This window comes from Melopsittacus undulatus, chromosome 1 (genome assembly GCF_012275295.1).
Source record: "Melopsittacus undulatus isolate bMelUnd1 chromosome 1, bMelUnd1.mat.Z, whole genome shotgun sequence".
NCBI classification, from domain to species: Eukaryota; Metazoa; Chordata; class Aves; order Psittaciformes; family Psittaculidae; genus Melopsittacus; species Melopsittacus undulatus.
Window position 1 is genome coordinate 118156994 of NC_047527.1, and position 123898 is coordinate 118280891.

The 123898-nt window shown below is 37.2% G+C and overlaps 2 pseudogenes; both read right to left on the reverse strand.

The window, feature by feature from the left end:
• Nucleotides 1–31244: 31244 nt before the first annotated feature.
• Nucleotides 31245–60203, reverse strand: LOC106023550 (macrophage mannose receptor 1-like; annotated as a pseudogene).
• A 1017-nt stretch (nucleotides 60204–61220) lies between these two features.
• LOC101878025 (macrophage mannose receptor 1-like) lies at nucleotides 61221–119730 on the reverse strand (annotated as a pseudogene).
• Nucleotides 119731–123898: the final 4168 nt, after the last annotated feature.

Below are 123898 nucleotides of genomic sequence, written 5' to 3' on the forward strand. Positions count from 1 at the left end.
CAGACTGCAGTGAAAAAAATTTCTTCCACCCACTCAGATTTTCCAGAGGGATGCCTTTACAAAGTCGACATTTATGACACCATGCCATTACAAGGGTATTGCACAGGCAGTTGGCTAAAACTGTCACTTCTGACAGTTTTCCACAGCAACAGGTATGTCAGTCACAGCCCTCTCCCACTTTCTAAACCTTCAGTGCAGTAAATGAAGAATTAGTATCTCAGTTGGCTCAACAGTGGAGACGTCATAATAGAAACGTCATAATTTCCTTTAAAGCTAGAACTGACAAAAAAATCCCAGGTTCTAAAATGCCAGTAATATTTCTTACAAGGTGATGAGCTTAAAGGGAACAGCCTTGTTTTAGTAAGGCTGAGAACTGGCAACTGATACTCCCTAAAAAGAAAAAAAAAATTAAACTGTCAACACCAGTTTGAGGGTAATAAAAAAGTAAACAAATATTCCCAAAGATTCATGGAAGTATGTGCAAACTCTTGTGTGACCAAGACTCAGCATTTTAAAAACCAGTCCTACTAATAGATAGTCAAGTACAAAAGCCGCCTCGTATTTGTACCAAAGTATTTTTCATTCTACTTAATAAGTTACAAAAGATATATATCGAATTTTGCCAAATATGCAATTTCATGCAAAAAAAGAATTACAGAAATTTTCATCTCCGGTATTTATTTTTATATAAATGACTGAAAAGCAGAAACACATGATAATATGCATCTCCACTAGCTTTTATATAATTTGCTCTGTGAAACAAAGCTAACTATGTCCAGATTTGTTCCACTAATAAAAATAATTCTTCAGATAATGAGGGAATAGTTTCCAGCATTTAATTCCAGGGATTGCTCAATCTGCAAACAAACATAGAATAGGTTTATCTACGTAATTGGTGTTTTGTATATAATTACAGATTGAAATGGAGAACTCATTCTATCCAATTAAAGTGTACAAAAAGAGGGTGAATTGTTTCAATTTATTGAGAGAAGCTAACATTTAAAAACATATTTGATGATTTATAACTACTGAAAGCTGCTGAGATTTATATAATAATACTGTCTATATCTTACATTAACATTTATATAACAGAGTGATGGTAAAAAAAAAAGGGGAAGCGATCAGTGTATTAAAATGATAATTACTGATACAGGGTACTATGGCTGATTTCAAAGGAGAATTCACTTCCCTTTTCAAGTGTTGCAAACCTCATCTAGCTTGTAAATGAGTTTCTTGCTGGTGGCAAAACCACTGACAGTGACTCAAGCCTCAACCTCTGCTTTTACCCCTGACATGAGAGCACTACCCATGCTTTTCTATCACTGTCAAAGAATTTTTCTGTCTACACAGCATTTGGATTGCTACTTTTGAAGTAATTACTAGCATCAATTGCTATGTCCTTTTCTCAAACCCTTCACTAGTATTAGCATTTTTCCCCTACTACCTATCTATCCTGATGTGGCAGCTGATAAAATGGAGCAGAGGTAATAACAGAGCTGGGCAATTAGATGACTATTAGAAGTTCACGAAGATACACAGGCAGAAAGAAATCACTAGTACAGGTTAATGTCTTAAAACCTCCCGAAGCACCTATGGCTTTATGGCTTTTAGTATTATATACTATTACATAGTATTATCCTAATCTGCATGCTAGTGGACAGGAGTGAAGGCAATTTCCAACTGGCATAACCAGACACAGAACATGACAAGCACATGCAGCAAGCCCTCTTTGATTATAGGATTTTCACTTATTTGCTTTTAATTTTAAGTGAACCAGTAAGATTTACTGCAGCTTGTTACTCACACCTACACACTTGCTGCAAGAGCAAAAGCAAGTTGCACATTCACAAATGCCATGAATAACCGTACTTTGCAATTAACCGTTTTTCAACAGATTGGTGAATGGACTACATAGGAATAGAAAAACTTTAGAAAACTCACTTTGAGATGACAAGGACATTTCTGAGAGTTTCACCAACCTGACAAATGCCTTAATTGTATTTATACAGAAGAATGGGAGAGGATGCAGGCATCATTTTAGTAAGACCCCTGCTGAACTTCACAGATTACTGAGAAACACAGGTACATAACTCTTATTTTTAGATACTGTATAACTTGTTTTGATAGACTATGCAATTGTATTCTTTGCCCTTTTACTAATCACAGCAATCATGGCAAATAGAAAAGAATCCTGTGGTACTGTAGATTTCCTCCATGTTATTAATATATGTGCACGTTACTATAATTACAGCTGTAGGCAGCATATTGACACATGAAAAGGCTACATTTTACATGTAATTTGTCTAGATTTTCAATATGTAAAGCATGCTTGCCAATGAATTAATGCCAAACTGCTACAATAAAAAATGCCAATGCTTTAAAATTACCACAGTCTATTCAGCTTCATTGGCCTCATATGTCAATCCTAACAATATCACATATATTAAGATTGCCAATGCATTTAAATAAATGAATGCTATTGAAATTATCTGAGTTAAATATATTAGCAAAGTTACATATATTAATAAATATCTGTCATGGTTTAAGCCCAGCTGACAACCCAGAACCACGCAGCTGCTCACTCACTCTCCCTACTCCCCCCTCCCAAAAGGACTGGGAGGAGAATCAAACGAATGTAACTCCCACGGGTTGAGATAAGAACAGTCCAGTAACTAAAGTATAACACGAACCGCTGCTGCTACCATCAATAATAGTAATGATAAGGGAAATAACAAGGGAAGAGAATACAACCACTCACCACCCACTGACTGATACCCAGCCCAACCCAAGCAGTGATCTAACCCTTCCGGGTAACTGGCCCCAGTTTATATAACGGACATGACACGCTGTGGTATGGAATACCTTTTTGGCTAGTTTGAGTCGGGTGTCCTCTCTCTACTTCCTTCCAGTTTCCCCTCCTCCCTGGCAGAGCATGAGATTCAGAAAGTCCTTGGTCAGAGCAGCAACTAAAAACATTGTTGTTATCAGTACTTGTTCCCAGGCTGAAGGTCAAAACCACAGCACTGAACCAGCTACCAAGAAGGAGAAAATGACTGCTACTGCTTAACTAAGGACAATGTCTCTGGAACAAGCCTTGTATTAGTGTAGGATTGCAATATTCACCTATTAGCTGAAAGTTTCCTAAGACCTGTAAATCTAGTTACATTAAAAAAAGCTTATATGGGTTAACAGAATGAAAGTGTTCATTGATATGGAAAGAGTGATCTAAAATCTTATTAATTGCCCCCATCTTACTACAGACTTCTTTCTCACACAACTTCGCCATTGATGACTATCTGGCTGTGTTTAAAAAAAAACAAACAAAAAAAAAATCCCCAAAAACCCAAAACCAAAACCCCAAAAGCCATCAATACGATTCAAAGGTAACTTTAATTATAATAAGAACATAGTCACAGTAGGGGATGTAAGTATCTTGGGCAAGAAAAAGAGGGAGCTTCAGAAGGAAGTATATGATGCTGAGCATTTTGAAGTTAAAAAATATATGGGGAAAAAATGCTCTTGTGTTCATCCCTCAGAAATTAAGCAGCCTAGCTTTGCTAAAGGTACCTAGACATTAAACAACACTGCCTGTTGTTTGGTTATGTCCTGGAGCATAATCAGATTCTATTATATCTATTTTTTGATTCTGCTTCTTTGGGTTTCCAAAGACACAAGGCAAAAACCCCACAAGCTGATTTTACTAACAATGTTTCATACAGTACAAAGCATTTACAGTCCAACTAAATAACTAAAACTATAAATTTAAATATACCAAATGAAATATTATGTGGTATTATTTTGTAGAACACCAAGTAATATTTCAAAGGAAAAAAAAAAAGTTTTAAAATTGAAAAATAACCTTTCAACAGTTGTGCTATTTGCCTTATAGGAAACTTATGTATCTTACATTGTTGCTTCAGCCACTAACTTCTAACCCCAACATACTGGAATGTTCCTTTCTTGTTGGATAGTCATCTTATGCTCAAAAACCATTCAAAATTCTCTTTATGTATTTTTCCTATTTCATACAATATTTTATATATAATCTTTACTATTATAGAAATTAAGAAGTGTTTACTCACATGACTTTTGATTTTCAAACTATGACTCAGTGTTTAGTTGCTCTAAAGAAATTCTCCTCACAACAGGGAGGAGTCATTGCAAGCAAACACCATGGTAACTGTTGCACGAAAAAAGACTGATGTTCCTCAAGGCCTTCAAGACTACCTAAAACCAAAGGAAAAAGAAGTTTCTGGGTCATGAATAAAAGCCAGGGTGAGGGGAGGGAAGAAACCTTCTTTTCCACCTTTGTTTAAATTCAGGAAGTTTGTAGGTGGCACCAAGACTAAGAATAGCTTGCAGAATAGTTGAGTGACTAGATAAGCTTCAAGTAACAGTTACTGAAAAAATAAAGGTGGAAAGAAAAAATGAAAATCTGAGAATAGAAGGACCCTGAAAAAAAAAACAGTATTGATAAGAAACAAATAAATTTAACCAAATACAAACTTCTTCATATCACAATGAACCAAGTTTCCGCCTTTATTAAAACTACTGAGCAACTAATATCTTTCCCATGTAACCCAGTATTATACCCACTGTCTGAAGGGTTGGTAAGAAGAGAAGTGAGAAGGGAGTTTTTTATCATAAGAAATGCTCATACTTCATGAAAGATTTTAAAGTTGTTTATCTGTATATAACCACAGATAACTTAAATACCCATATTCACAATGAATGCATACATGCAGCAAATACAAAATCAACTTCGCAAATACCGTTTGAGTTAACATAGCATTGTTCTATCCAATTTAGGAACAATCCCTATTTTATCATCAAGAGGACACATTGTTCATTCTGCTCAGTGTTGGCTACAGAATTCTTTGTATAGAATCATAGAATAGTTAGGGTTGGAAAGGACCTTAAGGTCATCTGGTTCCAACACCCTTGCCATGGGCAGGGACACCTAACACTAAACCATGTCACCCAAGGCTCTGTCCAACCCAGCCTTGAACACCACCAGGGATGGAGCATTCACAACTTCCTTGGGCAACCCATTCCAGTGCCTTACCACTCTTACAGTCTTCCTTATGTCCAATCTAAACCTCCCCCTGTTTAAGTTTGAGCCCATTACCCCTTGTTCTACCACTACCGTCCCTAATGAAGAGTGCCATCCTCCTCAGATACTGGAAGGTAGCTTTGAGGTCTCCACGCGGCCTTTTCTTCTCCAGGCTGAACAGCCCCAACTTTCTCAGCCTGTCTTCATAAGGCTATCATTATTATCTCTAGTTCCTGGAACAGAATTGCTGTATTTTAATAATTCTTCAGTGAATTTAGCATCTTTTTGCCATTAATTGTTTCCTTAGTTGTAGAAGAAAACAATTGTGGGTTCAGAGTTTATTATACTAAAAAGCACCAGAATAACTCATTGTACTGATGTGAGATATTGGTATTCTTATTCTTTTCCTGCACTGTAAATGAATATTCAAAGCAGCTTATGAAATATATTGGCGATCTCATGGCAGGCAACAGGAGTCCTCATCTATGTAAGTATTTAATTTTTTCTGCATATTCTCTGTACACAAATGTATATACAGGCAGTATGACACAAATCAAAATAATATGAAAGAACAATAAAAATCCCTATATCTGATTCAATAAGATTATTCTATTTCTTATATAAACACAACAAGGTTTTCTTTCCACTTACTGAATTCATCTGATAAGTATGTGTGATAATAACCATAATTATTCCCAATGAAGTATCTTTACAATAATATGAGATATTTTCCATCTTTTCTTTGGTTATGAGCATGCAAAGATTACATTTGCCTCTTTTATTATTACACAGCCTGCATACCTCGTAACTCCTGTGGACAAGTGATACATGCAGGTCTTAATCCTCCATTATTTCCCGTCCTAGAAATTCTTGCTATAACCCTGTAAAAAATGCTTATTATGTAGTGTTATTTTTCACTGCATGCCTAAAGCTCCATGCATCTAATTCTTTCTGCATGAAAATGAGTATCCTCTGTAGCCAGTGTCATCAGCAAAATTTAATAAAAAAAAAAAATTTAAGAAAGTATAAGAAAAGTCTAGAGACTTGAATCTTGGAAGATCTCTCTAGCAATCTAATGCCAAGTCAATCAACCCCTTTCCCAAAGTAACTTATAACCTTCTATATTTTTACCCAACCTCAATTTTTCCATGTCTTCAGTTTAATAAGTAATTTCCTAGTTGGTACCATACCACATAGTTATACATAATTGTTATAGTGACATCCTGTAGATTAACTGCATCTGCATTATCCTGGATAAAAACCAGTAATTTAAAAACAAACAAAAAAATTGACATTCCTAGTAGTTCATTAATTAATTCTTCTTTACTAACTTCTGAATAGAAGTGATGGCTTATTTTTAGCAATAACCATTTCTTTTTTTGTAAAAGTAAAGTCACAAAATACAGAATTAGATCTTTCTAGTAGTATAAATGCATTAAATAAATTAAAATTTTGAAAATATGAAATACTCAATATTAAAAATATTGAACATATTGAAAATAAAACCAATGTAGGTGTAGATTACAAAAAAAGCTTAAACATAACATGCAATTATACTGCATCAAAATGGTAGGCAGTAGAAACACTTTTTTAATCCTTTTTATTGTACTCAGACTGTTTGTAGGTAAGTAAACATTTGTGTTTGTTCTGGAAGTTACTAAAAACATATATACATGATCAGCCAAGCTGAAATGCAAGTTTGCTCCAATCCAAACCAAACGAATGTGGTAGTATGATAGCTTTAAAGACAGTGACTCTATTCCCACTAAACTTCTGTATCTGAAGAAATAAAAACCAATTAATGAAATGCAGTTCAACTTTTGAAGGTAGTAGCACTGGCATAACCTAGGATCCATCCCGTTCTCAGATTGCCTTTTTGGTTTCTACTTGTTTTATCTATGTTACATACAACACTTATTGACCATACTTACAAATTATACAGATGGTACCAGTTAATATCAATGGAAACACACAGAATCATAGAATCACAGAATAGTTAGGGTTGGAAAGGAACTTAAGATCATCCAGTTCTAACCCCCCTGCCATGGGCAGGAACACCTCACACTAAAGCATGCCATGCAAGGCTCTACCCAACCCGGTCTTGAACACTGCCAGGGATGGAGCATTCACAGCCTCCCTGGGCAACCCATTCCAGTGCCTCAACACCTTTACAGTAAAGAATTTCTTCCTTATATCCAATCTAAACCTCTGCTGTTTAAGTTTTAACCTGTTACCTCTTGTCCTATCACTACAGTCCCTAATGAATAGTCCCTCACCAGCATCCCTGTAGGCCCCCTTCAGATACTGGAAGGCTGCTATGAGGTCTCCACGCAGCCTTCTCTTCTCCAGGCTGAACAGCCCAAACTTTCTCAGCCTGTCTTCATATGGGAGGTGCTCCAGTCCCCTGATCATCCTTGTGGCCCTCCTCTGGACTTGTTCCAACAGTTCCATGTCCTTTTGATGTTGAGGACACCAGAACTGCACACAATACTCCAAGTGAGGTCTCACGAGAGCAGAGTAGAGGGGCAGGATCACCTCCTTCGACCTGCTGGTCACGCTCCTCTTGATGCAGCCCAGGATACAGTTGGCTTTCTGGGCTCCAAGAGCACACTGCTGGCTCATGTTCATTTTCTCATTGACCAACACCCCCAAGTTCTTCTCTGCAGGGCTGCTCTCAATCTCTTCTTTGCCCATAGAGGCCTGTGAGCTGGAAAACAGATTTCAAACATGGACCTTGGGCTCCTCCTTTGTTAATCATCTCAATAACATCAGCTCATTGCCTAAACACATTTCACCATCTCCAGAAAGTGAATGAAGCTATAGTACGCCTTTTGTGCAATAAGGCTATTCTTATATCACAAACAATAATGGGGAGCTCACTTCACTTACTAATGAAGACACATGTGAGGATCCTAGCCATGCTGACAGTGAGCAGGAATAAACAAATAAATAGTGGTAACACAGTTACATTTCAGAACTAATACAGGATACTCAGTTTCAGGGCTGAAGCCCTTCTCTGTCAGGTACCAGAAGAGAACTTATTCTAAAGCAGCTGGTAGTAGTGTATGTATCACACCAGTGGGCCCTAAATTTCATCAAGCATAGAAAGCCTTATAATACTCAGCTGCAAATGTTCACGCAGAAGTCTTTGTAACAACATCACTCATTGTGATGTTGGTTGGTATTTTAAGCCTTAATTACTGATTTTGAACTGTTACCACCCAGACAATCTAGGACTAATCAGTACCTGTAATCTCCCACACACTGTTCCAAGAACTGCTTGCCTGCATTTTCTATTTAGTTCTAATTAATACTGTCTTATATAGGAAACACGAACAGCCTGTATTATGGTTGTCTTTTCATCAAGATAATAATTGAATATTTAAAGAAAATAACTCTTATTTTGAATGTTTGTGCCCAGAAACCACTTGCTTATCTCAAAGATTCTCCATACTGTATAAATTCCACTGTCCACTCACTGAGAACATGTTTTACTGAAATTATTCCTTTCAGAAAATTAAAGGTAAACTAGAAATTTCTTATAAGAAATTATAGTACCAATAAGAAATTTCTTTCTTCTTAGTTTTGCATATATCATTTCTATTCAATTATGTGGAAGAATTTCAACCTATGTCTTCCAATTCACACTTTTAAGGACAGAGGAGATAATTTAGGATCATTACACAGTCTGGCATTAAAGCAGGACAAAAAAAAATATACCCAGGAATTTCTGAAACAAACCCATTCTGGGTTTGCATTCTAAGCCATATTTATGTACAAAATTCAGCCCTTATCAAAATCTTCATTTGAGGATCTAAACCATCAACAGGGAAGCTTTATTACTCCCACATTTAAAATGTATGCATCATAGTTCCAGTGTGGATTTGTTTAGCTTCAGGTACTTCACCTAAACTTCAGCACAATTAAATATCCAATACAGTAAAAAAACTGTTACAAACATCAGCAGATGCTGATCATTATCATTATGTGTCATCCTTTCTTTCTTTTAAATATTGAGAGAAATGTTAAATAGCATTTGATCAAAAGAACCCTCCTGGAAGCATATTCTGATATTTAACAACTTGCCATTTACAATCCATTTAATTAAATTAATATTGTTTTATGGCATCCCACAAGGTAATTTTTACTAAAATTTCAGTCATTCAGGAATCAGGTGAAAGCTTCATAGAAGCCTAGGCTTCTGCACTGTTACCTCTGTCAGAGAAGATTATTGTCTTATGAAATACATATCACATTTTTTTTGTCCTGATCATTTCCCATATAATCATATTGGTTAGTATTAACTATGTTACTCTCTTTTAACTCTTCACTAACTGCATTCTACAGTGCTTTTCTCTGCTTGATGTCTGGTGAAATGGTCCTATAGACACCCAGTCACCCTGTTTACCCTTATTGAAATACTGAAACAACTTAAGCTTTTCTTCCATTCTGCGAAACTTCATCATGCTCCAAGACATGTTCTTTTAAAAAACCAAACAATAATGGGCTAGAATGCTCTGTAACCAATGCTAAGTATATGCTATTGTGTCTGGCTAATGTAAAAAAAAATAACTGAAATAATTATTTGGTTATGACAGAGTAGAAAGTATATTTATATCAAAGTCAGGCACTACACAAACTATTTCTTTCCAAAGCTAGCATACTAATACACATATTTTTACTTCAGTGGTCAATCCTTCTCTATCAGTGACAGTGGCCTTTAATTTAGAGCTAGGCTACATAGATTTTGACAAGTGTGTTAATTGTAATTTTAGAAAGTTCTGAAATGCTAATTTCAAAGCACTGTGCTAAGGAAAATATGTTCAGCTTAAAGATTAAAAAATATATATATTCAAATTATGTTTATAAGGCAAATTCTTATTAGCTCCCATACCAGTAAACTATTTAGGTAATCTTGGATTGCAGTCCATGCTAAGTCTCTTCTGAGCAAGTGCTTGTACTTTGATTTCACAGCTGGGGATTTATACTGAAGTGCTCAATGTGAGTAGCTTGGAAACACCAGAGGCAGAAACTTTCCTGGAACTGAGGGTCTGCTACAAGCAAATTGTCTGCTTGGTATGATACTAACCAAGCTTCCTGGAGTTCTGCTCTTGTTTCCCTGCTCCCTTCTACACACTTGGAAATAGATTATGAAATATGCAAGAACAACATTTAACTTAACTTCCCGTTTCCCCACTGCCCTTTTTAAACATAAACACACAGACAAATTTGAAAAATCAGAAATGTAAAGTGTAATCTTAGTTTTCACAAGTTACTTGGATAAACCTGAGGTATTTATTAACAATAAGATACACTTGCTTACACTTAACATACAATCTGCAGCTCAGTGTAAGGTCCAAAATAGCCAAGTAGAACAAGTCAATGGCTGGCACTCATAAGCTAGAAAAAGAAAGCCTAAGTGGATTAGTATGCAGATCATTAGCACACTGGGTACTTCTAAAAATTAACTCTCTGCAAGGAGGTTTGTGAGGGTTTAACCAGAATTTTATTTCACAAATGCCGGTTCCTCTCTCCTGACCCCCCAAAAGAAGTCCTGAATAAAACCAAAGCAGAAGCTGAGGCAATTTTATAGAATAGGAAGAAAATTAAGATTCTTAAACCAGTGGCAAAGTGAAAAAATGGAAGTGTGAGTGTGTATATACCTTCAGATGGAAGTCTGGAGAATGGATACACCCAACGCCAATGTACCAGATTTCCTCCCCACCTCTGAGTGATGACTCTCATTGCATTGTTTCTATACCTCTTTTTGAGCAATATGGAACTTCTACAAGCAAATCTTGCTAACTAAAGGCAATAACACAGGCACATTGACTGCACACTGTGTTAACTGCGTATGTACTAATTCCTGTTTGCTCTCTTACTGCAGAAAAAAAATTCTCATATACACCTTCCAAGACTATCTTTTTTGTCATCTTGAAAGAGGGAAGTATATGCAAATGAGAGATGGAAAAATACACCCTGCTCTCTTTTGACATGTTGCTTTGTATTGTCTCTTCTTTAAGACATCTACAAAGCTGAACTGAATCTTTCAGAATGCAGTTGTGCAGCTGTATGTTGATTATAAATCAATTATTTTTAAAATTACAAAGTTTACAGTAAAGCTGACACCCTTAACCTGCCAACAACTATTTGGTTTTGATCTGAATGTTTTCCATAAAAGCAAATACACAGAAGCTTTTTAGCATCTACATGAAGCCCACTAATTCCTATATCTGTGCAAGTCACCCTATGCTCCCTTGTATAGTCATTGGAGAGAAGAGCATGTGAAGAGGCAGATTGTCTGGCCTATTCTAGAATAAAATTTTGGATGACATGAATTGTGGTCTAGCCTCTGTGATTATGATGACTTCCTTCACAGTGAAGAGAACTTGGAGACATTTTCGTGTAGTTGACATCCATACTATCAATCAGCTGCAGTTCCCCAATTAAATTCTTCCCTGTTTCTGTATGAATTCTCCCACTTCTTCCTCCCAAATCTGTAACAATTTTGCCACTTTCAAATATATTTGACAGAGGAACAAAAATCTCAAAGGTATGTAATTCCTGTAAAACAAGGGCTAGAAGAAGCATTGTACTAGTATGTACACGCAGGAAAGCTGTAGACATAAGCCTCAGCTATATACATGAAAGAAACTAAGATAAAATTTACAAATGCCATAAACCATCTTACTCAAAATGAAGAATCCAGAAAAAGATGCAAAACCATTGGACACAAACAGTTTTCATTACATCTGCTACTTGTTTAATTTATAAATGCTTTCCAATATTTTTTATACTCATGAAAAGGAATGCACTGATGGAGAGGCAGTATAACAGAGTATTGACCACTAGAATGTAATGAAGCAATCCCTAATAAAATGCACCAGTGGAATTAGCAATTTACAATCTCAGGAAAAAAGATATCCAATCACTAATTCAGAACCGGATTTAATTTCATTTGTTCAAAGAAAAACCACAAAGTTAATAGGGTAGGCGCTTCAGTGACCTTTCTATGAAGTGAAAGCCACAATAATTCTGGTCCCAAATTTGGAAACTACATGTGAGAATAATTTTCTTATTATTGAAAAGAAATACTGGAACAAACATTATCAAGAAAAGTGAAATAAAAGATTTAACCCTAGGTTTAATTTTTTTACTTTTTACTGTTTGAGCTACATTACATTAAAGATAATGAAGGTAGACATACAGTAATGACCTATTTGACACGCCATTTTACCACTGCTGCCCTCTGCTGTATGGAGAACTTTCCAAGTGATTGTATACTGTACTAAACTGGTGAATTATTAGTTTTAGAGATGGATATTCAAACGCATATGCCAGATTGCTCTTGTTTATTCCTTTAACTTCCAATGAAGTTTATGTGCAGCAGAAGAATGTGGGTTTTTTAGTATGGCTTAAAGTTATCAACATAAACAAATAATTATAAAAGATAATATGTGACATATTAAAAATATATTCTCAAATTTGATTTGTAAAGTAGAATGACTTTCTTCAAGAGATATTTTGCCTCAGTTAAACATGTTGCAATACCCATTACATTAATGTTAACGTCTTGTTAAATGTCATCTCTCAATGAACATTACAAATGAGGAGGCAGTAAGAACAGAAGAAAATCCAACATGAACAGCTGATGAATGTATCCATCTCTCAGAACAGTTTGTCTCCAAAATTTATCTTTTTTCTTTAAAAAAAACCCAAACAATCTATCTCAGGAGAAAGTGTTATTCTTACATGCTATATACTCCCTACAGTCATAAACCTATTACCTGGGAAAATGTAACTTGCACTGCAGGCTAGCCTAGTTTCATTAGTGTGAGGTAATATACATTTGTGATACTCTCAAACAGACAGATATATGTCAAACTACCCATGCATTTAGCTAATGAAAAGCATAGACAGCAATGTGATGCTTGTCAGAGACCTAACAATGCCAAAAAAAAAAAAAAAGAGACACATTTTGGTTTTCCAGCACAAACCACAGCTTAGGCTCATCAGTAATTTAGCAATAATTCATAAATGAGGCAGGGGTTTTTTTCTTCCCATGCATTTTATGAAGGATTTGTGGTTTTGTTGAAAATCCTTCAAAAGGCCATGGCTTTTGTTAATTTTATTCTGTTTTACGAAGCTCAACATTTTTGATTACTTTTTGACTGGAATAAGCATCAAACTGCAAGGCAAACCTTATGAAGAGAAGGATGGTAAGCAAAATTAAAGGAATAACACAAAACACCCAGTGCGAAACACCATAAGGGCTAGAAATGCACTGGCTTTAAGCAGTGTTTTACCCAGTTTAGCATTCTATCACAACAGAAAATGCTGTTTCAACGGTGCATATATCCCTGACACTGCCTGTGGTCTGCTCCTCCCACATACCCAGTACAAGTAGTCATTACAGTTAGCTGTTAGAGGGTACATCCATGACTGTTGCCTTCAGCATATACTTATAAATCTGTTTTCCCACATATTTATCAAATGCCCACTTTGCACTGTCTGCCTTCAGAAGATCCTGTGCTAAAAAAATTCAGAAATTCAGTACACGCTATGTAAAATACTATTTTTTTAATCCCTTTTAAATAGATCTATTATTTTCAATTAATGTACTGTAAAATTTTATCAGTAACAGCTCTGTATCCATTTTATCCACAATATTTGTGATTTTATAACCACAACTAATATCTCTATCACCTTTCTCCAGTCCAGATGTATTTCCTTTCTAGCTTCTCTAAGACCTTTGTCTATCAGTAAATTTTACTTGTTTTTGTACCCATTCAAACCCCATGTATTTCCCACTTCAAACAATGCTCAAGGTGTGGATAGTTCACTACGCTCTTGGATAGCCAAAACTGAATGTACCCAAGTGGTTTCTTTTTCTTTTTGTGGATTTTGGTGCTTTGTTTTTGTTTTGTTTTCAGTTTTTTAATGAAACTAGCAGAACCATTTCTTTTCCTTTTACATTTCTGGGCAACTGCTTGTAGCAGGCATTTGATTTACTTAGATACCTGAGTGGGGTATTTCTTTATACTTAAGTGGTAAATAAATATAGTATGACACACTAAAACATATGGCTAGTGAAGCTGAGGGCAGGAGAAAACATATCTTTATTTACAGAAGTCCTATCCCACAGCATATTAATTGCAATCAGAAGTTAAAGGGAGGTGTCTCTTGCTGCTGACTTGAGAGTAAGCTCTAAATATGGATTCACGTGGTAGCTAGTTAAGCTTTTTAAAGGAATTTATTCAAATCACAAATAAATGTTGTTTGGATTTACCACAGTTGCTGATGAACAATGCATCCTGTGCTCCTGAAGAAAATCCCATTTCTAACTATTTTCTTGGTGTCTTGGGGAGCATTCTCTGTGAGCCGTTATTTAGTTCAGGCAGCACTCAGCTCAGGAAATCAGTGTTGGTATTGCTTTCTGTTGAGTATGCCTTGGGAAAATTATCAGACCACTTTTGTAAAACTAATTATTTATGATCCAGATTTTTTTTGAGAATTTAATGAATTTTAACAAACTGAAATATGACCTGAGGCTAAGTGTGAACAGATTTATTTCCAACAGATAACAGAGTTGATGACTGACAAATTTTACTTGACTTTCTCCAGTTTTCCTAAGGAACAGATGCTTGTTTGAATGACTTCTCTCTCTTTCTCTCTCTCTGTAGCACTTAATTCTCCCCTCCCTTCCTGAAGTTCCTATTGTTCCAGATGTTCCTTGTTAATATGTATCCAACCCATTAAGCGTAATCCTTCGTGCACTTAAGAAAAATACCATGTCCCCAAACTAGAACTGTTAAATTGCTTACTTTCAAGCTGTTTACAGAGAAGCAATTTTCTTTTTAAGTTGCTGTGTTTCAGGCTTAAGCTAGCTCCATATAAACACTGCATACAGTCTGCTTTTGTTTTCTTCTGACTTTTTTAGCAATATAGCACATTTTCAACATACAAGCCATTGAAAACACCATTAGTCTAAAAGTAAGAGAAATTAAGAAAGTATATGTCATGACTGATGGGAAACATGAGCATATTGTCTATATTTTTTGTAGTGACTGCTTCCAGCTGCTGTTAACACACCAATAATAACACAGGAGTTATGTAGTGAGAGTGTTTATACTTAAGACAGCAACAAAGGACATCATGCTGACAAAGAGTTGAGAAATGCTTCACAAATAAAGGAGTCACTGCCCAACATAGTTTAGAGCTGTTACTCATTGCTTCAGGACCCCACTAAAGCTGCTTTAGGTACGACTAGTCTTACACTCTCCAAGATCAAGATCATACAATTGTAGAAAGGTTTGGCTTGGTAAATCTTGGTAAAAGATTATCTAGTTCCAAACCCTTGTAGGGCAGAGACACCTTCCACTAGACCAGGTTACTCAAAGCCTCATCCAACCTGGCCTTGAACACTTCCAGGGATTGGGCAGCATCCAGAACTTCTCTGGGCAACCTGTTACAGTATATCACCACCCTCTCATTAAAGAATTTAATCCTAATATCTAATCTAAATCTCCATTCTGTCAGTTTAAAGCCATTTCCCCTTGTCCTATCACTATCTGCCCTTGTAAAAAGGACCTCTCTATCTTCCTTGTAGTCCCCTTTTAGGTGTTGAAGGCTACTCTCAGGTCTCCCTGGAACCTTCCCTTCTCCAGGCTGAACAACCCCAACTCACTCAGCCTGACTGCATAGGTGAGGTGCTCTAGCCTTCAGATCATCTTTGTGAGCTTTTACCTAAACAGAACTGCCTAAACTAGGAAACACTGGACATATGTATAGACACACACTATCTTACCAATGTCTGCTGACTCTGTTGCCTAGGGCTGTAATATATCCAATACATTACTTCCACTATTAACATATTTCAGGAAAGAGCTGCTCTGGAGTGAGCCAGTGTGAGAGAAGACTAGCTAAATATACTAACCCCTTTGGTAGACTCAAGTTACATTTTCTTTGTCAGCATGAACTCAGCTGCTCTTTACTAGATGTGGGATAGCTGAACTGACAGGCACCAAGACATTCACAGTCACAGTGAGCGCTGTGAGCCTCTGAATCAGTGTCACACATGAGAGCAGATGTGCCTTGCCATGGGGATTTGTAAAGTGTGACAGTAAACACTGTACTACATGCTAGAACAGAGGAAATGCTAGCAGTACTGGATAACACCTAGCTTCTTGAGGGTGATAAATCTGAGACTATACATCAATGCAGCCAGCTTTTGTTCTCTCAGCCTGCTTAAATCAGTCTTTTTCTAGTCATGAATGCTCCATCCCTGGGGGTGTTCAAGGCCAGGTTGGATAGAGCCTTCGATGACATGGTTTAGTGTGAGATGTCCCTGCCCATGGCAGGGGGGTTGGAACTGGATGATCTTAAGGTCCTTTCCAACCCTAACTATTCTATGATTCTATGAAGAGATAGGCTCTTAGTTTCCTTTACCGTACCCCCTCATGCTCCCCGTCATCTGGAAGATGATGCACAAAATCCCAGAAGCTCAAAGAGGAATCTGCCTTTATCCACAGGCAGGAAACTGGAGAGAACAGTAGGACACCTGTACACTTGTCCCATGATGTCTTCTTTAAATGTTAATATGAAGTAAAGATCTTTGAAATTCAGTTTCAAGCCTTGGCTATAATTCAGATTGGGAACTCATCCAGGATATTACCAAAGACTAAGAATCTTAAACTGATATATAGAACACCTTCATAAGTAGCTATCTTAATAACAAAGCTATTTAATTTGAAAAGAATGGAGCTCTTACATCATGTGTTACAGAGGACCATATATAAAACATTAAGGATGACAATAGAATAATAAAAAATATTATCAAGACAAAGAATTCATTTAAAGTTTGATTATACACTATTGTAAAAAACATGAGACAGCTGTATCACTATCACTAAAATCTACTGAGCTTTCATTTTTAATTTGCTAATTGAGGAAATGAATATTCATTATCCCAAACTTGTAGCAATTCTGCAGTTCATTTGCCTGCTATGTGATTTGCAGCACTACCATAAAAATCCAGCAGAAAATGTCAAAGAAAACTAGTGGACCATGCAAATTTCCCTTTACACATTGCCTCTTACTCCCTACGCCATAACACAACTCTATACTGAAGACCCAGCTCAGACTTAAATTCATGTCCTGTTTTTTGAACATGGAAAGCAGCTGCCCACAAGGGATGTTTATCATTTAGAGCTCTATATTAATTGTACCTTTCTCTGGTTCACCACAGTTGAATGAAGTGGCTTTACATATTTTTTGCTTAGAAAGATGGCACTTGCAATTGCCCACTATTTTTCTACTATAAACATAAAATGAAAATAGAACAGTAAAATTACTGAACATACTAAGTGCTGCAATGGTAGTTTTGTGCAATGATTGCTTAAGGTTGGTAATAATTCTAGATTACTTGCTCAGTGGTATAATAGAAAGCGTTGGATTAAAATCTAATATTAAAAAACAAAAAGCTGCACAACTAAACAATGACTGCTTTAAACTTTAATTTGAAAAGATTTCTTTGTTAATAACTCATCCATCTGTCAAAATGCTATAGTTTTTTGTTACCCCCGCTTTTTAACCATGTTTGTTTTGTTTAATAATACATTGTGGGACTAATGTCTAAAAGACAGAAACACTGAAAGCTCTACTGATTTTGTAAGATTATGATGAATTTCACTGACAAAAGTGTTTATATAAGTGTAATTTATGCCATTGCAAAACCAATTTAAATACAGAAAAGAACTCACTGGTTAGGACTGACATTTGCCGTGAAAAATCCGTCACAACAGATGTCTCAATTCCCTGAGACATTTTCTCAAGGAAAGACAGATAAAGTACACCAGCTAGATATTCACAAGTTATTGGACTTGAATTCATCAATACATTTCACCTATCATGTCTGTATAAGGCTCCAGTTCTGCCACTCACTGTGAGATGTGCAGCACAGAACATCTGACTAGACTGAGTAGAGCCTACACAGGAGCACAAATATACCCAGCTTACATTAGGCAAGCCCCCATCTTTAGCAGCAGTGAATTTCAAATAAATTTCTCAGAGAGCAGCTGTACATGGTTACAGGCTTGTTTACATGTAGATTTCTTAGTTTTGAATGTGATATTCAAACTGTTTTTGCTAAACTTGAAAAAAAAAAGTTTAGAGTATCATTTATTGTGATACAAAGAAACTCCACTTTTTTAATTTTAAATTGATTAAAAGTCAAGCTACATTTCAATGAATATGAGGGAACCAATGCAGTAAACTGAACCAAGGTAATGACTGATTCAACTTTGTGTACAAACAAGGATAAAACCTCTCTATGACCAGAAATAGTCAGTGTTCCTCAACTTTTTCAGTCTTCAGGAAAGAAAAATGTAGTGATCAAAGAGCAAGGCTGAATATTACTTACAGGGATTTTTGTTTGGTCCAACAAGACACTTTCTTTTCCATTTACAAACACATCCACTCCTGTCCCCTCCCCCCCCAAAAAATACCCCAAAATAAATAAAACCCCAAACCAACACCCACCCCACCCATCACCCAAAAAACTTACCCACAAGGCATGTTGAAAGCAAACAGAATTCTGAAATCCTATCCTGTGCTTTACTAGTACACTCATGTATAGACATAATTTTCTTCAGCAATTTATTAAGTGGGCTTGACTGCATTTTAAACTGCATCATGGCTTGGGCTTTACAGCTGTGCAGTCACTAGCACATCAAGAAAACAGCAATTCTGGAGTTTGTCCTTCAGCTCTCTCTATACTCCTCTTGTTCTTAACCTTCTCTATCTTCCTGCAAAATCCTTTCTCTAGCTACAGTAATTATCTCCACAAGTCCAGCTGCTATTTTTTTCTCCTTCACTTTATCTACTTGCTTCATATCTGAAGACTGTCACATATCAAAGTGCTATACAATACAGCCAACATTAAACATTTTGGACAACTTAACTACCCAAAAAATGAAAAATCCTGAAGCTATTCCCCTATAACATGCATAATCCCATCAACACAACAAATCCCTAATTCTATCTATCCTGACTACAAGCCCTTCCTCTCCCTATTTTTCCTTAAATACATCTAATTTCTTTTGGTGGCCACTCCCCAAGACACTAAATTTACTTAATCTGGGCTCTAGTCTGCCCTGATACTCAGCTGCTACAAATCTTCTGCATCTCTTACTTCACAAATCATCCATTTTCCCTAGATTTGGGGATTGCTCAGTCTTTTGTAGTTTCCCTACACTTCCCCTTAGTTTAATGTAAACAACTATAGATAAGCAAATGGAGGGATTGATTTTCACAGAGACAAGTGTATCTGTTACATATTCAGCAAGCATATCATAAGATATGATCCTTCTTTGTAGTTAGGAAAAAAAGAAACATGAAACAAGGAGTGTAAGCTTCTACATTAATTTAAAAGTTCCTATTATTACAACAAGACTTTCGTTCTGCCTGCCTTGATGCATGCAATCTTTTAGAATATTGCCCAGCTGAGAATTTTCTAGGTCCTGATCATTTCAGAAAAAAAGACCTCAATCTTGGACAAGATTCAACCAGAGGTTAAATTTCAGCAGGTTTATAGCTTCTCTGAAATAGAAGGATTAGAAAATCTTGGAAAGGGTAAAAAAAAAAACCCAACCTTTTGAAGTCAGTTTCTCCTCTCTGAAGATTTTTGCCTATTATTGTTAGAATGAACACCGAGAGGATTGCCTGGATTGAAGAGCTATTGCATAGTACTGGATTCAGAACAAGAGGTCATACATTCTTAGGATACAAACAACACTGGAAATCATTCTTCTCTGCTTTTTTGAATTTGAAATAACTTTCCCTGTGTAGATTTCTTATCTCAAGTTTTCCTTTTATAACAGATTTTTTAATTTCCAAGTGTTCAACACAAAGGAGAAGAAATTTTCTTTAGAAAACTCAAAATACCATGAAATGATGCAGAGCTTGCCACGGATGTACAGGAAAGCTTTATTCTGATTCTAAAAAAAAGTAATTCAGCTATATCTTAAAATTGAAAATTGTTCCTGAAAGCAAGTGTACTAGACATTCCATTATGCAGTTGAAAATAAAGTGGTTATTTCTTTACATAATCTTTTGATAACTCAACATGAAAGATATGATAAGGTATGATATAAGATATGATCCTTCTTTGTAGTTAGGAAAAAAAGAAACATGAAACTAGGAGTGTAAGCTTCTACATTAATTTAAAAATTCCTATTATTACAACAAGACAGTCTTTGATTTAATAAGAATTGCAGGGTTTCCCACTCATTTCAAATTATTTGAATAGAATAACAAGTACCCGGTATCTAAAGCAAAAAGTAACAGGTGAAGTACTAATGAGATAAATAAAAGGAAAATATAGTCTACTTCTCATAGATTATTCACAGCAAAATTCCTATTTTTGTCTTGAATGTTTTACCTGTGATGAAGTTAGTTTTGTTAATATTTATCCATTCAGTAAGCATGCTTGAGTCAAATGAAGGGATAGCACCTTTTGCAGAATTTGTTTAAAGAACCTTTTTTGTTCATGAAAAACATTAATTTCAGTATGACTCCAGAATGCCCAGTAATTTCTTCACTGTAATTATTTAAGCTACTTTCACCAGTCTTTTTGTATTCGTTTTCCTTTAATTTTCTCCTACACAACACGTGTTGAAGCTTTTCAGGAGCTTTTTCAGAGGAGTTGAATTATACAGTGGTTATACTTGCCTATCAGTTCTGAGATATCAACAATCTTGACAGGATTATATCTAAATGTTTCAGGAGATCAATACAAGTTTCAGCTGGATGAAGTATAAACTATATAAGAATTTCATTATTTTCTTTACAACAGCACATAGAAGATATAAAGTATTGATTGGAGAGGCAAAGCTTAATCTACAAAAAGGCTTCTCAGCTCTTTGAATTGATTTACAGTATATGTACATGTATGCACATGTGCTTCCATAGAAGCTGTAGAATGGCTGTGAACCCTTTTAGACAGATTCCTTAGTGTTCAGTTTGGCTTGGAATCATTTCCAGCCACTTGTTCCTCATTCCTATATGGTACAATTCAGTATCTAAGAATTTCTGAATGTAAAGGTGCGATTGTACAGATAAAAGTTGAGTAGAAGAACATTTTTCAAACCAAGGCTTTCTTAGGACAGTTAAAATCATGTTGAACTCCATGAACCTTTTTCAGTGGTGATCACTGGCAAGGTGGACCAGAATTGCTTGGAAAGCCTTTCTGATACTCCATTGTCTATCCAGTGAAATAGCTGTATGGTCATGTTAAAATATGAGATGTTTTTCCTAATATATGCTTTGGAGGACAAAACCCACAAACATTTTTGGGAGCAATGAGAAGATGAAATACTTTGAAATAGTGGGTTTGTTCCAATTTCACTAGAACCTTTAGATGAAATATTATACTTTCCACTTCCTATTATTCAGAAATACTAGGAAATTATTTCTTCATCTGCTCACTGCTCTGTAACTGGAATTATGGGGAAAAACCAGAAGTGCTGATGGCAACTGATGTTTCTGATGATACAAAGAGCTTTTAGATATCTCTCATTTCCACAACAGTTGAAGCACAGCATTTGCACATAGCCAAATATAGAATGCACTGTTTATTTCAGGAGGCTGTAAGTTCATCAGTTAAAATAAAGCTGAGGTTGATTTCCTTCTGAAAAGTCTGTTGATTTATCAGGACAGCTGGTTTCCTCCTGCAAAGCCTGAGAAATGATAGACATGACAGAATAGCAGAAAAGTGAGGGGTGGGGGTGAGAAAATCTAAAATATCAGTGCACTGCCTAATCAGAAGACATGCATTCTGAATAAGCAATAAGGTGGTTGATGGATGGTGGTTAGAAGGCTTCTGAAAAGCATTATTAGTTGCCCTGTCCTAGTTCTTTATAGCTTAAGCAATCAGCATCCTAAGTATCCTTAGATCTGAAGGACAAATTAGCCTGTTCTGTATTTCCACCATAGTGCAGAGGTAAAGACAGTGCCAAAGGTTCATTATTTAGTCCCAAAGACAAAGATTAAAGGGTGTTTTTAAGGTGAAAAGCAATAAAAGGCCCAGAAAGGAAATCTTGCAGGAAACAAGACAGTGTATTTTTGAAACAAAGCTGACACTACAAGAAACAAAGCTGGTGGACTGTTTAATGTTTGTTTCAGTTGTTGATGGTAGTGGGAAAACATGTAATCTCTTTACAAAATAACCAAGAGATATGGTGCAAGAATAGCTTGACAAGAATTGATTCAGATAAGTCTTACAAACTCTGGTCTCTGATTAAAGCAGGTAATTACCATGCCGTTTCCTGGCTTTGTAATGTATGAATCACTAGTGCTATATAAATATTTATTTAATACAAGCAATTTGGCATAGCCCTACATACTTGCTAAGCACCCAAGTCAATAGAAAAACAATGTCGCAAAGTATATTAAAGTCAAACACTCAACATTTTTCAGAACACTGAACATAAGGATTTTACTCATGTCCTGAGCTCCCATTAAAGCACTACTGTGGAAGTCCCCAAAATAATCTTTTACTAAGCAGAGACAGAAGCCACTCCTGATGGAGTATATTCCTGACTTTTAAAGTTATAGAAAGTGTCTTCTGTTTGGTCACTAAAATCTGTCTCCACAAATGATTCCATACAAATAAATGGACCATATTTCAGGTTTGTACTTCAAATGCTGGAAAACTGCAAAGTACGCAAGTATGGAACTTGAGTGCATATTTTCTTCAGCAGAATATACATGGCAACGTCTTATGAAAAGCTAAATTTTCTTTCCCAAAATAAGATTGCTACAAACTGTCAGAATTCCTGAATAGCAGACAAAGAAAAGTTAGCTGAGTTTATTACTTTAAACAGTAAAAGAAACACTTTGGAGAAATCACACCAGTGGACACATGCAAGTGAGAGAAGTCAATTTTTTGGCTCTCTGAGATACACAGTGTAAGGTATTTAATCTGTTCATGTCTCTGAATGGACACTACACCTGCTTTTGGGAGAGCGGTGATAAAGCAAACAAATAGTCCATTGCTCAAACAATATTTACAAAACCAACAGACTACATATGCAACAGCTGAGAGTTATATACCTTTTAGAAACATTCCAGGCATTTGACAGGTTGATTTAAAAGACATGCCACAGAGCCATACTCAAGAAACTCAAGAACTTAAAGCTTGTTCTTTAGCTGAGTGAAGCTCACTTCTTTTTAACTGTGTCACTAATAACAACAAGAATTAGTAGAACAAGTAGTACTACAGTGCCTCAGAACAGAGGCTCACCTAGTAAATTCTCTTGTCTTTAACAGTCTAATAATGGGCACTTTTAGGAGTGTACAAATAAGCATATACTTCCTTGCTACATCATCCTGTTTTCTTTGAATTAACAGTTTAGGAACCTTCTGAGATGGAGGTTACACTTGGATGATTGTATTCAACAGCCCTTGTGGGCCTCCTCAGAAACATGACAGATTCATTTTTGACAATATGCCATCCTATGGTAACTAAAAAGCTCACGATTTTACAGGCTTCCATAATATTTACCCTCAATCACTTAGTCTAATACCTGAAAGTTCTTAGTGCATTTAAACCTTGTTGAGTCCAGTAACCCCATGAAAACTTGATAATTTTGTTAACTGCCTATCACTGTGCGTGTATTTTTGGGGTTAATTTTCCCAAATACATTACCTTGACCTTCATAGCACTAAATTTAGTTTCCATTTTATTATCTCATATCTCAGCAGTGGACAAACCTGCAGGTGTTCGCAGTCCAGCTCCAATTTTGACAACCATGAATAATTATGAGTTATCGGTAAACACCATCAGTAGCTCTTCCCTCCAGATGACTCAGGAGATTACAAATAGCACATGACCTATATTCTCCACATTTATTGCATCTTTCAGGAGAGTTGTTAGGCCTAATTTCCCAATATAAAAACCACACTTAACCTTCTTTAAGCTATCGTAGATATTTCCTAATTCTTTCCTTATTAGTGTTTTTACCAGTCTACCTGGGAGAAAATTAGATTAGCTGTTTTATAGTGCTCAGGAAAGATAAGGATTGTTTTACAGACTGATGTGTTATTTGTGACTTGCTGTTCCCTTGGCACTGGAGCTGTTTTCAAGAACAGGTTATGTACAAACAATTTGGAGCTCTTTTAGAACAACTCCTAGGATACTATCAAATTTGAGATGAATGTGATCAGTATTACAGTAACCTTTCCCAAGCACATCATGAACAAGGCCTTGTGTTCCTGGTATGGATTAACCTTCTGTTGTGAGTTTTCACTCCACACAGCAGTGATATATGTGTACATGTATGTGTGGTGTTTGCATGACAGAACTTATGATAAGTAAAAGTCTATGTACAGGTGACTGAAGTCTACCATTATTACTGCTTTCTTTGTTTGCAGCCTTTCAGTCTGTTGCAGTCGATACCATCTTAGCGAGCAGCTGAAAAGATGAAAACAGGAGAAAATTAGTACTGTTAGCAAGTGCAGTGATGCTTTCTGATGTGTCAAAGTCATATTGCTTCTAAGTGCAATTCCATTTCACTTCTTGAAAAACCTGTAGAGAACTAAATGTAGCTCATTAAAGTCTGGAAAAACATAAAACTAAGAAAATGGACATTTACAGAAAGACTAGTGATGTGGTGAGATGTCTTCATCCTGACAGTAAGACAAAAAAGTTGGAAATAAAAGTGGCCATATTTATATCCCCAAGAGGGGTGAGTCTGGTGTGTAAACAAGTTTCTGAAAGTGAGCCAGGAGAATTCCTGTTAGTTGTGCCACTAACGATAATAAGCTAATGCTCTTTGCATTTTTTCAGACTTTTCAGTTTTAAGATTTAAAAGCAATTAACTGATCTTGAGAATGCTTCTGTAGGACAAACACCTATTATTATCCCTTCATTAGTGAGGGAGAGAGAGGCACACAGGGTGAGTCACCCACATCTTCTGCTGCTAATATAGTGCAAACTGACCCTAATAGTGTAGATGATGACAAATGTCTACCTGGAACATTAAAGCGATGACCCTGTAAGACTTGTGACGAGGAGGAAAAAAAAAAAAGGAAAAAATTGTACACACATTAGAATAGACATTAGACTAGAAAAGGAGACAACTCTGTCTGGAGAGAGAAGACCAGGATTATCTTATTCATCATCCCAAAAATGAATCATGGAATCTGAATCACTTTCTTCTCATCTCCACTGTAGTTCATTTGTTTGCTTCCAGGTTCTGCCTCCCAGCCTGTTTTGTTTCACCCAAACCCTGCACCCTTCGGGCTGGCAGTCCCTCAGCGCAGCGGCAGCTGCCTTTCTCTGGAGATTTCCTTTCATCCCGGAAAACTACAGCCATTCACATGGCACCGCGTTGCCCTGCAGAAAAAACCCGATCTCCTGTCATAGCACAGATGCCGGTTTAGGCTCCAGAGCTTCTGCCAGCGTTTACTGCCCTGAAAACAACACTAAAGCCGACCGCGGCCTGGGCCCGCTGCTCGCCCGCTAGATGGCGCCGCCGGCTTCTGCGGAGTAAAGCGCCCCTGGAGCGCCGGCCGCACCGCGCCGTCGGTTTTACCGCGGCTCTGCTCTCCCCGCACTCATCTGCTCCCCAGCCCACAGCCGTGAAACAAGGGAAACCCCAACCCAGTGAGCCTGACGGGCTCCCATGGAAACGGAAGGGTAGGCTTCCCCGCTCCCTGCCTGTGCGTGGAGGGCTGCGGGGACGGTAGTGCAGCCCCGGGGTCCCTTTGCTGGCGGTGCGGGTGTGGAGGGAACGAGAGCCAGAGATGGGTGGAAAGGAGGGAGGGAGGGATGCGCTCCGTGCAGCCTCCGGGCTGGGGAGCAGGGCGCAGTGCTCCCAAGAACTAGGGAGAACTCGCGGGTTCGAGCCCATAGCTGCACGTTGACGAGGTGTAGGGCAACATGTGGCTGTGTGCGATGGAGTGTGGGGTAAAAGAAGGAATTGGGAAGTCTTCGTTCATTCTGGGGCACTGTTACGTTGTGGGGCCTGGCTCGCCATATCAGAAGATGCTTGAATGGCTGCCCATTTGCTGCTAGAATGGCTGCAGTAGGGAGGATAGCTTGAGTCACGGAGCCGCTGCAGGGTTGAGGGTGGAAGGGAAATCACCTGGTCCATCCCCTGGCACTGAGCAGGGCTGCAAATGTCTCCAAGCCTGGAAACTCCACAACATATCTGGGCACCCTGTCCCAATCTTCAGTGTAATCATTACTCTGAAATCTGGGCTCTTTTATTGTGCGGAAGATAGGCTCTCCAATGGTGATTCCTCAATCCCCTGGCCAGAGTCATCAGGGACACCTAGAAAGTGGCCCAGGATGGGGAGGACCCTTACCCAAGGCATTCATTTGCTTTGTAGTTCCAGTAGAAATAAAAGTTTACTTATGAGCTGTGGATGGTCTGTGATGCAGCCCTGTCCCCAGTCCCAGGCTCATGTAGTACTTGGATGCCAGTGAAGGCTTGTCATCTCAGTGTCTGTGTGATTTTGTAGCAAAGGCATTTATTTCTCCATTTTGCAGCTTCTGCAAACCTACCTAGAACTTGACGCAGCCAAAGTTCAGAGTAATTTAAATCATGCAAGTTCTGTTTCTATTAAAGAAGTGATCAAATCAGGAAGTCGAACAATGTCCTCTGGATTTACAGCACTTATGAACAAAGAATTCTAAAGTTAAAACATCTGGGAACTGCTGAAATCCAAAGGAGAAACTGATGTTCAGTTAGGAAGAAAAAATCTTGTCTCATTGTACTGGAGTGCTAATGAACATAAAACTTGTATAATTTCTTTTAGTTCAAATAATCTTTCTCAACCATAAAAGTTTGCAAAAATTTCTTAAGTATTTTATAGAACTGCTGAAATAATTACATTGAGAACTTACATTTAAAGACTTTCCAATATGTCTCTTTCAAACCTGTATGTGGTACATAGGTAGTCTTGGGAAACACAGTGAATTTTCTCCAGGATATCCTACATATATATAACCAATTAGGTAACTGTAGCAACCAGTCCACTCCCACTGGCATCATCTCTTCATACAGTATTCACTGAAAAACTGTGATGTAGTGCTTTGATCTCCTTCTAACATTGGAACTTAATATGAAAAGAATACAAAGCAGAGAAAGAAAATGAGAGGGAGAAGAGACTAAAAATCTCCAATATGGGGCAGGGATAAAAGGCAAAATAAAAGCTAAAGATTCAGGGGTACAAAATCATAGAACAGGAGAAAAGGGAGAAGAATGTAGTTAGGATCAATGATTTGTGCTTTCATAGGAATGTCTATCAATGTTCTTAACATTTACTGAAGAGAAGGTATCTGCTCAATTTCCATTCTGAATTAGTATGAAAAATAAAATCAACAGAATTTTTTTAATTTAACAGAAATTTTGTTTCCCAAAGTAATGGTTTTGAAGCTGGGGGAAAAAAAAAAAAAAGAAAAAAGATTTACTGGGTCTGCTTTTCATAACTGCTCTCTGAAATAGCCTGGAGCTATTGACGATAAATGTAATCAACAAAAAAACGATTAGTGTGTGCTGTGCCAGATTGCATAAGATACCAATTAAGAATTGGATCCTGCAGAACTCAGTTACTGGGAGATAATTGATTTGGGCTTTCTGTCTGTTAGTGGGAGTCTAGAGGTTCTCATCAGTCTCTATGTTAGATCAAGTAATTGCGCCCTAATGTATCCATTTCTCTGTGCTGACCACAGAGAGGACCTTGGGTGAGTAGTTTTGCTAGATATGCCTGCATTTTAGATAGCTACATTATGTGAGATTAATTCCATCCCCTTTAGATGTCTTAGATAGCTGAGCCTATAAATGAGATGATGGTGTTATTATAAATTATTATGATGAAAAATAGGGAAAATATTATGTGAAAATGTGTCCACAATTCTTCTTCCTGTATCTGTTGAAACCACCCTGAGACCATTTCCACAAAATTTATCTTCTTCTTCTGAAGACACAGTAGGGTTATTTGCAGAAATGTGAAGATTATTGTAATAAGCAATTTACACCAAGGTTCAGTCTTTATACTTTGTTCAAGTGCAGAGTTTTAAAATATGTAATGAATGAAAAAAAAACCTGAAAGTATGCAGGGTACACTTCTGTTTTCCTAAATGTTTAAAGTACTTAAAATACTGAAAAGACTAAAAATTATTTTTATAATTGTAATGAATGAATTTGCATGTTACAGATTTTATATAATTCATACAGGGAATGTATAAATCCCATGGCCCATATCTGGTCCAGCCTGTTACATACAGCAGTTTATAAAGGTCAGCAAAGAGAAAAGGAGGTCCAAATTGAATGTAACCAGGTAAAACTGACTACAGGCAGCAGTGCCAGTCCTGTTGTCTATTCTAGAATTTTCCATTCTGGCAGCAGTTCAGTCCGTTGTGCAGCAGTAGTATGAGGTACAAAGTGTTCTAACAGATGCAAAAAAAAACTAGCACAGAAAGCTGAAAAGATTAATTCTTGGAGAGCTGACTTTGTAACTGTGAGACATCAAATTAGTTGTAATCCCATACATCCCCCTGTTTTAACTCTGGTATTTCAAACACAGTATCATACCAACTCTTCTTTGGCCATAGTTGAAAAATAAAACTTTTTCTTTGGCTACAGGAAGACTAAAGATTCTATATTTTCATTATTGAATTACATTTTCCTGTCACAAATTTACCACAGTCTAGTTGCAGAGGAGGTGGTGTGTCTTCAGAAACTGGTGAGGAAAATCAGGCAGGAAAAATCCTACATGAATACATGTACGTGCATCAGTATAAACACTTATATTTGAAAACAGTGCTGGGGTGTTTTCTCCACTCTGCAGATAATTTACACAGAGTCATTAAACAGTGTTTTTCTTATCTCAAACACTGAACTGACAGTGCATTTCAATACACAGGACTTTTTGAAGAGAAGAGAGAAACAAGCAAATAACTCACTTGTGCAGAAACACTGGGGCTTGCCATTGAATTGAATTGCATTGAGCATTGAATGGGGTAGGAGTCTTCTCTGCCCAGTACAGATTAACCAAGTGCAACCCAGCCCTCTTCTGCATCTGCATGAGGTGTGTGGCTAATGTCTTAGTCATATCCAGTATCAACTCCAAAAGACAGATACAGAGGCATCAGAGGGTTCAGATGCATTGTTCTCTGCCCCTGTGGTGGTTCAGTAGACTCAGTAGATTGAATGACCCAACCCTGCTATGGCAATACTGTTCTGTGCTGCAAGCAGTGGTTAACAATCGCAGTGCCTACCTGATGTGAGCAGGTCTGGTCAGGGCTGTAGCCCTCTTCTCAACTCTTTCCCCAGCTACAAGTACCACTGCCCCAGCTCACTCTGCCCTGGCCTATTGTCACTGCTGTTCTCACCACAGCACTCTGTTGTTCTGTAAGAGGTGCTTCAGATCAACCTTTGCGGCATCCCAGTATCTTGCAGAAGGATCAGCAGCATACCTTAGGCCTAGCATGTGATCCTGTCCATTTCTTGTTCAGTCATGATGTTGTTCAGTCTAGCTACAAAATAGCTTTACCTAAAATAGTATGTGTACCAAAAGATTTTCATATGATAACACAGATAGCTAGCATGCAGGGTAGCCTGACTATTGAGCTCCTCCATGCTTCCTGGATAGTGTTGATACCAGCCCAGCTTTTCCTGTGTAGGCTTCTCTGGAGGCTCTAGGCTTTAAGTTAGTCACAAGAATACCTCTGTTATGAGCTCCTAGTTTTTACAGTTAACTTGCAGACAAACAAAATTTAGTCTCTTCTGTTGTATGTTTGCATTTTTCTTTTGGGAAAGGTAATTGTAATTTATCAGATTCACTAAGCAAGGCATATATGATAGGATGCAGCAGCCTGTACTCTTTGTAAGCATATAACAGGAAAAGCACTTTCAATATTTACTTGTCCAAAATGCAAGCATAACTATATATTCCCTGATATCTGTAGCACATACCAGGAAACAATTTTATCTCTAGTCATCTCCATGGAAAGCAGGTGGTGTTTTTCTCATTTGCAGAGTTTTCTGCAAAGTTCTCTCAGCTATTTCCTGTTTCTTCCTGAAAATAGCAGTGAGCGTTTCTTTATCACAGGAGTTGGTATTACAGGGCTTATTATAGTAATTTCAGGAATTTCTTGTTATCTCAGGGCTTTTATCTCTGGGGTTTAAGAAGTGTTCAAAGGACATTAATTGTAAAGTTTACTTTTGGTTTACTTAATTTTAACTCTATTTTAAATAACCTGTAGGGTTTTTGTTTATTTGTTTTACCAGGTCTCTTGGTTAAGTAATGTCATACATACAAACCAGAAAGTGAAGAGCAATACAATCTTTAGACATCTTTCTGTATCTGTGATTACTGAAACTTCTTTACAAACTTAGCCAAAGGTGTGTCAATCCAGCAAAGAAGTGCAGTGGTAAAAACTGAAAGCTCAGATGAAACATGTTGGCAGGGGTGCCCCATATTTTAAGATAGCCCTTGGTAAAACTGAAGTCAGTATTCCTAAAGGAAGGGATTACTTCCATTCTAAGTACCTATCTATAGCATTTCTACTTAGGAGATGTTATTGTTTACTGAATATCTAGAAAAATGGTAAATAATAGTAGTAACACAAATATCCTCAAGCCGCTCAGCCATAGGCACAGGTGTAGCTAATAGACAGTACTATTATTCTAGATACTGTCTTCTGTTCAGCATGACATCATTTTTTTTGACACTCAGAGATGCAGGCATTGTAACAGGTTTTAAATGAATATTGAAAATCTGAAGTGAGCCATGTTCCCATCATAGCCTAGATAACACTGAAGTAATACAGCAGGAAAAACATATTCAAAGAATTGAATATAATGATTTCCATTGTGTACAAAAAAGAGATTTCCTGCATTGAGTTAAATAAAATAATTTCACATAGTAAATTTTTGTCAGAGTTTTCCTGTAACGCCTCTAGAGCCAGCTTTTCAGCCATGTTCATTTATGTGAAAAATATGTGTACTACCCAAAGTAAACAAAAGAAATTCCTTTGGAGGGGATTTTGGAGGGAGTATATGTGTGTATTTATAGAAATCCACTAACTGTGTTTGTGAAGAGAGGAGACTGTGTCTGAGTAGGAAAATGCAAAGCTGACATAAGACTTTTGTGAGTTGGAATATACAGGTATTTTGTCACTCTACACCTTGGTATGTGCATCTCCTTGGATATCCATAGCTGCTTCTAGTCCACTCATTCTGGTCAAATTTTGTAGTAGGTTTTTTCTGTTCCTCAAGCAGAAACAAATTATAATTCCAGCTCCAATTATGAAAAGGCTAGAAGAATGAACAGCCAGATGATGCTGGTGGGAAGTACTGTCTCCATTTTCCCTTCTGTAAGTGGATAAAATGAAATCAACACCTTTGATTTTAAGTGATTTCAGAATCCAGTAGTAAATGGGATTGCTTTAACCAAAAATCAGACAAATACAACATGCATGTGAAATTTCTGTTCAACACTTATTTAATGTGTTTTTTTAGCTATTCAAACAAACAAACAAATATTAAGTCTGGTCAAAACCAGATTTACTTCAGAATAATCTGTATTTCCTACATCTAGATACAGATTAAGTTTATAGACTTTATTTTAAAAAATTTAAAATTTCTGTTTTAAATACCCTCAAAATGAATACCTAGAAATTATGTAATTATATTCTTCATATATTTTTGTATTTAATTATAATTCTACTTAAAAGGAAGTATGCTTATCTATAGCTTCTCTTGACATCTCTGTGTTTTCAGGAGCTTTTGGAAGAAAAAGAAAATGTTTATTTTGAATGCTTCAATTAAAAACAAAAACAAAATAATATAAACTTTCTAAGTCCAGATGTTCCTAAAAATTCCCCCTAAATACACTTAACTGGTGACAACTACTCTCACAGGGATGTGGAGCTATGTATGTGTAAACCTCTCATAGGATGACTGTCTCTTTTATTATAAGAATATCTGACCTCCTCAGTTGAGATACCATGCAAGACAGGAAATTAAGAGTCAGAACTCTGTTCTTTCTAAGAGTGTTTTCAAATATTCTCATTTCTGAGAAACTGCCCACAGGATCCTTAATCCTTTTAAGGTGTTTTCTGAAACATGAAACATTTATTGAATGGATGTCTGGAGTGTTAGAGGTGTATCATGAGCATTTTACTTGAGCTGAAAAGGATTTTCTGTAAGTTTAGCCCCTTCTGTCAAGAGACAACCATTTGTGTGGATGTGTTTCCTGTGGTAATTGCTCTTCCTAAACATAGCAGGTAAGGGAAAAGTGAGCAGGAATACGAAGTTTAACCAAACAAAATGTTCATGCTCTGGACCACTTTCAGTTAATGTTGGTTGGTAATTGAACTCATGCATTTTCTTGCAGATTATCATTTTGTGATCAGGATAGTACCAGCATTTTATTGCATATGCTTCTATCATGCTGTAGATCAAAAGTGCCACAAGAATGTGTCTAATCTTATTCCTCTAATGCACCCACTTAGCAAACAGTAATGAAAGGAATCACCAGTTCCAACATTTCTACAAGAGTTTTCATTGCACTCATCAGAACAAGATACAGCCTTTTTTATAATATATTCAGCTGAAATAATAATAAAAAAAAGTTGTTCTGAGCTTAGTCTGTGTGATATTTGAGGGAAAAACCTACTAAAACCTGAGTTTTTATTAAAAATGAATGGTCTTTGATAGTGCTTTTAGCTAAGCATAGGGGTCTAAAGTATTCATGATGGCTGCATGGGACTGATGTTAATTTTACAGGATTTATAGGAGAGGCAGTCTTCTGAGGATAGTCAGGAGCTGTATGGGGCTTGTCAGTATTTAGGCAGGTGAATCCTGCTATTGGGGTCTATAGATTTTGCACACAAGACTATAATGCTTTACATTTTACATTATATAATGAAAATACAGTAGCAGGTATTATTTACCTTAATTTATTAAATATTACTTAATTTTGGTTTGGTTTTTTTTTTTACAGATATATCCTTTTTTGAATGAACAGGTGTTGGTGTTCCAGAAGCCAGACAGTGTGGCAGGTCGAAGGAGGTGATCCTGCCCCTCTACTCTGCTCTTGTGAGACCTCACTTGGAGCACTGTGTGCAGTTCTGGTGTCCTCAACATAAAAAGGACACGGAACTGTTGGAACAAGTCCAGAGGAGGGCCACGAGGATGATCAGGGGACTGGAGCACCTCCCATATGAAGACAGGCTGAGAAAGTTGGGACTGTTCAGCCTGGAGAAGAGAAGGCTGCGTGGAGACCTCATAGCAGCCTGCCAGTATCTGAAGGGGGCCTACAGGGATGCTGGTGAGGGACTATTCATTAGGGACTGTAGTGATAGGACAAGGGGTAACGGGTTGAAACTTAAACAGCAGAGGTTTAGATTGGATATAAGGAAGAAATTCTTTACTGTAAAGGTGTTGAGGCACTGGAATGGGTTGCCCAGGGAGGTAGTGAATGCTGCATCCCTGGCAGTGTTCAAGGCCAGGTTGGATGAAGCCTTGGGTGACATGGTTTAGTGTGAGGTGTTCCTGCCCATGGCAGGGGTGCTGGAACTGGATGATCTTAAGGTCCTTTCCAACCCTAACTATTCTATGATTCTGTGATTCCCCACAGTCTTCCTGCCTTGTGTTTGAAGATTCTCCCATTTGCCACTTGACAAAATCCATTGCAGATTTGTCTGTCCACGCACTGTTCTAATATTTAAAATGAGCATAAATGTATAAAATACAGGGGTTAGACAGAATAAGTTGTGATGAGGAAAACAAAAATTTCTAACACAAATAGGTCGTTAAACATTTCAGATACATTTCTAAGCATGTGTAAGAATTCTTTGAAATAAACTTTGATATATTTTTCATATGTGTGTATTTTTCCGCTATACAAAGTTGTTGTGGTTTAAACCAAGTTCACACAGCTTGTGCCCTCACTCCCCCAACTTGCTCCCCAAAACTACCGGAGAGTTAGGAAGGAGAATCCAAAGAATATAGCCCCCACGGATTGAGATAAGCACAGTTTAATAGCTAAGGCATAACATAAATCACTACTACTACTACAAATAATAACGATAAAGCCAATAACAAGTGAAGAGAATACAACACCTCACCAGCCACTGACCCATAACTCACCTCACCCTGCCTGACCGAGCACCAAGCGATACCTCCTCCATCCCCCCAGAGCTCCAGCCCTTCCGGGTTTCTCCCGGTTACATCCTGGGTATGACGTGCTATGGTATGGAATACCTCTTTGGCTAGCCTAGGTCAGGTGTCCTGTCTCTCCTTCCTCCCAGCCCCCCTCCTTCCCCTGCAGAGCATGAGCTCAGAAAAAGGCCTTGAACAAACCAAGCATTTGAGCAGTAACTCAAAACATACTTGCTATCAGCAACCGTTCTCAGCCTGAAAGTCAAAACACAGCACTGCACCAGCTACCAAGAAGGAGAAAAATTACTGCTACTGCTGAACCCAGGACAGAAGTTAATTTCTTTATCAGATATCATCATTTTGTATGATATCGTAATGTATAATCAAATATTGAAGATATTACCTCTGTCATTTTTCTTTAGTCCTATCCAAATGTTTGGTGATTTTCCATGGAGAATCTTAATGGTGTCTGCCAGAAAGTTTACTTCAGTATAGTCTCCTACTGATACCAAATTGGCAGCTGAAAAAACATTAATAACACATCACAATGTCACATTTCCTCCCAGCGTAATTCAATAAACACATAAAAGGTACGTAAAAGGATGTAAAAGGCACAGATTCTTGCATGCAGCATTCACTAGTCTCATGGTTACTATATCACTGCATTGTATTTTGAGCATGACTGTGAGCTGTATGGATGCAAGTTGGCACAAGGACATGGATTTTGTTTAGCCTGTGGTATTTAGAAGAAAAATTTATGTCCTTCAGTGCCATTTGGACAAGCCCAAAGACAACACAGAATGTGGTGCAAGTAGGCTGAAAGTGGTACATATGATGTAGTCGGCATCAAGCATGTTACCACTACAGCTCTATCACCCACAGGTGGCTGTGCAGCATTTTTGGCAGTGCTTGAAGCTATGTACTGCAAGGGTAGATAGGATGTGTAAGGAACCCTTACAGACTGCAAATTACATGCATTACACATTACAAATACAAACAGCTGTTAGGATCTGAAGAAAATTATGACCTTCCTGGCATGGCCAGTGCGTAAAATGTAGGCAAAAGTGTAGAATTAGACCAGTCTCCAAATGTGACCTTTCATTCTGGTTACTAGTGTGATATTTACATTCTGTATTAATTTATCTTTCTATAGAACCATTTCAGGAATTCTGCTGTCAACAGCTATAAAGTAAATTATCTTGTAAAGCTACTTTTTCTGTTTACTCAATCATAGGCTCATGTTTTCATACACATGAGGAAACATCCTACACATTAGCACTATATGTTGAGTGATACTTTTAATCATAAGAGAGAATATGAGGATTTCTCGCAGCACTTCCCTATGTGCAGGAAAACAGAATTCTGAAATATATGCTGCATCATGGCATTTATCACTGGACACTCAGGAGAAGTCAGAATGTGGAGTAAAGTGTCTTTTCCTCTCCCCTGGCCCACATACTACTCTTTTCAGCTTGCAGAAGCTGTGTGGCAGGTGGGGCGTGTTTTACTGATTCATGAAAACTGAATGACTCCTACATCTAAGCTGTGGGCCAGCCAGTGTGATCCATTTAATAAACTCTGCCCTGGAACTAGCAAAGGCAACTTTCCTATTTTACATTGTGTGGAGATTTCTGCTTGTTTGGGGAAGAAAAAGAAAATGTATATTCTGAAGTCTGTGTCTTCCTGGAACTGTAAAAGTGTTTATTTCACTACCCAATTACTGAGGTCTATGAAACTAGTAGGAATCTAACATTTTGCGGATATTCATATTTCACCTAGTATTTGAGATACCAGACACCTCTGTCTTTGATAAAGCTTAGTTTCTTTGCGAAAATGCATGCTCAGAAAAGCAAGCTAAAAAACTTTAAGTTTGAAGTTTTAAAGTAATTTAAGATGTGCTTAGAAATATCGTCCATTCTTTCATGTGTTTAAATGACATCTTCAATCTTTCTAAAAAGAAAACCCACTCACCTAGTCAGGCACATTCCTGGTAAGCTTGAGACCAGCTTCTTTTCTTGGAGGCCTCAAAGTAGTAGCAGTGACTATGGAAAGGTGTCTAAGATTTGTGTCATTTTGAGTCAGGGCATTTTCCAGGAAGTTGTGGTGACTCAGTAGGGGCCATTATTGATAAGAGATCAGGTAGCTGGAATCCAGTTATTTTATAAAACTTTTTTATCCCATTATACTAGTAAGACAAAACTAAACAGACAATGTTAGGTTTGTCATTATAGAAGAAATGAAGTATGTTCTAAAATAAGTTTGAGTATGGCTTCGATTTTGATTTTCAGAGATTTTTTTACTTTATATTTATTTGTCAAGGTGTTTGGGAAGATGCACTAGTATACACGAAGTATAGTTTTTCTCCAATAATGATTTCTGTAATTACTCTAGCCAACAAAATATCCAGCTGGTTTTCTGGCGTAAATATCTGCCCGATTAGTTAAAACTGCTGCTTTTAAAATGTCTTCTGATGTTTCCGTCTCTTTTTTTGACAGGATCAAAACCTTATAGCAGAAACAATGATTGTGAATGAAAGTGTTGCTATGACTAAACATGGCTTGAAGGATTTTTTTTTTAAACTGCTTCGTGAATATATTCCATAGTGATTTATATAATAGGAAGATTTTGGATGAGGAGATAAATGCAGATGGAATGAAAATTAAATGTTCTGCCAAATTACATTTTCTTCCTGTGAGTCTTCTACAGTCTATTTCTTTCCCCGTTAAGGAACATTCAGCACTCAAATTAGATTTCCCAAACATTAAAGTGGAAAGAGATATTTTATATCAAGTCTGAGGATTTTTGTCAAATTACATCATCTTAGACTCTATTTTGGCATGCAATTTTAAATTTTCTAACTATTCAAAATCTTCCATAATGTTGAGAAAAACAAGAATATAGCTAAATTGTTAAATCATATTTATACTTATTTCCATAGAAAGAGGATAAGTTTGTGCTTAGAAAGCTCCTCAAGGGGTTATTTACTTCATCCCTGTACTCACAAATGACATGAAGTTGATATATAATTATGTAATTCCCAGCAGATGTTCATCCTGTCTATTCTTAGCCAGCTGTAGTGATGGAGGTTCCCTGACTTACCCAAAGTACTTATTAAAGGCTTCTGTACTGATAAAACGAGAAGGTTTTCCTTGGCATATTTAGGTCTGATACTCCTTTTCAACTGATAGCAGACATAGGGGGAGAATTTAATTCCATTCCTTAGGGCTCAATTTTCATATTCAAAATTCATAACCTAGATCCTCCATAGTCTTTTGTTTCTTACTCTTTCTTAAGAATTGTAAGAATTTGTGCAACACCAATTATAATATTACCTTTAAATTCTTGTTTCCTGGTCATCTGAAAAGCCTATCTGACTGAGAGCTTTTCAAACTTTGGTGTCCCAAACTGGATACAGAATTTCATGACGTCTAATCAAAACAAGTCTCATAGCAGGTGAATGACTTTTCCTATTAGAATGAATAATTAAGAAATTAATGAGTATTCAGTCCTTTGTTTCTTGGGCTTTTGGCAATTATAAACTGATTTATTTCTGGGAATAATTCATGTCAGTATGTAGAGCTAGTTAGTTAGCTACTCATGTCTTCCTTTATACTAGTGTTTAAACCAAGTATTTTTCTAGTGGCTTCTTATATTTGTCACAGTTGGTAAATCTACACATCCTCTACTTAAAACGTTTATATATAATTGCTTACCATCTGATTTTTTACAGACAGAAAAGAGTTTTTCCTTTCAGGAAGCTGTCTTCCAGGTACCATCAGTGTCTAGGCAGATACATGCTAATGTCTGACCCTCAGTTTTACTGATCCTTTAAAAAAAAATCATGTTAAATAAAAAAGTTATTTTAATCCTTGTGATATAAATTTCAAGATTAGCAATACAGAACTCCCTGCTATTCTGGCATATACCTCTGAGTTTAGTACACTCTTCATTGTTCCATTTTCATGTGTCATCAGCATGACCTCTAAGGAAAAGGATATGAGTACATTGATACTAGAAGTTATAAAACAAAGTACTATAGTCCCCTGGGTAGTTTCCCTGTTTTTTTTTGAATCACAATATTGTCGGTTTGTATTACAACTCCAGAAACACCTTCCTTTTATCCTTTTCTCTCTGTTCTGGCCTCCTCTGTGGTGGCCAGTTCCCCTTTGGTGCTGTCTTGTAAATCTTTGTTAACTTCAGCTCAGCCTGCTTGTTTGTTTGGTTATTTTCAAGGAGATATACTTGAAAGGCACTATCATTTTCAAGAACTCTCTGTCATATCTTCTGTCAGCAAGTTCTTTTGTATAGGAATGAAATAAACTGAGGTAATGCTTTGTATTTGGCTTGAAAAACTGACTTTAAATTGTAGTTACTATTGACACAATCATCTAAATGGTGATTCTTGACATAGTTATCATTACCTCTAGTTCTTAACGATTTCCCTTTCAACTACTCCAAGTCAGGGTACCTGAGTGCTGAGGAAGTTGGAACTTTGTCAAAACCTGCAACAGACTACTAAGTTGCCATGCAGGAATTTTAGGAACATCTGTTTCAGAGGTTCTTGCCTCTAGTTTCTCAAGCTTGAGTAACTTTCTGATGGTTTTTTCACTCCTTTGAAAAGGATCTTCTGAAGGAGATATCTGCTAGTAACTTGAAGGTGAAAAAGAAAATTAGAATGTACTTTTGTACTCCCCCCCCCTCCCCCCCCCCCCCCCCCCCGTTGGTATTTCCTGGGAATGTTATTAGAGGAGCAGTAGAGCTATGTATTATACTATACCCTATCTTCCTTCCTGCATGCCCTGGCCAGTGGCTGGATGGGCAAGAGCAGAATGAATTGGCTCAGATGCAGATTAAGCTGGTTGTCTAGAAGCAGGATTTCTGGATTTTTCTAGAGGTGTGGATATCAAAATGAAGGGAGGATGGACATAGAGAGGAATTACATAGTGTGAAGGGCAAGTTCTGAAACCATGATATGGAAATAAATGGAAGAAAGGCAATGTGGGTGTTCAAATCAGTCTATATAGATCTGAATATGCAGAATGCTATTTGCAGCATTCTGAGGTTTAATTTCAGGACTAGCAGTGGAAAGAATTCGATTGGTTTAGAAAGCAGTTGACATCTACGAGCCCTTAGCCATTCAATTATGATTTTAAATAGAGAAGTAGAAAAGAATCAAAATATTTTTCCTGCATCCTCTCCTCTTCATTTTCATGAGTTAACTTGTTGAATATGAAAATATTCCCAATGGGTGCTAACTTCTAAAATCTGAATGTTATATTTATGTTCTTTGCAAAATGAACAGCAAATCACTATGAAACCCAAAATTTGATTCTATCTATCTAATATTTAATGCCATTTTGTGTTTTGAGATAGCTAGAATACTCAAACATTGAAAGTTTTTATTGCAGTTGCTAGTGTAAAGGTAGATTAATAACCTGGGGAGAAGGTTGAACCAACATCTGTATCAAAGTGAACTGTGATGTGAAGTAACATTGCTCAGATTTAACTTGATGTTAAACACTAAGCAGTATTTACCTGCTGCATTTTGTGGCCATCTTTTGGATGTAAAGTATCAAACAAAACATGTTCTACAGGTTTGCGCGGAATCTGAACCCCAATTTGTATAGGGGATAGCACTTCCATCATTCCAAAAGAAGTTGAGTTCTCTGAGAATATCATTCAAACCAATCCAGGGGTCACTCGAAAAATTCTTCAAATGATATGTGAGAAAAGCTGGAAAAAAAACCCAGTAGAAAAGCAGATAAACACATAATCAGACAAGATATCAGCTCATAAACAAATCCTTAACTATTTTGATCATTAAAGACTTGTATATATATTATATATATATATATATAATTATATATATATTAATTAGCATTTGATCGGAAATTTCACCAAGTTTATTATTTCAAGGTTATGCTAAGCCTTTGTGAAAAGTCTCAAGGAGTTAAAGTATTTGGAACTATGAATCAGGTTTGGAAAGAGGAAAGATAAAAAAATATGCCTGTTACCTAATGTAACACCATGTTACCTAATGAGTTCACTTATTTCAATACTCGGGATGAGCTGATTGACTAATGGAAATATGTAGCCATATACAGCTGCAGATGGATGACTGGACACACAGGGAAGATGGAAATGTGTTTTCTTGTGACATTCTACTATTGAATTAAGTTTCAGAATGTAACAGTCATTTCAGAGTGGTATAGTAATATGTCTCTTTCTATTTTTGGCAGAAACAGACCATGGATTCCTTTTCTTTCTCTGTATCTAAAATTACAAATGCCAGGTCTCAATTTGTTATTTTATGATAATTCATACCTTATAAACAATGTAAAGCATTGTTTGTGTGAAGCATGAGGAAGCAATCCTTTTTATCACTAGAATACCCTAGACAGACGGCTCCAGTTCTTCTGAAAACGTTTCATGCCATGGCCATATAACCCACATGGAGTACACATATTGTGAAATACATACATTTACATACTGCCTCTTTTTGCCATTTTCTTTGCAGGAAGTGACCATTATATACATAGTAAATGCTATCTGTCTGTTACATGAAGGGCTGTTGCACTATACCTTGTGCTTGTTCATTATGTATGCTTGTCGGGTTTCCTCCATGGTACAGATAAATTCTTCTTGCATTATACCAATGATCATAGAAAGAGTCAAAAAATTTGTAACACTGAGGAAAACTGACAATAGACCGCTACTGAGTGACAACAAAAGGAATTTAGGTTTGAATTACACTAGTTTTAGTAGAAATTAGCCTAGCTCAGGCCCCAAAAAAATAGTTTTCCAAAGTTAACAGGGACTCAGCTCTGGAACCAGGTCAAAAGCATTAATAAATTTAAAATTTATTCTGTGTCTTTCTGTTAAGGAACTGAGAAAGTTGCAACAAAGCTCCAACAACCATTTACAAACCACAGCAGGAGTCTGATGAAATTCTAACACAGGAACAAACCCAGAGATTTTTGAGAAGCCATACTTCATTATTAGTAAAAGACAAAAAAGTGCTGGCTCTGCAAGAACAGCCAGCTGAGGGTTTTACATGGAATCATATGAACTTTCTGAAAAATGTTTCTGATCTGTGGTCACTGTGCTTTCTTGGGTACATTGAGTCTTTTTCATTTTACAGCTCTTTAGTTAATGGAAGATATGATTCATAGTTATTAAAAAGTTTTGAATTGGGTTTGATAATTATCAGTCTGCCTAGGGTGCCCTCTCCACTTTCCAGCTCACTCTCTGCTCTGTGGCATGGCAGGAACACTGTCAAAGACTTATCTTGCGTAGCTGGTGGGAAATAACAACTCTGCAACTGTAACAAAAATGAAAAAAACCTGTACTGGCATAAACACCACTGGTGTGAATTTCTATGGCTGTTTTCATAACAATACTGTATATATTAGAAAAAAAGAACTGTCAATAAATACGTCAGGTTTGTCCCTTTTGGGAAGAAACATGCAATTTACATTGAAATCTGTTTGGAAAAATGTGGCCTTGTTTCTGATTTGTTCCAGCTGAGATTACTGATTTTACTCTAGCTGGTACTTGCAGTTGAATTCAGTTCAATTTTTTTTGTGTGTGAAATTTAGCATTTTTTTTTCAATTTATCTCAGATGACCACTTCTCAGGAAAACAGAAATCTGTAAAACCTACATTTTGCAAGCATTAGACAACTGGTTCAATTTTTATTGCAGCTTTGGATCACTGCTGTCAGTTCATAACTGAGACACAAATGGTCTCTTGCATTTTTCCAAGGACTAATATCATTGTGCTTAGTGGATGTTACCATATCTAATTTTTAAATAAAAGCCAATCCTCAGGACGTCCTCCAGGATGTGAAGGTACCACTGAAGGAAGTGTTGCATTTATAAAACTTATGAGCCTCTGGCAGATATAACCGCTCGAAAAAGCACAACTGACATCATTCCACAAGCCTGAAATCAATCTAAATATGGATATTAAGACACTGATTATGACTGAAATTTGTGGGAAGTGAACTGACTTCTATGCTTGTAGGTTCAAAAGCAATCTGCCTAGGAATGTCAGAAAGCACAGTTCTGCTTAACTCTCTCCCATCATCACTGCTTACAGGAGGACTTTGATGGGTGGCCACTTGAGAGGGCTGATATGGCAACTCTGTTACCTCTGAGTAGAACCCACCCAAACAGATTTGTTGCACATGAAACAAATGCAAGTGTAAAGTAACGTTTCATCAGTGAAAACGCTATAAAATGCAAAACTCCATGTATGTTCTATTCCTTTGCTAACTGTTCTTTAAGTATTTTTGGAAGACCAATTTGCTGTTGATTTGAATAGAACATTTTGTGCAGCTGAAAAATCGGTGATGCTATAGTCCCTCCATTCCCCATTAAAATCGATTTCTTATATTCCACTTTCATGCCTAATATTGTCCCTGAAAAAAGTCTCAGATGTAATGACTTCATTATGTGTATTTTCCCAGATTGCTGGGAAAGAATGGATTAAAATTGGCAAGATATTCTTAGCAAATGGGGTAAGAACAGTACCCATAAAAATGTTTTTAAAGAAGTCATGTAACTCACCATCCTCTTTATTTAAGAGCACAGTTTTCTTGATCTTTGTCAAATTTGGGCTCACCCAGTGCCCAAGCTGCACAGTGCACCACACTTCCATCCATCCAACTGAAAAAACCCAGCAACAAAACAGTAGCAGTTGCTCAATGTTCATGGAAAAGTTCAGTAATATCTACCTTAACACGATAAAAGTATTTTTTAAAAAATCACAGCTGAGTCTGTCAGTTGAGTTTCCATTAGTAATAGAAGCCCTTAGACAATTAAATCCTTGCATGTTACATCAAAGAACAAAAATTCCTTTATTTTTAACATTACCTAAGTATTCATAGCATGTATATTCCCTATAAAAAAATGTAAAACTGTTTTCACAATGTAGTTGAACCAAGGGAGAGCACTCATTTCAACATGCAATACAAGTCTCAGAACTTGCAGTGGTCCCTCCAGAAGGAATTCTGGCAGTACAAAACATTTACAACCACTTTCTGTGAATCTTGATACAGCTTGTTTACCTACCTAAACTGTCAATGAGCATTCTGAATTAATCCAATTTACCATTTTTTAGGATCTAAACAACCAAACAAAAAGTACATTTAATTAGTGCTTTCTAATATTTAGTAGTTATCTAATATGAAAAAATGTAACTTTTGTGTTATGGAAGCAAATAGAATAATACACATTGTATAATGGTCATGTGTCGTCACCAGAGTGCACCCTTGTTGAAGTAAATACCATACAACACTTTTTTTTGCTTTATCATCTTTAGTGCTGCTTTCCCAGTTTTGGCTGCATTACTGGTATGCTTTCAAAAGCTTTCAAAGTTGTTCTCAACTGAAGAAGAAATAAAGAAGATCTGAGACAAAAAAATAGTATACATTTTTTGGTACTTAAGCAACTATGCAATTCATATGCTTCAAGCTGTCTGTTGTTTTCCTCCTTTCATATCCTTTCCCATATAATAAAAGCAAGCATCTAATACCATGACACAGAAAGGAGATTACATGGCTGCTTTGCTATTAGTAAACCTGACAGGATTATGGCATTGGTTTGAGGTGATAACCATGCTATTAAACTGTTAGCTTGCCCCCGTCATGGCTTTAGCATGTGCCCAACAGAACAATCTCAGGCAATCTATAGGCAGTGCCCTTGAAACACATGAATGGTATTGATGTGTACTGCAGGAAAACCAATTCATGCGGGTCCTAGTTAATCAGTCCCTGGCCTGGATCAGGCTAAATCTTTCTTCAAATATATAGTTGTTTTGTCCACCAATATGGCATGGTCTACGAACACCAGAGATATGCTGCCAGTAGCCTCACACCTACATGTTAGCATGTATTCTAGACTATGATATTCAGATAAGAAATAACCACCCTCTCAAAAAGACAGTTTTCTCAGTGTGCAACCAATCTGCCTGTTCATTGTTCCTTACATATATTTGGCCATGGGCACAACTGTCTTTACCCTAGAATAAGAGTATACCTGCCCTAGTAAATGGTAAATTATTTTGTACTTATTTTCCTAGGAAGGAGCTCTATTCTGTGGATTTTTTTTTTTAATTAAACCTTTACATCTGCTATTAATAAAGTGTTTTAATATTATGCAACAAACATGTTCTCCTGCATTTCACAATCACATGCAGCGGGGTGTACGGGCAATATATTGTAGGAGATAGCCAAATTTCCTCTTACACTTTTCCACAAAAATTTTCTTTCACTATTATTTCCAATAGTAGCAAGATCTCTGTGACTGTTTTTGCAGAATGTTCTGGCTTTCTCCATAGAGGTCTTTTCTGTGCTGAAAAAATATTCTTTGTTTCCTTTTCTAATCCAGCCATCTCCTGTGCCTTCATATACTGAAACGCAGAAGAGGAATCTGTGTATTCTTCACAATTCTGACACAAAGTTGATGTCACTACATGATACCACACTTCAGTAAGAGAAACAGAAGCTTATCAGCAGGAGGGTCCAGAGTCTCTTTTTTCAAGGGTAATGGAATGGGAAAAAAAATGAAAGTGTAATAAGTTTACCAAATATTAAACCAGTGTAAGTGTTCAATTAGTGGAAATTATCTTAATGCCTATACATTTTTCATATCTTAAATATTCAATGCAGAATATATATATATGTATATATACTATCTTTGGTGCATAGAAAAAATGGATGTTCAGCGTATAAGAGATGCATTACAGGCCTACATCTCTGTCTCGGTAGATTTTTTTGTAAGTGCATCTTGCACATCCAGAGTGTTGCCTAAATTAGATGAGAGAAATTAGTCTGAATGAGTACTTGTTTCTGAAAGAAAACTGGAGGGTAAAAACACTTTACCTCAGTATTACTATACTTTGCACAATAATAAGAGATTCTTCATGGACATTGTCTTGTATCTGGACAGAAAATTCAAATACCAAGTATTTTTTTTTTCTTTGAAGTACTTAAAATTTTATTAGTATTTATTTACTTGTGAAACTTTTGGCTGTTTTGTTCTTTTGTTTCGGTTGTTAATTGTTTTTTTTTTTCTATGAAGCCACTTTGTTAAGAATTATATTTGACTGAATTTCCATCAGTTTTTGAGAAAAAATTGGAATGAAAAATTTCCACATCACTCAGAGAGAGATACTGGAGCAATGTTTCTTCAAACATGCGAGGCCAACATGTATGAAAATATAAAACAAATGTCACCTTTTTAACTTTTTTTTCCACGGAATTATTTGTAATGTTTGTGTTGCTGCATGTGCCATCATATTAAATAAAGTAAGTGTATAACACACCTGCTTGGGTAAAAAAAACAAAGTCATGTCACCTTTTAAAAATAGTCTCTGGTATGGTTCATTAAAAGACTTAAAAGAAAAAGTGCATTTTTGTTCTGGAAGTACAAGTATTATGACTATTTCAACATCTTTCAGTATGATATTATGCACTGCTGACTAATGATGGTAATTTCTTCAGGCTGTAATTTCTGTAATTTACATACTACTAATAATTAACAGTATACAACTACTGACACATTTGCTAATGATTTTTAGTTTAGTGCTGATCATGAAGGTGAGGTCTTACAAAAGAAGTTACCAGGAAAGGTATCTTCACATTTCTCTGAGATAGATGTCCATGACTATTACTTTTGAAGCATGAGAAGCAAGGACAATATGTTTTTGGTTAAAATCAGATTATTCTGAATAATTCATTAGCACAGAAATAATGTTACTTAGAAAAATATTACTTTAAACATTAACCCTTACTGCTTATGTTAAGGAGCACAGGGAGCCATCAAAGTAACCTTACTTCCTAAGTCTTGGAAGTAAAATGTGTAACTCAATACAAAGCTGCAATCGATTTCTCTCTTATTTTGCTGAGTATATTTCTCAACAGCTGCTATATTTCAAACACCCATCCTCCCCCTCCCAGTAGTGTAAACATAGAAGTTTTTGTTACTAGTATGAGGTAAGATAATAGTCAGGCTCACAGCTTCAAGTATATAAATTCTGAAGTTTGGATTATTGTCTTTTCATTTCAGCAAGCCTGTTGTTGTAAGAGTCTCTTTCTAGTATACTGGTAGTCTTTAGATTAGAGTAGGTGACTAGTGTGTCCTTGTGTAGCATTCTAGCTACACCTGGGTGGGGAAGTGAAGTTTCTTTTCACAAAGAATACAGAAATTTAAAGTGATTTTTTTTTCCTTCCAAATTGCAATTTTCTCTTTCCCTCTCTGCCCCCTCAACCCCCAAATTGGGAATTCCCTACAAGTAAAAGTTCCAAGAAACATATATTTTCATGTCAGTCAAAGCATCTGTTTTGGCAAAAAGCTGTTTTTGTGCTGAGCAGTGGATTTTACCAGATAAGACCTTGAGGTTGCTTTTACCTTATTTTCTATAATTTTATAATTATATAAGCAAGTATATTTTTTAGCAAAGCTTATCATATAATATACTCTTTTAAAACAAAACAAAAAAAACAAACCAAAGTTTATCAGAACAGTTGAAATCTTCTATTCTGAAAGTATTTATATGTTTGGACCCATTTTTCCTTAAACAAAATTCCCATCCAATCTACCAGTATGCAACTTGGAGAAATTCCAGTTTTGATAGAATTGGATTAATCTAAAATTTCTTCCTAATGTGAGTTTAGAGTAAAAAGTATCCTACCTTTATTTTACAAATCCAGTTACAACAGGGCACCATAATCCAGGACATGGAAGACACTTCCCTGATTGCCCCACAGTATTCAAATGCAATATTGTCAATATAAGCATTCTTCTTATAATCTGCCTAAAGAAGAAATACAGCTTTGTTTTTCATTCTTTTCATATAGGGAAAAAGTTGTACTCTGGAAGGAAAGAGAAGTAGAACTGAAGTCTCAAACCACTCTTTCCTCTTATGGCTGTGCAGTCTATGATGTGGGCTAAAGCAATACAGTTACTCCACAAGAAAAAAGAAATGCTCTGTGTTTATGCAGCTTTTTACAGGCTCTAGCAGTCCCATGGAAACTTGAATCAAATGAGGTTATAAATCAATGGCAGGGGAAAAGAATGTGGCAATGTATCACCAGAGACTAATAAAAATCAAGAGAAACATTTCTTGTGTTTGCCTCTTAGATAATCATGTCTGTAGCTGTAACTAGTACTCTATCTAGTATTTTATGCCATCACTGTTGTGATAGTGTAGCCTCAGAGTTTATTCACCTTTTTAAACCAGCATAAAGAATAAGGATCTAGTTACGTAGGTAGACATTTGGGGAATTCTTATATAAATTTCATCCTCTCCCGTCATGAAAACAGCTACAACAGCCAAAGTGAGAACAGAAAGAAAGTGGTGAGATCAAATACTCACCGGTGATCCACCACTCCAGGAAAGCCCAATATCAGAATCCAAACACTGCAAACCTATCCAGAAATGCTGAGATGATGGTGGGGTTTTTTAGAGCATGAAAAAAATGTATCATGGAAGAAGAGGATGTACCTGTTTAGCTCTGATAAATTTTGAAAGTTACGTGGACAATAACTCTCACACTTACTGAAGATAAAATTCAGAGATCTAAAAAATAACAAAATGGGTCAGGTAATTCCCATTGACAAGTAGGTTAAGTTCATGCCTTAAAATCTGCTGCTTTGCAAATGATTGTGCTGAAAATACAGCACATTACTTTTTTTCACTGATGTTGTAATTATAGTGTTCATTTTAGAAATAAAATGCTCAGATTTTCTGAAAGGCACAATTTAATTTCCAAACAGTTCATTGAACAATCTTAGAAATGGGCCTGAAGGAGAAGCATTCAACCAATTTGGTTGTTGGGTTGGTATTCTTTAATTTAAGAGATTTGCAGCTGATGACAAATTTTAGGAACTCCAAAAATGTCTTTAAAAATGGTACACACATGAAACCTATTCTCAATTCTTTTCCTTATGACTATGATGATAAAGAGAGAAAGGTTTTCAGCTAGTTATCACAGGAGCAACACAAACATATTATAATTTAGTCCTATATTAATTTATTGTTGCACAAAAATATAAATTACTAGATATTTTGTTTACTTACATTTTTAAGTTTTCTATCACTGTTTGCTCTTCTTCACTTCTAATGGCAGCCAGGTCTCCTCCTTTTTCTCTGCAAAAATCTTGGGCTTCATGTTTTCTTTTGCTTTTCTTCTCTCACAAAAACTTATAGATATAGGTAGAACACTATGTTTCAGCATGTTAAAGACAAATCTGCTGACTGCCTTATATAAGCAAACTAGGAAAAATTCCATTACAGTTATATCATATGGATTAAAGAGTATGCTAATTGGATAACCTAATGTATCACTGCCAGAGTGATAGCTCTGTATTTGTACATAAGCTTACTATGTTTATGCAACAACATGCCATTCTCTGAAGTTTAGATGCCCCGTTTGGTGCTCTTCTGTCTCATGAGTGGGAGTGTTGGAAAAAATATTACTTACTCTGAAACATGAATTAATGCTATTGCTTGTATCCCAGCCCAAGGGACATTTGGAATCAGAAATGGTTTGGGGAGCAAGAGGAAGAATGATTTTTTTCAGCTAGTTTTTTGCAGAGAAATTTTGCCTTTACTTCACAGTTCTGAATATCCATACTATAGCTGCATTTCCAGTCCTTAGGGCAACACAAGTGGTTTCATTTCCTTTGTGACATATAAAAGAAAATTGAAATGTGTTTTAAAGTGGTTCCCTTGACAGTTTTACAGCTCATGTGATTAATTTACCAAAGATTGTTCAAAATTTTAAGTGTAGTGTCTGCTCAAAGGAAGAGTGTTGTAAAAAGAGGAAACCAGCAAACAGAGTTCTTCATCATCTTCCATCCCCTCTGAAAAGCTTTACAGGCACATGAACAACCCCTTGCCTGCCTCTTTCCTATACCACTCACTGAAAGGATTTGGCAGCTCAGGCTGGAAGGGATTTCATGCTTTCTACTCAGTTTGATTTTACTTTTGCAGCAAAGAGGCAGGAAATAAATACTTTCATGGCACCACAGAAAATCATAGAATCATTTAGGTTGGAAAAGACCTATAAGATCATTCAGTCCAACTGTAAAACTAACATTGCCAAGTCCACCACTAAACCATGTCTCTAAAGCACCACATCTACACACCTCTTAAATACCTCCTATGATGGTGGCTCCACCGCTTCACTGAGCAGCCTGTTTTAGTGCTTGACAACCCTTGCAGTGAAGAAACATTTCCTCATCTCCAGTCTAAACCTCTCCTGGTGCAACGTAAGGTCATTTCCTCTAATCCCATAACTTGTTATGTGGGAGAAGAAACTGACCCACACCTTACTACAACCTCCTTTCAGGTAGTTGCAGAGAGAGATGACGTCTCCCCTGAGCCATCTCTTCTCCAGACTGAACATCCACAGTTCCCTCAGCCTTTCCTCATTAGACCTGTGCTCCAGACCCTTCACCAGCTTCATTGCCCTTCTCTGGACCCCATCAGCACTTCAATGTCTTTCCTGTAGTGAGGGGCCCAAAACTGAACACAGTAGTCAAGGTGTGGCCTCAACAGTGCTGAGTACATGTACCAGTGACACTCCTGTTTCAAAGGCAGAATGTTCGTATGTGTCATCATATGAATATGTTTTAGCAAAGTTGGGTAACAGTTTAGAATTACAATATAGAAGGTTCCTTAGTGGCATAAATTTACTCCAATGACAGAGTACCAGGCATTGCTTTCATTCCAGCTTCTAAGAACAGAAATTCAACTGTGTTAGTATCCAATTAGAAATAGTCCATGGGATCAAAACTTCATGCAAATAAGCAGAAACTACAATAGAAATTCACCCAGATTAAATAACAATGGAGTTTATTTTAAGATCTAATACACAGTCTTCTTTCAAGAAGTTAAAAAATGAGATACCAGCAGGAAATGAGACTCCTCAGCTTTATCAGTAAAAGTCCATTACTGTATCTATAGCTACAATGTGTCTGAGGCAGATAATCAGCCCAAATACTGCAGTAGCTAGAGCTGCTTTACCTTCAAGTGACTTCGTGCAGTGAAAAACATATTAAAAAGAAAACCAACACCACAAATTAAAACAAACAGAAAGAAAAAGGAAATGAAGACAGCACTAATGACTTCTCTTGTGTATTTCTGGTGTTCAGTTGTGGGGGTTTTTAAACCTACATATCTGTGGGCTTCCCTGTAAATATTCATAACACAAAAAAAGGTATTTTTTTTAAACCTGTAATATGTCTAATAATATAATTCTACAACTATACCAATAGATAGAAATCTGTTAGATCAGATAGAAGTATGAAAGAAATCTGTAGAAATACTCAACTGTAGCCAAGTTGAGACAGTATGAAACCATTCTCTTCAGGGTTGTGGATACTGGCCAGATTGACATTGCTCTCATTGCAGGAAATTAGGGCTTCTTTCCAGTCTCTGGGATCAATATGAACCACAAAAGAGTGATCTCTATAGGGCAGCAATCCTTCTGGGCATTTAACAGGCTTTACATCCCCTCAAAATCAACAGATATTTCAAGTTATTAAACTGTGCAAACTGAAGCCTAGGATAATTGCAATTACATCGGAAATCAGGAAAATTAAACATTTATAAATAAATAGTACTTCTCTTAATTCCTTGTACATTTTAGACTTCATTGTTGCACACTGTACTTTTGCAGAAAATACATAAAATTTAAACAAAAGAGGAGAATAATAGCTTTTGGACAGAGGACTATTTTGGAATTCCATGTATAGCGTCTTCACACAATGTACCCCACCCAATTATGTTTTGCATGTTTCATAAAGACATTATTACTGCAGCCCAAATAATTCTCTACACAGAAGGCTTTCCATGCTACATTTCATTAAATAAATCAGAGAAAAGCATAGTAGAAAAGTGGGTTGAAGGATCTTGCTAATTTTGCCATCTTTCTGTTCTCTGGAAATCCCACTGAGTAGGTGATTTGAGCCTATTATTGGTGCCATCGTTCTAAGCCTTCCATGATAAGTCTCAGCGTTCTTGTATTAGAATGCTCCACATGAAGGGTGGAGTCCATGGTACATTTGTAAAGGTGTATGGCTTAGACCAGTGCCTCTGGAATTGTGAATAATAACATGAAATAAAAATGGCTTCTGTGGTTTCCGGGTTCCAACAACATTTACAGTATTTAAACAATTCGGTTAAAGAAAATAACAGTATGCTTTGTGCTGTGCCACTTATTAAAGCAGAACAACAAATGACAATGCTTTTAAAAAAATTATTTTAAATAGCCATGAAATTTAATTTAGGGACATAAATTCTGTCTTTGTCAAAAGGTTTTTATTTGCTTGACATACTTGATGGAATAATGAAGGGACCCAGTGTGGAGTTTTTCGTTTTACAGATATAACCAACTTTCAGCTCACATGCCTGGTTTGCCCATATAGCATCTCTTGGAGGATTTAGTACTGCACAGGTTCTCAGGCTGAGGCTCAGGATTTCCTTCATCGAATAAAAACCAGATTAATTTTATGTAGCACATATTCTATGTCAGCAGCTAAAAGAGCAATTTACTTCCAGCCTTTTCATGTGCCAGTCACAAACTCAGGACTTGCTACAGTTACTTTTCTACTGGAGATAAGAAGTGTAATTTAAAATTACCCATCAAACATTACTTTACAACTTTTGCTTGTTGCATAACACACATTTTCTGCCATATATAATTACAAAAAAAAAATTTAAATGATAAGACATTCCTATAATTTTTGTGGAAACTGTTAGCTCACACTAAAGGAATACCAAACTTTAAGCCTGCACTGATGGAAGGGCTGTAGCAAGTCCTTTAATTGGTCCCCCCTCCCCTCCCTGTTTGATCAGCAGTACCTCACTTCAGGAATACATAGCTCACAACCAGTTGCAGAATAAATTTTGTTGTTGTCCAGTCAGTAGATGCTGGACTGAAGAGCCCAGGATACCTGTTGCTGCTGCAGTTGCAATGCTGTACACAGACTGTGGGAAATCATAGTTTCACAGCTCATGAAACATCTGATTTTAGACACAATTTTTTTCCAGGACCCAATTATACTAATAGGACTAAGTAATGAGCTTAAAACACTCATGTACATTCATAAAATCAGACGGGTAAAGTTTGAGTTAATATTTTGGGGCAGGCACACAGTAAGGTAACACCTTAACATAGTTCATATTGAGACAAGGAATTTTACAGATGTAAAGAGAGAAGAAGGTCCTTCAGAGTAGGAACAATCAGGTGCTAACAATAAACACAAACTTCAAAACCTGAAAATTTGAGTTCTAGCTCTGCATTGTAGAGATAAACCAAGCTTAGTGAATTTATATTATTTGTTGAAAACATGAGACAAAAGCAAAGTGCCACCAATTGGTTAGATATATTGCCTGGCAGTTGAGCAGGGGGTGGTGGGAACCTACATTGGACGAAGCCTGGCAGGGTAAGCCTCCTTTTAGTGGGAGTATGTTAAATAGCTTCTAGTTTCAAGAGCTGTGTTTAGCAGAGCACGAAAATAATAATATTAAATTCCTAAAATAATTTATAAAGCAAATCTTTTGGATGGGACATACCAAATCACATGTGAAAACTTATTTCCTCATTTCCACAATGCCCTTGTTGGGGAGTCTTTCCTTTCTGTATGAGGTTCTGGTCCAGCAGCTTTCAGTGGTATGCTGGAACAAAACAGATCCACTCAAGTCTTTGAGAAAGGATGTTTCTGCATATCCCTTTGGCAGCTTGGCTTCAGATTTTCTCCTTGCTGCGATCAGAGCCCAGTTACATGCACTCACAATTGCTGTCTCTGCTTGCCTCTGCAACCAAGCTGTCCAGAAGGTTCTTCTTGAGCACCCTCCCTGAGGAATGAACAGTGTTTTCCCCTTCTTAGAGAGGTCTGCAGAGTGATAACTTCCTTTTTTTCCCCTTCCTCCAAAAGATACAACTTACAATAATTTTGCAGTAAACTGGAAATGTATAATTAACTCATAATAGCCACCACAAGGGAATACAGGAGCTCCAAGGGTGTGGGCTGTTTGACCTGAGAGCCAGCTGCTCCTCTTCTCTGCAAGGCTTAAGGAATTTAACCAGCTCAGCTGAAGGTAGAAAACCCTCTAGCAGCTCTAGGCTTTCTCTTTGTCTTCCATGCCAGATAAAAACAGGTGGCACCTTTGAGACTTGTGGAAGGCCAAAATATATGTGCATTTATTCACCAAGCAAACATACAGTATTTGCTGCAACTGGTTGTTGCTATGAGAGTCAAGTCACTTTCAAAGATAAACTGCCAATGCTGTGAACTCTGTTTACAGTCTCACTTGAATGCTAAAGAGGAGAGAGTGAAAGAGGGAAAACATAAAAAGTGAAGGAGAAGGCTTTGCAAGGCTGATGCTCACTGACAGCTGAGTCCTTGCAGGATGCGGGATCTGATAACCATCGTGAGAGCTGAAGAGAAACAGAGGTATTAACTGACTTGAAGGCATTTTTAGTATGCTACGTCTCAACTAGGGCTTTTTATTGAGTCTGTTTCTGGTACAAAATGAGTTTATTTAGCTCCTTTGCTTGAAGTTACTTGTGATATAGCCAGTGAAGAAAAGCATCACTCTCAGCTTTTTAAATTCACATATTTTATAAGCTTTCAACTCAATTCCCTCATGTTCATGGGGAATACTACAAGACTGTAATTAATATGCATTCATCATACTGTCAGGAAATATTAATTCAAAAAACTGCTAAGAAAATTATTACTACCTGGTGCCCCTTAGAGCATCTGAAGGGAATACCACCACTACAGTGCCAGCTGCTGTTGAGATTCAGACTGCTCAGCTCAATCCAGAGAGAGGATCTCTTACTGTCAATCAGATCTAGGTAACCAAAAGAGTTGAATACTAATAAAATTTGTTAGGAAATGCTCTGCATTTTCAAAGTTCAGAGGAAGATAATATATGTCTGCTTTCTAAGTTTCAGTACGGATTCCATATTTACTGATAATAAACAGTTTATTCTGCAAATAAAGGGTAGAGAATGACAAAAGACTGTTTAGCATAATAGTTTAACTGAATGTAGGGCTATTCTATAGTTATATGTAAGAAATAAACTTTGAAAACTGAAACACTGAATTGCTATTGATAATATTTTTTACAACTTTGCTTCATTATAATGGAATTAATACAGGGCCTTTATTCTAGTCTTGCATAAATCCAGAAAGCATTTAGATTTTTCAAAGTGTTTTGTATAAAATTTGTACAGTATTTGCAAAAATCTGTCTCATAGATATATGTGAAGAACACTGATTTCTTAAGACGAAAGTCACATAATGACTGCCTCCTATAATATGTTCCTTCTGTAAAGTCTCTTTCTGGTGTTTTCTGACTTTGAGGCAACTTTGGTTAAATAGCTGGAAATACTTAACTTGCTTAAAAAAGAATCCAAATAGCAATTCCACAACTTACAAAAGGTCCACCTATGGAAAGCTTAATTTATTGTGATTGTGCTGTTTTTCTAGCAATACATATACCATTTTATATCAGCTATTCATCATAATATTATTAAAACAATGAAACATTTATAATCAGTCCAAAAACCTCTTTACTACTCTTTTAACTGAGTCTTGCTTATTAATTCACCTTCTAGATACTTTTGTTTGTGTTTCTCTGTGATACTTAATAATTCTGTGTTCTGCTGCTGGCAGCTCTTCCTTGCTTGTTGCCACGTGAGAGGTGACTGGTAGTTTATCTGGTAGTAGGTTCCTGTTAAAGGATCTGTATTCCAAAATCTGTCATTGTCTGTATGAGAAAAAGGAAATTTAGTGTTGCAGTTTGTATAAGCATCTTGCACAAAAATTTATGAGAAAATTTAACTACAAGCTTACTTATGAAATGAGATTCTGGGGCAAATTAGCTCAGACCCTCCAAACCTATACTCTTCTGTTAGCTTGTTCTTTGTTAAGGAAAAAAGAGTTTGCCATGGATTTTAGCAGAGATGGGCCTGTTATCCTTTAATTTCAGTTTCCCTAGTCAATTTGATAATCTCCAGGTGAAAAAATAATAGTGTGAAGAGATCAATAAAGCAAAACTGTACCTTGGTCATTATCTACACTGAAAACCTGTTCAGCAGCTCATGGTGTATGCCTGAATTAACACTTGGCTGAAATACAACTGAATGCAAACATTTCCGATTATAGACAATTTTATTTTCAAACTATGTCATCATTAATTACATTGGCAACAATTCAGGCTTGGGGCAGAGTGGATGGAAAGCTGTCAGAAAAAAAACTGGGGATGCTGATTGATGGCTGCTGATCATGAGCCAGCTTGTGCCCAGGCAGTCAAGAAGGCCAACATCATCCTGGCCTGTATCAAAAAACGTGTGGCCAGCAGGACAAGGGTCATCACCATGTACTCAGCACTGAAGAGGCTGTTCCTCGAAGACCGTGTTCAGTTCTAGGCCCCTCACTACAGAGAGACATTGAGGTGCTGATGGGGTCCACAGAAGGGCAACAAAGCTGGTGAAGAGTCTGGAGCACAAGTCTGATGAGGAATGGCCGAGGGAACTGGAGTTGTTTAGTCTGGAGAAAAGAAGGCTCAAGAAAGACCTTATCACTCTCTGCAACTCCCTGAAAGGATGGAGCAAGGTAGGGATCAGTCTCTTCTTCCAAGTAACAAGTAATGGGATGAAATGAAATGGCCTCAAGCTGCACCAGGGGTTTAGATTGGATATTAGGAAAAAATTATTCACTGAAAAGGTAGTCAGGCATTAGAACTGTCTGCCCAGGGAAGTGGTGGAGTCACCACCCCTGGAGGTATTTAAAGGAAGTGTAGATGTGGTGCTTAGGGTCAGGGTTAAGTGTTGGAAGTGGCAATGTTAGATTTCCAGTTGGACTCAATGATCTTACAGGTCTTTTCCAACCTGAATGATTCTATGACTTTTTAAAAAAGTATTCCCTATTTATAGCCTGCATTTTTTTTAGGTAATTGGAATTTATAAACTGTCTGACAAGAGCTTACTGTTAGCAAAATTGTTCCCTGGGCAAGTGCTAATGAGCTGTGTTTAAAACTTCCCCTAATTTTCTCTTTTGTTGAGAAGAGTATATTGAATATCTTGATTGATTCCTTAGAAGAAATGTTTTCTATTTTTCATTCTGATTCTTTATTGCTGATTCACTTCTGATTTTTAACATTCTTTTTTAATTGTAGACTCAATTGCTGTGACTGTGTCCCAGCAATTTTATAATGTCAAATACTTCATGTTTGCAAGTTTACATTGAGGATGTTCTGGGATATTTCAGAGTACACCATGTAATATTGCACCAGAAAATAGCTGTCAGTAATACTAGTCAAAATTTTGGTGGTAATAATTGGTGGCTGATATTGAATTGTACTTGTTTCCCAGTAAAATTCCCATCGAAATGACAAATAGCAAGTCTGTGCTATAGCACTGAGAAGTTAGCTTTTGGGCAGCACTTCCAATATCTTCATTAACATCATATTTTGGTGTCCCTCATCCTGCACTCAGATGCACATACATTTATCTGTTCAGATAACTTTATCTTTAAATGTAATTTCAATCATTACAAGGGAAGGGCTAGCACTGCTGCTATTTCAGTAAGACCTTTGAGCCAATTTTCTCATTTCATGTCTTTCAGAAAAGAAACTGCATCTTTCCATTGACTGTAAAACCAATCTTGTAATACAGAACAAGGATTTGCATTGGTAGAAAAAGTTATACTACTGTTACCACAAATAGTAATGAGGGAGGGGAGAAGTAGGCTTAGGCTCAGTTTTCAGATTATTTTCTGCTGAATGCAGTCATATTTAAAGCATACTGGTCTTTTCCTGGGTGTTAGCTACTGATAGACACACCCAGACAACTTTTACCCTGACTGTAGACTCATAGGAAATATTTTTGTTTCTTCTGTAAGGAATGCTGTGGCATGACAGAGACATCTTTTAGTAGATAAAAGTAATTACAGGGTTTTTCCCTTCCATAATATTAACAGTGTCTCAGTATTGTTATATTTGCCTACCAGTGCTGTGTTACAGCATCTGTGTCAGCATTTGGGACCTACTGCCAGTGGGACAGAACCTATACAAATGGTCCTTATCAAAGTCAGGAGTTGTTGCACACCAGATCAAGCTGTCTGACCTGCCAGCAGCCATGTATCCGGTGTACCATGTGCCACTCAGCTGGAAGGGGAAGGCACAGGGACCTCCCTTAGCATTTCCTAACAGTGTAAACAGATCTGAGGGGGAAAAAGTATAATATAGGTATGGGAATCCAGGAGCCCTAATTCTCTATGTATGTGCCTGCAATCTCCATAAGGCTATGTGGAGAAAGGGTTACAGGTGCAACATCACTATAATTGGGGAACCTACTGTCACCAGATGTGTCTTCCACCTAAGTTCTGGGTAGGTCTTGAAATTTACCATTTACTTATGATATCACCAGCTGTAACAGCTGGAATTAGAGCAGTTTCACACTGTAGCTATGAAAGAACTGGAATGGTATTTGTCTAATAATTCTCTAAAAATAACATTATTTGTGTATCATGTAGCTTGACTTCTCGTCATTCATTAAAAAAAAAAATTCATTGATTTAATTGTTAAATGCTGTGGGATTTTTGGTATCTGAAATTTCACAGAGTGGCTGGAAAGTAGTGTGCATGGAACTATTTCCACGCTTTTAATATTGGAATATTAAACTTAAAGATTTTTGCCTTTTATATAATATTAATACAATCTCACCAGTCCTAGTATAGAGTTAAGTAAAATGTTTTGATTAAAGCTGACAATTAAAAATAGCCTAGATCCACCTTCACTTTAAAAGTAAAATTTAAAATGCACTTTTTTTGCACATACTGCATTCTATCTGAAGACAAGCAGCTGTGCACCTCCAGGTTGGAGAAATATAGGTCTGAATATGTGAACTAGTCATCCTTCAGTCCACCATTGCCTCAGAGGGAACAGATGATGTTAGACTAAGGGGAGCAAAACTCAAAGGACCCTATCTGTGATGGCAAAAAAATGTGTTCAATAAATCATCAAGATTAATCTTTAAACTTTACCTTCTTGGCCTCAAGAACACAAACCACCCATGGTTCTATAGATCTTCCATTTGCTCACTGTCGCTGATCCTGTGTTCAGCACAATATTGTCATCTTTTCTTTTGCCAGCATTGAGAAATAAATCTTCCCCTTGGATTGCCAAGGTCGCATTTCTGCACTCCCATTTCTGGAATTCACTTTCCTTGTTGCATGGGTATAGAGAAATTTTATCCTGATTTTTCTTGACGGGCACACCCAAACACAGTGCAGATGCCACGCTCATCACCTGGTCATCAGGCACCCACCTGAATTTTTGTAACTCAGTGTTTTTCTTGCAAGCAGCTGTTGTGACTGTATGAGAGCTCTGAGCAACTAAACAGAGCTCAGTATCTTCATTGTATAGTAAAAATATTTCATTGTCTGTAAAATGAAAGAATCAGAATTCATTTATTTATGGTGAGGGGAGCTTGTGCAGAGAGAAATGTGCTGTTTATGCTTTGCTGATCTGACTCCTGTCAGGCAACTGTAAATTTGAGTCACTTTGCAAAGATCAAACAGCATTTTCAAGACTTTTATTTCCTCTGTGAAGGAAAAATAAGTGCAGCTCTGGTAAGTACATGTAAATACAATGCAGAGGAGTAAGAGCACATAAAGTACATTATGGCAGCATCAAAAATGTCATCACTATAATGAAATTTTCATGAACTTTCCCCTGAAATACACATTTCTTTCAAGAGACCTTATGAAAGACTTGGAAGTTTGCCATCACTTCATGCGCTACAGATTTAGCTCATATCAATGGGATTGCATTTATGCTTAATACAGTCAGTGAGTGAGCCTCCTGTGACTCTTGCTCCTTCTGTAGTCAGCATGTTCTTTATGGTTTGGGTTTTCTTTTTAGGAAGAAAAACTGTGGAACAGTGACTTGTTATCTTGCCTTCTTCCATTATTCTCTCATTAGAATGTGTATCATAAGAAGTCAACGTAATTCACACAGTCAAATCACAAACATTCTCACAAGAACCAACACTGAGCAGCATACAGAGATAAAGATACCATAGCTGTGTGCCTGTGTGTCTGTGCATTGCTATGGAAAGGCAATATGTGAATCCTGAAGGAACTACCTAACACTTCCATAGGATTATAGGCAGCCTAATTTAGTATTCCATCAAGACAAGCAGGCCCTTCTGGGAAAGGCTACCCAGCACTGCAGTTGTACTGTTGGCATGTAAAGCAGGTCATTCAGTGCTGGGCATCAGTCTGGACACAGCTGCCTGCTTTTCAAGACATCATATATCATGCAGCATAACTATGCCTCTCATCCTTATGCTAAAAGCCATAGTGATTATTTCAGGCTTGTTCTATTTTTTTCATTGGTGTCTACTCAGCCACAATATCACATCTCACATCAGTCCACAAGCTCCATCTCATCCCACACAACTTCATCCTAAGGCTAGGAGATAGACATACAAACCCCATTTTAATTTGTTTCTCTTTTTCATTTATTGTAACTCAGTCACATACACAAAGACTGTGAAGCACACTGTGAAGTCCATCTACTTCATGGAATAGATATAGCCAATAATTAAGCTGTATCCAAATGGAATTCATCCGCACTCATGACTCTCCTGACTTCTGATTCCCAGTTTTTTCCAACTTGACTCTAAAAGCAGATAAAAATCTCTGATTCTGTACCTATTACTTCTACAGACCACACCAGTTAGTTAGGATGAATATAAAACACAGGGTAGTCAAGCTGCGTGAAAATCTCTAAGAGCCTGAGAAACAGGCAAGAAGACAAAAATGCGCACTTTCACATCCACTCTTGCAGGGGACAAAAGACAAAGACTCACCAAGTGTCTGCAAAGCAGTATGAACAAAAGACAAGAAAGCTAAGACTGTAGAAAAATACAAGTGTTTCATTTCTTTCTTCATATTCACAAACAGATGAGATTAAATTAACTGCTGCAGTAGAAGTCCTTAAGGAATCAGTTGGTGTTGGCTCCTTCTCAGTTTTGGAGAGTTTTAGTTGAAAGAGAAAACTCTGGGCTCTAAATAAGGAAATATCCTGTCACATGTGGTATTTTTGAAATCTATAAATAACTAGAAAATTCAAACTTTGCATCTGAAAGTGAAGTTTCCATCCATTTGCAAGTGGCAAAGTTCGAACAGTATAACATCATTCTGCTGAATTATTTTTATCTTTCTTGGTTCTGCTCTGGGATTGTAAAGTCTATACCCTCAAAGATAAAGAAGCAGAGAGTGCACTTTAAATGCATGTGCTTGGAATCTCATACGTATGTGCCTTTCATTTGATGAACTGAACAATGTCAACTATTTCAGTGTGAAAAATTAACCCAGAAGGGAAAATTTAATTTTGCTTGGTAACTTGACAAACTGAGCACTATGTATGCATTTGGCATTTAGTGTCTCTGATCAACTGGTAGAACTACTGTGCTGTTATGTCATGTGAATTTATCTCAGGAGGACCAATACAGATTGCTTGACCTTTACAAACCTTTCTTTTAACCCATGATTTGGACAACAAAGCTGCCTTTCAAAATTATTTAGTTCACAAGGTACAAATAAATTTTAGTATTTAATTTTAAAGAGTGCAAGACAGAGGCAGTAATGGGGAAAAACAATTCATGTAAATTTCTGTTTATTCCAAACACATTTTACTTGAGTAGCAGTATGCATGCTTCAGTGCATTATGGTGAGATATATTCTCAAAGTGCAGGCTTTGGGGCTGAGTGCTCTGCAGAAAGAGTGCTTACTGTATATCAGCACTTGTCTGTATGTGATGCTGCCACGTATCTCTAAAAAGAGAGAACAATAGGATGGTTTAAATCTAACTTCCCATTAGTTTCATGCTTGTTTAAATAGCCATTTTATACATTACTGGGTTGCATTGTCATGAGAGTATTTTTTGAGGAGCATACAGCAATAGCTCTTAATCCTTTCCAAATAAAGGAATAATTGCTAAATTTAGTTCATAATATCTATTAGGTGCATTTCCTTTGTTCAAGCTAGATATGTTTTTTTAAGCTTAATCATCTCTCTCTGTTATCCCATTAGACAACACTCTGTTCGCTTTCTGCTGGTAAGATCATTTTCATCATCCCTTCCAGTTAGGGCACAGTTGTATGCTAGCACTGTGCTGTACCGCCTCATCTCTCTTTCAGTCTCACTTTGAGTTTTGATCTTGAATTAAAAAAAATAATGGAGCTCATCCCTAATAAAATGATGAGGACCAGAGTTAGTAGTATCCACATATTCATGTGACCATGTTCTTTGTCCTTTTTGCATCTGTAAATAAATACAGCAAACAGAAGTGGGTGTACTGTAGCCACAAATAAATACAATACTGAAAACTATTGTTCTAAGTTCCCCCTTGATTACTAGGGGCAAAGTCTACTCTAATGTTTCTTTGTCAGTCACCCTCATAGGTCTTAGCATGCAAATGGAGGAGCAAAGAGGAGGTGATCAGTTTACCAAAGCATTTAGTTATCCTAGGATGCCTTAAATATCTTGTTGATACTGCTAAATTATGTTGGGAATTAACTCAGTGGCAACTAAGTAAATTAAGCCAATATAAATAAATAGCTAAAACAGAAATATATAATAAATACCAAATCATAAAAAGAACCCAAATATTTATTTTTGTGTCTCTTTGGAACTACTAGGAAGAAAAACTAAATCCTCCCACATTTGCAGCTGCTTTAAGAATAGCTGTCAAAGATAAAGACAAATGTTTAGTCAAAATCTAAAAAGGTCACATTTTCATCCTGACAGTTTCATGTTAACAAAAGGACTCTGCATCAAGGTTAGCTTATCACCTCTCCTAGAAACACATTTACTAAATTAACAGAGATGAAAAGGTGAGATTGATTTTTAATCTGATATTCACTGTAATAAAACTGTTATTTTGTATATTAAAGCTCCCTTCTTGCTTCTTTTTCAATAACCAAAGAATCTCTAAGCTCAGGTAGTGCCCAACTGGTTTAGGTGTACTTTCTCTTCTCCTCTGCTTAATAAATCTTGCCCTCTTCACTGGTTCTGCATACCTGCAGAGACTGGAGACAGCTTGGTCAAACACTGAGGATATTTGTCAGTTTTTCCGTACTGCACACAGTTCCTTAGAGACCCGGCAGAGTTCAATTTACCGTCACTCATTTGCATCTACAATTATAAGTTTAAGGTTTCTTATGCAGTTTTTCCTGGCTGTGCAAAGAGGGCGCCATCTGCAAGGTCTTTCACGGCGCTCTGGAGGGATGCTGGGTGGTGGCCAGTGCAAGAACAGATCTTCCCCATGGGCAGCCTGAGCAGCAGGGATAGTCAGGGTGTGTGTCCCAGCCTAGGAAGCGCCAGGAGCTGGGGTGCCGCAGCAGAAGCACAGCAATGCTTTGAACTCCGGTGTGTTTGTGAACAGGAAGGGAACGCAACTGTTAAATTGTCCCTTGCAAGGATGTAGAGCTCAGTGTAATGTAATACTGGCTTGTGCTGAAATACTGTTCTATTGGAAAACCTGAGTCAGGGAATATTCTCTACACTTTGGCATTGCACATAGGAGCTGCATCAAATAAATTCTGTGTTGACAGGGAGTTTCCGTGTTTCCAGTATGTCTAGTGACAAAGGATGAGCCTTCTGTAGTGTTTATTGCCCTGACTATCCAAAGAAAACTAGGATTTGCCCTAAAAGGAGAATTTTTCTTTTAGGAAATGCTCTGACACCACTACACATGTGTATATCTGCTATACCCCCCAGCTGCAGCCCTGCTCTGGGGTGGGGAAAAGGGCAGAACTGCAAAACCATCCCCAACCTCAGGGTTGTGAAACAGGACAGGAAATCATACTTTTTTTCCAGCATTAACAGTTAAACTCCAAAATACCACATGGCTGCTTGGCTCACGATATTCTGATATTTCTACTTCCTGACCAAAGCAGATGGTACTCGGTTACACAGAAACAATATTAAAAAGAAAAAAAAGAAAAGCTAACAAAACCACTTCTACTATTTTCAAAGGTCACTATATGCTCTCTGGATCATGCTTCCATTTTGTTATTATTTAAATAGAATTGCTTCATCCGTCTCTTTCTGGAACAGCATGTATCACAGTACAGGAAGAGGAAGAAAAGAAAACACTATCCCATAGAAAGTGAATACAAATATTAACAGGAAAGTACATGTGTATGGTGGAGCAAAATGACAAAGGTGTTTAACTTTTTCTTTAAAGAAAATATTGCTCATCTTTAGTTATTAATTATTCATCACACAATGCAAGAAAATCTGAAGTTATGAAGCAATAAAACATGAACAGAGCAGACAAAAAAGGTAACTATATATTCATATTATTTTTGACAGAATGTTGAAGCAGGTGATAATGAAGACTGCAAATACAGCATTTGATGTCAGTCTCTTGTAATTACCATATGTGCTATTAGTACTGAAATAAAACCATAAACATGAAGAGCACATATTAAGGAAGTCAATCTTTGGTTTCTTACAAATAAAACCCCTTTTGGAAGAGCGAGGAAGTATACTCCAGTAGCCAGAGAATGCAGGCAGCTCCACATAGTACTCAAGCTGGTCCTCCAAGGGCTGTCCTCCACCCCAGCTGAGAAAGTGTAAGGCACTGCTGTCTTGCCAAAGCAGCTGCCCTATTGAAAAAGTTAGTAGCAATACTAATAGTTCCATATCAAAAACCTTTGCTAATATTAGTGAATATTCATACTAATGTTATTGCTTTACTTAGCCTAATAATGGTATCATGTTTTCTTCAAATTCTATCTGTGGATGTTTTCTAATGTGTTTTATTTCTTTAAATTATTTTCTTAAAAAAGAAATAAATAAATAACTGCTTTTCCAAAATATGTTTTGCAGATTTTCCATTCCATTTCCAATAGTTTTAATTTGCATTGCATATCCACATATTTTTGTCTAGGGTACTAAAGTTTCAAACTGAAAATAAATAACTCTAGGATTTTAGTTTCTAAATTAGTATTTCATCAGTACTCATTGAAAATCAAGCAACTTTTACTGTAACACCTAATTTTCCCCTTACACTAAACCAGAGGAGTATGATGCTGTGGGCTCTGGTTGGACAACCACAACTCCCATGTGGGTGCTCCCCAGCCATGAGAAGATGAGAGCCAGCCAGGCCATGTTTCCCACCAGAGCACAGAGCAAACTGGGTGGGAAAGGCTTTCTGACAGTCTGGAAATAGGAGAGGTGTCCTCATGGAGGGCTGAGGTCAATGGGATGGATAATCTGTGGTCCTCTGTGAAGGCAATCATACTGACGCTGAAACATAAGCAGCTGTGCAAAACTATCATTGATTACAGCAGTTTCTGGATTGTTCAGATTTAGAAATGAGGCCCCATGATTGCCCTAGGTAAGGACAGCCTAACTGCATGTTTTATCTTGCTTTCTTAAAGAGCACTGTCTTCTGTGTTGTGCTTCTCAAAAGATATTCCTAACACTTCTCCATGTTTTTGCTACTGAACCAGATATAGACAGGATACTTGAATTGAGGCAGTCCCAGATGGAGGCATCTCTTTGGTAAACACATGCAAGACCCATAATTGAAGCCAAGCAAATTTCTACAGCCTTTCACACCATCAACTTCCAAGCATTTTTATATGTTATCATTCTATCTCTTTGGTTTTAACTAGCTTCTATTGTACTTTAGTTACTTCCTTAAAAACAACAGTGTTTCTTATTCATATTTCTGTCCATTTAATGGAGTTTATTTATCATTATTTATAGAAGTTAAAATAGTTACCATTTACATTTCTGTATATTCCTATCCAAAAGCCACTTGTCTTGCTTGTGTACAAGTCTGTATGCTCTGCTAAAAATTTTGTTCAGTCAGATCACCTACAGAAGTCAGCATACCACCTATAAGAAAAACAACAGAAAATGACTGAAGATATCCCCTGCCACAGAACTCAGTGGCATGTCATAGTAACAGTCTTTGATATAGGATAAGGTTAATAATTAAACCTCTCCTGATGGTAAGGAGTAAGCAAGGATATAAAGACCAGAAAGTAGTGTTTACCTGTAGCTGAACAGTACCAACTGTGTGTGATGTCATCAGAAATGAAAGATGTAAATGAACAATGAAGATGAAGATTTTTACACATCAGGCAAAATGCACATTATTTTTGAGTGGATATTTTTATAGGTATTACAGATGTTTATTTGTTCTTCATGGATATTATGCAGCATGTAATACTGTGCAGCAAACAAATTCATGATTCAAACTGAAGAATTATTTTTCTGGCAATGGTGGTGGAAGAAGAGGGCTAAGAGGATCTGAAAAGATATAAAGCAGAATGATCAGTTTCTTTTGGGTAGTACAGTGCTTCCCTTTCTCTTTCATAGCCTCCTGAAGTATGGATGAGGTAGCTGATGATTCAGCAGCATAGGTGGAAGAGTGCCAAGGAGCAGCTCACTGTTTTGGCTGGGACCAGATGCCTCCAATATGGGAAAAGGAAGCTTTTGCCCTCCCCTGGTTCTGCAGGCTGCCAGAGAGTCCTGCTGCTAGAGCGAGGACTTTCAGGCAGTACCTGCAACCTCTCTTGGATCATCCCCTGATGTTAAAAATAAGTGATTGCTATTATGATATTTACTTCTGCTCTTGTGTAGGGATAGATGGAGAAAAGAAAGAATGAGGCTAAAAAGAAGTAATTTTAAAATCTTACTAAGAGAAGAAATTTTGTGAGTGAAGAAAGAAACAAGAGACAAGAACAGCTGGGGAATAAAAAAAAAAAGGAAAATTGATCACCTTAATTTCAACATAAGTGAAAAGCAAACAACATCAATATGAAAAAATAAATGTGATGTTGATTTCCTTTTTTTTAGCATGTAGATTTTGCTGCATTAGTTTTCAAGCGGATTTTTAAATTAGTTTTCTTTATGTCAAGATTGAAATCCTGTCTTTAGGTAAAAATAATAATTACCTGATTGAGTGCACTGAGTCACAGACTAAGCCCAGCTTCCTGGATTGGCACTTAAGTTCTAGCAGTGGCTTCGGAAAGGAATCCAATATATGTGATCAGATTCAGGACATGTTCCAATACCCTGTGGGGGATCAGAAGGAGGTACATCCAGAAGAAGTGAGACATTACAGATGCTTTCATTCTGTAGGAATTGCAGCTCTTCAGATTTGAAATCAAGTTTTTTAAAAAACCCTTTCTTAAAATTACTTAAAATATTCTATGGCAGACTGTGCTAGAATTATCAGCGACTTATTGAGAGTGGCAATAAGGAGAGCCAGTCAGCCACAGCTGAATGTGAGCCTGCGCTCTTCTGTGTTACCAAATAAATCAAATTAATCAAACTTGGACTGTCTCAAGGATATTTGAGTATTCAAGGGGGGTCGGTGTTAGTTTACTTTGTTATAAACAACAAATCTGTATAAATAAAAGGTACTGTAAAAAACAGAAAAAGAAAAGCTGTAAAAATCCCAAACCCTCAGGAGGTTCAGATAATAATTTTACTTTAAATGAAATAATAATCTAAGTCATAGTTTGCGGTGGGAATTTCCCATTTAATGTTTTCCTCAAGGTAATAATCCTCATATAAAATTTCTGAACAGTTTTAAGTCTGACAGTGCATGGAATACTCTGAAGCTCATTGAATATTTATGTAGTAGCCCCATATTTTCCTGCAAGCAATGAAATTATGGAAACAGTAACGTTGTCAATTAGTGCATGCACCTTAAAACAAAAGTTGAGAATGAATAAATACAAAGTTCAGAGCATGGCCTGGAAGAGAAATTAAAGAAAAACTACACAAAACCAGATCAAAAGAAACTCAAGATTTTCCATTAAGTCTGTGTCACTAAAGCTAACAGCAGTTCTCTAACACAAATGAGAAAGCAAAGTGGTTCAGTCTCATTCTAAGATTTGCCTGTAGCTTTTAATTTGTAGCATTTCTCAGTGACACCCATAGAATCACTATGAAGTATGAACATTTTTTGGGTCAATAGCAGGCCCTTTTCTTTTCCCCAGATACAACTCTTCTTCCTTTCCCCACTTTTTAGAATCTAGTAATAGTAAAGCTGTAATCAGTGTATGAATGCTGCTTATGTTAAAGGAATTAAATTTATCTTATATTTAGTGGATTTTTTTGATTACAGTTCTTCCCACAAAATTCCTTCCAGTAGAAAGTTTCACATTCTAGACTTGAAGTGAAATATTTAATAGTCCCATAATGTCTACATTCTGTCTTCCTGCAATGTAAGATAACTTCTATGGCCATTATCACCCAGTACAGTAAAGCGACAGTATCTTGGGTGATGAATGACAACTCCATCAAAATAAAACATTGTTCATGCAAAATAAAAGCATTGACATTGCATACTCAGGCTTATTATTCCTTAATATATATTTAGAAATTTGTATTTCGGTCAGAACAGATAGAGTGAGGTTTCTGCCATAAAAGCAAAAGTCATTGCCCTACCTTGCCCTCAGATTTTTTGGAGACAGGAAAGTGTTTTTCATTACAAGGTGCTGTTTTCCAGGCCCCACTGAATTCTAGGTAAACACAGGCTGTCTTTTGGTTTGGTTCTCAATAGTATCACTTTGAAAAATCTATTTTCCTTTTATCTATACATCTGTAATAGCCATGACACTAAAATTGAAACAGACATTTAACACAATTTTTCTATGCTCTCATCTGCCGTTTATGGTGAGTGGATTTATACAAATGCACATTTTCACAGTCACACAGAGAACTCTGTAGATCTGTGTTAGTATCATTATAAATTGAATTGACTCAGGACTCAGCAACGTAAAAGTAAAACACAGCGGTATGTCTCCCATGCTGAGACAGTTTTGGATAGAGATGTCCGATGGATTTGCATGAGTGGAAGTATTCATGTCAATTCATGTCATGTCAATACTGATCGCTTATATATTCTAAGACCAGGCATTTTGCCTGACAGGGAAAGGCACTGTTAGAATCATGGAGATACATATTGTTCATCAACAAGTTCATTGGCTCAGACAATGCAGTGTTCTAAGAGGCTTTATTAGAGTGCTGCTCATTATACAAGAAAAGCTATTTTTATAAAACATTTATTCTAAGTTCTCCCTAGAGATACTGAATTCCAGATATATTTTGCTATGTTATATGTCAGGGTGGAATCCCAGTTTGTAGAAACAATCACTAGTTAAGAAGATTGTTACTGATGAAAGAGCTCTTTTTTATTATCAAGGTAGTTTAGTCAGTTCAAAGAACAATGCAATAGAAACACAATAGTGGAATGCATTGAACAACTGCATATTCACTAGACTTTTGTCATTCAGCCATAGGCCTAACAAGACTGATGCTTACTCAAGTGTTCTCTTACACAGTGGTGGACCTGGATATCTGTATTCACTTCTAGAACAGTATAGCTTTTACTGCTTCTAATCTTTGGGGCACAGCAGGTATAACAAGGAGGGTGTTCAGAGGCACATGGTATGTCCTTGTGAACCCTTCTGTGTGGAGACAGTGTTCTCACAGGAGAATGGATATTTGGTACATGAGCTCTGAATAACTCTGAAAGATACAGCAAGGCCATGAGAGGCCCGAAGAAGCTTAAGCAAGCAAGATAAGAAGAAGCTGGAATTCACTGAGTGATGAGAACTGTGGACTGTTGGCAAGCTTTCGAGGTCAAGTTCTCACACCTGTGCTTAACCAATTATATGTTAGTCACTAAGGGTCTTCAGGACAAGTATCCAATCATGATATGCCAAATTGCTGTAGGTGTGTGTAAGCAATAGTATATAAGGAGTTAATGCTTTGCAATAAATGGCTTTTTGTCTGATCTTATCGATCTCTGACTGAGTCCTTTCCACGTCACTTCTGAACAAAAAGCAATGAAAAAGTTATAGCTGCCAATGATCACGAGGCACTAGCCTTAGTGACCCTGTTGGTACCTTACAGTAAAATTCACCTCTTCTGAAAATGGCCATCTGAAAGTTAACCAGGTAGTTTTACCTAAGTGTCTAAGATTCCCATAGAACTAGTAAAGAGACACCAGCACTGTCAGAGGTTCCCAACTTCCATTAGCTAAGATGAAGTTTAATGATTTAAGATGGGTGAAGTCAAATTAAGTGGGTGCTGTCCACCAGTCCTGGGATCCTAAATCTATTCATGCTACAATTCTCCCTGCTGATAGCTTCTAACTACACCACTTATAAATTGATTAATCTTACCACATTGCTATTGAGCCTAATTCATAAGGCCTCACCATATTGCACTGTCCGCAGCAGCAGGAATGTATTACTGTAATAATCAAAAATGCTGGAAAGCTCTGAAGATTTCTCCTTGCAGGCTTTTTTTTTTTTTTTTTTTTTTTTTGCTTCTTCCCAATTCATTTTAGAAGGAATGATTAAATAGCTGCTGTTATTGTAATGGATGAAGTCAGAACCTGGAGCAATGAAACAGTTTAGGCTCTGTAGGAAAAAGGTACAAATTTGAGAGGAATGGGAGAAAGCAATGAAAAAAGCAGTATTACTTTTGAGTAACAGATTACTATAGTGGCAGCACCATCATGAAATTCTTACCTAAAAAGCTGGAGACATATTTAAATGGTAAACGGGAATTATTTTTAACTATAGAGTATATTCAGGTATTAGGGAGAGACAGAAAATGAGTTGTGGACAGATAAAAAGTACAAAAAACTGGCTTCATATTCAGTCAGTCTCAAGAACACTCTGGCAATGGGTTTTGCTACAATTTTTTTTGCTACAACTTTTTTGCTACAAAAAATGATGCCCTTATGCATCTTTCCGCACTTGTAAGGAGCAGAGCCATGAAACATCTGACCCAGCTGTGGCTTCTTCCTGTATTTTCAGTTGCAGTTCCCTATTTCTGTTCCTCTCTGCAGTGAGCTGTGCTCCGGATATATCTCCCACCCTGAGGATACATAAGTTAAACTAGAACCTTCACCCTTCTGATTATTCCTGGTCTTTTGATATGAAAGCATTTCTAGAGACTGAAGAGCAAACTAACCTGTTTAACTGACCTTAGTTAACTCCCCAGAGGAGTATGGGTGAGGGATTGTGCTAGCTGGGTAAAGCATAAATGGGTAACCTTTTCTGTCAATAGATAAAAATGTATTTTGATGGCATAGATCTTCTAACAACCTGTTTTGGGCATTTCCCTCACAATGAGACAAGTGAATCCTGCCTTCAAATTGTCTACTTGCCATGTGCAGGCAACTGATTTGAGTGTAGATGTCTGTAGGGTAGGTGAAGTCATTCTCTCTAAGTGTCAGTGGTATCACTGGTAGGGGGGAGGCTGTAAAGATGAAACTTTTCTACAATCCTTATCACAAAACAGGTTTTGATTCCAGAATTCCTGAGCTGGGTATGTAGCCCTACTTCCCTCACCCTGGCTGCTACAGGCACATTCACGCAGTTACAACTGAGGACTCATATAGTCAGATTGTTCAGTAAGTGCCTTCCGACAAAGAAGGTAAAACGTAAAACTTACTGCTGTCCATTTGGCAAATATAGCTTTTATTATGCTGGCAGTCAGCACTTTTCCAGTACCTTGCTTCATGTATAGATTCTTTAGTCACTACAATACAGTCAGTCTAGGGAAAAATAAAAAAAAATAAAATTAGAGGCAATAAAGTACAAAATGTCCAGTAAAATAACAGAAATAGGATTGAGGAGACAAAGTTAATAGCTTTATTTTCTCATTTTCTGGCTCTTATTTCCATTTATTGTTTCTTGGAAAGTAAATGTGTTAGATAACTCAAGCAAATGTATTTTCCTTGGCAGATTACTGGAAGAACCTTAGTCAGCTTACTAAAATTTCTTGAAGTGCACCAAAGCTATTTATTTTTACTACATAGTTTATGGTAATCTGTACTGAATATAGCTGAATTTTCAGTTGGATTCATGCTGTACAAGGAAAAACAACAAAACAAAGTAAAAATCCCAGCTAGTGAACTGAATGTTTTCAGTAAAATCTAACAATTTGAGTAATTTTAAGTAATTCTTACAGTTATAATACAGCCCACCATTTCTGCACTTCTAGACTTCTGCAAAGGAATGACAATAAATGTAGACTCTAAACAGGCCTATTAGTCTCTGACTACAGCTTTAAAAAATTGATCCCTGAAATACTCAGTTACCTTCTGCTTCAAGCCATTGAAATATAGGATCCTATTTGGGACAGAAATCAATCTCATTACTCTAACTTTGCCTATGTTATCTAAGTTACTAATTTTCTGATTTTTTTCCTGCTTACCTGTATTGTAATAAACTTCCTGTCAGCTTGCATATATTTATCTCTAAATGGTAATCCTCTTACCAACTTATAATAGCAAAAAATTCTTCCATTTGACCAAATATATGTACTCTCTCTGCTAATGTCGTCCAGTCTGACCCATGTTTCATTGGCAGCATCCTCTACATAAAGGTGAAGAAGGCTATTGCAAAAAAAAAGATCATAGAAAGAGAGTAGCTGAGGAGTTGCCTTTCTTCAGATTCAGTGTAAACCAAATTCCAAATGAAACAACTAATCAGCTTTAAAAATATTGGAAATATAAAGTTCAGTATTAGACTATGAAAGACTAGTAAAAGAGAAATATTAAAATTGGTATTTGGACTGAAGCAGTTAGATTTCATTAAAGGAAAACAAAAGGATTTTTTCTTTTTTTATAAAAATGATACAGACTTCTTTGAAATATTGTAGAAATTAGAGCTAGAAATGACTTCAAAAGGATTAATTAGTCTTCCTCAAGGTAACATCAGCTACACATACATAATTTCTGATGGACATTTGCTTACTGTCTAACTTGAATATCTGTAAGCATTTCATTACTATGAACTATTACTATTTACACCATCTTCCAAGGCCACAGGTAACAGATTATTCTGTTCCCTCCACGTGATGTTTATGCCAAGAGATAGGAAGTATCATAATATCGCACTCCAGCCTTCTGTCTGGATCAAGCATCTTCCTTCATAGGTTACACTATTTAGCTCTAAAGGCTAGTTTGGCCTTGTCATTAGATGGTGAAACGTGCTGGGTTCATACTTAATCCTGAAAGATTTAAATGTCATACCTTACACTTTCTCATTCTGTATACAGGCCAAATTTCCCCCTAATTCTGTACAAGTGCTTCTTGCAGAGTGCCAAGTCAGTCTTTCTTCTTCTCTGGATCCAAATATTTTATAACACTGTGGGGAGTAAAGGAATAAACATAATTTCAGGTGTCAAAGACTATTAGAACCACTGGGTTAGATTAATTAAGTTCTAGTCCTTGCATGTAGAGAGCAGCAGATGGGGGATCTGCTGAAATGTGAATGCTGCCAGCCACCAAACAGATCCAGGTAATCACAGTGATGTGTGTGCATAGCACTTACAAACCCGTGGGCTGTCCAATGTTAGTGTTTGGCAAGAGTGGGCCACCTCCAAAAGCTTTTGAGGAGTTAAGTGGATATCCAAGGTGCACAAATAGAGTTTTTGGGTCACATAGAATCATAGAATAATTAGGGTTGGAAAGGACCTTAAGATCACCTAGTTCCAACCCCCCTGCCATGGGCAAGGACACCTCACACTAAACGTTACTGAAAAGTAGAATTTTTGAGGGACTGAAACAATTTCCTGATTCAGAACACAGGTTGGGGCAGGCATTACTGAGGTCAAGTTCTTTCAGTTATCTGTGGCAGATGTAGTGCTAAAGCGTGAGCTTGTGTAAGCACTCAGTCTAAATGGAATGGGGTCAGGAAGAAATGTTCTTCTCTACGGTGTATTAGTATCTCATGGGGATTTTTCCCAAATACTGGTGTAAAACGAGTTGCTTTTGTGGTTGTATATTTTCTGAGGGACAGAAGACATGGTTTGTGACTGGCATATGCTGCTTCTCCATTTTAGTATCATTTGAATGCCTAAAACCTTTTCCTATTGTTTGTACTGTGGGATAGATTTATTTTCATCTGATTTTGGGGGTTTTTTGAAGTTCATGTAGCCAGGTGTACTTTTGCTTAACTTAGAAAATAACAATGCTTGCTTGTTTTCTATATTTCATTTGACATTCATTGCTGCTTGTGTAACTCAATTTAAGATGAGTTCTTTTGGTAGCTGATTACATATGAAAAGTGTGACCTTTCATTTTTTTGTCTCTGTTACTCAGTAAAGGAGACATAGACATAGAGATAAGGATAATGGAACAGGATTTCTGTGGAGTAAAATAAATTCTAGAAACTGAAAAAGTAGCTACAGCTAAAAGCATATGGACATTTACAAAAATTGTAACAAAACCTTCAAGTTCAACTTTTTTTAGAATTAGATGCAGACTTGCCAATATAAAATTGATTTCGCTGCTAATTAGAATACCACTTAGTAAACTGGTGAGGGAATTTATATAGTGAGATAAAAGGGACAGTTTTTTTCTCTGCCTCTAGCAAATTTGCTAAATATGGTTGAGATTTGTTTCTGCACCTTGTTCTTAAGCAAATGCCAAGTTTCAGACCATCCTCCCAGAGATGCAAGTACAGTAGGAGTAAATCCTGAGTACTTTGAATTCTGCCTTTCACAGATTAAGGCATTTTTCTCAGCACAGTTTACAACTTTCCAAAAGCCTGTAAATAAATGAAATACAGAGAATCATTGTCTGAAACTCTCTTACCACCATTATGGCATTAAGCCTCAGACAATATTCATAAAGCACAAATGAAACCTTCCTGAGGCAGGTGAAACAGTTGCCATGTACACACCAGAATACACTCCTCCTTTCTCTGTGGTATGTTTTGTCTCCTAACAGTGATGTTGTGGTTTTAAACCTGATCTGGTTTTGCCTGGGATAGAGTTAATTTTCTTCCTCGTAGCTGGTGTGGTGATGTGTTCTGGCTTAGTCTGAGAACAATAATAAAACACCGATGTTATAGTTGTTGCTCAATAGCGCTTACTTGATCAAGAACTTTTCAGTCTCTCATGCTCTGACAGCGAGGGTGATCACAAGAAGCTGGGAGGGAGCAGAGACAGGACAGCTGACCAGAATGAGCCAAACAGCATGTCATGTTCAGTTATCTGGAAAGGACTGATTGCTGCTCAGGGATGGGCTAGGTATTGGTCAGTGGCTGGAGAGGACTTATATTATTCATCACTTGTTTAGTCCTTCCTCTATTTCCTATTACTATTATTGTATTATTATTTTTTAGTTTTATTTCAATTATTAAACTGTTCTTATCTAACCCTGCAGGGTTTTGCATTTTTTCCAATTATCCTCTCCATTCCACTGGAAAGGAAAGTGGTGGTGGCTGCATTGTACTTAGTTGCCAGCTGGGCTTAAGCCATTACAAACCTCAGCATACTTGTTCTGAAAAACTGTCAGTATTGTTCAAATTTAAATATGTAGCAAACATCTGGGATTTTGATGTTAAATTTTCAACCAAATATTTCTTGTTGCTATTTTACATACCAAAATCTGACATTATCACACAGTTTTCAGCACTGTTCACAAAATTTGGTTCTCTTGAAGTCCAAGCAACATAATTCACTGGAGTCCCATCTTTCAGCCAGCTGAAAGAAACAAGGAAACAATGGCTGCTGGACACATCTCTAGCAACATTTTGTTACAAGGTCTGTTGAGACAAGGGGGTAAGAAGGCATTAGCAGTGATGAGAAGGCAATGGCTCTTCATAAACTGGAGAGAAAATGTCCACAGCATTACTGCTGCTTCTCATCTGTTTAGTACTATCACATTCAAGTCCTATCAGCGCCCAATTTTGCCAGAGGTGGGATAAATAACGCCATACTCAAAGGGAAGGCTTTTTATGGTCTCAACAAGACTGAAACCTCAAAATCTCACCAATGCACAGATTTCCCTTTCCTACAAGAATGATGTCCTCCTGGGAGCCTTCTACAAATACATTTCTAAAAATTCCCTACCAGCAATTTCAGAAAGCCATTGGGTAAGATGTTGTTTACACTTCTTGCTTCAAGCTCATATGATTTGGCAGTAGTCTGATTAAACACATTTTATCAAAGTCTTTCTCTCTAACCACTGGAGAACTGGTCAGAGTTAATCTCATTCTAAGGTTGATGTCTAAAGTAGATCAGGTGAATAACATCCTGAAATTAGCTGGTTCTCCTGAACTACGTATGAGGGGTTGCTTAGTTGTTTAACTCAATCCTCTTAGTGTAAGACATTAAGTGAAATGTATCTAATTCAGAAACTTCTACTGGTATTGGTTTCTCAGATTTTGAAGGAAAATACATTGCTCTCCTTAACTATGGAAGAATTTAACATTTCTGATCTGAGGCTTCTCCTTAAAACTATCCAGAAGTCAGTTGCACAAGTTATTAACTTGTGAAATGAAAGCACACATGAATGCTCTCATACCGCAAGGTGAAATTATCATTATCTGTTATCCCTTATCAATTTTCCTTTACTCACCTGAATTTCTTACCAAAGCTGACAACTAAGCCAATTAAATATGATTCCACTTGGACTTCTGATGTAATCTAAAATGAAAGTGATGAACAGTTAAACACTAAACAGATTCTCAACAGCAAGCAAAAATCTGGAAGCCCATTAAATATCCCTGTGATTTTTTATTCTGTTGGGTGTGGAGGAGTGGGGGTAATGCTTTTTTGTGGTTTGGTTTGGTTTTGCCTGTTTTTTTTCCCCAGTATTAAAGCAAGTTCAGACCCAGATTTCAAGCAGTCACAGGGATACGGGAAACATGAGGAAAACTGCACAGGAAAGCAATAATCACTGTGCTAAACACTAAGTATCTTAGAAGAGATAAGAAACCTAAGCCTGGAACTACCCTTTGCTGCACCTTTAACATCTGCATGTCTTTTTCTTCTACCTGTGAAAAGCAATAGTAATTTCTGTATAGGTCCTGGACAAAGATATTGTTATATAAATAAGTAATGTAGGACAATAGTTCAGGACTCCAGCTTAGCTAAATTCATAGGCTATTTATTTTATCAGCTGCTCTGCTTTAGAATTCAATTATAATGTATAGGCTTAGTACTCACATATTTCCATAGAAATTGTCTTTCACTTTAATTCTCAATGACAACAAGCTTTGCAAACTTCTTCTGACAAATTCTCCATGCTTCCTCTATATGGACGCATTCTTTGCTGAAATAGTACTGCTTATCTTCATATATAATCCATCCATCATGGATGGCTTGATATTCTAAAAGATAAAGAATATTATATTAATATCTGGTCTCTGCAAAGCCTGAAAACTATACGGTAAACTTTGAAAGAGATAAAAAGTCCTACCAAGTTTGTAGTTTGGTTCAGGTTTTAGCAGTGTACCTATAAAAGAAAAGATCATAATGAGCAACATTCTAAATACAGAAAAAATCCAGAGAGGTTTGTTTTATGTAGTTGCAAATTCTTTGTATAATATAAAAGGGGGGGGGGGAAAGAAAACTATTAATTATTTAATATACTTTTAAGATTTTAGAGCAAATAGCACTGGATTAAATTTAAAAAAATATATACATAATCTTAAAATAATTATCCAGTGAAAAATACGTATCTTTAGAGTATATATACATATATATATATCAGAGCTGTATTAAACAATCCAGGATGTAAAATAAACACTTTGTAGAAGAAGCTTATATCAATTTGAAAATTTATTTAGTATTTTTATTTTGCATGCTATTGTCAGTGTTTTATATTCATGAGAATAGAGCCAAACAACATAATCCAGCCAATATAGTAATCCTCAAAATTACTTACATAGTAGTAAACTATTCACAAGTACTGAAAACTTAATGCTGGTATTTTATTAATACCACACCTAATTTGCTGTCTCTAGACGCATTCCTGCTATCCTGCTGGCTTGGGCTTTACTAGGAAAATATGGTTTTAAGAGTCCTGGAGAGCTAGTAGATACCAAACCTAGGCTTCTGTTACAGGATGGACCAGGAAGAAGTAATTAACCTGTTGCAATTCCTAGAGCCAACTGTAGCTCCTCAAAGGTAGTTCTGATTTCATTTGAATGCCTGTTATCTTGTTCTTCACAAAAGCTACTAACTGTTGTTATCTTTTGCCATTTCTTCTGTGATTTGATGGAACAGGAACAGTTTGGATGGGAAAGAAGTAAACAAATGAAAAAAATCATTAAAATTCCTCAGTTAGGAGCTTTTAAACATTTTCTTCTTAAGTACTGAGTGAAGAATGGATCTAACAAGGTCTATTTTTTCTTTTTACTTTTGAAATGTCATCTAGGATCAAAATCAACCGATCAGAGTCTTTATGTCATGGTTTCTTGAGTAACCCCACCAATAGCAGAGAGCCACATCTGCACAAAGCAGCAGTGCTCAGCATACCAGAAAGGGCTGCACAGGATGTACTGCTTCGAGTACTGGTATGCAAAAGTCATTGTTTTGATGGTGCATTTGTATGACTAATCTACCCAGAAGGGAACTATGATTCTTCCTTTTCTCTTAAGCAAGTTTTCCATGTTAGCATAGTGCCTTATTAAAAAGAAACTGTTGGCAGAGTAATCAAATATTACAAATACTCACTACTTTTTTATGCAACTGCTTCTCCCTTCTCCTCCCATTTGTGCTTCGCATCCTACTAGTTCCCTGTGTTTGTCCAACTTTCTTTTAGTTTCAAGAGCTTCTAAGAATCTCCATGAAGATGCATACAAGTACTCAGCTTACAACCAGGAAGCAAGGATATAAAAATAGAACTGAATAAGCAAGGCAGTTTCTCTCATTATTGGCTACCACCTGGGGTCCTTAGCTCATGAAGACCCTGTTTCCTTCTGGCAGGCACCCCCACACATATTCATCTGGTCCATTTTGTGCCCTGGCATCAGGTGCAGGGAACCTAGTGTTAGGATCCGTCTTCCTAGGCAAAGTTGGTGGATGCGCAAGTCCTTCAAGGCTACACCAGCCTCTACTTTTGACCTCCTTTTCAGAATTGCCGGTTCCTATAGCAACTGATCTCTTGCTTTGGTTCCCACTATTCATTTCACAGTAGGAAGTGAAGCTTTTTTTCTCTTTTGTACAGAGAATTCTGGTGTCCTGCATCTTTGGCTTTCCTGGGTAAGCCTGAAGCAGATGATAGAAATAGAGAGAGGGGAGATAAAAAGAGAGGGGATAAGGACTGCCTTGTAAATTTATTCAACCCATTGCAGGAAGAAAGCCAGAAATAAACAGGGACATCTTTAAGCTCCTTCATTTGAGTACAATTGAAATATCTCAATTTATTCATCTTGCTTTATGTGTTCCCTTCACTGCAACTGATTTTAAAATTAACAATTCCCAGTATCTTTCTTCCTTTCAATTTGTTTAAATCCATACAATTTGGTTTTGAGCATGAGTTTATTGCTCCAATTAAATGCAGAAGTAATCATACTTTTTTTTTTGTTTCACAAATCCAATTAAGTAAATGTTCACAGTGCAAATCATTCCAGCCCATTTTGGGTGATTTATTAAACATAACACAGTGTTCAAGTTCTGCATAGTTGTTGGGTTCTTCATCCCAGTTCTCATAAATTACCTATGTTGGAAATATATCTCAATTACTATGTGATTAGAACTGAGTAGAAGTAATTGAGATTGCCACTGTAACACAGCTTCTCCTCAGGATCTCATAATCTCAAGTGCCTTGTTTATAGAATCAATAGGAGTTCAGATAGGGCTGAGAGGGCTGTGAAAGTCATGCTGATTAGCTTACTTTCCCTATCAATCCCAGGAGAAGGTGAGAAAATTACACAATACAGAAAAGCATGTGTCTGATGAAGGGAAAACTGATGGATGGAGGGAGTCTTGTTTATCTTACTTTGTGAAAGATGGCAACCTGCCTTCTCTGTTCTGACATACAGCAGTGCCCAGCTGGGGGTGCTGTAAAGACTGAAAGCATGGTCTGTGAAAGATGGGATATAACATAGTACCAGGAATGAAACAAAGCCAATTTTGTACTTCCTTTATTGTGTTAAGACAGTGGCATCACTGAACACTGCAGTTGTTCAGCTGATACAGATAAAGGGCTGTCATGCACTGTTGAAGGTATAAAAGAGATTGGGAAAAGGGCATAAAAATATTAAAATCTATGTATTCTAAAGGACAGAAAGTCAAATAATATCCAGCAAACAAATACAGAGGAAACATCAATCCAGGCAAATCCTTCACCAGGATTTAAGAAAAATAAAATGATTCAGAAAGCCTGAGTGTGCAGTCCTTTATCCCTAAAATAAATTATATACTATAGCTACATGAGCATAGAAAGAAGGGCCATGATATAAATGTTGGAAAGCATAGAAACATGCTGCTTTCTGTCACATCTGAGCTGGGAGCTGCTCCTGCACTGTTGGCCCATAGCCAGGCTCACCACCTGCACTTCGTCAAGGGGTTTCACGGAGACGTGTGTCGGGACAAGACTTGCTGTACTTGAATGGAACTTAAAGGATGAGTGATGTAGCACAGAACTACCTCAGGCTTCTATCCTTGTGGGTGCTTGATGGCATTTTCTATGTAGTTTATTTAATAGTTCATGCTATTTATCTTGTACCTATGGACCAGATGAAATTGTCCTATTTCATTCACTACATAACACAAAGATTTCCCTTAACATTCACTACATAACACAAAGATTTCCCTTCACAATGATTTCATAGTCTAAAGAAAAGAGACTTAATAAACAAGTAAAACCACTTTCAGTGTCTCGCAATACTGAAAAATAATAAAATGAAGGGTGAGGTAATGAAAACTGTTCTTTTTGATAGTTTTAAATCTATTTGAGAAATTAAACCTAGATATATGACTAAGTGAAACAGTTTTGGTTAAATAGCTATATATTATGTGTCATTGAGATGTCTTGGCATTACAGAATACAGTATGTATTAGTCTATTTTCTGGAGAAAATAATGGCATAATTTCCTTATTGTGGGAAAAAACATGGCAGCCACAGTACTAGAAAAGAATAAAACAAATTCCTGTTTGATTTCAGGCGTCTTCAGTTTATAGTTATAAAATTTCCACATTAAGTCCTTGGATTTTGGTTTACATCACATGTTAACACAGGGAGGTTTTTAATGCATTGGTTAAAATTTAATTGCAACAGTTCAAAAAAGGCATGGTTAGAGCTGAACATTTTATTGTCTCACTTTCAGGAGTGGTACTAACATGTACAAAGTTGGTAAGAGCTGGAGAACAAACAGGATAAAAAAATGCATAAAAATTTCAAAACTCTCAAGCCCTTTTTTAATTATTCATAAATTTTTTTAAAAAGCAATGTTTCAAGATTATATTTCCAAGTGAAGAATTTCAAATTTAATTTAAAATTTTATTCTGTTTATTCACTCACTTGCCCTGTTCCACATGTTTCAAAGGAATTCTTACATAAGAGCATGAACATGAAAAATAATTGCTGTGCAAGTACTTACAATGCTAATTGCCGTTATAAAATTTGATCCTCTCTTGAATTGTCACTAGATTTCTTCTATTTCTCTACAGAATTCTTCAGCCTCAAACCAAGACTTCTTTTGATTTCTCTCTCTCCCAAAAAACTATTGAGAACATAAAAGGAATAGATTACTAAATGTGTAAATTTTGGCACACAATAATATATGTAATTATGTAATTAAAATCAGTATCACTTTAGCACCTCTTTATTCTGTCAAGGTCTATAATATTAAATACAAGGACAAAAGTTATCACAATAGAGTATAGGGAATAAAAAAATAATTCACAATGTAATTGGAACTTTGACCACTGAAAGGCTCAAAGAAAGATGGAATAGCTGAGTTGTGGTATTTTGCAGTAGAAAGCAGGAGATTTTTGAGAAATGGATGGTAGAGGGAACTCAATAAGTTGCAATAGAAAAGACAGTATGGATAGTAAAAGCTGTTTGGCAAGGTGCTGACCCTGACTGAAGAAGAGATTTTTGTATGGTGCTTCAAGCCTACAAAGATCTCCACTTTTTACTATGAAGTGCATGTGTTCTTGAAGTAAGGAATTGGATCATTGACATTCTGGTGAAAGGATGACCAACAACTTGGTTATTGGAAGAACCAATAATGTTAGTTACAATAATTGTGTGACACAGAAGTTGAGACACTTATAAATACATGGCTAGAAGCATCCCTGGCCTTCCAACAGGCAAAAAGTCTCAAGAAAGAAACAGAGAGATTTTTGTAGAGACCTGAAGTGCATTGCTGCATCTTCACTTTTACTTGATCTATTTTGCATCATCTTTCTTTATTTTTTTTTCTCTTCAGAAAGGAAACTTTAAGACATTTTTAGCTAAGTCAAGAGAATGCCCAAACTTTTACTTGCTGAAGAGTCACCAATGTCAAACTAAACTTGGATCTAAAAGTATCACTAAAAGTATCACAAGCTATGTGAGAAAATGTTGGTGGAGGGCCAGGTTTCCATGATTTTTCTCCTGGAAACACAGTCTTGTGCAAATGATGCTGCCAGCTTTTGAGATGCAACGTTACACTTTTCTGAAGTCCCAAATTCCTGGAAGCAAATAAATTAGGTGAGACTCTCACCTGGCATTTAAATAGAAGAAAGCATATTCCTAGGACTCTGTTTTCATCATTTCAGGTTTTTTGTTCTTGACTTTCATTATATTAACTGGATTTTCTCATGGGGTTTTTTGCTCTTGAATACTATAGAGAAGAGCATTTCCAAAAACTGACCCAGAACCTTGGTCCCTGACTACCACTGACAGTCAGAGCACTGACCTCTGGGCTGCCCTGTGCTCAGGCTCACAGTGAATGTAAACACATATTTACTTTGAAGCATGAGTCTGTCTGGGCAGCTCCATCCCAACATTCAGCACAGGCTGCTACAAGGACCTGCACCATCAGAGCAGGAGGCAGCACTCCCTCTGCCTGCTGTTTGCAAAGATAATTTGCTGTCTTCTCACAGCTAACAGCATCCCATAATCCAGCTGCAATTCCAGTTCCCTTGGTAATGCAGCCTTTCTCTTTTTCTCTGTGATATGGAAAAGAAATGAGTAAAACCAAAGTCTTATTTTCTGTATGAGAAATGAGACCTTTGCTTTTATTCATAGAAAATTATGAAAAAGAAGATGCAGATCACACAGATTAAAAGCCATTCTGGATATAAAACTATTTTTAATGCTTCCCACCGGAGCCCAGATATAGGCCAATGAATCTCACAGACACATATTTGCCAAAACCAGAGATTTTCAGCTTCAGAATACGAATCCTCCTATTCTTGCCACCTCAGGGAAATCACAGGGCAAATGGCACTTGATTTTATTTACATATGTAGCAGATGTCCTGAAAACTACTTAGGGGTTTTCAATACCTAGGTACTTAAATTTCAAGAAGGCTGATATCAAGTGCAACAAGTTTGTTTTAAGGCATAACTAGCTAACATTATGTTTTAATGCATGCATACGTATATACATACTCTTCTATATGGAAGATTTTCCATATAGATGCTAATCACTTTTGCTGAAATGCACATGCAAAACAACTGGATGTTCACTGCTGATTTCTCAATATACACTTTGTAGGTTAAAATGGTTTATTTTCCTCAATCTGATGAGTTGTTGTTAACTGGTGTTAAAAAAGTTGGGTAAAAAAGAGCCCATGGACCTTGTTAACTCCTGCACAGTATCACCTTCAGTCTTTTGTACAAACAAATCTGTTTCTGTACAACTTTGCAAGAGGTTGACTTACACAACACCTGGCACTCAGCTGTGACAGTGCTTATTGCACTGGCGTCAAACACAAGTTCTGATGGCAAATGGCCACCTGCAGCTACAAGCACAAAAGGAACCCTTTATTCTTATTTCTAACACTAGGGGATGGAAACAAAAGGCTGCATGGATTGCAGCTGCACTCTTATTACAAGGGTTGAGCCTGTACAGAGTTTACCTGGCATTACTGTGTTCCAGCATGTCAAGAGAGTAGTTTCACCACTGCTCCACCTGAAACTCCCTCGTTCTTTTGCATTGGAGAGACTGATCCAGCAATATTTGTCAGACCTCAGCCCCATCAGACTGATCAGACAGGCTTGCTCATTTCTGAAGTGGAAAAGAGTGTTCTTTCACAACTTATTACCTTGCAATACTAATCTAAGTGATACAAATAGAGGTAGCATCGTTGTGCTAGCATGAGCCCTAGGAATGTGTAGGCAAAGCCACAGAAGTCTTTTAAGTGTAGTCAAAAGAATTTGGTTAGGGACAACTTTCTCCTTTCTCCCCAGTTCTGTGAAATGTCACAAGCAACTACTCACATGGGCTTCTACTTGTAGTCTGCTATTTTCCTTGTCTTTCCAAATCTTTGAGGTGCCTCAAACAGACCACCAAGTCAGGATCAATTTGTCAGCTTTGATAGCCATCACCTCTGAAAGCAGTCATGCTCTTCAGAAGCCGTGAAACCTGCAAAACCTGACTGATGTATGGGTAGGTTGGAGATAATACATTTGGCTGTGGTATGGTAGGTCCTGGAGAAGATTTGCTGCATTTGTTTAGAAATTGGCTTAGAAGGTAGCTTAGAAAAATATTTCTGGTAAAGGTTTCCTATCATAAATAGATTAAAATTGTAGTAACTACTTTGCAACAGAAAACAAAACAAACCAACCAAAAAAAAACACCCACCAAAACAAACCAACCTATAAAAACACACAGAAGTTGCTTTAATTAGGAATTGAAAGACAAGGGAAAACTGTTTAACTCATAATATATACATATAGATATAATAGGTATATATATACCTATTTATATATAAATATACTTATATATAAATATAATAAAAAATAAATATTATTTATATAATAATAAAGAAAATATTTTATATAAATATTTATATATTTATATATACTTATATAGGTATAATAGGCATAGATATAATAGATATAGGTGTAATAGATTATGTAGAAAGCCCTAAAACAGAGTTTGTTTGGGTTTTTTTTTCCCCTGCAAGGATGATTTTATTTGGCTAACTACTACAATTTTTTTTTTTAAAGAACTGATAAAGCACTTTAAAGAGTTCAAAAACAGGACAAGTTTTGCAAGTTGGTTCATCAGAAGTACTGGTTTTGAAGTATAGCTGGTTTCCGCCGTAGCTAGATAACCTTTGTTCACGTCTTACTTGCTTCTGAGAATGTCAGAAGTGTAGAACCCACCAAGTAACAGTGAAAACCATATCTTTTCCAACCCTGTGACAAATACAAGGTTATGTGAAATTGAAAGATATTTCAATACAGAAATTAGCTCTGCTCTTTTGTGTGTAAATACTTGATATTAAATTTGTTGCAGCTAAGCTAAAAACCATGGGGCTGGGCTGATCTGTTTATACACTAAAGCAGTAGGGTTTTGCTGTTTGCTCCTACAGAAAGCCTTTTTTTGTTTAAAGGATGTCATTGAGGTCATTGCTTCCATCTCTTGCAGGTGCACATGACTTTTCAAAAACAGTCACTGCGCTATTTGCTAGTGCTTTTCAGGCTGGGACTGTGCAAACTGCCCCAGAATGAGCCGGTGATTCATTCAAGGGATGAGCTACAGCTCCAGCCTTCCAGAGCTGTGGGATCTGACATAATGAAATATAAAAATATTGCAATACGGAAATCAAATCACACACAAGCACAGCTCCCTAAAGCTACCCCTGCCATCCCTAAGTGCAATGTCTGAGGAGACTTTATGAGCCAGGAGGAATCCAGTCAGTGGTTGTTAGTGGGGAAAGTAGGAGTATCAATAGAACACTCCTGTTTCTTCCTGCTCTCAGAGAAAACTGTGCTGACCAATAAGATTTTCTGAAAAGGTCAGTTCTGGAAAAAAATTTCTTGATTGGAAAAACAAGCCAACTAAGGCCATCAGTAGGAACAGGGTACAGAAAAACTGTTCTTTTCCTGTTTTGAAATTATTTTCTTTCTTTTATAATTTTTATATAGAATCACAGAATAGTTAGGGTTGGAAAGGACCCCAAGATCACCTAGTTCCAACCCCCCTGCCATGCGCAGGACACCTCACACTAAACCTTGCCACCCAAGGCTCTGTTCAACTTGGCCTTGAACATCCCCAGGGATGGAGCATTCACAACTGTTCTGGGCAACCCATTCCAGTGCCTCACCACCCTCAGAGTAAAGAGCAAATGAATTTCTGTTTGATGCCAAATTTATAGAGAAAACTGTTGTAAGTTAAGATATAGAATGATTCCTGGATAAGCATATAATGGTGATTTTGGACTGATGTAGTTATTATTTTGCATTACTATAAGATGACTGCATGGTTATACCTGCCCCTTCATAATAATGCAGTCCTCCAGACGACCTGTGTACGTGTACGGCCCACACAGCCATGTAGTGAAAGTCACAGGAGTCTCATCACTCCACTCAAAATAGAAGTTAGTCTCCAGGTCATTCAGTCCCAGCCATAGTTCTTCTCTTGAATCTTAAGCATGAAAAGAAATAAGTTTGCTTATGGTGCACAGTGCAGTATGGTGAATGTTTTCTCATGCATAACAAACAGGGACTGCTGAATTTGGCATGTGATATATGAGAGGTGGTCTTCGTGCTTTAACACAAATGCTGGTTTCCTCTCAGATCTGCAGTAACTGGTATCTTGGTTTATAATGAAAAGGTCTCAGATTCCATACAGAAATGCGGAGTTTAATAAACATAAGGCTCTTTAGGGCTGGCAGAGGACTCTTACAAACTTTTTGAGTTTTGGAGATTTAGAACAACATAATGGTCTCTAGCATGAAGGGTAGGACAATGAGTGGCTGTGACTGTCACATCTCTCAGAAAATCATACTGAGCCCAAGCCATGAAGACATCTGCTAATACATCTCCCTAACAGGGAAGCATTAGACAGCTTGTAATGTCCCATCAGGGGTGTTCACCAAGTCCAGCGTGTGCAGCAAGCATCAGGACTGGTTGGTACATATCCAAGGAAAGTCAGAAGTGAAAATATATTATTTTCTTGGAAGGATATATAGCAAGTGGTTAACCTCAGCAAGAGGATTTAATCTCAGTAAAAAATTAAATTTCTTCTGAGCTTGGAGCTCAGTTCTGAAGATGCTTGCCGTAGAATAAAGGTGTCCAAAGTGCGATTTTTAGTTGTCTTTAGTGTCTCTTTAAGGCACACAAATTTTTTCTTTTCTTCCTTTATGACATTTTACAATGTAGATTATTCCTTGATAAATATAAATATACTTCCATGTTTGTGCAACAACAACACATAAAGGAGCACTCATAAGTTAGATTCAGACTTCCACTTGTAACATCTCAGAGTAAGCATTAATATTTAATATGAAGCCCAGCTTTCATGTTACAGATAGGGCAAACAGAATACAGGCCTACATATATACTCACTGTAACCAAGCTGTGACACTAGAAAGCCGTATTCAGTAATGTTGCGGGCACTTGCCAAATCTCCATCTTGATTCTTACATGAAGTCAGAGCATCTTTCCATATTCCAGGCTCCCACTGAATGCTGTAGCAGTGACCTGGGTATGGCCACCAACTGTCTGTGCACTCATTAGCTCTCAGTTCCTCTAAAATCAAAATGTAATTTTTCAGAGCAATTTTGTGGGAAGAAAATAAAGGACACTAGAATGAGATCCCTTGAGCACTCTTTACAAAAGTGGGACTATGTGAATAAACATAAAGCTGTCGTTAGAAATGCAAAATACATTCAAATGAAAAACAAATATCATTAAGGCACAGTATGCTAAATATGCAAATAGAATTATGTCTCTTTAAGCAAAGAATCATTGAAAAATGCCTACACTGTGTCAGAAATGCAATTTGAAATAATGTTCCGGGACAGAAAAGAGACTCAAGAAGACATCAGTCTCTCCCATCTTTGTCCCTCAGAGCAGTTCAGTCATTGTACCATGGTCTCCCATTCTGCCTGTGGCAGCTAATATTAGGCTCTGCTTTATGTTCAATGCCTTCTGAAAGACTGGCATTATTTTTAGATATGGAAAAGTGTGAAGTAATTTCTTGGAAACTACAGGTCAGTAAGCACTGCAAATTAGCCCAGAGCTGGAAGTCTCTTCTTCATATTAACTCAGTAGCTTTTTTATTACTTATATCCTTAAATATCTTCAAAAGCTTACCTTAAGCTTGCTTTAAAAATAGATCCTGCATTTCTTTTTCAGGTTAATACTGGAATAAAGATTCTCTGAAATTATTTCTCTGCTTTAATATAACCACATCTTTAAAAGCAGCTTTTGTACAATTCCAAGATGACAGCCTCCAGCAGATCCCTCCTGTTTGTGGGATCTGCTGACATGAGATCCCACAGACATGTGAGATCTGTGGGATCCCACATGTCTGTGGCATGTTAATAGCCATGTTGTTGTCATCAAAGCTGTAGGTCAGGATGACCCATGGCTGAAATGTAGCCTCTATCAATACTGCTGCTTCTCCTGCTCTGCTTGTATGAATATATTGCATTGTATACTATTGTCACCAGAAGAGTATTTTTTTTCATAAATATTGAAGAAACTGCACTTGCTCATTTGGAACAAATGAGAGTAAGATTTCTAATGTATTTATGCAAATTTGATTGTTGGTGCTGGTTACCATGACAGAGCAGCTTCTGTCTATCCTGCGAGAATGAATAATAGAGGGATGGAAAAACATAGTTATATTCTCCTATGAATGTCAATTACACAATGGGAGGACAACAGCAATATAAAATGTCTGCATGTGCATACGTAGCTGTGTTTTTCAAAGGCTCCTAACATCTTGGTTGAAAAATAATGTTGGATAACTTTTACAATTTGCAAATCTTTACAGATTGTTCTTTCTAGAAGTCAAAGAAAAATCTTTTTTATTTAGTTAACTCACCTTTGGATATGATATAAGATGTGGAACTGAGGCTTTTCTTTTTACAGAGATAGCCAAGTATCTGATACATGCTTGGTTTTCCCATTTATCATTCTTTCTGGGATTCATCACTCCACAGATTTTCCCAGGAGGTGGGAAATGACTTCCTTTGAGTAAGAGAGAAAATAGGAAATCACAGCAAAATTAAATTAAAAAGATTGACAAAACCATCATATTATCCGTAGAAACATCACCTTATTCTGATTTATGCTATACTAGATATGAAGAAGCCCTCCCCTACAGCATAAATGCTGCTGTAATTTATTGTATGCTGGTTTTGGTCTATGCTTTGAGAGTGAAGTAATGACCTGTCAATGACTTTGTGTCAGGATAATACTGAGAAATTTCTAGTTCTTGATATCCGGGTGCTCACAAATAGAACAGCTAGAACTTGACCATGTCAAAAACTTCCAAGCTTTAAAAATAATGAGTTTTAAGTTCTATTATCTCCCCGGTGTATCTCAAGATTTTGATAGTTTTTCTCCTTTCTTTGCAGTGTGTAAAAAACCTCTGTAAGCAGCAAAGGAAGATTCTTGATACAGAATTTTCGGAAACATAGAGCAGATTTTAATTATTCGTTTACTACCCTGTAACTTTTCTGAACAAGAGATGGCTTGAAATACTTGGGGCACAAAGCAAACACAGGACCAAGAGAACAATAAGCAAAAGAATTCCCTATGTGTCAGCAGCACCACAAACCCACCTCTGTTTCTCTTCCCTGAGGTGGCCCAGTGAAATTTTGCATAAACCATTAAAGAATTACAAGCTGGCTCTTCAAGTCTCTCAATAATATTTAGAATTTATCTACACAGCATAGTGCCATTATTCTCTAAATATTTTGCTACCATTGGAAGATTTTGTTTATATTCATAATCTTGGACATGTTATGGAAAAATTCTGATCTCTGATCTGTGGGGTTACAGATCACTCCAAATGATACTCTGCTTTCATAAACAAGATCTTTGCTTAGATGAGAAAATAGAAGAGGCTGCTTTAGCTGACAGCCACAGTGAACTTCATAATTTGGAAGTGTAATTCCTAAAATAATAACCTAGATCTTCAAAATGGCCTTTCCTGAAATAAAAGTAGCTATGCCAGTTTTGTTAGTTGGTGTCTTATCAGAATCCAGTCAAAGATTACAAAACAGACACAGTTCTTACCTGGAGCCCAGTTTAAATGTCTGAAAGGGCTGCCACCAGCCCATTGCCATCCACTGTTGAAATTTAGAGTGTTCAATCCAATTCAGAATGAAAGACTGAAATTTTCAGTTAGCGATAAATTAGGAAAAAAAAAGGTCCCTATTCTCCTATTCTCCCTATTCTCATTCTTAGCAAGTCTATCTGAAAGAAATTAAATCAAAAATAAGAAATTTATATTTCTTAGTTTAAACCAGCCCCAGACCACTAATTTCCATTTTACTGAGTTGCACAGGTTAGAAAGTAAAATAGGTAAATGAATAAATATTGATTTGGCAGAGATCTCAGTAGTTAAAAGGGCAAATCAGCATCCTGTTTCACTACTTAAATAAGAGTTTATTTCTCTCATTTTGTTTCATGACGATATAAGAGATGTAAAATATAGCGTATTTTCATAGGGGAATTGTGCTAAAATATTTCTGTAACACCTTTCATGGAGTAAACACATCAAAAAGACAACAGTGTGCCAGTGAGTTGCTGCCAGATATTTTCAATGTGATTGGCTTCAAAGCCTCCTTCACACCATTTATAATCAAACTGGTACCATAATACTTATATTTGAAATCCACTGGAGTTATTTGGAGTTTATGTATGTCAATGTACCCATATTAGCACCAATCTAGCCATCTTCATACATTCCCCTAGAAAGATTAATAACCCTTGAAACACAAAGGAAATATGTAACTTTGACCATAGCCCTGCTCAGGAATGAGTGCACCAACACAAAGTCAAGTGGAGGAAACCCTCCCCCTGGGACAGACGGCAGAAGATTATGTAGCTCCCACCTAGAGCACAAAGGTAGGATGTGGCCATTTTATCCCCATAAAGGTTTAGGACCAACTCTTCATATAAAACCATCAGCTAGTAGAAGGGTACTTCAGACCATCCCCCTTTTGGCAGTTGCTGAACCAGCCATGACACCCTGTCTTCTTCACTGAGACAGAAGACAAGGCAGCCAATTTCATAGTCTAAAGCTCTAGAGGAGCATATTTTAAGGTCTTGCTCTATATCATTTTACTTCCTACATATGCTTGCTCACAAATCACTGTGATGCTTAGTAGTTCTGCATTTTGCTGTTGACAGCTTTTCCTTGCTTGATGTCATGTTAGAGCTGATTCTGAGTTTATCTGATAGTGAATGCCAGTTGAAACATCTTCTGTCCAAAATCTGTGTCATCTGGAAGAAGTGACACAGAACACTGCTGTTAGAGGATTGACATCAACTAAAAATAAATGAAGTATGTAATGAAGCAAAATTTCTAAAAATTAGCTGCATGGTATTATATACCAGAAAAATTGAAATCGGATTAGGCATCAACTAAAAAAAAAATGTAAACTTTTAAATCATAAACATTATTCTAAATTTCTAATTTTTTCAGAAGGGAGTAAATGGGTTTCCAAACATATCTGTTGATTGATTGAAAAAAAGAGATTCCAGGGTGAAGTCAGAGAAGGAAAGTAAGTACATAGGTGAACTATGATTCTGGAGGCTCTTCATCCCTGTGGGGCTGGAACTTCCTCTTAGCCTATCATCAAGAGAAGCAGCTCTTTTAAATGTGGCTGAACCTGGCCCTTGATAGTTGGAGGAGCTACAAAGACAGTCTGTGTAGTACCAGCGTGCAGATCAGCTGCAGTCTTTTTAGCAGAACAGCTCACAAAACCTTATGAAACTGTTGTAGGAAGTCAATTGGTGAGAAAAGTGAAAAGGTTTGTGTCCTAAGGTAGAGGGATCCAACCATAATATAGTGTCAAAGATATAGTATAAAAATGGGAAAGGAGGATAATTTTAGCTATAGAATTTTTATGTAGGCTGGCAATAGGAGACAAGAAAAAGGTAGGAAATGGATGTTAGGGGGAAAAACCAGTATGTATCAGTTTAAGTGATAATTGACCTACAAGGCATGCCTGAGGAATAAAGAGCAATAGGAATTTTTTGAAAGGAAGATATTGGTCTGAATTCGTGTTGGTCATGCCATGCACTAAAGTCTCACAAAATGAGATATCAAAGAGCCTACTCATGTCTCTGATCCACAAAGACAAATTGCATTTAGAGTTTGAGATATATACCTTGTAGGAAAGCCAAATTCTGGGATGATATGTTGCTGATAAATGTGTTTCCTAAAGGCAGAAAACCCACAAGTAGATCTCAGACAAAAGTGAGTTCACTTCATTGTTGTATTCTGTATAGCTCAATAGGTTTATCATTCCATCTTTTCATTAATTAATTAAAGAAAAAGGATAGCTGACCATTGAGAATATGGAACAGGTTGTCATGAGCATATTTACACAGTAAAACCTTTAAGTTTCAATTGCACACTTCTGCATTGGAGAAGTCTTGCATAATCACCCTCAACTTTGACTCTCTAAGGCTAGCAATGCTTCACTTTTTTAAGCTACCACAGTACAATCACATATATGTATCACAGTATCCTTCTATCCTGAAATTTCTAATATATGCTGTCAATATGATAGTCATGCAAGCACATTCATCCACTCAGTTCTACATACATTACTGCTTTACCATTTCTCTCTCTGGCAACACCCAAAGAGTGCTATACATCTTCAGTTTGGAAGTATTCATCTAATTGGGTCAGGCTGAAGGGAGGAGCCAGCTCTTCATCTCATACCTCATGTCTTGAAGCAGAAAGAGAAACTTGCACAGCTATCATGAAAACATGGCTCCAAAACCCTTTTACTGATCACTGCACCATAGGTGTGGTGGGCAGAATAAATAGAAATTGCTCCATGATTCCCTATCTCTCACCACCCTCCCATACATGTATCTAGTTTAATATTTCCACAGAATGGAATTCCAGTTTAAAGTTCCTGCTTTTGTAAACTCCATTTCTCCCAACATCTCCCTATATGTCCCCTTTTTTTATTCTGTGAATCAAGAACTGCCAGGATAATATAAAACATCTTTAGATCATGTATCAAATCTGAGAACAAATACGAAATAGTCAGTCTATACGTAAAAACTGTAAAGCTGCCCAAGAAAAAACATTTTCATAACTAGTTTAACACAAAACCAACAGAAAACGTACCCAGTGACTCTAAGAAACCATGCGTGAAGGAAAGAAAAAGTAGGAACCTGGAGAAACTCATTGCAAATGTAACTTCCTTTTCATTCCTCTAGCAGAAGTTGGACTAGAAGACTATGAAATCCTTGTAAGTGAAGATAGAGAGAGGTCCTTTTCTGTGTCAAAGGGTTGGTGAATAAAGCTGTACTCTAAATAAGGACATATCCTGCCAGATGGTATTTTGACATAACTGGAGTATACATTGCAAACACTACACTCTTTGAAGAGAAATAACTTCCAAAACTGAAGTCTCCATCCTTGTAACTGGAGGTGGTGACATCTGCCTTTTTCTTGGACTTTGCTAGTATTGCATACAGGTCAGATTTTTGGGTGTTACATGGGACAGGCCTCTAAAGAAGGCAGCTTGTGAGTTGGTAACAAGAAACCTGCCGTGAAGTATCATTCATTAAAAACACAGTCTCTGCTCTAACCCTTACATCTCAGAAAAAACGGAAAACAATCCACAGTGGTTCAGTACATCACTATGACATCACAGCTCTATGCATCTAGAAGAAAGCAATTTTCACAGGATCTGCAGTATTCAGTGTATTATGAATTATTGCTCACTTTGTGTTTTTTCTGCACTATTATACTACTTCCTTTGATCACAGTTTGCAGCTGGGCTGTTCATAGCTACTTGTCAAAGATCTGAAAGAAGCGAAGATATTCCATGCTATAGGCTAGTGGTAAGCTTCCCTGTAACAGTAGGGAAAAGCTTGTCAGGAATACTTTTGTAAAGCAAAAGGATGTGTTCATCTGCCTGAGAAATTCCTAATGAGTATGTTCCAGGGCAAAGCCAAATGTAAGCTAAATTGGAAAAGCTCCTTTTAATCTCTGAGCAGAGTGTTCATGTGGAAATATATTGTCATAGCAATTCTTGTACAACTAGGCTGCAACGCTGTGCTGGCAAACATTCACATCCAAACAAGTCCTACTGTTCCTTCTGTTTATTTACATCAGTGAAATTAAAAGAAGTTGTGATAACAAAACTGAAATATGTGAGAAGTGAAAGAGCCATTAGTGATATGTATATAGAAGCTGAACAGATCTTATATGATGAGCAACTATGTTATTTGCTTTTGTGTATAAAGCATTAAGGCAAATTATTGCAAGAACTGGCTAAACTTGTTGACTTGACCGTTAGAAAATAGAAAAAGAGCAAAATATCTTCTTTAAAGTCCTGATTTCAGTAAACGTAGGAATACAATAGATTAATAATAACTATTTTAATGTGACATTCAGGGACAGCTTAGTATGAGCAAGGCTTGCAAAATTAGCCCAAACTCGTAAAGCTGAGTTTACAGAGTGAAATCATATTTCAGATACATCTGAAATCACAAAATGAGATTACTCCAACAGGGAGGATCCCAAAAGAAAACACCTGGAAGACACAATTCCAGCCTAGTTCCCTTCTCTGCCTCATGAAGTGCCAGTTGTGCTCCACTCAAAACCAGGCTTTAGCCCCCATCTTGTATAAATGGATGCTTGTGAAGATTCAGCTCCCAAAGGCTGCAGACTGATGTGGGAGATTAGTGCAGGCACTGAGATAGGCTAGAAGAAGAAGTGAGCACTTCAGAGTTGCCCCTTCATATGCCAAATCAGTTTGACACTTGTTACAAACTTTCTGGGGTCAGTGCTCAGCATGGCGCATTTCACTTGTGCAATGATCTGTTCTCACCAGCATGTTAATTTCTTGATTGTATTTATGCCAAGAAAAGGGAATTCAGGGCTTAGAAAGGAAACTTCATTGCTAAGCACTTTTCTCATAAAGTGTTTGAATTATATTTGCAGCTCACATAATCCTATTTTGTACCGCTTTCCATGGTCACCTAATGCTATTTTGTACTGCTTCCAGATGTTTTTTTAACATCTAGTCTTTTTTGCAGATTCCTGGTGTGGTATCATCTGTTGCATTCCTTAGTTTTAATTTCATTTTTCTTGCATTAAAAAATGGCAAGTTGGTGCATATTCATGCTGAATTCAAAGTGGCAGGGAGAGAAACTGTCCTAGTTATTGACAGAAGAGTTATTGTGCAGGCAGGAGCACCTCACTTCCCCTTTCTTTTCATTTGATTCACAGGGAAGGCTGAAGCTGAAAATTATACTAATAACTTCATTTATTTCAAACCATTAACAAAATGAAGAATTATTTAAGGGTGAGAAGATTTTAATTCATGTTAGTGAACACACTATTGCTAACAATCATATTGAAAGAAAAAAGACCAAAACCTACACCTGAGCTTAATATACTTTGCTGGTATGAACTGTATTTTCCATAGCAGAAAATCTAAATGTCAAGGTTTTCTATGCCAAAATTACCTGAGATAGCTAAGTCAAGAGCTAAGTATATGAGGCACCATTTTATAATAGGAAACAGCTTTTGATAAGAATAAGGAACAATAAAATATGCTGATAATAATAAGGAATAATTAAAGTTCTGGTCTAACGGAGTGAAGTTTGTGAGGCAAAATGAGACAAAAGAGTTTGCTACTGCAAAAAAAGAGAAAACATTTAAGATTACAGGTATCCTCTCTAGAGACTTTTAAGGTACATCCTTTATTTTAGCAAATAACTTGATCCTCTGACTAAGCACATGCCAGGGGATCCATTTTCACCAATTTTTCAGTCACCAACACATCAGTTTAGAAGTGTTTCATTGCCAGAATCTGTTGATAGTTGGTTTTGTCTTTTCCTCTTGTAGGAATAAACTGACACATCAGCTCCAAGAAAGGTAAGAATAGCCAAGAAAATGAGTGGCCAAACAGAGATATGAACATGTGAGTGCGTTTCTTCATTATTTTCCTTCCCCGAATGAATCTATATAACTTTGAGAAACCTTAGTAATTTTTTACACCACATAAACCATGAAAAACACAGAGGAGTTGTTCTCTCCTGTCTGAGCTTGGAGTCTGCTCAATTTAAATCAGCTCCAAATTGTTGCTGGCCAGAAGCCAGGTCTCTGTTGCTGAAGCTAATGTGGTTTTAGCAATCTTGATTACAGTGATACACAACGCATGCAGTGGATGCTTGTAAGAATTTCATGAAAATGCATGCTTTAGATATGGATATGGGATGCTAATTGTTTGGAAACTAGTTTGCAATCCTAACTATTCTATGATTCTATGATTTATGTAAAAAATGCATATACATCTACATAAGTTTTAACAACTAGTTAAAGCTGTCTACCTGTTCTCAAAGTTAGTCACAAGTTGAGTCACTTCTGAGCTTCTTGGCTCAGGGTTACCCCTTCAGCAGTCCAGTTGACCAATAATAGGTGAGTGTTCACGTCCTGTGAAAGGCACCATGGGATTGATTTATAATCATGCATCCCGGTAACCGTCAGCAGGACTTGTTCTCTAAAAGCGGGTGATCTGGGAAAACTTGGTTAAAGTTCTTCATGTATCTAGAGCTTTGTAAATTCTCATAGGAAGACTCTTACTTTTTTGCTGTAGAGAAATCCCACTTGATTCCACTTGAATGAATATCAGAGAGAAATAATTTTACACTTCATTAGAATTCATAAATTTGAGTGTTTTGCTAAAAGTATACAGTCTGTGTCTGTGTTACATATTCCAGAGGTTTCTGCAAGTCTCTTTCTCAACCTAGGATGCATACATCTAGGGTGTATTACTTCCAGACACGTGGTGGATGGCTGTAACAGTTACTAGTAAATAGATCTGCTCTGTCATTAAGGTCTGAGTCATTAAGGACTTACCTTTGGTTTTTTTGCAGATAAATCCTTTATCAGAAGAGCAATCAATGTTGCCCCAACAACCAGATGGTGCAACACAGCTGATCTGTTGCAACTGCATTGATATCAACACAGTGATGTTCCACACTGAACTCTCATCCCAGCTGACAAAGTCCAGTGCTGTATTATCTAGCCACAACCATGGGCCTAAAAAGCAACATACAGAGTAAAAAAATTTTAAAATCTATCTAGCTCATGGATATTTTTACTTCCAACTCAGCAAATGACTCAAAAAATGTAGAAATAACCCATTCTTCAGCAGAAGATTGTGTCTTTTTTTTTTTAAGTATCTATCCCCAATTTCCTAATTTTTCAACCAAATATTGAATATAAGACGTTGCCATCCATATTTCGGTAGTCTTATCCAGAAGCCTCCTTCTGTATTTCCAAGTGGTTGCACTGTATGGATAAGAAAGTCAGATTCATCCATGTTTTCTACCAAAACCAAGGTAGCACATGAAAGGCATTAAGAAGCAAATAACCATAACCTACGTGAGCAAGTACTGGAATGACCTCTTCTTTCAAGTCTGTACAAACAATAACTTTTGAAAGCATTTTGCTCATTACCCCACTGGTTTCCCCATAGATTCTAGGAGAGGAGAGACCTCGAGGTGCTTAGTGGCTATGCTCCCCACCACTACCCCCAGGATGGTGCCCAGAAGCCAGGAGCTGATGGAGAGCTCTACAGCTGGGGAGGCTGCACCCCTGGGAAGACAGAAGGCTGCACAGATTCTCTTATGTCAGTTTATTTTCTTTGTGTCAAATTTCAATTACTGGGGTAGGTAAATGAAGTATTTCTAATGACTTTTTTATATCAATGATTTTATATTTTTATGTGAGTTTTGTATAAACTTTCATACAACTCTCATCAGTTGATAATGAAGGCTCTCACCTAATCAAGCACACTCGAGGGACACCAGTGCCCAGCTTGTCCCAGTTGATGCTTCAATGTAGTAGCAGTGGCCATGGTGAAGGATCAGAGGTCAGCTGCTTCAGGACAGTCACCAGGAATCTGAGCAGGGTCAGTAGGAGCTATAGCTAAAGAAGCCATATGGTTTGAAACCGGCATTGCACTATGAGTAGGATATGTCTGTAAATAGTCTAACCTAGCTTTAACTTGCTGGACCTCCAAATCCTGACTATTCCTATATTCCTTCAGCTTAGACAACGGGAAGAGTCAGGCAATCAACAGTGTAATACATCTTATTTCTCCAATCTCAGGACAAGGAATAAATGACATCCTGCAACATCTAATTAACTGCCTTGTCAGTACTCTGAGGAAATCAAACCCTGAGGCAGGATATAGATCTTGAATTTGCATTCTCACAACACAGAAAGCTGTTGCAGACTAACAAATCATTGATTACCACAGTCCCATATTTTATGGCTGCCTGGTCTCTATGTGTTGTCACTTTATACAAGGGACCATGCCTCTGCCAAATTAGTCTCTTTCTGATCACGTGTGCAATTCACATCTATCTGTCCACAGCTTGTACTGCATATGCAGACAGAATGTACAACTGAGTTTAACTTGGAAGCCACCCTCAAGGGGCAAAATCTATCTTGGATCTGTCATCAGGAAGAGACTACATTATGTAGCCTTAAAACCTATATAAGAGAGAACAATACAATTCTACACAATTCTACAAGAAACCAAGCCTCAACATGCTTCTACAAAGAGTTAAAGTACCATTCACATTCCCAAGGTCCTTTTATCTATGTCACAATTGCTTTAGCTCTAGCAACAGTGAATAGGAGTGAAATCCTTGCCTGTATTTTGGGTCAGTGATATCTGTGTGGGAATTTAACCAGCTGCTGCAGTCCATACCATCAGTGCACATTCCCAGCACTTACAGTACAATCTCATGTGATTTATGCTCACATCTCAGAAAGCAAAATATATCAAATATAGAGCTTCAACTTATGCAGACAGTTATGACTACCATGAAAGCAGTGCAGCCATATTCATTTGCTCAGGAAGCTTTCATGTGCCTGAATTCATCTATCATTCAAAGCAAACCTGCACATCCTGCTGGGAGGTAGGTGGTATCATGGGGCACACTTCTCTGAGTGTTCTAGCCCAAGCCAGAGCAGAGTTTGAAGGATTAGGCAGACTACTGAAATTAAGAATGTATCTTTAAAATTATTACATTCATTTGCTTACCATCTGATATCTTACAATCTGAAAAGTAGCTTTCATTGCAGGGTGCTGTTTTCCAAGTACTGTCAAGATCTAAGTAGACACAAGCCTTTGGTTCTCCTGCTGCCCATTCAGTCTACCTGGTTTTCCAGCTATCCATCCATTTGTAATAGCTGCCAGTCTGAAATCAAAGTAGTTCTGCTAACACGTTTTTTTGCCTAAAAAGCTCTGACACATAAATACAGTGTCCTATGTATGTCCTATCTGAGAGTTCAGCAAAAAAGCAGCCCTCTGCTACTCTTCTTTCTTAAACACCATTCACGGTTCTAAGCAATGTCACTGGGTGCTCTGAGTTACACAAAAGCTACACGTGAACAGTATTCAGCAGAGCATTGCTTTCAGCAGGGCTTTCCTGAAGTAGCGCAAACTTCTATAACATGGTAAGTAACTCAGATGAGGCTCATTTACTAAATCCCATATCAAGAGACACAATTACAGAGAATTTTCCTCTGCTCTGATTTACATAAATTTAAACTGGGAGTTTTTTGGTGACTAAAGCTTACTTGAAATTTAAGTCAGAATCTTAAAATATCTCTCTAATACTCATAATAACATTTATTAATATAATAATAGTCATAAGTAGCACTCTATATAACAGAGTTAGACTTTCAGAATGGTTAACAGCCGCTTAACAATAGCTGCACATCCTCTCTTTGTGGCTCTCAGTCTGCATCTTTATTTCTTTCACCATTTTCTAGAGCTTCTACTTTTATCTCTTGCTACCTACTGTCCTGGTTTCAGCAGTAGCAGTAATTTTTCTCCTTCTTGGTAGCTGGTGCAGTGCTGTGTTTTGACTTCTGGGCTGAGAACGGTTGCTGATAGCAAGTATGTTTTGAGTTACTGCTCGGGTGTTTGGTTTGTTCAAGGCCTTTTTCTGAGCTCATGCTCTGCCAGGGAGGAGGGGAGGCCGGGAGGAAGGAGAGACAGGACACCTGACCCAGGCTAGCCAATGAGGTATTCCATACCATAGCACGTCATACCCACGATGTAACAGGGAGAGACCCAGAAGGGCTGAAGCTCTGGGGGGATGGAGGAGGTTTCGGTCAGTGTTCGGTCGGGCAGGGTGGGTGAGTTATGGGTCAGTGGCTGGTGAGGTGCTGTATTCTCTTCACTTGTTATTTCCTTTATCATTATTATTTGTAGTAGTAATGGCAGTAGTGATTTATGTTATACCTTAGCTATTAAACTGTTCTTATCTCAACCCGTGGGGGCTACATTCTTTGGATTCTCCTTCCTAACTCTCCGGGAGTTGGGGGAGCAAGGGGGGGAGTGAGTGAGCGAGCTGTGTGGACTTGGTTTAAACCACGACACCTACTTAATCTTTTCTGTGATGTTTCACTACATCTGGTACATGAAAGTCTTTGAACTCTAACAGAGCCACTACAAAGCTACATATATGCACAATAAAGCCATTTCAGAGTACAGTTGTTTTAGCACTGTTATGAATGGGGCACTCTGCGGGTCTATGAAGAGACCTCAACAAGCACCTGCACCTCCCATCTGTCCAGCACTTACCATATTGCTGTTAAGACCAATCCATACGGGGTTTCCATATTTCAGCATCTGGATCCACAGGAATGAATGGATATAGGCATCCAAAAGGCTAGCAAGTTCTACAGATTTTCATTAGATTTTTTTTTTCTGGCCTCTTCCCGCTGCATTTTGGATGAGATGATTGAATAACTACTGTTACCATAACGGGCAAAGGCAAAAGATGGATTTGTTGTTGGTACTTAAGACTGTATAGTAACTATGGAGTTAAAAATGAAAGCACGATTTTACAACATACCACTCATCTTTAGCATGGAAGCTATCAAAAAATAGCTTAAACTATAACAAGATCAAAGGTCCAATATTAACAATAACTCAAAAATCTTTCTTTAAGATCATGAACAATTTGTGAAAAATAAACAAGTAAATATAGAACCACCAAAAGGAAAAGCCAAACCAAAAAGGCCCAAAATAAACTTGTTGTAAAACATGAAACAAATTTGTCACTGTAAGAAAAACAAGTGAAATCCTGCATGCTAAGTAGAGAATGTACTCTAGTCAGAGACCTGACTAGTGCAGACTGACTTATAAATTGGATATTTGAGTTCCCATTCATTAAGATATTTTGATTAAATCTGGATATCTGAGTATACACCTATTTCAGATCACTGGGAGAGAGGACATAGGCCTAGATGTTTAAGGCATTTAGTGTTGTACCCTCTTGTCACAGAGCTTGAGACTTTGATGCTTGTTAATTGATCACCACTCCCTGTTCACTCAAAGTTGTTAGCCTGCCTGTATGGGCTGCCTGAACAATTGCCTCTACATTCAAGTCAGGCAGTGCATGTTTCCTCCTTTGAAATGTGAATGCATTCAGAAGAGCTATAACTGCAATTAAGCAAACTAAAAATGCCACCCTAAAACTATATGTTTACTGTGCAGGGAGAGGGAGTTCTTACAAGCAGGTTAGCTATGAGAAGGAACAGGCTACAGGAGCTGATTGAAGTGGGGGGAATAGATTTTACTGATGCTGTAATGAAGGTAAAGCATACTGTTATCTGTGCTTTGCCTTCTCTATTCCCATTATATGGCTGGGCAGCAGGGATTTGCATAATTAAAGTTCTCCAGCGGAAGAGTCAACATTCATTACTCAGTTTGGTACAAAAAAAAGTGAAAATAAAAAAAAAATCAATATACTTCTGTAATAAAGACACAGCCAAAAGGCTGTACATTTTAATAGACATCACACGCATTCAGTTGAAATGTCAAGAGAGAATTAATGCTTTGTTCAGAGACAGCCAGGTGTACAGGCAGATCACTGCAAGAGCATGGTTTTGCACTGCATTTAAAGAGGATGCCTAAAAGCCTCCTATTTCATTGAGAAGAAATGCATTTCCATCTATTATTCTGTAGTATTATCCATTATTTCAGTACAAAACTCCTATTAAGATAGTAGCTCTTCTCCAGCAATTTCTGTGGAACAAATTATAATTAAGCTTAAGACTGGTGGAGCTCTGAAAGCCTGAAATGCTCAGAATGAGATTCAGAGCTGAAAGAAATCACATCAGATTATATATTCAAGCTTATCTACCTGAGATGCTCTTTCTGTTTAGGAAACTGGGTTGAATGGAGCTCACATGAATTCATCTGACATATATAGCCTCTCTCATTGTGACAGGCATCATCTCTCCATTTCCCACCTAGCTTCACGATGAAGACTCAATCTGTCTGAAGGAGAGGGGAAGATACCCAGCTATTACAAAAGTTAGTTAGGAGGTGGTGAGCTGAAGCACCTGTACTCCAAGTGCAAGCCTGGTGGCAGAGAGAAGGAAGACAAGGAAAATCATATAGCTGCCTAAAATAAACAGGTTATTTAAATTTCCTGTACCTCACACAGTAGTGCCTGTCAATGTTTCCAAGTCATCATAGTCAAAGTAGAATAGTTTCTTTTCTGGTGCACCATTAACCCAGTTGGTGTAGGAAACAGGGCTTCCATCTGTTCAAAGACATGTGGACTCTTTATCATTCACCCCAATCCAAACATTAGTTGTGGTATCTTTTAAATGATAGAAGAGGAAAGCTTTAGAGTTAAAAGAAAGCCTAAATTGACCAGGTTAATAAGCAATTTCATCAGATAATCCCATAATTTATTACAGTTTCTTTAGTGAGAGATTAGTATTTTTTGATTTCACTAGAGCACATATGTACCTTGCACTTGCTTATTCGGTATGGCAGCCAGGTTTCCTCCCAGATCTCATACAAGATACAAGGATCTCATGCAGCATGCTACGTGAGCTTTCTTGTCATATTCAAAGCTAATATTTTGAAACACTGGGAAAAAAACAAGTACTTTATTCAAACTAGCAAAGACGGGAACTGCTGTATGTGACTAATATCAATTAGCTACATATAGGATGTATGTTTCTCCAAAAAAAGAAGTCAGGGCTAGAATAAGTGACAGAGCTCAAGAATAGAAAGTATGAGTGTCTACCCAGGGAGATACTTAGGCTCTCTCAACACAGAGAGTGTAATCCAGGAGTCTAGTATCATCTGAGCATATTGTAATGATGTCAAGTACGTAATCCCTTTTCACATTTTCTGCCTGCTTCCTGCAATAACAGAGGGATCATTTAATACCAAGTAAAGGTGTCTTTGGGTGACACAGCTCCAGAGAGTCATCCTTACTGTGCCTTCTCCTGCTTTCAGTGACTGCAGTTAGAAATGTTCATCTCACCAAAGTGTATGAAATAGCCTTTGATTCATTGACCTAACACTCTGAGGATGCAGCTGTAGGCCAGTATATATAACGTAGACCACACAAACTTTGGCAAATGGAGCTTCAGCTCAGATTGATACAAATTCTTCTATTACAGCAATGAAGACTTCTAGGCCATGTGTGAATGTAAAACCAAACTCAAACCAACTGTAGTTTGGCATCATCTCTCTGAATTCAAAGCTTTGGGAACCCTGTACAAGCCAAAGGGATTGCTCAAATACCTTCTCTCTAAGCTATTCCATCTAAAGGGCTTTATTTTATTTTTTTGTTTTGTTTTTAAAGACTGACTTTTACAAAGTTCTGTTTCTAACATAAATACATGAAACAAGAGAGAGGGAGGAGGATGGGTTTTCTTAAACCTGCACAAACTACATCCTCTGAAACTTATTCAGCACACATCTATTTCTACTGTATTTCACTGCGAAAGTAAATGCTATAGACGCCTCTAAAAAAGCCCAGCCAGCCAGGCAGCATGTTATGACTGGATAATTACTCTCCAGATTTATTTTATAACCAAAAACCCCTTAATTTGTACAGTTCCACTGCTTTACATGATTTGCTGAACATGCTTGTTGACATACTTTGCTATTAAAGAAAAAACAGCTTTCTGGACATCCTCCAGGAAGTAACAGAGAAGCAAATGTTAAATTAACAGAACTGTTATGTTTTTCACATACGAATTTATTGGAGGAACCACCATTTACGTCATGCCATCTAAAAATAATCAGATTGAGTAAGTAAGTCAGGATGGTATGGTATTTGTAATAATAATTTCTCGCTTCTAATTTTGAGTTAGAAAGAGGCTAATCTCTACTGCATAGATCTTCAAAATGAGTAATAGAGCCTTGTACCACACTTATGCACTCAACTATTTTTTAGGAACAGAAGATATTTATGGACTTCAGCTGCTTAGCACTGTTAGTTACTGGACTATGATCTAGCAATTGAAAAACATAATAAATGACTAGGAAGAAAGGGACAGTAACTCAGAAGAAATACTCTGGGCATCAATTAACTTCATGTTCATTCTACTTTCTCCATCCTCTCCCTCCCCACCCCCACCCCACCAAAAGGTAGGAAAATTATGGGAGGAAAAGCATGATAAAAAAGCAAACAAAACAAACAAAAAAAAAAACCAAAACACCATTTTATTTTTAGGTTGGTTTTTTTTTTGCAGATTTTTGGGGTTGTGGGGTTTTTTGTTTGGTTTTTTTTTCATCTTTTTATGAGAACACAATGTTCTGTGTTTTATATTTCAGGCTGCATCTTGATCTGAAAGCAAAGTAACCATGGTAGCTTTGAATGAGACATTTGAAGCTCCAATAGTAGCACAGCTGTAGCCACTTGTGCTTAATTTGAACTGCCTTACTTTTCTGCTCCTTATCCAGGGCTCTCCACAGTGTGTGTACCTGTTTATAATTTGTTCAAGCTATGGCATCATTACATTGCAGGCAGCAGGGGAGATACACCAGCAAGTAAATTTGAAATGAAAATGGATCAGAAATGGATGAGATCTGAAATACTGGATCAAGATAAAGGCACAATGTAGTGTTCAAACATGCTTTATGAAATATGTACCACATTCTGGGAGCCAATTTCTCAAGTTAATATAATGTTATCTATGGATTCAGGTTACAGATTAAGATAGCTCATTTCAGTTGTCAAGATAGGCTTCTAAGCTACTATTATAGTCAATAAAGAGCTAGGGCAGGATTCATTTGTCTAAACAGAGGTACTTAGTACCATTTGGGAGGCTATGCAAGGTACCTGCAGAGAATCAATAGATATGGCGTTGTTTCTGTGGGAAGCTTTCAGTCAGGTGGGGCAACTCTGGGGCATCACAGGTGGCTGCAGACACCTACATATAGGCAACTGAATACTGTGCTGGAGTAAACCAATTGCTCTTTGGGCAGTGCTGGCTCTTCAGGTGAGATCTCCATGTGACCATAATGAGAATTCAGAGGTCTAGCTTACGATAGCTACATCTTATTGTCAACTCAAGCTTTATGCTTCCCTTATGGTCCAATCCAGCTTCTCACATGTAAACTTTTGTCATTGTTTGAGACAAGATCAGGAATGCTCAGCCACGTATGCAGAGCAGGTAGGTATGTGAGGGACCAGTGGGATAACTGTTCCTTTCTGTATCAATAACTAATAATCAATAAGAAGGAGGGATGCATCTCAATCAGACCAGATGCCTGTGTTTAGAAAAACGAACCGTGTTGGTGTCTCCATACAAAGGCAGAAAATCAGGTGGGATTGCTGAGTGAATTATTCATAAAACATAAATGGAGAGATTAATTTCATTACATGTATGCTGTTGAGACTCTTTAGCCTCAGCTAAGTTATAGAAATACCACCAAGAGAAAAAAATAGCTCTAGGATTTACAAGATATTTACATTGAAGAGTAACTGCAAGCATGTAAGAGTCTTAGGTCATTAGATGTATTTGTCTTTCTCCCTTTCTCATTGGTTTGTACTTTCAATCCCCCAATTACATGTAGCTGTCATAAATTTTTCTTAAGTTCATAGGAGTGAAGACAGAGCCCATTCAAACTCAGAGAGAATGAAAAACCCTATAAAAAGGTGTAATATCAGTCTTAAAAATCCAGAGACATCTGCATTCAATTACACATCGTACTAAAATCAACCACTTCTAAGGACAGATTTCTTCCTTGACTGGTATTTTCATCAGTTACTGCAACTTCCTGGCTTGTCACTCTAAAGAAATTGCAGAAAACAACCATAAAAGATTGTGTGACAGCTGACAGAAGCTTGACAGCATCAGTTATAATCCAAGCAGAAACAAATAAAATCTAATACTTTAATCTTGTTACTTACCTTGCTCTGAGAACATTACCACACTATTTTCTTCATTATTTGCAAAGCTGGGTTCATGAGGTGCCAAAGCCACATAAGCTACTGGAATTAAAGCTTAAAGAAAAATATACAAGTAGTTATTAATTAATACACTTCTATTGTGAGATGAGAATCATAATTAACACCTCACAATTAAAGCTCGGCTTTATGGTGTGGAACATGGTTTAAGTGTGTGCATTTATAGGTATAAAATCCTACATAGTAAAGTATCACTCCAACTTATGGGGAAATCTTTGACAGAAACTTGAGAAAGTGCACATGAACAGTACAGCTGCCAAGCCTCTCTTTGGGTGAATGTTTACTCAAGAAAAAAGTGTTCTTTTCGTATTTTTTTTTTGGGAAAAACTAATGCACTTTAGAATATTCTAGGACTATTTTGTTCTGCTTTATACTTGTTATGTAGGACTGCCCTGAGCCCTCAAAAACAACACATTTAGTACCTCCAGCTACACAGAACACTGGTTTTGTTTCTACATGTTAAGAACTGCAGGGATCATTGCTTACCTAAACTTTTGTCAAGACTCACTTTTAGAGCAATGAAGTATCCTTCTGATGAACTCCAGAATTCCTTCTAAAACAGAAAGACACTATTTCAATAAATAAATATTTTAAGCAAAACAAGCAGAAATGGATGTGTCATTGATTAGGTTCACAGAGAAGTCAATGAAGTCAACAGCAGTAAGGCACAGGCTTACAGTTAAACACAATGATGTGTTTACACAGACACAGAAGAAACCAAATTTTTATCCAGAACATCACAGCTGAGTCCTGCAGCATTGAGGGCTCTTAGGATGGAGTAGGAGAGAAGCAAATTTGCGTCAGAAGCTGGTACATATCTTTGATTCTTCCTCCAGGACTGCAGCACATTCTAGTGCTGACCTCCAGTTTTCCCTCTCCTATCAGCTACTTTCCAAGCCAGCACAGCTGGCAGCTTCACACATTGCTCTGTCCACTAGCTTGTCTCACGGCCTCAGCACAGCTGGCACAGAGCAGGACTGACCAAATCCCATGGGACCAAAGGGCTCATTTAGGGGGAATGTGGTAGATCTATCTCAGGTGGATTTCATTATTGAAAATGCTGATGACTCTACTTCTGAGGCAATTGAAGTTTTGCAAGTAGATTGTCGAAAGCATTTCTACCTTAGGGTCTCTGTTTATAATGCTTCTTACATTTTCTTTTAGTGCTCTCTGTAGGAACCTTCTCTCAGTATTTCTATCAATAAAAGCCAGGTCTGTAGAATTTATCCTGCAAAACTCCTGGACTTTTTCCATGGAGGTATATTTTTTGCTGATGTAGTATATCTTATCTTCATATATGACTCATCCATCTGCAGTGGTTTTATATGCTGGAAGGTAAATAAGGTAACCTTAAATTCTGTATCTGTAGAGCACAAAAGCTCATTTTAGAATAATGATTTGATAAAAAATATTGAACAAGATTTCATGTACACAAAAACCTACCCTACATGTCAACTGCTTCATATTTTAGTGGCACTCCTGCAAAACAAGAGAATAGAAGGCATAATTCATGTCCATAGTGTGCTTTATGATGTGGCTTGTGACTGACTGCAAGGAGCAGAGTGAGGAACAGGGCGGAATTTTACACTCACTGTCATTGACTGAAAAGCAGGCTTAAACACACATTTCAGCTATACATTATGCAATATACATGGTCATCTACTTAGAACTGTGGATCATAAGCTGTGCTCCAGGTCAGCAAAGCCATAGCTTTGGCTGGATCACATTTCTACACAGATCAATGTAAGGGAAAATTGTTCTTCTGGTCTGTAAGTCACATTAGATTTATCCAAAACACTTTAATTTTGGGGTTTACAGCCCCTTGACTGATCCACCAGGAGACATTCTAGAATCCTCCAGAGGAGCCTCCTTATCAAGAAAGTTTCCACTAGATGTATTTGAGCTCTATCAAAAACTTCTCTCAGTCCCAAATGTTTTTGAGCAACAGGAAATACAACTATGTGTACTGCCTGTTAGTTCTGGTTCTGATAGTAAAAGAAATGCTGCTGCTTTGAACCATTGCTTTTCCAAAAGCAGTTAAATCCTGAATAATGTTAAAGGAGAACTTGGAACACCGCTAAATCTTTTGTGTACAAACATAATTTATTTGTTTTTTTTAGCTTTACCTGTGTTAGTGTAAAAACCAGTCTTATATGGAATTCACAACTCCTTACTTCCTACATTGCAAAAATATAATGAAAAAACTTCTCAATATTCACAAAATTTGTAATCTATGAAAACCTCTGCAAATGCATGGGTTATTTATGCATCCTAATTTATGTGATGATATAAATTTATTTATTTTCATTGTCTATCACTGAAAAATCCTGGCCTGTGTTACACAATGTTCTTGACCTCCATTTAGAAAAAGCAGTTCTTCAAAATTTTATTACTTTCTCCAGCAGCTTGCACTAGAAAGCAACTACTTTATAAAGTTAATTTAGTTTCTTACTTAAGGAGTAGAATAAATTTACCTTTTTCATTTGGCAAAGCCAGTGAAATTGTTCCTCACAGACCGAAAAGTAACCATTGTTTAGAATAACCCTGAGTACAGCACAGAGCTTGCATCTGCCTGAATTTCTTGGATCATCCCCCCAGTTTGTGTACCTAACCTAAAGAAGAAACCACCTTGGTTACTTTTTCCATCTGTTTCAGTAGTTATACTCTCCACTAGCAAACAAACTACTTCTGTCTGAATGATTCTGTCTCTCACTAAGAAAAGGTATAAATATAGGGAAACTGATAGGTATAAGAATATTTACAGTGGGGCAATATCAGTGATCAGATCAGGCTGTTTTACCATGGAGGGCTTTTTCCCTTGCTTGCACCTCAAGCTCTAGGTGCAGCCAGGATAGAGACAGGCAAATTGATTGTTTCTAATTAACTTCATCTAGCTATGAACTGCACCTTCATTCCACTCATGCCAATCATGTCCAAACAAGGTAGCTTTAACTTCATCAGCTGCCACCTGCTTCAAAATTACATTGTCCAAGAGCTGTCTGGTGGTAGTGACCATATTGTGCATCAAGTCAGCATTCACATCTTCCATTCCTTGTGGTTAATGAGACCAGGAGTGTGGCTTTTGGGACAGATGTCCTACAAACCTAGTGGAGTTACTTCTTGATAAACTAACATTCAAATGGGAATGAAGAACTATGTGATATAACCTACTTGTGATTTTCAAAACGTTCTTGATAAAATCGCTGCCCAAAACTTTTATGGAAACTAATGTTTGATAGGGTAATAGAAAAGGTCATTAGTTGTGTTAAAAATAGGGAATAGAGAGCAGAAGAAAGGATAATAGGAAGGGGAATCCTGTAGGAACATTTCAGACCTCTGTGGATATTTATGTGGTCTCAAGAAATGATTAATTAAATTCATAGAAATAAATTTAGATTACAGATCTAAGCTCCAGTTATAAAAAACCCTGAGCCATTACTTATTGGGCAAATGCATGAATATATTGGGAAATATGCTTTGCTGTTTGGTTAGTTCTTAAGATGCTTCTAGCCACTGCCAGAGACAGGATGCAAGATCTACATTATGTGTCCATATTATAATATGGAAAAGAATGTTTGTTGGAGTGCTGTGCAGAAAGCTACAGTTCCTGAAGAGATACAGATAATTTCTATGTATTCAAATGTGTTGCATGATTTTAGTCGTTGCCATGATTAAAGACATGATAATAAAACTTAATGTTTTCTTTGATGAGGATACAAGTAAAAACCCCAAAACATCTTAAGCTAGTTAGTGTAGTGATGACAAACAAAGGGAAGGAATTCCTAGAAAGAAATACAATTCCCTTTAACTTGTTTTGCCTGGAGGAGAGCCAAGGCCACCTTCCAGAGGAAGGCAAAAATAAGTGTTTGTGGTAGAGAAGCAAGGTGGCCTGGGAGGAGTCTGAAGATACAGGTTGGGTTTTTTTTGATTGGTTGTTGGTTGTTTTGTTTGGTTGGGGTTTTTGAGGGTTTTTTTGTTTTTGTTTTTCCTATCTGTTTGGGTTGTTTTGTTTCCTATATTCCAATCTCAGGTATTGCAAAATGAAAACAACACTTAGTTGTTTTTCCCTTTTCTCCTCCTCCCTCTCTCCCTCCCTTCCTCCAGCAGTTGAAAGACTTCATCATTCTTTAGATTAATTAGGCACTTACTTTAAAACAGGAGCTACTAAGGTAGTTTGATGTCCAACCTTCAGGGCATGTGGGTACTGGAGCAGTAGCTGGAACAGGTGGAGTTTTTTCACTCTTTGCCCACTGCTAACAGATTCATTTTTGCTCTGTCTCACAGTTAAGTACACCCTATAATCCAGCTGCAGTCCCAGTTCTCATGGCTACACATCCTGGATTGCTTCCTTTGTGAGAAATAAAAAACACATTGTACATCTTCCATGAAATTGTTTAATTCTTATTGAAAATCTTTGAGCAGCAGCCATTCACTTCTTGCCAGATAACACTTAAATAGCAGTTATAATTTAGGTGTTTTTCCAACAGGCAAAGAGTAGCATTTCCTGTTTGAGGAGGCCATGATCAGTTCAGGATAATTTTTTTTTTGGTTGGTTGGGTTTTGTTGGTTTTTTAAAATTATTTTTATTTTGAGTATCCTGCATAGTTTCGTGCATAGAAAGAAAGTTTGTATTGCCTTTTTTTTTTGTTGTTGTTGTTTGTTTTTTCCTACAGTGAAAACAAGTGTTTTCAAGTGAGGACCTGTTCCTACTTACATTAAACCTGTTTCATACCCAGTACCATAACCTTGGCCATTAGTGATTTTCAAACAGATGGAAAAAAACCCTTGGTGCATACATAAAGCAGGCATGGAAACCTTGACAGAGACACGAGGAAGCTTATCCTGTGACACTTCTGTAATTTTAGTATATTCTCTCAGAGGGAACCAGAGGTGTATACATCACATAAGATACAGTCAAATGCATGGAATGAATTTACATGATGGCTTATTTGTATTCTTTCTACATTTCCTAGGTATTTGTAACATTCTTATTTGGTTTTTGATTTCTGACTGTTGGAGACCTGATGCTGTAAAGGACCTGCATGTCCTGGTGCCAGGAACTGACTCCAGAAATGAAATGGTCAGCTCTAAGTCCATCAAAAATGTTAACCTGCCATTTTACCATTCATGTTTGGTCACTTATTCCAATAAGATTAACTTGTATTTTCTCACAGATGCATCTTCACTGCCAGAAATAATTTCATATCATCAGCAAATCTATTCACCTCACTATTTCACCTTTTCCACATTGCCTGCAAATATGGTGAACAGTGTGGGCTTTTGCACAGATCATTATGGGACACCCTTATAGTGAAAACTCTTGTGGTGAGCATTCTTCTACAGTAAAAAGCAATCATAAAAAAAAATCAAAAAAAACCCAAACCACACACACAAAAAAAACCCCAAACCCACACCTTCCATCCCCTGCTTTTTGATCAAAATTTTTATTCAAGAGCTTTTCTGTGTCAGATTAGCTTCAAGGCTTTTGGTAGAGATAGACCACACAAAGCAGGTATCACTTATTTGTATGCTTTTGGCTCCTGTGGGGAGCTGCAGGAGATCTCTAAGCCTGACCTCCCTTTACACAAACAGTTTTCTGTCTCTTTCTCACTATAACTTCTTTGTTCTATTCTTTAGTACAGAGTCTGCTAATTTACCAGTGACTCATTGGTCTGTATTTCACCACATCTCCCTGGAACCATTTTAAATGTTGACACTAAATTCGCTCTTCTTTTTATCCGTTATCTGTTAAGGCAGCTTTAGAAGGTACTCACAAATTAAAGTGAATAGTTTGCTTAATGTAACCTTTACAGCTCATGGATGCTTCTGCAGCTGTGCTTCACCCTGACTTACTGTTCTTCAAGCCATCTATTTGTTCCATAATCTAGTCTCCTGGCATTTCAGCTTGAGATAGACTCTCTAATCATACCCTCACAAGGAAACTTTCCAGCACAAAAACCATTTTCTTCCTCAGTGAGCACAGAGGCAAGGAAACTAAGTTTTCTTTACTGTTCCAGACTGATCTGAGTGCTAATTTTATACTCTGATTATCTGCTGGCACCACAGATTCTCTGTCAGGCTGTCTTCTCTTGGCATTTACAGAAGTTTAATTACTCTATGTCTTCAGAATTTTTTTATTGCTTTTATTTTATCTTACATTTTATAACCTCACTGAAGATTTTTGGGAAAGTTTTCAGACAAATGATCATTAGGGGGACATTGTATATTGTGGGGAGAGCAAATTCCTCCATGACATTTTGAAATCTTGTTTTTTGTGCTTCTGCACAGCATGATTTTGTGAATGCAGTTCTCTTAGCATCACAAGAAAGCAACATGATCATCTTCACTACTGATATTTTCATTCTGACTAGAAATTCTTATTTTACAATAGCCATTTCAGACTCTTCTCCGAGGTTAACTTTTCTACTAGAGGAATGAGTGTGGAATAGACTTAGTACCTGCCTGTAATTCCTGTTTACCTCTTCATGAAGATGAGCCAAAAAAGTTAATCTTATGGGTGAATATCTAAGATGTCCCAATATATAACTGCACTTCAAATTGTTCCCCTTGAAATTAAAAGATGGTGTTTGAAAACTGCCAGTTCTTGTAAAATACAATGAAAGCTTAAAGCGTAAAACTCAGAGGACATTGTCAACACAAATCCAAATAGAGATGACAACCTCAGTCAGAGATCACCTACCATCCACTGTTGTGGAGCTGACCAGGCATTGCTGCATCCCAGTATGTGAAAGAGACAACTTCACCATTGGCCCAGCTGAAAGTGCCTTAGTCATCCATGTTGGAGAGACCAAGCCAGAAATATTTCTCAGGCCTCAGTCTGACAAACCTAGCCAGGTAGGCTTGTTCATACCTGTAGAGGGATCATAGAGATGCAAGTGACAAATCTTACTTGTCTAATCTGATGAGTCCTTTTCTCCTTTTCCTTGCTTCAGACCTGTGGAGAGAACCTTGTGACAAGATTCTGACTCTCTATAAATCAAAAACCAAAAGTGTGACATTTTTGTTGTTCAACTAGAAACCTCATTTGTAACTCGCCTAATTTGCCTAATTTGCTCTTTGATGTTGTCTTAGATTTTGTAGTTCCAGGAATATTTCAGAACATACAGCCTTTATCTGTTTATAAGCCAAGGAAAAGTCATCATCATACCTACTTTCAACTGTGGTTAAGTAACCACCTTCTCCTTCACAAGTGGTATTTGCTTCTGAAAACTTTGCTGGAACATAACCAGTAAAACAGCAGTAGGTTCCATATCTTTTCCAGACCTGTAACACAATTACAGGATTTTCATATAATTTTTTAATAATTGTGATGTGATATATATGAAATGAGCTATACTGTTTTGAAATTAAGCACATTAATCATTAATACTATGAATTAAAAACCTTTTGTAGTGAGATTACAGTTTCCTTCTAAGCATTTTCTGTAAATTTCTGTCAATAAATTCTGTAAACATTATAAAGTTTAAAGTAACTGAAACTACATAATAAATAAAAAATATGTAAATAAAATTCATTAAAAACTAATTAAAAAACCCAAAACATCTATACATAAATAATATAAACAATTCAAATAATTCTAGATTATTCTCAAAGCACTTAATTGATTTGGGAAATAGATGTTTCATTTTTATGTACTTACTTTTTGCAACCTGAATCATAGAATAGTTAGGGTTGGAAAGGACCTTAAGATCATCCAGTTCCAACACCCCTGCCATGGGCAGGGACATCTCACACTGAACTGTATCACCCAAGGCTTCATCCAACCTGGCCTTGAACACTGTCAGGGATGGAGCATTCACAACCTCCCTGGGCAACCCATTCCAGTGTCTCACCACCCTAACAGGAAAGAATTTCTCCCTTATATCCAGTCTAAACCTCTGCTGTTTAAGTTTCAACCCATTACCCCTTGTCTTATCAGTACAGTCCCTAATGAATAGTCCCTCCCCAGCATCCCTGTAGGCCCCCTTCAAATACTGGAAGGCTGCTATGAGGTCTCCATGCAGCCTTCTCTTCTCCAGGCTGAACAGTCCCAACTTTCTCAGCCTGTCTTCATAAGGGAGGTGCTCCAGTTCTTTTCTCCTGATGTTTGTGATATAGCTTTTGTTTGGCAAATGTAGCCAGCTTTCTTTTCACAGACGCAGTCTGCCCAACAGCCATCCTATGGCAGGAAAAAGAATGAAATAACCACGAGATTAAAAGGAATAATCTAAAGAAAAAGAATAATTTATTTGTAATGTAAACTATTAATTTTGTTTTTCCTTTAATTTTGAAACAGATTTCTTTTTACCTTATCCAGTTCCCCTGGCTGATAACAAAAAAAAACATATGCTCACATTCAGTGATATAGTAGACTGAGTTATAATAGTACAGTTGCAGTTGGTAGTGATAAGAAGGGATGATGATGAGAGGAGAATGTACTCAAACTACATTCAGAGATCTGTTTTATAGCTCTAATAATTTCATAGGTGACTTTCAGTTGGTTTCAATATTGAAGTAAAATTTGTATTAAATAATGTTACCTGGCACTTGATCAGTACACAATCTCCTGGCCTGTGGTTTCTGACAGATGGCTCTCCCAGGTGCCATTTTGTGTATGTCACTGATGTACCATCACTCCATTCAAAATACATTTGAATTTTATGATCATTCAGCCCAATCCATAGTTTGTCTGTAGAGTCTGAAACACGGAAACACAGAACTAGAAGACCTCTCCGTTGCATCCTTTTCACAGCACCCTCAAGCTCTAGAACATATAATTCCTTTCATAAATTTATGAAACAAAATTTAGTGTTGTATGATCATTTTGAACACAAAGACATTAAAATATACTTTGGAAAATTAGGATGTATTAAAAGCCCTGTACTAAAATAGCTTCAAAGTACATTGAAGTTTCTGGCTTATATCTCCATAGAAAATAAAACTTTTTCTAAAGCTAAAGCAAGAAAAGCTAAAATCCATATCTCATGGCTTATCTATCTAATAACAGAATTTAAAACAGTATTTAAGGTACGTAATTTCTTTTTATTTTGAAATAGAGAATCAAAGTCATAGCTACCTGAAGCCCAGTTTAAGTACTGGAAAGGATTGCCTCCAATCCACTCCCATCCACTCCTCAAGTCCAGTCTGTTGAGTCCAATCCATAGTACAGAATCTGTACCTTCTGTTAACTCTACGTAACCAAAAGAAGATAAAGGATTTTGTAAATCAGTTTCTTATAAGCAATAGTCACTAATAATGTCTCTAGGAAGACCTGCAATTCTTAAATATCTAACCATATATGTCTTTAGATACTCAGATACCTGAAATATTGAAGTATGTCAAGGCTTTGATTACTGTAAAAACAAGCAAACAAAAATCCTGTTTTATTCTATCACCCAATGCAAATAAGCACAGATAAGATTCTGCAAAGTATATAAACACGTGTTTTTGTAGAATAGGGTAAATTCTCTACAATATTGGATTTATTTTGTATAGTGTAAGTATAAACAATAAAGCTTTTAGAAGTTAAATTTATCATTAAAAACAACAACAGGAAATTTCTTCCATACTGTTTCTTCAGCAATAGATGGGCAGGTACAGCCGTGATTTGGGAACTATGAACAACTGTTATGTTTCAATTTGTCAAATGAATGAAAAAAAGAAAATCAAACTCCATTTGGCACAAAGATATCTCTTATTTCTCATTCTCAATTTTAAAGCTTCCTTTTGGCTAAAAAAATGGAACATTTACTTTTCAAATCTCAAAAAACCCAAACAAACAAAAAAAGAACAATAAAACCAAATAAAACCAAACCACAGCAAAAAAAACCTCAAAGTTTTACTGAAACATTTTTAAACAGGAAGTCAAAGTTACACTTGCAAGATACTGGAATACTTTGGATCCTGTTTAAACTTGACAGTGATTTTGATATTAACTTGTGAATTCTGAAATATTTTGTTTGCTTACTCATGCTTATTTAGGTACATAGACATTAGCCAAAACCATACTAAGTAGTCTTTAGCTGTGATGATAGACTGAACAGATCCTGAACATAAATCAGGGTTTACCTTACCTTTAAGGTATATTTGTTCATGAATGTCTGTGATGCTCACTAATCCTGCATTTTGCTGCTGACAGCTCTTCCTTGCTTGGTGTCATGTAAGAGCTGATTCAGAGTTAGTTGGTAGTGGACATTTGTTAGCAGATCTCTACTCCAGGTGGTGTCTATATCTGTGGAGAAAATAATTATTTTGGGGATGATGGTAACTCCCCCACAGAAACAAATGAGCCACACGTTCTTGTTATGCATGGCTTTCTGACTAAATATCACCTGCACTGTTCTTTCAAGAGCACCAAAACTGTTACAAGCAGGATGGGGAAGGATGAAGTTAAGGTCTGTAAACTGACAGATAGAGCTGTCAATATTGCCTCCTGTTCCATGAAGATGCATAATTGAGAAATTACTAGAAGAGCAGTGATTACATAGAAAAATGTGTGGCACAGAGTGCTGTGGCAGAAATCTGAGGGGAAGTCAATAAGAAGACATGCAACATCTCCTCCTTTTCTTTCTGGACAGCAGTTCCCAGTGAGAGCTGTGAGAACCAGCTCTAGCCCTGAATTTAGTATCAAAACAGTTCTTAGAGAAATCCCCGCCTTGCAAACTGCTTCTGGATGTGCCTCTCACACCTTCAGAACACAGGCACTACAATGGTGCTGAACTGAGCTGTAAACCTCTTCTAATTACCTCTGCATCCTTGTTCTGTTGAAGAACTATCTATACACACTCAATCAAGCACAATCCAAAATGGGATCAGATTATTATTCCCAAAAGACTGTATGAAGTTGAATTGGAAAAAGAACTGAGAGCTGGGACTGACTTTCAAAAGCTTTGAAAATTATTCATTGACCCTATGTCATCACATGCCTTTTGGGCTCACTGTCCTAGGTGTCTTTGTAGGGACTTGGAAAGCGTATTTGACGATTAATTTGAACCCCATCAAAACCACATTTTGAATCAACTGGAGTAAAGGGGAGTTTCAACAGTAAAAGACATAATGCTGAGCAGGAGCAATGGGGAGTAACATAGGGTAAAGCTCAGAAGCTTTCAACACCTTAAATGCAAAGATTTCTTGTCAAGAACAAGTCTATAAGGGGAGATGGAGAGGGAAGTGATCCCAGAAATGGAATATAGTTTTCAAAAAGTGATGGAAGTTGTAGAGAAATTCCAGGGATGGAGCTACGGAGTTAACTGTCAGAATGGAGTGGAAAGACTGCTTCCCTGGAAGTATGAATAGGACTTGATATCGTGGATAAAACTACATATTTCACTTAACAAAACAAAAACCAAAAAAAAAACCCCGACCACAGCAAAAATTCACATGAGAATCATGAAGTCTGGAATGTTAACTTCATCATTAATCTTCCCACATAATTAATTTCTGTGCCCACATCCATTGCAGAGGGGGTCCTCAGAAAAGGATTGTACAATGGCGACAGCACACATCCTGGCTGGAAAACAGCGAGAAGCTCAAAATTATCATGCTGCTTATCAACACCCATGCAATTAGTGGGAAGTGCATGCTGGTTTACTCTTCAATCACACCTTTCACCACATCTTAATGTGGCATTTTATTTCCTTGCATAGGAAGTTTCGGAATGTAGCAATACATCATATACTAAAATACATTATTGTAAAAAACGTGTTATTACAAATGTTCATATTCTGTTAGTGCTGTTTTTCCCATACCACCCCAAGGGAAGCTACATGGAAACAGTGATCTTACCTTTTGATGGGCAAAATTCGTATCGCTCATCTGTGTCATAGTTTGCAGTGGTTGCACACCATAGCCAGCCATCTGACTTGGCATACCTCTTCTTAATGTACATAAAAGGGAATACACAGGGTGCCCCAAAAGCATTGCCAAGCAGTATAAAGGTCTCTGAGAAGACAAAATGCACATTATGGAAAATAATAAAGGTATGTAAATTGGAAAATGTGAAGCCTATGCTTAATGGCTGAATTGCATCTCCAAGTACTTTCCATGTTACCTTTCTTATAACAAAATTCATTTTAACACTTTCTCGGACTTAAGCTGCTGACATATATTTTAAAACATCACTATTCTGGGGTAATATTTCATAGATGTGGTCTACAACTGGATTTTTTGTTCTGACAAAGATGCTTTTACAAACTTAAGGCTCCAGAGCTCTCCCATAAGACACTACTATTGTAAACAGTGTTAAGATTTACACATAATGTGTAAAAGGAGGAACTAATATTTAGAAGTTCTACTTCCTGGAAAAAGTAAACATCAGATGAGATAATTCATCTCTGGTTTTATTCCAGTAAATATTTAAGTATCTCACATACAGTGGAGCAGCTCCCACATTGCAAGGTTCTGAGTTTAATACTTCAACTATCCCATGAGGTGGTTTTTAGAAAATTCACTCTAGATGTGGGAAGGCCATTCAGAGCAATCAAACTTCAGCTAATCACAAAGGGTAATTGCACTGTTAATTACAGTCATTCCACGAGCATCCTCATCTGCTGAGTCACAAAAGCCATGTTTCCTCTGCCTATGCTGGTACTTCCAGCCCTTTCTCAACTCACCCATAACGTGTTTCTTGAGGTTGTCATTTCATTTCCATGTTGCTGTAGAAGAAATTTATCAGTGTTTATACTCTTTATTGACAATGTAGTAACACAGTATGGTAAGCAACAGTGACTTTGGAGAATACTTACATATGGTATCAAAGCAGGTATATCTGTATACAATTACATATTTAAAGAATACAGAGAAAGCATATGAAATATATGAAACACTTTTAACACTAATATCCTATAATTAATATACTGAAATACTGTGCATATAATATATATAAAATATATATGAAATACATACTTGGCCATAAATATAACATGAAATTCAACGTCAAATACCTCAGTACACTGATTTTTTAAAACCCTGAATGTTACTGAAGAAATCAGATTAGTCAGAGCCAAAGATCCAAAACACTCTAATACTCAGAAAGAAACTGGTACAAAAGGTGAAAGAATCCATTTTCTGTACCTTCATATCCCCAGGAACATAAAACATCTATGGCCCCAAAGATCTTCCACTTACTCTTTTCACTCAGCCCCTTCGTTAACAAAACATTATGATGTTCTTCATCACCAGGACTGAAAAACAAATCTTCTCCTTGGATTGCAAGGAAGCTTTTAATTCTGCATTCCCACCACTGGAGCTCACTTGTTTGGTTACATGGGTACAGGGCAAATAGAGCCTAACCTTTCGATGGCACTCCTAGGCATAGGTACAGCCTCACACTCATAAGCTGATGATCAGTGATCCACCTGAATTTTTGTGATTCATTGTCTTGATTGCAAGTGGCAGTTCTAAGAGTCTGTGCAACAGATGCCTTGTTGACTTTATTATATATTAACAAGACAGACCTTGTTGACTTTATTATATATTAAAAACATTTCAATGTCTGTAAAACACAAAAAAAAACCCATAGTAAATGGTTAATATAGAAAAGATGTATAGTGGAAATATGTCATGTTTCTATCTCCTATTCACATGAACAAGGAGTAAGAGCATTCATATCAGATAAAAACAGATGGTTTTGAACAGCCCAGTGCAACATCAATTTTGTTTCACAAACAATTTACTTCATCTACTTTATCAATGAGAGTGAATTGAGTCTATTCAAAACAATGGATGAAAATAAACCTCTTTATAAGCACTAAGTCTCCCTGCTTTCCACAGCCATCATCTGTGGACATCTTCATGTCCGACAAAGAATTCACATTTCACCACTTCTGAAGTTTTTCCTGCCTAACTTTGCTACCATTACCCAGACACCAACAGCTAGAAAAATCAGAACACACATTTAAACGTGTCTCATTATTTTTTTCAGTCTGATCTTCTGGGGTTATTGAAATGATTGTGCCACTGTATCTGGATAAAGCCATTAAGAATTCAGTCTTTTCTTCCTTGTCTATCCATTTCTTTTTTTTCCTGTTAGATCCTGCCATTAAGAAGCTCCCCATCCATACATCCCAAATTAATAATGTACATATAGGCACTCCCACAGACCCAAAAATCACCCAGAAATAACAGAGGACATCAAAGCACTTTCACAGGCAACTTCATAAGAGACAAACTGGAGGTACTTACCCTCCAGCTGCAAAGAACTGTGGACAAGAGAAAGAACAAGCAAGAACCCAGAGAACATAACTGCAAACGCTGTTTCCTTTTCTTCCCTTCGCCAAAAGCTGGTTGATGAGAACTGCTGGCAATGAAGTGCTGCTGAAGAGCAGACAGTGATGGATCTTCCTCAGTTTTGAAGGCTGGGTGGATGGATAGAAAGCTCTGAGTGCTAAAAAAGGAAATATTGTCACATGCCACATTTCCAAAAACACTAACACACAGCACAAACTTTGCCTTCAAAAAAATAATGACTTCTCACTGAGAACCTTGCTGCCTTAGGAAAGCAGGTATTACACAGACAGTTATATCTCAATACCTTCCAGCCATCTCTGCTAATGAGACATCTGGAGAGCTCGTGGGATCAAAGCAACAGTGATTTACCACAGACAGAAATTCAGCCTCAGCTTTTAAATATTACACATTAATTACACAGCAAAAAGATGTCATCAGGAAAACATGTTGGTCTTGTTTCCATGTGTGAGATGAGACAGGACTGAATTTTAGAGAAGTGAAATCCATTCTGCAGGACATTATAGAAATTTCTGTCCTTCTAAATGAGACTGGCTTTGTCCTAACAACCTGCATTTCTGCATAAATGCAACTAAGAGACCATCACCCAATGGTGATGCTGTCTGAAAAATGGCTCATTTTAAGAACAATCCCCATTTTTCTTACAAAGTAGGTCAATCTTGCCAGACAATCATATCAAGAGCCAGCCACAATTTCAGGAAATGCCATGATTCTCTTCTTACCTAGATCACGGAGCAAGCACTCAGGAGTTTGGTTTCCAAACATATGGCACTCCTCTCCTAAACACTATAAGCTGTCCCTGTAACTGCATGAAGGCCTGACTTTATCACAGTAGATTTTTTACAATGGAAATACTTTGTTTTGTTTAGAAAAGCTGCAAAATGGAGAAAACAATCTGTGGTGTGAAAATATTATTCAAAGCATAGTAACGTATTTTTTCAGCACCTGTGGCAAAAATGTGATAGCAAAGAAATTTGGCATCATCTCTTGTTTGTTGCCAAGATGATTGCTTTTCCCAAAACCAGGATTTGTTCCTGCTTGCCTGCTCAACAGAAAGACAATGCAAGAAAGAGTTAGCTCCCTGAGAAAGTCCACAAGCTAAAATAAAAAGGAGAAATTGAATTGTGAAACAAGAAACTGCAAGGAAATGCTAGGTACAGATGTTGGGAAGTTACAGGCAATGTTAACTGGAATTTTCAGATGATTACAAAGCATACTAACAAGAACAACAAAATAAAATGTCTTTTTTTTGTAGAAAATACATTTCTAGAATTTTTTGCTAAACATAAGTCACTTTATCAGCTGCCAAAGAACTTGCATAGAAAGAGCAAAAGTTTTCTTTGGCCTGAACTGATTTATCTTAGACTGACTTAGATTTCCTTACAGCATGTGGCCTATTATTATAGAAGATGCATTGTCATTTATACTGACAGGAATTTTAACAGCCTTGTTTATTCTGGAGCTTGTATGGCATGAGGCCACAAGGAATTCCACTTTCTTCTTGGTTGGACATTGTGCAATAACAAAAAAGCAAAAAGGGCACAGTCCCTTTTCTTCACCCCCTGCTCTTCAAGCCACACCAGAGCCAAATGGAGCTTGCCAGTAAAACAAACATTTGTCTGTTAAGAAAAAAATAAGTACTTGACAGGAATCCATTCAGCCAGATTGCAGCTCAGTTTTAGGGCTAAGAATCTAAACAATTTGTACTGTGTTCTTGATACTCCAAACACACCATGTGCACTTGCACCTTTCCTCATCTGGCCATCACTCTGAACTACAGAGTGCTTTACTGGTTGTGGCTGCCCAAGGCTGTTGAAATCCATGAGGTCAGGCTCCAAGGAAAAGCAAAACCAGAAGAACAAATTTCACTGTCACCTGCACCTAACACCTCCTGATCCCTGTGAGCCACAGGATGCATACCTCAGGGAGTGCCAGGCAGGAAGTGGTTCTACCTTTTTACTCCTTTGTGCTTCAGAAATCTGGCAATGACATCAGGCACCTTCATCCCACCATTGCTCATGTGCAACAACTCCAGTGCAAGCTGTATCCAGCCATGAAGCACAGGGTGGCCAGTCCCAGTCAGGAAGGTCAGAAGCTGGGCTAAAAGCAAAATTGTACTCCCTAACATGAATTTAGTTAATTGTTACTTTAAATCCAACTGCTAGACCTATGTCCTAGACACTAATCCCATCAAGTAGTTACCAGTAGCATAAAAATTGACTTACTAAGGATTTCCTGGAAGTTCCACCAAGTACATTAAACTTCCACTCACCCAAAGATTGAGGGGGGAAAAAAAAGAGAGCACTATCAACTTCACCTTGTATCTCAGCCAATCTGACAAGCCTAAATGACTAACAGGTGGGAGGTAAGATGCAATGGCTGCTTTGCAGGGGATAATTTGCCAATTACTGATGCCAAGTGTTTGCAGATAGCTAAAGTGACATAAAAGTGCTTTGAGATCCTTCAAGAGTAATTGTCCTTCAGGATTTGGTCTGCTGAAGCTGTGCCTAATTAGGCTATGTCTACCTATGCACTCAGCTGCAGTGGCTGAGAGCAATTGATGTACTCCTGTGCTTGTGGATCAGCCTCAGCTATCAAGAATGATTGCAAGGGGATTGTTCTCATGGGTTGTAGATTTAATTGATCTTCTATGCCAAATTTAGTTGAGTATTATGATACAGAACTGAGATGAACCTGCTGGTTTTCTGTCAGATTCCAACAAGGGGATAGACACTACATCTTTGTAACCTTTCTCATTCAGGCTTCTAAAAGCATCAGGTTAAAGCTGCTCTGTTTATTGAAAATTCTGGCAATAAAATCCACATAGGTCAAAATAAGTGCTAGCTTAGGGCAGCAGACCCTTAAACTGAAAATATCATGGTTGAAAATATCATGCATGAGTTTGCTTGGCTTTTGTGCATACTTAATGAAAACCTAATGAAGGGAAAAAAAACTAATGGAAGCATGGAGTAATTAAGCAGAAAGGCAACTTTAGGAAAATGAGAACATAAAGATTTCCATGAGGAAAACCAAGTTGTACATTGTTTGAAGAGGGATATTTTTTCTTTATTAACATTTTTTAAAGAATGAGGATTTATATGCATTCCTTGTGAATAAATGGCATTGCATAAATAAGTAGTTACTGAAGAGTCTCAGAAGAGCCTAGCCCTGTCTGATGGCCCAAGAGCCCTTGAACCTCAATATATTTGGCAGACCAGTGTATGCTCCATGACTGCTGATTTACGGATACACTCATCAACCTTTTGTACTACTCTTTTAACTGTTTGCCATTAACCAAGACTCAGTAATCACTGAAAATAATCAACAGGCATCTTCGGACTATTGTTTAAATAATGGATTGTATCAATACTTCCTGGATAATAGTATAAAATAGTTATAATAGTTATAAAAATAGCTAGAAAAATGCCTGTTCTTTACGTTATCTCTGTGATGAGTCATTGTTTTTTTCCTTTGCTTTATCACTGTTTCCTTCCTTATAAAAAAAAACCCAAAACCCCATATACCACTTTCCAGAAGGAAATCCTTCAAAATATTTTCCATGGGTTAATACTTCCAGGAGCATCGGCACAGTGCTCTTAGTCATATCGTTTAATGTCAGGTAGTCCTGTGAGGAGCAGAGAATTGGACTTTATGATCTCTATGGATCCATACCAACATGAGACATTCTATGATAACTTTCTACACATTTTCAATCCATTTATTTTAAGTCCTTACAATATCGAGATGCAACATTTGACTTGAATATTGAAGAAAAGTATATTGAATCAGAAATGTTGGCAGAAAATGTATTAAGACTGTTATCTTCCCCCACTGTCTGTAGACTGGTGAGGTTTAGAACATTACTTTAAATATGGGTAACAAGGATGCATGAAAAATGCCACATGTGAAAAATGCTCTAATGCCAGCTCCCCAGCACTGATTCATGACACGGCCTGCTTGTCAGCCTCTGTGGGTGTGGGAGGTATGTAGTGACTGAAGTTTCTTTACATCAGCTGGCAAGGAAGACACTGTAGTTCTTTCCCTGCTCACACACCTTCCAACTACAATTATATCAAACCTATTTTCTGAAGGAGGAAGTAAATTTCGTAATTAACAGCACAGAAGGAGATATGAAGAGAGCAGACATTCCCATGGACTGTTAC